A 106125-nucleotide genomic window follows, 5' to 3' on the forward strand; every position below is an offset into this window, starting at 1 on the left:
GAATGCAGTGACCTTTAACCGCACAACCATCAAAGGCAAAAAAGAAAAATAGCAACAGTCACATAAGGTCTCACTGGTGTAAACATTTACTCATAGGAAAGGGCTGTTAAAAGTAGAGCCCTGTTTTCCCACATCTCTGGCTTTGAGCACAAAGCAGCTCCTGCCTCAGGGAAGGAGGCTGAAGGTGGGAGAAAGGCAGAGCTCCCTTTCTGTGCGTATTTACAAGTGGGCCTGCCACTTGTGCCAGCCTCCACCCCTAGCAAGGGGAAGCATCCAGGTGTGCCCCAGTCAAGAACACTGCCCAATGCAGTAATCAATGGGCAATTTCCTGGGACCTAGGGACCAACTTTTAAATAATACTCTTATAGAAGATTGTGTGAAAAGGCAGTAAATACAACCTGCAATGTTGCTGTGTTGCCTAGGAGCAACAGTCAAGTAGCAAACAGCCATCCTCCGGCCACTCTTGTGCTTCCAGTCTTGAACAAGCAGCTGATTCTTGGTTCTCTGCTTGCTGTCAGCTCAGATCCCTGTACTGCCCTTCATGACCCAGCTTCATTTTAACTGTGCTCCTTAATGCCTGTCACAGCCTGTTCAATTCCAGTTGTAGCAGTGGCTCTGTAGCTGCCAGTCTCCAGTACAGGACTTTAAAACATGTCTCTCAATGCAGTGATCAGCTGCAAACACCTGAGGGCTATGCAAAAAAGTGTTCATATTAGTTAGTTCATATTTGGTGCGTCTCCAAAAAGCATCAAGATTGCTGCCCTGTAAGGCTGGAGCTGCACTCAGAGCATCCCAGCAAGAGCTCACAAAGCCAGCAGAAGGTGAGACACCCTTGATGATGGACCAGCAGGGAACAACAGCCAGGCCTTCACAGGCTCCGAGCAAAGAACACCAGGTAAGTGACACACAGCAGGTCGAGCTTCCCCGCACTTAGAGCTGCCAGGGCCCAGCACCAAGGCAGGGCTGCTTGGCTGAGTGCTGCTCTTGGCACTCGGGGACATCACAAGTCCCCAGTGCCCCACTGCCCTTCACTCAGCACAGCTGGAACAGGGCAGGGAGGGGTGGCTGGGAGTGCAAAACATTGCATGGAGGCAGTCGATGTGCACAGAGCTTGGGGCAAGGGCTGACAGAGAAGCCTTGTCTCTGGGGTTCCAGCTTCGGGCGAGCCAGACACCTTCACTGATGGAGAACCTCAGGGGTAGGAGTAAAGGGAGTGGTGTATTTAAAAACTCTGGCTAGGGGTGCCTCCTCCCCCCTGCCTCTGGCAGAAGGCACCTGTGCAGCACTGCCATACCTTTTCACTTGGAGGCACCAAGTGAACACCACATTCATGCCCCTCTAGCATGGGCACAGCTGCACCTGGTACCTTCACCAGTGCACGTACTTACAGTGTGGCTGTGTGCATGTGTCTGGCTACCACGGCTGAGTAATTTTGCTGCTTTACCAAACAAGGAACTACATTACAGGGCAAAAAAGCAGCTCTGGGACAAGTACTTTGGCAGTTACAGTCATTTTACACAGTGCTCTCCTGCCCCTGTACCCCACCCCACTCCTCTGACCCCTGCACATGGCACAGATGCTCTCTCCAGCCTTTCACACTTACCTCCTCCTGCTCCAGCCAACAACTCAGTCTTTGCACAGATTTTCACCCTCAGCAAAAGCTTTGCTGTAACTTACGGTCTCCTTCTCCCCTCAAGGGAAATCAGCCCTACTGTGACAGCCAAACGTTTAGGCTAGAACCTCACCCATGCTGCAGTAACTCGCTCCCTTCCCCATCACACAAGGTAAACTCCAGGGGCCTGATCAAAACCTCACACTGCTCATCCTGCACCTTTGTAACACAGGGCAGCTGCTTTGCAGTTTAGCTTGGACTGCCAAGGCCATGACGTTGAAGGCTAACTCTGAAACATAGCTAACATCGTATCAGGCTAAGATGTTTTTGTAAGCTGGCAAGTAAAGGACACTTAATCATCCCTAATGAGAAGGACAAACGTTCAGTATCCTTTAACCACAGACATCCTGGAGCAACTAGACCTTGAAGAAGTACTGAGAAACTGATAAAAGGGAACATCCTACCCCAGCAGATGCCAGAAAAACTAACAATTGCCAAAAACCAGTAACTGGGGGAAAGGTAATTCCGACGGGGGAGATCGCGACCACCGACTCAATTTATGACCAAGAAGATTTGCCCCCACCACAACCATAAGGAGCATGCGTGCTTATTTACATAGCAAGCAAGGCTAATTAGAATATAGTTGACCAATAACAGATAGGATGGTAAATACTAGCCAATCATTGTAAAAAGAATGATTATTAACTCTGTGAGTTTTGTGTATAAATAAGGCACGGAAAGTCTCATTCAGTGTTCTAGCTTTGTGGAATTACCACCTAGCACCCATCTCTGTGCAGAAATTAAATAAAATTGATATCTCAACTCAGTGTGTGGGTTGGATTGTTGCACACCAGGTAACAAACTCCCTTTGTGAGACAACAATAAGGCAAGAGCTGTTTATTTTGTTTTACTTAATTACATATATAACATCTAGCACAAAACAGCCGAGTCACTCCACGACTCAGTGTAAACATAGGTAACTAAGAGTAATATGTACAGTCCCGGCCCTCACAGCCATCTTACTGTCACATTCCACTTCTGTAGCTGAGGAAGTGGGCAAAGAGGTCACTGAACAACTGCACAGGCCAATCAGTAAGAGATCTATTGCAGACACATGCAACCACAGTTGGTTCCCTGCTGCTACACTGCAGCCTGGCATGGAGGGGAATGTGGGGGTTGGTGTTTCTAAAAGCATCAGGTTGCTTTCAGAACTCACCAAGCACATCTCCTCACTACCTTTCGCAACCTAACCATGAGGCAAAGGAAAACTTGCAAAAGCCATGCCCTGTGTGCCTATTGTCTACTGATCTGCCATGGAGAACACAGCCTTGACACTTTGCTAGTGACATTCCTGGATGAGAAGCAGTTTGCAGCATGACTCACAGCCACCGCTCAGGCAAAAGGCAGACATCAAGCCAGCACAGAGGTACGGCCACCACAGCCCAAAGCAGCCACGAGGCTTGGCCCAGCCCTAGAGGCAGGTCCCATGTTGCTACTCGAGACAGATCACTCATTGATTGCATTGCAGTTCACTCCTGCTCTGGGAATAGCTATGATGATGGCTCAGCTTGCCAAAAAGCAGTGCCACTCCTGCTTCCCATCAATCCTAGTCAGAAGGGCCACCCAAATAGCTCAGAAGAGCAGAACATACATTGGGCTGCACAGAGGCAGCCAAATGTCAGTACAAAGTGCCTAGCAGGCAGGACAGGAGAAGGCAGGTAAGGCACAGAGATGTGGACATCCAGGTCAATTTATTACACACAAGAATGAAAATTAAAAAAAAAAAAATCCCATTTGGGAATATTGATGCTGGTTTTACAGGATCGGCCTCATGGTGACAAAATTAAAGTTGTATGATTCTGGCAGGCCCTGGTGTCGTGTGTGGTTAAACTGTCTCCAGGTGAAGACAGGGAGTCCACCCTGTACTGGGGGGCCATTGATTGCTGTGGCTGTGAACGCCGAAGCCAGGCGGAAATCTGACACCTGTAATGAAAGGACAGGAGTTCAGGGCAAAATGGTGGCATGGTGTTTGACATGCACCCATCCCACAGAGCAGGAACAGCTCCGGGAGATTTGATAACAATAAAGTGGGCAAGGGAAGAGCATGCTGCTCAGGCAGCGTTCCTCCCCTGCACAGAGGCACCCTCAACCACAGAACAGCCAGCGCAGAAGGGCAGTAGCAAAGCACAAGCCCACGCTGTCCTCTAGCCCTTGTGCTATCCAGGGTGAGAGAAGCAGCACATCTGCCCTCAGGACATTCCTCCCTGGCTTTGGGTGTCTCTAAAAAGAGCTGGAGCTGCAGCAGGCAGCCTAGAGGGTCTGACCTAAGCTGTGCTGCGTGTTAAGCACTTGGGCTGTCCCCTCGGGTGCTGGCAGGGTAATCTAGGAAAGGACAAAGGCAGCACAGAGCTAATACTGCTGCCCAGACCCTGCCCTGTTCCTTCACTATCTCCCAAGAGGTAACCAGCCTGCTACATCTTCCCAAACTCAGGGACATTAACATCGCCTTTAGTGTTTACAATAAACTGGCATTAGCTTCACTGCCAGGTTTTGTTTCTGCTCTGGGCTATTTCTCTCAATGCTTCTGCTTGAGGCCCCATCCCTGGCAACATTCAAGGTCAGGTTGGATGGGGCTCTGAGCAACCTGATCTAGTTAAAGGTGTCCCTGCTCACTGCAGGGGGGGTGGGCTAGATGACCTCTAAAGGTCCCTTCCAACCCAAAGCATTCTATGATTCTCTTCAGTTCCCTGTCCTCCCCCAGCCCAGCCCATTTCCCTTGCCTAACTGTGCTGGCAAAGGCATCACAACCAGCATGCACTGACCTGCTCCCTTACCAGACACCTCGACACAGCAATTTTCTGGATTCATCCCATAATATCCGTCTCTGGAAGCTCCTACCAGCCACTACAGCCGGCAGCAGGCTTGGGCTCGTGCAAGCTGAGTGGACACACAGAACTAGCAATGCCAAAACAGCCTTCACAGGGCTCATCCTTGCAGCCAAATTCACAATCCAGAAACACAGCAGGCTGGTCCCGCCAGGATACAGCGCCATACGACCTCCCAGCACACCAGGGCTGGGCAGCTGCTTACTCAGGTACTACCCCTCACAGTGAAAATACCATACAAGCTGCCTAGAAAAACTGCTGCTTTCTCCAGGACAGTGGGTCTAAGGATTTTCCCACATTCCCCCAGAAAGCCAAGTCATCTTTACCAAACTTTGTTCAAAGCAGTTTCACAGAGAGGTGGAGCCCTGGAGTAGGGTGACTCACTAGAGAGCCAGGCTTTTGCAAAGGTAAAGCTAAAATGAGGCTGAAAACACATTCCTGTGGGCTCTGGGGAGGCACCCACACAGTCCCCGCCAACAGGAGGCTGAGGCTGTGCAACAGTCACCTTCCCTGAAGGATGTTACAGCTCATTTCAGCCTTCTCTTATGCTCCTCCTGTTGCAAGGCTTTGGGGTTTAACCCCTAAACAACCACAAGTTCCCATGGATGTCATTCTTTTGCACACCTCCCCCTGCATCCTCTGCCCTCTGACACTGTGCCAGGACTGGTGTCAGGGACAGGAGATAGGACTCTGCACAGAATTACCATCTCAGGATCTGCCCAAGCACTGGGAAAGCATGAAAACAGCGAACAGACAGGCCTGGCCATTCCTGCCCTAGTGCAGGGAAACACGCTACAGGTCTGCTAGGAGCATGAACAGGCTGCAGCAAACATTCAGCAGATATTGAAATTGAGGTAATTTACCTTGGAGTCATAACAGCCTGCAGGCACTGGAAAAGAAGGATTCAGGTCTTCCCGGCAGCAAATGGTGTTGCAAGGATTGTGTTCAGCATAAGGATCACGCTGGTAGTCTGGGGAGAAATGTGGTGGGAGGGAAGGAGGGAAGAAGAGAAAAAATAATAGTTCCCTCACAAAAAGCCTCTACTACTGATGCAAAGTGCCTGAGCCACTAGAAGCTGGGTAAGTGCGCTGGCAGAAACACAGGTCTATCACATTGCTCTCGCGCTCCTCCCCAGGTACCAGCTGGAAGTCAGTGCTTGAGACAGGACATCAAGTAGACAAGCTCCTAATCCAAGTCCATACAGCTATTTCTGCATCCCAGGGGCACTACCGCCAACCTCTAGCCACAAACAAACATCTGCAACTCCACATGATAAAAGCTTGCAGGAACTTTGTCAGGAGAGAAAAGCAGAAGAGAAAGGAAAGGGTGTGGGAAGAGCAGCAGCGAGAGCCTTTGTTTTCCTGTTCTGGACTAAAATAAGTGGCAAAGAGCAAAGTCTTTGAACACCCATTGTAGTAGCTGCAAGCTAGGAGGGGAAGGTGGACAAGCCTCAACATCTATGAGCATGCTGCTACTCACAACCCAAACAGTAGCAACACCCCACCCTGGGAGAGGCCTCCTAAACCCCAAGCCCAGTAATCAGTGTGCTCCCTATAATTGGGAATAAAAATATAACATCTAAAGCTATCTGTACTTAGAGATGGGCTTAGTGAGAAGTTAATTAAGCTGTTTGTAATCCAGTTAAGGAGAACCCTGTCAGGGAAGAGCAGAGCAGAGTATTACCTACCAAAGGTCATTATGCCCGAAGAGGGAAAGAGAGGCCAAACTGACCTGAAGTTTTACGCTAAATTCTCTGGTCTGATCTGACCTAACTTCTGCTTAGGACTGAATGCTTTCAAGATTGACAGGCTGTATATACATTGGGTAACAGCAGTCTACAGAGTCTCTTGGAGTGTCAGAAGCTCTCTGGAAAGGTCAAACAGCAAGCCCAAGGGCCCTTGTTCTAGGAGGAACCCAGTCTTCTTTCTTTTTAAGTAATTTGACCTTTGTTTCCTACCTCAACAATAAGCTTGTGTTATCTTTTTGCTTTGTGTGTACTCTGCACCTAAGGTAGTACAACTCTGATCTGCACATGAGGCTGCAGCTTCCCACTATAACCCAAGAAATAGAAGTAACACTGCTTTATTAAGATCAGCTCCACAGTTCATAAATACGTGTCTTACTGTTGTATCTCATGATGTACTTCATGCTTTCCAAGTTGGTCACCTTGCCCTGGTCTCGACGGAAGATTTTTGCTCTTGGAGCAAGCTCATAAGAGAAATCCATGCCATACTTTTCAACATATGCCGCATACCCACTGAGATTGTAAATCTTTTCATGGAAAGGGATATTGTATGAAGGCCAGTAACCTGCCAGAGACAAAACCCAATCTGTTAATCACTTAGAAAAGCTGAACACTCTTGTTTGCATCAAGAAAGAAAAATAAACCATTTTCCATGCTGCATTGCCTTAACAATATGTCAAGGAATAACACATCAAACTGGTTTAAACCCAAGAAAATAAGTCAATAGTCACTGGCATGACCAGGGTTGAGTCCCAGTTATAACACCGCTTGAGACTGTACCCAGGCAACCCACCCCCAAACTTCCCCCCTGAGGACTCATCCTACAAAACAGCTGAGATCAGACTTGCAGGAGCTTGAGGTGAATACGCAGAGCGGCCACAGCCCTCCTACAGAGGTTTCTCTGCTCAACCTCAGAGGAGTGTTAAGATCATTTACATCCACCAAACTTCCCAGCAAGAGGCTTGAAGTCACTCCCTTTTTCCGCCCCCTTCCCATCTCACCAAGGCAGAGTAACACACTGTGCTGAGATGTCAGGGACAGACAGACAGACACGCACACACACAGAGACCACAGAGCTAACAGGGGTGAACGGGAGGCAGGTCAGCAAAGAACACACGCACACGCTTTGTGCGGTGGTGGTTGAAAAGCTGTCATTGCACACAGTGATAAGGAGAGATGGGCGACAGCTGCACATTTGCCAGTATCTGTCTTAGAGGGTTAAGTGATTGATCAGCAGAGCAGAGCCCTGCCCTAACTTTTCCAAAAGCAAGTGTGAATCCTGCAGTTTTGTTAACATAGCAGGGTTACCAGCCAGAACTCCAGAGAGAGTTTTAGGTAAGCAACATACAAACTGCCTGAAACAAGACTAGTCCAGAAAACAGAAAAGCTTGTAAATAGGCAGGAGACCATCCAGGTCAGGATCTGGGTACAGCAAGTCCTGGAAGAAATAAAAATAGATACCTATATCATAACATTTAATGTTTTTGAATTTTTTTTGCAATGCAGGCACCAAGGAATGTTTAGGCAGAGTATATAACATGAGCTAGTCCCAAGAGCAGCAGACTTGCAGGTTCTCTCCGGTTGTCAGTGAGGAATGTTGCTTCTCAAATCACACACACCAGGATTTGGCTGAGAGATTTACTTTCTAGATGCTGGTAAATGCAGCACTCCATGTATTAACTTCAGCCCAGCACAACATGAGGACTCTGGCTGTAACATGCTCAAGAAAATCAGCTGGGACTCACTGGGAGCAATACACACAGACACAAACCAAACTTCCTGAAGGACCCATACACAGACAGCGTAAGCACTGGAACGCTGCCTGAGTGGAGGCCTTACCAGCTTGGGTCCTGCCTAGCATGCAGCAGAGACAGGAATACCCTGTCTGCTGGTATTTGCTTACGTGACCTAGAGCCTACCTGAAGGAAACAGGTTGAATACATGCTGTTTTGTAATACAGGCGTCCTCCAGAAATGAGCACACTTGCCAGCCTCTAATGACACAGGCCAGAGGATACAGATACATCAGCTTCCACACCAGTAGAGTTTAGCTGTGATTCAAAAAGGTGCTATTGTCTCACATGAACACAGTGCATACAGATGACCCCTTTCTCCCACCTAGAAAAACTTTTTGTTTAAATTGCTAAAACAGAAGCAGCTATTTGCAGTTCTCCTCCAGCAAGAGCTCTTCTGTGTGTCAGGCTCTGCAAGACTGCAAATCCCACACAGACAGTCCAGCACCCAACCTAAGGCTGGCTTTACCCAAGGGCTGCTATAAGCCAGTGAAACCTGCCTGTTAGGCCTGGCAGGGTGAGCAGTGACAAAAACAAGTCAGAGGTCAGTGTAAGGTTGAAAGGGGTGTGAGGAGGGCAACATGAAGGCAGCAAAAATTCTCTGAAACAAAATGCCTTCCTCCTCTGCCCATCAGAGCAAGATATCTCAGCAATATTGAGAGAGAAAGCAATGAGGAGATCAGGCGTATGATGGCAGAGACCGAGATCCCAGGCTCTGATCCGATGCTTTTGACGCTGCAATGGATGCACTACTTACTCATCAAGAAACATGAACTGCAGCCCACTCCTGTGCCGTATCCCTATACTGGAGACAGTACTGCTCTCCCCCACCTCCTCTAAAGGATTCCTGAGTTTTCTTTGTCAAAATACAGAAAGCACCTTGACATCTTTGCCTGGAAAGGGCAACATAAGAGATTCCCGGTTTTTAGAACTCACCTGCACTGGCGTAAGAGACAAGCTAACAGAAGCCATTTAAAAAAAAAAAAAAATCTTTCCATTTTCACACCCGTATAGGAAAATGCTTATTTTTTCCTCAGATACAGGGCTTACTACAGCAATGCCTGCCTTTGTTCACCTGAGAACTCAATTCTCATCCTCTGTTGTTTCTAGGTTTATGCTCGAAAGAGACTTAAAAAGCCAATACTGGCACAAACTCACTCGGACCAGGCTGGAGTGTCAAAAGTCCACTATCTCTGGATACCAGGTACAAGGCTATTATGGAACATGCCAGGGTCAGCTGCTCCACAAACACTTTAAGCCAGCACTGGTCTTGAGAAAGGCAAACTTCATTCACCTGGGTTGCTCTGAGCACCAGGGAACAGGGCAGGGGCCTCACTGGGACTTGCCTGGTCTCCTGCGTGGCATAGAGGAGTCCAGATCTGCTGCTTACAGGACCAGTGCTGGCTTACAGCACCTGAGGTCTCTAAGGCAGCACTTCTGCTGTGCTTAGCCCACCCTGTGTGCTGAGGGCTGTCCTAATGTTTAAACTCCCAGGGACTGACTGCTGCGTTATCCAATACATGCAAGGTGCATTTAGATACCTGGGAAAAGCCATATTGTAAATGTAAAATAGTATGTAACTTCTAATACATGCTGCCATCTTCGAGAACAGAGCAGCCACAGGATCTCCTACGAGGGAATAAGTGGACACTGTGTACCCAAGCCCAGGGGTTGGGCTCAGTCCTACAGGGGATCCATGCAGCAGCTCTCGAGTCACTGCTGAAAAGGAACTCAGGGAACCCTCTAAGCTTGGCCTGTCTGCACAGGTGCAGCACTGCTGTGACACGGCTGCATTGCTTCACGTGCCAGAGCTAGAGGGTCTCTGTTAGCTTGTTTGTCTGCACCACAATCCACAACTCAGCACAGAGAAGCCCAAGGCATTTCACCATCTGAGCTACACACAAACATTGGAAGATAAGGTGCAACAGCCTACTTTCATACCTTCAACAGATAAAGGAGCCAGAGAAGCATAAGGGAGAGACATGGGATTTTTCCAAATTATTCATAAGAACATCTCATAAAGCCATATTGACATTGTGGCAATGCCCAAAATAAGCCAGAACTTTCCAAGGAGCCAGACACAAGGAAAAATTCCAATCATTTTGATGATGAAGAGCAATTAATCAATTCACCTCCTCAGCATATGATTAGAGGAGAGAGCACAAAGCACCAGACACACACTTAAATTTGTGGAACGAGCTCAGGCTTTTGGGTGCTGACATCAAGTGTCTAGAAAACACTTGTGAATGAAACCTGACAGTGGGTGTTTTGCTTCACCTAGATTTTTGTCTGTCTGTTTTCCATCAAGTTGTTGCTAGTCTTGCTAGGGGATTAAGGCATCTTTTAAGCAGCAAATATTTATCAGATAACAGAGCTCCAGAAACGTTCAGGAGCTGAATCTAACATAGAACTTCACTGATGTTTAAAAGCTCATCTCCTTCTACAGTGACCCACTCACCAAACATTTCAAGTACCCCACGGCATCACAGTTACTTAGTACTGCTTCAAATAGATCTCACCTTCTTCCTCATGAGTCTCTAAGACAGGACAAAATAATACCAGAAAAAAAGCAAGAAGAAAGAAAGAAGCTAAAGTCTATACTTCCCTCCCCTGCTTCTAAGGAACACAGATGCTCACCGCATTCCTGCCACAGCGTGCAGGAGAAATAAATACAATGTAATAGACCTGGCAACAGAGGGATGCTCACACAAAGCTTTCTAACTTGAAACTCAGCACTAGTGTTCAATAAACCCTTCCCAGGTACAAAGCACAATTCTCCATCAGCTGGCACAAAGAGATGGCTTTCCTAAGCCAGTAACTACTGTAGGAGCTATTACCTTTCCGAAGAACATTTGTTTGATCAGAATACTCCACAAGGGTTGGGATCTGCTCAACAATATACAATGCACCGTCATCAAGGCTCTTCTGCAGCTTGACCTTCTTCAGGTCCAGCACCATGTACTGATTGTTGTAGGTCCCTAGGCATGAGAGCAAAGAGAGAGTTACATGTCCTGTCTGGAGAAGGAAAAGGGTGCAAGGGGGAGAGGGAACAACGTCATTTGTTCTAAGATTCATATGAAAGTATACTTACCAGAGTTGCACTTCGAGAAGGTTTCTGCCCAAGTTTTGCCACTATCTGCCATCATGTTAGCAATGCGGACCCTCTGCCAAGCTAACAGGGATTCAGGCACCACTTGCTTCATGAGGGTTTGGTTGAACACACTGTTGGTAGTCTGCAACATTACCAACCCGCTGCCTAGTATGTAAAAGTCATCCAGGGACACCAAAAAGCCTTAAACAGCAATGATACAAAATTTGTTATCTTTGTGAACCTTTGATACACTGATAGAACAACAAAAGAGAGACACAAGTCAAGCGACTCAATGAATGAGTCAACATGTGTTAAGCCAGAGACACGAGGTCTAGCCATCACCTCACAGGGATAAGGGTAGCTCCCGGCTGAGATCCTCAATGCTCTGGGCTGTAAACACACTTGACAATGGGAAAGGAAATATCTTCTCTGGATTAGCTTTCTTAATCCCATCGGCAGTTGCTTCTCATGCCAAGACTGAATTCCCACCAGCTGCCTTCCTTCCACTTACAGACCTCTCCTAGGCACTAAGAAATAGCACATCCCACACTATAGTTCTGGCCTCTCATCTCCAGAGTGCATCAGACACTCCTCTGCTCCCCTCCAGGTTTTAGACAGATGTTGGAGGGAGCAGGGAAGCAAGAAATGGTCTGGCAATACCTCATGAGCAAGCTGGTCCCCTGAATACAAGGGCTACCACCCTCTCCATGTTTTGTTCCTGCCTAGCTGTTGCTCAGGCTGTGGGGAAGGATAATGCTGCACTTTCTGATCCTGCACTAACACCAGATTACTTCAAAGCAAGGGACACATTAGTTCTCTCTCCTGCCTTAGCAGCACTCATATAGCCACCCATCAAGACAACTTGTGTCATCTTGTTCCCATGTCATAGCCCATCTCAAACAAGCAAGATCCTAACAGCAGACCAGAGGAGCAAAGGTGGTAGTAAAGTTCTTCTCAACTGTTTTACTTAAACAGCTAAAATCAGAGTAACATACTTAACAAGACTGTGGCTCAGCCCAAAGAAAGTAGGTCACTACCCAAAACCAGAGTGCTTGGGTCCAAATGGTAGATTCCCTTTCTTAAATGGGGTTCAAAACTAACCGTTCAAGAAGAGGTGCATCCAAATGGATGGAAATCTTGAGAGCTGCTGTCCAAGGAAAACTGCAAATTGGGCTCCTTTCTTTGAATGCGTCAATGGGGCAGTATAGACTAGTGACTGCATGGTGGGAAGGGGAGAGGGGTTTTCTCTCTGATCTTTTACTGTCTTGCAGAACAACACCTACCTAGTCTCTGTCATCACATTTTTTACCCCCCCCAAAAAGTGAGTGAGCATTGCTTCACTCAACATTTGTGAGCAACTGTAATGTGTCTGTACAATTTAAATTCTCTCTGCTGTGCATAGATTCACCAACCACATTAAGTACTTATGTCCAGAGCTTGAACAAGACACGGAAGTCATGGCTGCCCAAGCATTCAGCTCAGAGACATTTCTCCTTTCCAGAGGTTCACAGAGCTGTCCTACATGCAGCTCCACACAGACACTTTCAGCAGAAGAGAAAGTTACGACTATGAGCAGAGTTCAAGTGAGGATTAGGATTAGTGTGGAAATGAGCATCAAGTGGCTAAATCATTCTGCAAAAGCAGAGATTACTACTACCGTTCATTTCCACTTGACTGTGCCTCTGCAGCGCTACTGTTGCTCTGAAAGGGACAAAGCAGCAGAGAGAGGACATGCTGCAACAGTGGACATTTGAGCATGCTGGCAGGAATGTGGGGAACTGCTGGGGAAGCCAGGACAGACTGGAATTCCTGCCTGTCCTCCTACCAGCTCAGTCACAGCAGAAGCAAGGAAGCACAAGGCCCTCTAGCTGTTATAATAATGCACACGCTGACATGCATCATGGTGTGAATAGTCTTAGAACCTTTGAGTCACAACAAATATTAATTTTTGCAGTGTAGTAGCCTGTCTTTTGAAATTCAGTAAACAAACAAATCTGGACAATTTTACTCTGTGACCCCAGGAGAAATTGGGGAGTTGGCACATTCCTTCCGAGAAGGCAAACGACTCCTTGAAGCTTTTCTGACACAGCTTTTGGACAGCAGCAGAGTTTTATTTCATATCCAATCTTCTGGATGACAGAAATCTTTTAATTACTCAGTTAGGTGTCACTGAAGGCCTGGAAGGACACCCATCTTTGTTTCCTCCAAAAGTCAATACTTCTATGTACATTAGGATCATGTTATTCAGGAGAGCTTATTAGCTTGGCCTTTCTTACTGGTTCTTAGTGTCTATCAGGACAGAGAATAAGAGTGGAAACTTGAACGCAGGGAGAAATTACAGTCATCAAGTTGACCTGTGGCCAGGACCTGCAGATTCCTTGGTCAGATGCCCTGAAAATAGAAGGCTTCATCTCATCACAACATGGAGCAGAGGAATTTGGCAGTTCCCTCCTTCCTGTGTGATGTCCCTAGATCATTACCAGGCCAGTGCTTTAGAGCTTACTCATCCCCTGGAAAACTGCAAGTTTGTGAACTACACCCACAGCTAATGCAATTTGCTGTAGTCAGTGGATCACGCTTGTCTAGTGCTTATGATAGTATCCTGTAATTAGGTGGCCAGTGAGTACGCTTTGCATACCACGGGTCTCTCAAACTTCACTGTAGCTATGGGAACTATGTTTTACAACAGTTGTAACTCAATTTTGTTGTTAGAAGTACACCTTACCACATCACTGTGTCCAAGTCTACCCGGCACAAGCAAGCTTTTAAATCAGCCATCTCTGCAGACCTCAGTCTCAGGGAAGCACACTGGGATTTTGTACACTAGTAAACAGACCCTGACCATTTCAGCATAGTAGTAGCTGATTTTCAGGTATCATCCCATACAGCAAGCTTTATCAGTCTCATCAAAACAGAAGATGGTATTTCACTTTATACAAGGAATCCACAAAAGGATCCCAGAGACATCACCATAGACACCCTCAAAAAAGAAAATAAATGCTCTGCATGGCTAATCCTGATCCCCAGTTTGACTCTCCAGCACAATGCAGCATGGAACAGTTGCAAAACAGAGCCACATTCTCCTGAAGGATAGTACTATCTTCAACAGCATTTCTGCTGAGAGATGTGAGATCCAGAATAACCTTCTGTACATTCAGCTGATGAACAGAGCTCAGACAGAAAACTTGGCTTTCTACCAGGCTACACGGGCTTGGCAAAATTCCTTGCAACAAGCAAGTGAAATTCCTTCAAGGGAATCAGAGATAAACCCAAGCTCTTGAAAGGCTGTACACTTAGGCATTTGCCAGAATACCTCTACTCCTTCCTCAAAGCAAAAGTCTCAGTTGTCTGAATACGCTGCATTCCTGAGGGTCACTGAGGAGGGTCAGAGCCCCACAGAAAAAAAATTGCTTTCAACATGAAATAAATGCAACTGCTTCTCAAAACAGTTTCCCAGTCACAGTCTCAGGAGTCCCGGCCATGAAGGGATTTTGCAGTAAGGTAAGCACAGTAATTCCAACAGAGCATGTTTTGAAATCATCAACCAACAAAATTTCATCAGCATCAGACAGTCTCCTATGGCACATACTTCACTTTAAAAAGTTTATGAAGATTCTTGAGTGTTTGGGCATTTTTGAATTTGAAGTTCGACCTTTAAAAACTTAGGCAATGCTTACTCTTAGAGTCTTAGATTTGCTTTGGTTTTTCATGTTCACATTTCTGGGTGCTACTTAGCAAGAGTACCACTGAAACATTAACTGTTGGCAATTTCTAGCATTATTCCAGGAAACTTGAGAATATTAAATGCTGCTCAATCTTCCTAAGACAGATTTTAAATATTCTGGCTGGCTATATTACTAACACATGAAATACTCATAAAAAAAACACTCTCCTCTGCAACAGCTTATAGAGAAGCTGGAAAAGGGAGATGCAGGGGAACCACCCTGAAGGTTTGCTAACCCAAGACCAAAGAAGTCGATACAATTTCAGATGGCTAGTGTTTGATACTCTCTAATAATCCCATTACAGCAATAGTCATGTCACAGTGGTAAACAGAAGAGTTCAAAACTCTTATTACCAAACATGCAAATGCTATAGGCAAGGTGAGAAGTTCACCAGTTGAGATGGCTGCGGACTACACAAGCAGAATTCAAAGCACATGTTTGCGCCAGAGGTAGAATATTTAAGTAGTACTATTCAGAGCACTGAAGGTCATTAATCAACAACAACAGACAATGACAACATCATCATGTTCAAGCCAGAAAATTGAAGACAACATTTTGTCCTCTCAGTGGCTAAAAGTGTTAGGTAGATTGAAGCCAGTGTTTGTTGAGGTATCATCCTTTTTATAGACAAGACTTCTGCAAGACAGTAAGATGGTCCATGCTATCTTGGATATCTACATTGGTTTGGGTTTCTTGACTTTACCTGGGTAACTGCTGAATGAGACACGGCCGGTGCTAGTGTCTGGATCAACTATATTGAAGTTCCAGTGCTTATATATTCTCAGTGTAGCCGCATATGTAAACCAGCTGGAATGGGCAAAATATATATTCTCATATCCAGGTAGAACCTGGAAAACAGAAGCAGAAAGATGAGTAATTTCAGACCCTACTACACTCTGGATGTTTTGTACTTCATAGAAACTGGGAGAACAACTTGTTTTAAGTAGTTTGATTAATTGCATTGTTCAAGAAGTAGCAGATTCTTGTGCTTTTAACTGTGCACTTAACAATTAATTTCTGAAACCTCTGGAAATAAGTCTTGCCCATCTGTTGTTTTCAAATAATTAGTTGTTATTTTTCAAAATGAAACAGCTTAGGGTTTTTTGGGACACCTGCATCACATGGTATGTTTTGTTTCCCCGGTTTCCTCTTGAATACATGTATTTACATATTCAGATCAGCTCTCTACAAACATAGAATCACAGAATCATTTAGGTTGGAAAAGACCTTTAAGATCATCAAGTCCAACCGTTAACCTAACACTGCCAAGTCCACCCCTAAACCGTGTCCCTAAGCACCATGTCTACACATCTTTTAAATACCTCCAGGGATGGTGACTCAACCACTTCCCTGGGCAGCCTGTTCCAATGTTTGACAACACTTTTGGTGAAGAAATTTTTCCTAATATCCAGTCTAAATCTCCCCTGGTGCAACTTGAGGCCGTTTCCTCTCGTCCTATCACTTGTTACTTGGGAGAAAAGACTAACACCCACCTCACTACAACCTCCTTTCAAATAGTTGTAGAGAATGATAAGCATATCCAACATTAACTTAGAACATGCTGGTTCTATGACAATGCCTCTGGGTGACTTCAAAATACAGAAGCAAATGCAAGTAAATTAATTTTGAAAAGGAAATATATATTGAGGGTACATCTTGTCAAAGTATTTCCCTGGTTCTAAGATTTGTTGTTAGCTCAGAAACCTCTTGCTGTAGACAAATGCTTGAATGAATGCTTCTCAATTTACGTGAATATTGCTCTGGGATACATGGAGTCTCCATATGCTGAGTAGATCTAGATTGATAATTTTAACTGAAAAATTTAATTGCCACCATGATGCATCAGACACTTACCTTAAAAACATTTTTTCTGTCATTACTCCCATTGGAAAGCCATTCCAGAGTATCACTTGTTAACACTTAGAAAACATCAGCCACTTGCATCCATTTGTTCTTGTGCTAGCACTGTCCTTTAGTTTAAGTAATCCTCTTCCCTTCCTCCCTGCTTATTTGCCCAGTGTGTTTGTAGACATTCACGACACCCCCTTTCAGACTTCACTTGGCTAGATGAAACAAGTTACCCTTTTCCAGTCTCCTCTCCATAGTAGTTCCCCATTCCCTAGTAATTCTAGTAGCTTTTCATTGGTTTTGTTTTGGTTTTTTAACCTGCCCTTGAACACAAGTGAGCAAAACTGGACCTATAATCCTATGGAGGCACAAATGACAACTGCATAAAAGCACCTTGATTGACAGGAGTCTCTTCATGCACATTGAACATAAACAGTGAAGACTCCAGAAACACAGAAACTGATGACACTGCAAGTCAACACAGTCACTGGAGATTTAAGTTCTTGGTACTCACCTTGATGAGTGCAGAGCAGTGACCCATATCCCACTGATATTTCCCATGGCCTCCTGGCTCCACATTGCATTGTCCACTCCGTGCAGAGTACTCAAATAATGCAGGAATGAGGTCCAACAGGTCTCCAACTGCATTCAGAAATTGGACATCAAAGATGCTCAGTGGCTGAGGAAAGGGAGAAAAGAGAGTCCACAAAAAACACTTTCAGACAGAGAAGCATCAAGACAGTCTCAAGTCTTGATTTTTCTTCTAGAATTTTTCTTCTGCTCTCAAAGGAAGCTCTTATATGGTCTATTGAAATACCTGCTCACAAGGCCCAGATGCTCAAACTCAGTGTCAAATTAGGCACCTAGGTATCTTTAAGGATCTGGACCTTGTAGTGGCATTACCAATGCTAACATTTCTGAGGAAAAAAGGAGACACTAGCAGTAACTTAGGAAACTTTTGTGTGTCTTTGCAAACAGCATACCAATCAGTCTGCTGCTACTGTTATGCTGAGGTAATAGTAAGATTTCAATTTTTTTTAAATCGAGATGCTTTTGAAGAGCCTTACAATAACAAACACTCTTGGTAGTTTTCAGATATTCATAAAGATTGCAATTTAAGACATCCTCAGGACTGAGGAGAAGGAAACAAATGAGGGAAGCGTGATACGTTAACAATACTAATCACGTATGGAACTAGCTGAAGAGAGAAGTCAGTCAAAAGGCACTCTGCTATGCTACATGCTTGCAAAAATCCCTTATGGTTAGAGCTAGCCAGGGTTAACTACACAGCTCATCGCGTAACACACTCTTCAGAACCTTCTCTTAATTTGCCTCTTCAAAAATAAGAGCTTAACAGTGGTCTAACCTCAACCTTCAAAGACCATTTTCTGAATCTTTTCTGTTCTTGCTTGCACCATGCCTTCAGATAAGGTAGGGCTTAAGGAAAAGAAGTGAGAACACACATCACTGTAGGACTATGAATAAGGACATAATCATATAGCAAAGAAACACATTGCTTGCAATGTAAGTCACTGTTATTAAACCATATAGATGACCTGTCTACAAACCCCAATAAAGGGGAGACAAGGACATGGAAAAAAAGCAATGCCAAATCCATTTACTTTTTAGTCAGAAGGCTGAATTCTGTATTATCCATCTGCTGTTTTGGCAGAGAGAATAACCAACAGGAAAACCAAAAATAATGTAAACTCTAGTCCATATATCCCAGGGGAAGGAATTAGACCTTCCCACAATGCCTGCCAAGACAAGTGAGAGAAATAAGCCATTCTCACAACGAAAATCATGCATCGCAGAAGGCCCTAACAGCAGCTATAGTTTCAGGAAGAAATCCAAGGCAAACTTTCATATATGTTACATTGCTTTAGCTCATTGTGTTTTTGCTGTAAGGACCCAAACAGGGAGCAAAGGCCACAACTGATAAACATCAATAGATGTATCTTTGGATAGTTTTAAGCAATTCACTGGCACAAATCGTTTACAAACAAGTCCCAACAACTCCCCCCATACAGAGGAACTTAGCACTGTTTCAGCACAGTTTTTCCCCATCCAGCTGCACTTAGAGGTCTGCAAGCCCACCACACAATGAGGAGAAGCTGTTTTCCAATGTCCAGTTTACACAGGCATTACTGTACAGTACCACCAGGAGGGGAGCAAACAGGATTGCATATGAGAATGCTCAGCCAGCCCTGAGACATTTTAATTGTACTTGCCATCCATTTGGCAAGTACATACTCTCCTCCGTAAAACCTGCCTTCATTGCAACATCTACAGGTAGCTACATTGATACTGCTGCAACATCACTTGGAATTGCCTGTATATTTTTAAAAATAAGTTTCACATTTCTATGCTATCTTACAGTCGTTTCAAGTCAAAAATTCAGCAACTACTAGGAAGTCCATTCAAGCTAGAACAACAGGGCCAAGGAAGGAAGCTATCAGAACTATGTGCACAGAAAGGTGGCCAGAGAGCAGGAGGAAAGACCCACTCAAACAAAGAAGCAAAGGTTATGTAGACTCCTAGAGCTCCACTGGGTGAGATTAGGCTGCCAGCTCCCAAAGCCAGCCAAAATAGCAGAGAAGTAAGAGAGGAACTAGGTTGCTAAGTACCCACTAGGGTTCTGCTTTCATTCCCCTTTTGAGTAGCAAGAAAATCTTGTTCTGGTTTATTTCCAAGAACTCATTGCTCTGCTTAGATAAACCTGGTTTTGTGTTTAAGATTGTCTGATGCTCAGCGACAGCACACGAGCACAGTCCACAGAGCTTCTCTGGAGGCTCAGTAAAACAATGCATCCAAACAGAAGACTTGGGCATCCGCAGTGCGGGCCAAATCTGGGAATTTCAGGAGTGGCCTGAGGCATCTACCAGAAGGCTGAGCGCCCCAGTTTGGGAATTACTACAGCCAGTTTCCAGAATATATGGAGAATTCTTCCTGGGAGGAGTTAATCAGTGTCTACCAGCAAGAATTAGATGAAAAAAAGGTGTGCATCCTAAGTGCATAATATAGGGCATATTACAATCTTTTGTAATCACCTTCTCCCATCTCACACAGCAATGTCAGGAAAACTCCTTGCATGCATGGGTTACAACCTGAAGAAGAATGAATGAATGAGCTAAGTTGACAAGCAGAGAGGTGGTATAGCCACAACAAGACAAAAAGTCCTTTCACTAGAATGTGTGGCTCCTCCTCTAGGGTACTGTCCTGAATAGCAAAAAACACAAAACAAAAACACCAAACAAACAAACAAAAAAAATAAATTGAGTTTGACTTACATCAGCTGTCAGGAGAAATAAACACAGAAAGGGGAACAGATAGGAGAGAACCAACCTTAAAGGCTTGTCTACATGGGACATTAAAATAGACATTATTCTGTAACAATTGTTTTCCAGTAACTCCCCCATGCATGAGCATTCTCAATACAAAATAAGGAAGTACAAATAAAGAGCTGTCCTAGAATCATTGTACTACTTAAAACTGACACCTCCTTATTCAAGAGTAATTTCCTTGTGTAGACAAGCCCAAGATTAATCACAGCGTTGGTAGAGCATTAGGCAGATGAAAAGCCTTAATGTTCTTTGAGTGCCCCTCCTTCAGAAATTGTCTTGACAAAAGGGTTGGGTTTGTTTACTAGATATAAAATGTTGCTAAACCAGATGGAATAATGTCACACTTTAACATGAAAATGTATTCAGATTTTGACATCATTCTTAATGATACCTGTAAATATCAAACTCAAAATACAGAAATTTACAATATACATTGCCTTCATGAAGGTCTCAATGGAAGCACCTACCTAAAAATGGCCCTGCAGGAAAAAAAACTTCATGCAATTAAAAAAAGTTTAGAACAGTACACTCCAAAACATATGCTTCATACATATAGGAATTTTAAAAAAAAAAAAAATCAAACAGTTCAGAGTCCACACCAAATTTTCTTTCTGTAGTAAGGCTCAATTATTTGTGGCAGACACAATGGTTCTACAATATTCAAGTGAAGTAGACCTGAAGTTTAGGGGAAAAAAGGAAATGGAACATCTATGATTTCAGAGTGGCCTATGTGCACATAATCCAACTCTCATTAAGCACTATGTGGATTTGGCATAGCTTCAAACTACTACGTGTTACATAGGACAATGGAGAGTCAGATCTTTTCACTTGTCTTCCTCAAATAAATGCACATCAACTAATCCACCAAATGTAAAATTCCAACTACTTGCAAGTTTGAAAAGATATGTGCAGTGCTGATAAGAAATGTCAACACAAGAAATGTGTAAGATTAAAAGCAGATTAGCTACTGATAGAGCTTGCTTCCATTCTCCTGAAAAGGGAACTATTTTGTTCAACTTTGCCCAGTGTTGAAACCCACAGACTTTGTGTCACAGTCCCTTTTCTCCATCTTTTTGGTTGAGGGGAGATAAAAAAAGAAAATAAAACCACCACACAACCCACACACAAGATTAGAAATATTTCTAATGCTCATTACCACCACAAATACAAACTACTGCACCACCAAAGATGAAAAGATAAACTTGTTCCTGATTAAAAAAAAGTAATCCTTTCTATATGTGTATTGTTTTAGGATTATTATAATGAAACAAAAGTAGTGTCTACCAAAGGGAGGGAGGGAAGAAGAGACTCTCAAAGGAAAACATGCAATAGGAATGAGATTTGCTTTTAAAAACATGCAGAATTTGTTGTGGGAGCTTTTGGTAACGAGTTTAATTATTCTTTAAGGTGAGAAATGAGTAATGGAAATAGTAAATACTTGTTACTGCAGTTGTTGCCCAAAGAAAGATCAAAACAACATTGGATGAATTGAACGAAAGTGTAATACTTAGAAATAAGAAAAAAAAAAAAATCATCTATTAGGTGAATTTATTTGCCAAACATTACTAACAATCTAAGGGATTAAATCAAACATTCTTATAATATGTACTGCAAGAGCAAAGTTGAAAACAGCCTCTTTGGAGGACAGATGTTCTATAATCACAAGGAATAAGGAAGATGCTGTTGGTCTTCTGAGGGGGGTGGGGAGGTGGTTTGTTTGGTTTTTAGTCTTTTTTTTTTTAAGTGCCAACAGTTTACAGAAGCTGGGCTGATTTTCAGATAAGTGGATGTGTCACAGCTAGACTACTAGTCAGTAACATTGCTTCTGCACCTGTTTTTATTGTCCGTGTAAACTCAGAGCAACAATCTTCAAGCTCTTCATTTCCTGAAGGGGATCCTAACAGCTGTAAATATGTACACAAATAGCACTGTTGCCTAATCTCCAAAAGTATTTGAAAAGTAGCATGGTATCCAACAAAGTGAACTGCGTGTACTTTTGCAGAGCTGACAGGTATCATGGTGATGCATAGGAAAACCAAATATGTAGGTGCAAAAGCAGCTGTCCAAACTGTACTCAAAGGTAAGAGACTGATGTTAACTTACTGGCTCTGGCACACAGAGGAACCTGCAGCACCATCTCAAGTGAGAAATACATACACAGGGAAAATTTTTGCTTTTAATAGAGACATGGATCCCAACATAGGAGATAATGCCAAAAGCTAAAATTGTGAATGGCATAGGAAGGAGTCAAAAAAAATCCCACCATCTGCTCCAGGCACATTTGGGAAAAGAACTATGTACATCCACTGCATATAATTCAAAAATAGCAGACATATTTCAGTCTGAACAACATGTTTGAACTTTCAATAAATGCACCACTCTTATATAGGCATGCTGATGAGCTATCTGAAAAGAGGATTAAGAATGACTTGGTCACTTCAGAGGTCAGTGCTTTTTAGTATCAAATACACAGTTAAATAAGTATCAGGGAATACACATTGCAGGTAGGACATGCCTATTATAAATAAATAGCTCGGGCACAAGCTAGCACCTTCCCCTCCGCCCATATGAATCTAAAGGATTCTGAAGCAGCCAAAAAAATTTATGAGCTTTGCAGGGCTCTTCAGATACAGGTGTTATGAAAGAGAATTAATGAGTTCTTTTCCTAGAAAGTCAAGGTTTCTTAGTATCTTCCCTACAACTCAGGCCCATCAGGATGGATCCTTCCATTATTATGAAGTCTTTTCATTTGAGCTAATTCCCCATTCATGAAAGCCCCAGAACACGTTCTACGCAAGGAGGAGTTCTATGCATTTTACTGAAACTCAACTGTTTAGCACTCCCTACTTCTCTAAATTCTTGATATGGTTAAACCAAGACAAAAGGAGTCAACTACAATTACTCAAGTCCTCTGTCTCACATAGAGAAACCTATTAGACACTAGACTTAAGGACAGCATTGTAATTACAATAGTTCTACTGGAGTTAAAGGAGCTCTGCTATTGCACACAAGCTGATGATCCAGAACACAATTTAACTGAAATTAAAAAAAAAAAAAAAAATCCCCCACACAACAACCACTCATACCCCATTTGGCCTGCCACAGCACTGACCATATATTTTGTAATGGAAGACTTAGAAGACAGAAAAGGAGAAGACATTTAGCAACATAAAACATACTCCAAAACTGAGAGGCTTTTAAGATTTGAAAGCTGATGCTTGGAAATATGAATGAAGGCTTTAATACAGTCCCTACGTGCTGATTCATGCTGTTGCAGCTACTCTTTATACCTAGCGGGTCATTTGCTCAAGAATAATTGTAAAGTGATGACAGCAAGCACTTTAGAAGTGTCTGTCCTTCCAACATTCAGGCATGGATACAAAAGCCACACCCAATCTAATCAGCACGTGACTGCCCAGGGTTCCAAGTCCAGTGCGAAGGATCTGTGGTGACAAGATCTGAGTGCTCAGTCACATTATCTACATTGAACAGCCACTGAAGTTTTTGTAGAATGGCATGCAGAATGAGTACTTGCCACTAATTACCCTCTTTTTTTTTTTTTTAAATAGCGGATTCCCTTCTCCCATCTTTGTCCTCTGGCATCCCATCCCCAGCTACTGAAAAAGAGATGCGGTAATCTTACTGTTTGTTTCTGTAGTTTAGCCCACTCGAGGGCTCCCATGTACAGACCATCCAACTGTGCAATAATATAGCCAGCATGCCTCCAAAAGGGGTCATCCTTATTATTTCTGATTTGTTGTCTTGTCCATTGATCTTGTTTCCTGCGGAGGAACAAACAGGTTGGGGTTTTCTTGGTTTTGTTTTAGAGTATAATTGATAATGCAGGGAAAGGATAAACGTATTATGACCCAGATGATCCAACCTTCTTAGGGTTTTGAGGCAAATGATGCTTTGAAGTCCTGCAGACATAAATGTTATATCCTCTGGGTGCAAATGTTCAGATCCATGCAACATACCCTACAGTAGCATGCCTCTACCAGACTTTAGTATCAAAGAAAGAGTCGGACTTCACCTCTGTGGGGGAACTCCGCTACACCAGATCTAGCAACCCCTTATGGTCAGTAAAGGGAAACAAGCCTGTGATAGGTCAGATGAACCATTCCCTTTTAAATGCCTATTTAAGGATAAAATAGACTGACCTTTGAAGAGCCTATTTCTCTCCCCTACATATAACTGCAATGAAGGCATGCTACTGCTGGTGCTTAAACACTGCCTAAGAGCCATTGCTACCCTCTGAGGAAAAGATGGGAGGCCAAACACAACCATCCCATGTGCCAAATCCAATCAAGAGGCTACTAGCCAAATAACCCAGGTTTAGAGCATGAGGCAACACAAGCTGAACAGACCGTAGGGCAAGAGCAGCCAACATTGTAAGGATCTCCCAGAGTTCCTTCCTTTGCTGTGCGCAAAGGCCCACAGAAGAACCACAGTTGTTGAGTGAGTGAGGACCAGATTCCAGCCTCTTCAATCCTCCTCTATCTATCCATCCAGCATTATGGACAGTGGGGCGGGGCAGGGGAAGAAAAAAAAAAGGGGGGGGGGGGGAAGAGGGAGAGAATGAACCTGACAAGGAAGCAAACTCTTCCAATAGTCTATGGGTGACAAAACCAGCCAGATTTAGCTTTCTGGAAGTAAGAAGATGCAAGAAGTACGTCAGAGGAAACAGGGATATGGTCAGAGCATTCAGGGCTAAAGACAACGCAGCAGCCCATATTGCAAGACTGCTATTAAGTAAAGCAGCGATGCAGAAGTCCAGGATACAGGCAACAGAAAAATGATACAAGGCCACCTAGTATTTTCCCCCATCCTCCAACAGTGCATCTTGGGGGATACAGCTCCTATGCTGAGTCACTCTGGAAAAAAACCCATACACATTGATATTCTAGCTAGCCTATTTTTTCTTACAAGGAGGACAGCAATGCTGAAGAATGATAGTAAGAGAGCACTAAGACTTTTTTTCTCTTCTTTTTGGATAAGCTAAAACCAATCAACTTTATATATATGCACCAATAACAGAATTAGTCAGATACATAACCCCTTGGGGAAAGCACAAGACAAGGGGAAGGTGGAAAAAATAGTCCCCAGAAATGACCAAAGTTTCACAGAAATATTTGTAATGGAAGAAAACATAAAAGTCTAAGGAGATTTAAATAAGCGGTAATCACAGTTGAGTCTCCCAGTACCTGGCCTGATTCTTGTCCCACTTGTAGCTTCCCACCAGTGTAGCTGCATTGTTTGAACAGAATTACTTTTGATTTATACAGCTGAAGAGAAAAGGGAATCAGGACTTTTGTGATTAGAATAGAATTTACGTCAGTGGTAGAATAAACAAAATTCTAACCTAACAGAGGAAGGAAAGGATACACAGTGCTAAAAAGATTAAGGTGCCAAGAGACCACACTGTTCAGTATGACATTCAAAATACCAGCTTTTTAGAAAAGGATTTTGACTAGAATGACATTCAGAATTCATTGGCATTATCCACACTCCTTTGTAGCAATGGTTTTAAACATTTCTTTGAAAGAAACAGAATTAGGGAAGGGCATATGCCCTTCTTCATGTACATTTAGAATTTTTTTTTTTACACTAATGGCATTCAATCAGAGGGAAAGGAAGCATATATTTTTCTTTAGCCCATAAGGAAGAGAATAAAAAACCCTTGAAAATTCTGTCACCCTCCATCCCCAAGTCTTGAATAATTTCTTTTCTAATAACTAAATACATACGCCATAAAATTCTGAACTCCACTTCGAATGGTGGGATTCTTAATTAACTGCGGGTACATATTTGCAGCATGGTCATACATGTGCCTGAAAGAACAAGAGTAGCAGAAGTTATCCTTTTGCATCTTCACTTCCTTTTCTTTACCAAGCCATTCAACAAGTATTGACAGACAAGCAGCACAGCCCACAAAGTAAGCTCTTCCTAATCACAGAAGTTACTTCATATCTTTAATGCATGACAAACAGCAAAGGTAACACAAATGGATTGTGAGATTTAACTTAAAATAAACAACCTTGCTAATACCTGCTCAAACTGCTGTACAATGGAAAGAGAAGCAAGAATGTGATTGAACTACTTCATGGCAAAACTTCACATTCAGGGAGTATCATAGGCCAGAAGTATCTTGGAGGACTTAACACGTTAATTTAAATCACAACAAAAACAGTTTACTGGAGAGCTATTCTATTCAGAACCAAGACAACACAGAGGTGTGGAGAATATAATTTGCCGATTCAGTTGTGAGAGAGAATTTGAGCCTGAAATCTATCAGGTTTTACTTACCATTAACCATGTTCCTTCCCTACCAAGCTAAAACTCTCTATTTTAAAGCATGTATACATTGATCCTACATGATCCCACAGAAACTCCTACTCATGCCAGCCCTAAACAGATTCAGCTTTATGGACACCAAAATTATTGTGATTTTTTTTTGTTGAATGCAGTTAGCTGTTTCATCCCCATTAACTAATAGAAACAAAAGTTGTAGGGGTTTTTTTTGGTTGTTTGATTGGCTGGTTTTTGTTTGTTTTGTTGAAGTGAAGCACTTTACATTTCAAGATGAAATATAAACTGCCAAAAATTGCTCAGGAGCCCAAAAGTTAAAGTGACCCTTCCATTTTAGGTCAAATGTAATAGTCTGATTCAAGTCAAATCAGAACTTCTGGATTTTCTCATTCTGTTAATTTTTTCTCGTATTAACATTTCATAATTTGGGTCAAACTTAACAAACATTTTTTTTGCCACTGAATTAAAAAAAAAAAAAAAAAAAGAGGAGAGGAGAGGAGAACAATATTTAGTTCTAGGTGGAAATTAGCACAAAATTATTTTGCTGAAGTCTGGAGTTGGTAGAACTATATCAGTCATCAGTAAAATTAGCTCCTACCAAGTGCTGAGAGAATGAAAACAGAACTAAGAAACAGATACCAGCCTCAAGGAAAGTACACGCCAGCAGGACAGAATTCCCTGTATTAAAACTCATTGAGGACAACTTCCTCTGAGAGGGATGCAGACAGGAGCTCTTCCCAGTTTCCCTCAGGTCATAATTCGAGAATACAGCCAGAGATGATTGAATTGTTTGCTGATAATTAGAAAAATCATCCATTGACCTTTTCCCCTCTCTTTCTGTCTCCTGCCCCATTCCCAGCTGTTTAAGTACTTGATTGCATGACCCTGCTGCCTTATCTCAGCTCTGGTACCATTCTGACTACCAAATCTAATTGTTGGCATACATTCAGGCAAAACACTAACACAGAAAAAAAAAAAAAAAAAGAATATATAGGAATATATTTTTCTGGCAGTTCGTAGTTTGGATTAGGTTGTTATGTAGACAGATAAGCAGCAGAGGTGGTACAAGAAGGCAGCCCTCTACTGTGTTAGTAAATGAACTGATGCATGTCAGGGCCAGATCAGTGCCAGGGCAGACACAAGCTGGGGGGTTAGATCTGTGGAGGGAGGTGCTGGGGCAAGAGAGAGGAGCATTCAGCAGCTTCACACTGTTACACCTTTCATGAAACTGCAGCTATAGTATCAATTTTAGTTCTAGAGTTTCCCGTCTCCTGTTTAACACAAGACTACATGCCATAATCATAACCTACTTCTTGAAGAGGACAAGTTGAAGGGACAGATCAATATTCTCCACCTCTGCAGTCACTGGCAAATAAAAATCCAAAGTCATTTTAGGAAGGAAATTATAGTATAACATGCTTCATGCTACAAGTCAGAGCTCTCATGGCACTAGAGAAAAGGAGCAAATAGCATGAGACAGTCCATTTGGCAGGTGGTGATGAGAACCAGATGAGGAGGATAAAAACAGCCAGGATACTACACTAATCACTGCCTAGGCCAGGACAGATGATCAGGCTTCCAGGTTCAACCATCAGCTCTACTCTCTTCATTTTGCACTCAAAGGTTATGCAACACAAGGCAGTTTTTTTACACTAGTGGTATCTTTAAGCTGTGATGACTGATGTAAAGACTGGGTTAGTTCAGAATCAGGGGACTGAAAACAGCTTCTTTAATGGCCTTCCTTCTTGTATATGCTAACAGAGGACATACAATTCCTGGAATTGATTTTTCTTTTTTAAATGCCCAAGGTTATTGAGAATTTTCCCCTAGTTGCCCTGGTTTGGTTTTTGGTTTGTTTGGGTTTTTTTTTGCTTTAACAAAGCTTCTATGTGCATGGCTTGCATGTTTTGCAAGGGTATTATCCCCTGAAGTAAATTGGATCATTATAGTAAGGTAAGGCTTTGCAACTGTATCTAAGGCCAAATGCAAGGCAATTACAAAGCTGGGACAAGAATTCAAAGTCTAAAAACAGCAAAGCAGAGCCCTGCTTCTTCAAATTAGAGAGGAAGATGACAGGACTCAGGTCAGCTGAGGTTATACCAGAAAAAAAAAAAAAAAGAGTACAATTAATGTTGCTTCAAATTTAAATACTGCTCTTCGGCACCTGGCGTGCCCCAATTGGAACTGAGTAGAAGTATGTGCCCAACGTCACAGATTTGTATGTGCCCTGCCATTCCCCAACTAAAGTGAGGCCTCATTAACACTTCTGTTTGTGATGGGGGAAGAGAATTCATATCCAAGAAAACCAGGGCAAACATCTTTGGCTGGATGATAGGACTGGACCTTACAGAGAGGTGAAAGACTGGTGATAAAAACAAATGTCTGATCTCCAGACACTACAGACACTAGAATTGGATTTATTCCACCCCTAACTGTGTGTTTTCAAAATAGACAGCTACTATCTGAATCAGGTGCCGACACTAGAAAGATGAATCATGCTCTAGAAAAGGCCTGTGTTTCTACCCTCACTTGTAAACAGATCTGACTAAGTTAGTTATTGCTTTTTCTACCACAGATCTATATAGCTAGAGCTGAAATTATTTCTTCCCCAGTAATCTGGGATAAAACAGTCCCAGCATGGGGTATTTTTTGTTTTGGTTTTTTTTTTTAAATGTTTGTCTTACATTCTGCTTAGGTTCCTACTAAGGACAAAGCGTACACTTTTAGGAGAGATACCTTATCACTCTTTTGCTTGCACCATGAGGCCTAGCTGTGTCTAGAAAACCTCCTTCATGCCCTAAGTATAATGCAAGAACTAAGCTAGCCAAGAATTCCTGGAGACCTCCAAATTGCAGGCACTGTCAAGCTGGAGCTCCTGCTCACCAGACAGCTTCTGCAGGAACCTGTACTTCAACTTGGGATCAGGGTTGCAATGTATCCTTCCCAATAATGCATCACATCAGAGCTCTTCCAGGTAGGACTTCAGGGTTTCTGCAAAGAGCCACCTTGGGTCATTTCTACTTCATGGAGACATTGCCACAAACAGATGCAAGACAGCTAGAGACCCTGGAGTTGTTCAGGCTACAGGTAGCAATGTGCTAGAGGGCACTGCAATTACCCAGGCATACCCAATGTATTCACACTGGGGGGCTGTGCCTGAGCCACCTGAGGTGGTGCTTGTACAGGCAAGTGACACAAGCATCTTCACTCCAGTAGCTAAGTGGCTGTTGATGCAAATAAAGCTTTCACCACAGCCAAACACATTGTTACACTCTTCCTTCTTGTTACCAAGTTTTTAAAAAGGAAGGTTGAGCTGTGTGCAGCTACTGTGGGCACTGATGTCTGCAAAAGCAGGATGAGAGTGTTTAGAGACACCCTCTCATAAAAGAAGTCACAGTGGTGCTAGAGAGCTTCCCTGAAGACAGGCCGAATGGGCCAGGTGGTCTGATGGGAACAGAATTACAGATTGGGAAAGACTGTTTCCCAGTTTTACTTCAGAAGACTTGTGTAACTGTCCCAAAGAAAGAACATCTGCCTGCATGTTAATTAGGATTCTGTGAATCTCTAGGTGAGATAAAGAAGGAGAAGTGGAGCTCTGAGAGCAATCTTAACATCTGCAAACTTCATGCATTCTCACTACTCCTGTGGTTCAGGAAATTGCAAACACACTGTATAAGAGGATTCATTTGTTGCAGTTTGCTGAATAAAAAAACCACAAAGGACATACAGCTAAAACCTGAAGTAGTAGGTTGTCAGTCTTCTCAAGGGTCAGGGGAGTACATCACTAATTCATCTCTGCTCCTTAGCTGGAGCATTTTCAATAGGTATTCTGAGCTTCAAAGAGAAGCCCTCTTAATCAAAAATAGCTTTACAGGACCTGACAGAAAAAGTTTATATTCATAACCCCCAGCGAGAAATATGCTTCCACTGCAGGTACAGATGTACAATGGGGCAAAGACATAGCCAAAACCCAAATTCAGACGGTATGTATAGTATTTGATAGTCATTTTAATGATGGTAAGCATTTTCAGATTTTGCACTGTGAAAGGATTTCTCGGTGGATTTCCTCAAAAAGTTTCCTCAGAAAAGGCAGGCTTTGGCTACTTCTGGTTTTGCATCTTAACCCGCTCTCACACTTAAACTCCTTTAAAACAGTTGAGTTTCCCACTTTGCTTAAAAGCCAAAGTCTCAAACCCTATTTTTCCACATTACAGACCCTCAACTTTACTTCCACAGACTTTAAGATCTCTGTTCATTACTATTTCTGCTATATCCACTTCTCTACAAAGGGCTACTCAGTGCTGGAGCTGGTAGCCCTACAGTAACAACAGCTAGGGCTGGGAACTAGCCTTAGTAAGCACCTGATCTAGAGAAGGCAAAAGCCTTGAGCAGAATAACTTGTGGGTACCTTCACTTCTGTGAACCTTCACTTAACACCCATGGAAAAAACAAAGGGGAAAAACTCCCTCCCCTAAACCTAAGCATAGACTAGGACATCAAAGTCCCTGCAGACACTGTTTCACATTCAAACCATGTTTAAAGGAATGGGCATATACTTAAGTTTGTTTAAAAGACAGCCAGGAAGACTTATAAACCTACTGTGGAAGCAGAAGGGGAACAGGGTGTAGGTTGTTGCTACTAGAACATCACTTGCCATCTAATTGAGCTTAGCATGGATTGGTCTCTCTATGTAGTATAACAAAGCTTAAGCTTAACCACTTAGAGATGAGTACACCTAGGTACAGCCTTAGTGAAAAAAATCTGTTGAGCAATACCCAATTCTAACAATATTCTAGATGTAATGCTAGCATCCCCCAGATCCATACATAGTTCACAAACTGACTGAATAGTGTGTAACAGTAACCTCATGCCAAATAATCCAACAACATCCAACCAGATCTCTCACGTACTTAGTTTCCTTTCCTACCTGAAGTATAGGTTGTGCACTCAGAACTCTAGGATTCCTTTACTCTTTCCCTCAGAAGTGTTTTGTTATTGACAAATATTACTTCACTGAATTTCCTTTATACTCTCCAGAGACCTAGCTGCCTCTCCAGCAAAGTATACTAGAGAGTCACATTAACATATCATATGATCAGAGAACTATCCTTAAATCTTAACTGATCTTAAAATGCCTTACTAATTAAATTAATATCATCTTGTCCAGCAGCCATATCTGACAATTGTTTGACAGACAACCTTCCCCTGCTGCCCTGTTCAATGCAGCCTATGGGTATTTATTTTAGTGTTCTGGAAGCAAAGCTAGTGAAGCCAAATTCATGTCACTGCATCCATCACAGGCATCTCCCAACTACTCCCCAGCCACACATCAGAATTTGGGAATTTTTCTTTTCCTATGACTAAGTTGATAGAGGAAAAGATGGAGCTTGTTCAACAACAAGCCACATGTCATGTTCTTAGCTATATCACCAGCTATATCCTACCAGTTAGTATGTGTCGTGGTTTAGCCCCAGCCAGCAACCAAGCACCACGCAGCCGCTCGCTCACTCCCCCTACCCTGATGGCATGGGGGAGAGAATTGGAGGAGTAAGAGTGAGAAACACTCCTGGGTTGAGATAAGAACAGTTTAATAATTGTAATAAAGTAAAATACTAATGATAATAATAACAGTACAATAATGATAATAATAATATACAACGCAAGTGATGTACAATGCACTTGCTCACCACCTGCTGACTGATACCCAGACAGTTCCCAAGCAGTGATCGGTGCCCCCCCAGCCAACTCCCCCAGTTTATATACTGAGCATAACGTCACATGGTATGGAACAGCCCTTTGGTCAGTTTGGATCAACTATTCTGGCTGTACCCCCTCCAAGTTTCTTGTGCGCCTGGCAGAGCATGGGAGGCTGAAAAGTCCTTGACTAGCATAAGCAGTACTCAGCAACAACTAAAACATCAGTGTGTTATCAGCATTCTTCTCATCCTAAATCCAAAACACAGCACTATGTCTGCTACTAGGAAGAAAATTAACTCTATCCCAACTGAAACCAGGACAGTATGTCATAGTGCCATTCCGTCTTCTAACTTAGTCAAGGGAAGAACAGGGTTTGGTTTGGGGATTGTTTGGTTTGGGTTTGGTTTTTTTTTTTCTTTTTTAAGAAAAGAAACTGCTCTGGATTCATAACAAGTACAAAATCCTGTCAGTTTTCATAGACCTACATTGCAGGAGAGATTCAGTCCCTCGTCTTCTCTTCAAAGGGCTTTCAGGAGTACACTGACCCTTCTAGACACACACCTGTCTGCCTTCAGGCCTATCAGTATATCAGCTTTTTTTTTTTTTTTTAATTTGTCCAAAAGAGATTAAACTCCCCATGCCGTGAAGTTTCAGTATCTGCTCCCCAGCAGTTTCTTGACAGTGTTTGGCAAAAAAAGTCCTTAGGGAAGCCCTGCAACCCTTGCTAGCAACACCCCTCTCTGCCTGATCTGCTCTCAATTATCTCATCTGTTGTTGGTCAGTCTCCTAACTATAGGCTGAGGAGATAACTATTCTTTCTGCTACCCCTTTTGTAATTATTTACAACACAGGGCTTATGCACTTCGTTACACATACACTATTCTGTGATTACACTACTTAATCAGTAATATAGATACAGTACTCATCTATCTCACCAAGTTGTTAGGAGAGCCTGCAGGATGAGGAGAAGGCACATCTTGATCCCATAGTGAAGATGCTATACCTCATACCTGCTACTAATTAAAAGAACAGCACACAACTGCAAAAGGTATCATTAGTTTAAATGGGTGGGAATTAAGGGAAAAGAAAAAACAAACAAACAAAAAACTCACAAGTATACAGAAATCCACTGGAACTGTCATAAGTCGAGTTGCTTCCTGAGGTACTTACGGAGCTGTGAGATAGCCTTCCAAGAAGCCAGCTGCATACATGATATCTTCATTGCTTAAGGTCTGACTGCCATAGCCTGCTCTGATCTCCAGAACTCCCCAACCTGTTGTCTGTATAGTGTTGTTGTAGAAACCATAGGCATCTCCACGCCTGTCCAGTATATTCTTGACCTGAAGTGTTTTTTCAGCTCTATTCCAGTACACAGTTGCATAGCGGATTTCTATGGCAGAGGACAAAGGGGGCAAGGTAAACAAACAAACAAACATGAGTAGGTATTTCCTATGTAATACTGAAATGTCAAGACAGTATTTTGGCAATTTAAAAAAGTTGATTTGATAGCTTTCCATTAGGTTTAGTTCTACTATGGAGAGCAACACTAATGTTAACATACTGGAAAGTGGCATAGGAACTGGAGTTTTACCAAGACAAAAGCTTATAGCTAAATATTCTCATGTTACTCTTCTGGAAGTTATCTACAACTCTTTCAGTATAGAGCTCCAACACAGCTGAGTCTTGACATAAAATTCAGAAAAGTATTTCTTTACCTGGCCCAGAAGAAAACCTATGCAAATCTTACTGAAAGTAACTTTAGAAGACAGCATGCCTTAGCAACTGCAAAAGATTATAAGATACTGTTGACTTTGTTTTCTACCTAAAGATTCGAAAGGCTACAAAAGTTTTCTAAACTGTCTTTCCGGGCAATAATCCTCGAGGTGGCATTACTGAACAAGAGCACTAGAACTCAGTGGATCACGGGCTTAAAGACAAAAGCACCACAGGTATGCAATCCTTTATAAGGCACACAATTCCTATCACCCAGCCAGAATAGAATCGATCCCAAGTGTGAGATGGATGCGAAGGAAGGGCACTAGACTGTTCAGAGTTCTACTTGGACCATTGTTTAAAGAACCATTCTTCATTAGTTGGGTTTTAATCCTGATGAGCTGAAGAACAAAGAGCAAGGTAAGTTGCTTTCCAAAAACACCCTACAACTGTAATTCAACCTTCCCTAAGATGGGACTTGATTACATCAGATCTCTATTCATGACTGATCAAATCACTACTACAGCATTGCAAGTGAAAAGAGGTAAAAAATAATGAGTCAGAGTTCCCAGAATTATGTGAAAAGTTTTAAGGGATAAGCTCATAAACACTTAGAACTACTGAGAAACCAGCAATGTTTTTATTCCCCTGACCCTTCTCTAGTGTGTGGCAACTAGTCCTGCCCGTTTACAGCAAGAAATTATGATTTGGTTACTACTCCTCACAACAATTAATTTTGTGCATCATGCCCATAACAGCTGCAAAATTGAGAGCTAGATCTAATTCTGGATGGTTTCAGACAAAATACTTAGTATGCATGCTATGATAATGAAACTATTAAAAAAGCAATATAATGTCAGCACAATACCTAATGCTCTTCAAAATCTGTAAGTAAAATGTTTGTGATTAAGCAGCTAGTTTGATTTCAAATTAAGTGCATCCACTTTATTCAGTACTCTAAAACATAAAGAAGCTATTTTTATGAACAGCCATGACGTATTTGAATAAAGAGGCAAAAACATTTTCCAAGAACCAAACTCCTTCTCCAACTAATCACTTTGACACAGCAGTTACTTAGTTGCTTTAAGCCAGTTTTCATCCATTTTACCAGACTGTTGAATTATCTGCATCATCCAACAGTCAGAAAGCTGTTATCTCCTAGTGTTCCAGTAAGAATAGCTAAAACCGTTTCTTACTGAGAATCACAAAATGGCTGAGGTTGGAGGAGACCTCTGGAGATCATCTTGTCCAACCCCCCTGCTCAGGCTCGGTCACCTACAGCAAGTTGCCTAGGATCACGTCCTGACAGGTTTTGAGTATCTCCAAGGATGGAGATTTTTACAACCTCTGTGGGCAACCTGTACCAGTGCTTGCTCACCCTCATAGTAAAAAAGTATCTCCTGATGTTCAAAGAGAACCTCCTGTATTTCAGTTTGTGTCCATTGCCTCTGGTCCTGTCACAGGGCACCACTGAAAAGAACCTGGCTCCACCTTCTTTACATCCTCCCTTCAAGTATTTTTACACATTGAGATCCCCCTTGCACCTTCTCTTCTGCAGGTGGAGCAGTCCCAGCTCTCTCAGCCATTCCTCACATGAGAGATGCTCCAGTCCCTTAATCACCTTCACAGCCCTTTGCCATACTCTCTCCAGTAGCTCCAGATCTCTCTTGTACTGAGGAGACCAGAACTGGACCCAGCACAGCAGACGTATCCTTACCAGTGCTGAGCAGGGGGGAAGGATCACCTCCCTCAACCTGCTGGCAACGCTCCTCCTGATGCAGCTCAGGAGATAGTTATCCTTTTGCCACAAGGGCACACTGGTGGCTCCTGTTCAGCTTGGCATCCACCAGGACCCCCATGCCCTTTTCTGCAAAGCTGCTTTTGAAATGGTCAGCCCCCAGCATATGTTGGTACATGGGGTTATTCCTCCCTGGGTGCAGGATTTGGCATTTGCCTTTGCTGGACTGCATGAGGTTCCTGTCAGCCCATTTCTTCATCCTGTTGAGGTCTCTCTGAATGGCAGCACGACCCTCTGATGTATGAGCCACTCCTCCCAGTTTGTATCATCAGCAAACTTGCTGAAGGTACACTCTGCCCCATCACCCAGATCATTAAGGAAGGTGCTGAACAGTACCAATCGCTGGCATACACCACTAGTTACTGGCCTCCCACTAGACTTTGTACCACTAAGCACTATGTCAGTCTTCACGACATACTAGAGACATTTATGTGAACAGGAAAAGCATTAGCAAGAACAGAATTTTAATAGGTAAGGAACTGGTTATTTCTTTCTCCCCATTCTATGAATAGAAGCTTTTACATGAATCTCTTTTTAGAGATGAAGTCATTTCAGGGACTTGGAACACAGTGTTTAAAAACATGTTATTCATCTGCCAGGTACTGAGGCTATTTAAAGGACAGACATGACAAACTTTGGATAACTCTTCAAGCAGCTATAATCTTACTTTTCTGTTGTCTCCTTAACTATCTTCTAGTAATACATGGGGCAATTGCTACTTTAGCTTAAGGGTAAACATAGGAATCACTCAGACTGAAAATCTATAAAAAGAAGAGCAGGCTGATAAGGGTCATCACTGAAGAAAGCCAAAGGCTATCTTACGAAGCTAAAGCTCACGTAAGCAAAGATGTCAGGGAAAGGGAGGTCCTGTGAAGAAGTGGTGCAAGGGGTCAGCACAGAACACAACTAACCTGTCCAGCAGTAAAGGGGAAGGCTGATTCCAACCAAGAAGCCCACTGCAGGGCAGAGGAGAGACAGACCACATGCCCAGTACACAAAGACAGCTGAGGAATGGGTAAAAAGAGCAAGAACAAAGTAGGGAAAAAGATGATCTTCCCATCTCTTCAGTAGGCTGTGGAGAGGTGGCAAGTAGTCAAGAAGAACCAGGGCAGCTGGGTATTGTTATTAGTGCCCATAGACTAAACAGGTGTGTCAAAGAAACATTCTTCTGCCTAAAGCAAAATATCCATTGCTTTCTTTTAAAAAAGAAGGCTGATGCCAGTGCCAGACAGACTGATCTGACACAGGTATTCTAACACAGCAGGCTGTGTTTCTTTCTTTTATTCTCTGCCAGAGCATGAGCACGCGGAGCTATTTTCAGAAGTCAGAACAAACTTTAAAATTACCCTTGGGAGTTTGCCCTGCCCCAACTTCACCTCATGACAAATTTAAACTGAAGAAAAGCAGGACTAGAAGAAGATGGGAGAGAAGAGTAAACATTAAGTTACAGGATAATTTGCAACAAATCTGGAGAGGTCTTTAGAGAAACAGCATCAAGGTAGCTATCATAGATGTGGCTTAACAATGATGCTGGAAGAGACCATTTCCATTACAGATTTTTTTTTTTCCACCTCATTAATTTTTATGTCGGTTTCTGCAAATCTAATTGCCCTGGTCTAAAGTGTCAAAACATCTACATATGAAATTGCTATGTTTATTTCAAGGAACATATATATAAACATACAGTAATCATTATAATTTAGAAGATAAGTCTTTATCTTGCTACAGATTGAGTTAAAACTACAAGCCTATAAATCTGTGTATGCTTAAAACACGCTTATGCTATAATGTAATCAAAGCATTTGCTATCACCCAGTCTGTTACAATTTTAATCTGCGTTCATCTAGACTAGCAGCACTACCTTTGCCAAGAAAACTATCCAGAACTGAAGTATAACATGGAATACAGATATACAAGAAGCAACTGCACATTTCCAAACAATCCCACATGTGTCCTGCAACAACAGGAACCTTCCTCTTGAACAATGCTGGCATTTTTATATTTATTTTTGGAGGTTGAGGCAGGGGCCCTAGCATCTCTTATCCCAGCAGTTGTATTGGTAACTTCTCACATATGCATCAAATGCAACATCTGCATGAATCTACAAATCATCCTTTTATCATCAAAGTTAGACTTCCTAGCGTGTAGCTGAGAGTGCTGACAAGTATTTCAGCCTATTGCCAGCTCTCAGGACTCTGAAGAACAGAAAAGACTGTGATAATCTGTGGCTATTCCATAATGGTATTGCTTAGAATAAGCTAAATAACAAGCCAAAGCACATGCTATTTACTGCGATGAATGACTCTAAATCCCTGGGCCTAGGGTAGGTCAGTGGAGTCACACTTCCCACCCCGTGCAGCTAGCCAGCCAGGAGAACTGCATAGCATCAGCAATGCGCAGCTCCACCACAACGACCAGTGCACTGTATGGTGGGAGACAAAAGTGGAGAAGTGCAATGACAAAACAAGCTTGGAAATAAACAAGTTCCTTCTCCTTTCTGCAGTCAGCAGGGACTGGGAGGAACCCTTCCTCAAATTGCCTGTTTTTAAAGATACATCAATGCTTCTCCCAAATAAAGATCCAGAAATAGGGACTACAGTTGGGAGCGTGCTGGAATTTCTTCAACAAGTGAGAAGTATCTGCTTTTTGCCAAGATTACACCCTAAATAATGGAAAAATGAAGATATGTCAGCTGTGGCTAGGAGGTGGTGGTAGTCCCCTTGCTTTTCAGGCTGAAATGCCAAATTTGTTCTCTGCCTTTTTGGCTCAATACAGGTATTACCAAGGTTATGTTAAAAGTGGAGCTTGTCTTTTATTTGGTAGCAGCAGGAGAGTGGAAATACATACATGTTCATGAGAATATACAGAAAGCAACTGTCCTGGTTTCAGCTGGGACAGAGTTAATTTCTTCCTAGTAGCTGGCATAGTGCTGTGTTTTGGATGTAGGATGAGAATAATGCTGATAACACAGTGATGTTTTAGGTGGTGCTAAGTACTGCTTATGCTAGTCAAGGACTTTTCAGCTTCCCATGCTCTGCCAGGTGCACAACAAACTGGGAGGGGGCACAGCCAGAATAGTTGATTCAAACTGACCAAAGGGGTATTCCATACCATATGATGTCATGCTCGGTATATAAGCTGGGGGGAGTTGGCCAGGGGGCACCGATCACTGCTTGGGAACTGTCTGGGTATCGGTCAGCAGGTGGTGAGCAATTGTATTGTGCATCACTTGCTTTGTATATTATCATTACTTTTATTATTATATTATTATTATCATTAGTATTTTACTTTATTTCAATTATTAAACTGTTCTTATCTCAACCCAGCAGTTTTCTCACTCTTTCTCCTCCGATTCTCTCTCCCCCATCCCATCAGGGTAGGGGGAGTGAGCGAGCGGCTGTGTGGTGCTTAGTTGCTGGCTGGGGTTAAACCATGTAACAGCAATTAAAGGAAATACTAAGTGAGAGGAGTGAAGCAAGATGAAAAAAGAAGAAATCAGATGCTGAAGAGGACATGAAAGAGTAGCAGTAGCTAGTAACAAAAGAACAGAATGGACAGAGAAGATGAGGAAGAAAAACAAAGAGCAGTACAGCGAGATGGCCCAAGACCATCTAACAAACACACTATTTGATAACTGCCACTAATATTTATTAAATAAATTACACCTACAAAAATAATACCTAGCATGCCTTAAGAATGCCAGTAAAATTTGTTTGGCAATACGCAACAGCTGCTTTTCCTTATGCTTTCCCAGCCATAAGTTGTTTTTAAAACTTAGATATATCTAGATAGGCTACTGGACTTTCTAATTAGAAAAATTAACAGAACTCCTTTTTCCTTGCAGATGAAAGAGCTACAAGGTTTGGGGGTGAGAATTAATATTCATATTTTTCCTTAGTCTGAGAAACAAGCTAACTCACAAGCAATGAAGCACTGGTTAGGCTGCACGTAACAAGCCAAGTTAACAACTGTGAGCATCTCCCAATAACTGGAAAACCACTGGCTTCCTTAACTACTATTTTTATCTGTATTTTACATGCTCACTTTTATCTATGGCTTTTCAAAGGTGAAGCCTTTTTCTGTAAAGGTGTTCAGATGTACTTAATAGATTCCACCTATACACTTTCCACTAAATAAGGAAGCTATCACTCTACTGTTTCACTGAAACCTACTTTTGCACAACTTAGAAACACAAAAAACCTAGCACAAAGTTGCACATCTCCTGTTTCAGTATACCCTCTCCTACAGCTAACGTTCAGTAGTAAAGATTATATTAGCACAGTATAGCTTTTAAATATTCCAGGTCAACCATAATAAGGAGCATCTGATGTTTCTGTTCAATTTTGTAATTTGATAGAACTTGTCCTATCTTCCCATTAAAAAATTTAGAACCATCCTTTTAACTGTTTAAAAAAGTTTGTATACCTCTAAAGTACAACTGAGATTTCAAAGTACAGTTATGATTGGAATCCATTACAAAACGAATGTTAAGTACTTCAGGGCTTCTTTAGAGATTAGCTTAAACCATACAAGAACTTAGCATGAAACCCAGTAATTTTCAATTAAAGGAGTAAATGCTTTCTTGTTCTGCTTGAATATAAGCTATATGCATTTTCTGTTCTACTGGCCTTAATTCATCCTATTTCCTCATACAGTTCAGGTCTAAGTAATTTTTCAATTTCCCTCTAACAGGCCTGTCATTATTTGAAGCCTAATCCCCTGATCTGTGCTTACATGAGACACACACAATATTCAGATGTGAACTATAAATTAAGAGTTTGAGCTATAAATTAAGAGTTTGAGTCTTGTATAGCTTTCATGTTCACAAGGATACTTACTAGTAAAGCTCAGCTGATGCAGAAGACTTGCCAAAACAGTTATAGGTCCCCAGTATAGGTCATCCACAGCAGAAACAAAACTAAAAATTTCACAAGTAGCTTCACTAATCTCACAGTCCCTAAATTTAAGTAATTTTTAACCAGGGAACATTCTCTGGAAACAGTTTCCAAACAGTATGATGAAGAATCTTCAAGGCATTCAAAATGCTAAAGAACAATGAACCAATTTAAGGGGAAAAAAAAAACTAGACAATTCACAGTGTTGAAGGCCAAGTTTACTCCATTAAATAGCCTAAAGGCATTTCTATTTGCTACTTAGTAGTCTTCTATCAGTACTTCAATTATGATGCGAGGAATTCATCAGGTATTAGCTGAAACTACTTTATACCTGAAAACTTCCTTTCACTCCCTCTGCATGATTCACAGTTGACCCTTCCTTCAGTCCTGCCAATATAGTACTAAAAGCTTTTGCCAGTTCAGGTAAGGTTTGAAAAGTAGGTGTCCATGAGGTAGGACCATCGACAAGATGAGGTGCTTGTTACAGTTGGACATTAAAACAACCGTTACCTTAATTTCTCCTTGTTTTGTGGCAGTTAGTAAATTAACTATGAATTTCCTAAAAGATAAGCACTGAATCCAGCCCTTAAGATCTTCAGAATTAATTGAAAGCAGCATAAGAGGGAGATATTCTCCTGCTGAGATATGCTCCCCAACAACCCTACTATTACCATCAGTACAAATGGTATCCAGATTTCTCTAATGGGAATTCTGCTCTAAATGGCTGCTGTCTGTCACCAACTTTTACTGATCCTCCAGAGGCAGCTTCACTTTCATGTACACCACACTTGCTCAGCATCTCTTAAATTCCCTCCTTTAGTGACTCCTTTCCCTATCCTTCCAGTTGCTGGTAAACCCGTTTCATACTTTGAAATGGGGAAAAAAAAAAAACAAAACCCACCAAAAACCAACCTGTGTTCATATCTGACTGGCATGTCTTTTCTAGCACATAGTTAGCTACCACAGTGTGTCCCCTACAGGTGCAATGTTTCTCAAACATACCAAGCAGAAACTCAATTTTTAAGCAGGAAGCCAAGATTCTATGGAAAACTGTGGAGCTCACCAAAATGTGTCATTATGGCATTTGCCAAATTCTGCTTGCATTCAGATCTGACTCTGAAGTTGCAACAAGAATAAAGGTCTAAAATCAGGAGACAGAAAAGCTCAAGCAGTCAACAGACGAGGATCAATAGTGTTACAAAAGTTTCACTTCTTGAATTACCCTAATCAGAGCCTTACAACTTTGACTGGAAAAGTGCATTATGCAAATATACGATGAATAACAACCGTGAGCACAAAATTAGCATAAAGTGGTGTTTGTACCATAGAAAACAATTTCACTTTTTAAGTTAATCAGATATTGGTAAATTACTTACTCTAATGGCAACACAAGTTTACCTACTCAGAAAAAAGCAGATCATGCATAGGTAGGAGTTCTGAAACGCAGACGATGACCTATACCCACTAGCTAGCACTAAAACCTCTGTTAAAGAAGCAAGTGGGCAGCATGCTGTAGGCCACAGCACCAAAACGAAATGTCCATCCTAAATGATTCCCGTGCACGCATATTACACTAAAACCCAGCACCACTGGGCGCTCAGGGCAGCTTCCCATCTGTTTAGCTCTTAGCTTGGTTCCCCTCGCCCATCCGGGAAGGGGAAAGACGTTCTACAAGCATGCAGGAATGAAGTGCCAGCACTTCAACACCCACGAGGCGGCACGGCCGAGCCTGCCCCAGCCGCCGGGCCATCAGGTGCTCCCCGAGCAAGCCCAGGAGGCAGCCGGGCCCCTCCCCGGCCTGCAGGGTCCCTCCGGGGGTGACCGGGCTTGAGCGCCGCGACGGCACCGGCACTGCCGGGGGACGAGGCCCCTCGCCGCCTCGCACCCGTTTCCAAGGCGGTATGGCGGGCCTTTCCCCGCCGGAGCCAGCCGGGGAGGAGGCGCAGCGAGGAGCAGCTGGCCAAGGCGAAGTGCGGAGGCCGGCGGGTCCCCCGGGGCGGGCCCAGGATCGCCGCGCTGCCTCCCCGGGAGCCGCGGCAGGGCCCCCGGCCGGGCTCCGCCGGCGGGACAGCCCTTCCCAATCGCCTGGCATCCCCGGGGCTGGGGGCAGCCCCGCCATCTCCCTCCCTTCCCGCCCGCCCCGGCGAGGGGTCTCCGGGGCGAGGCCCCCCTGCCGCCCCCTCAGGGCCGGCCTCCCGCCCCGCCGCTCGCCTCACCTGCTCGGCCCCCCGCCGCCGCCCACAGGAGGACGAGCCAGCAGCAGCACACGCCACCGCCGAGCCGGACCATGCTGCTGCTCCCCCGCGCCTCCTCTGGGCACCGGGAGGCGGCGGGACTTTAAGAAGTTCCCTCGCTCAGGGCAGGTCTCGCCGTTGCCCCCGCCTCCTCTGGCGCCCGCCCCGGCGCCCCGTGCTGGGGGTGGCCCTGTCGGGCGAGGGCCGCTCCCCGCGCCGGCCGCCCTCTCCCCTCCGGCTCCGGGCTGTGCCCCGGGGCAGGCCGGCGGCGGCGGCCGCTTCTCGCACCGCGCTTCCCGCCCGAAGCGTCGCGGCAGAGGCCCCGAGGCGGCTGTGTGGGGCTGCCCAGCGCGATGGCCGTGACGCCAGAAGATGCTGGGGACGGCGTTAAGTCAAGGTGGGCGGCAAGCCCAGCGCCCCGGCGTTTTTTTGACCCCGGCACTTGTTTGGAGCCCCCAAGGCCTGGCCAGGATGTGGGGTTCACTCCGGGCCGAGGTCGGGCCTCACCGCCATGCTGGCTGGCCTCGTATGGCACGAGGCGGTGAGCAGGGAGCCCCGGGCTGGCGACTGCTGGGCCACTGGCCTTGCCAAGGGAGGCGAACTGAAAAGGGGTGAAGGTTTGTCAGAAAAGGCCCCTGTAAAGCAACAGGAGTTAGGTGGTGTCTTACGAAAACAGGTGTTTTACATCAGAGGAAGAGCGGCTTTTGGGCCCGTTGCGAAGGACAACTGCTGCACGTGTCACAGCAGAAAAGCTGAGGGATGGTCCTTTTCTTAGGGTTTACAGATAGGGACAACTTCCTGGGGGGTCTTCCCGTGCCCCCGTGATTCAGACCATTTTGAGATGCTGCCTTTTCTTCTCCCCAAGTGCTGGATGTTCTACCACTGTCCTAAAACAGCCATTATTGGGACTTTGTGTTGCGGTAATTGTTTAAGATAGTTCAAATTTGATACCGGTGCCTGTAATAGCCTCATATAACGGGGTCACATGCCAACTGGTTCAGGCCAAATAGCAAGACTTGGCCTCAAGCCCAGGGTAGGAGCACTATAACACTACTGCCAGCTGCAGGGATCCTTCCATACCCATCGCTGTTTTGTTCTGGACTACTTTTCACTAAGAGATGAGGATAAAACACAGTGCTGTTACTTTTTTTTTTTTTTTTTGCCTCCCCAGTGAAAAATAACTCGTAAATGTCTAATCATGAATGGAAGCTGTGTTTGCTTTGGAGGAATATTTTCCAAAGGTTTTTTCCAAATGAGAAATTCACCTCTGTCACATGCTGCTCTCAGTTTGACTGTGTAGGTGAAGTAAAATACAAAATTATATTTTCTATAGAACTTCCTGTGTAGGATTACCACAGAAAAAAAAGTGTTTAAAACAAGATTCTCTGGGTACAAGTGATAGGCATAGGCCAGAATTGGAGGCACATGCAAACTAGGATAGAGAGCACAAATATACAATGCTGAAACAGGAAGGGAGTGCAGATGCGTGACAAAAATGAGATAGGAACAAGGGGGGGAGTCTGAATATGAACAAAGCTACAAAGCTCTTGATGTGTTATTTGGAAAGATTCACTTCCACATGCTCCCAGCCCAGGGATTCACAGATTTTTTTTGGTGTGAGTTAAGTTCAGATGAATGGTGATGGTGCAGACGATATCCTTTCCACTTGGAGAACAAAATTATATCTCACACTAGGTTTTTAATATAACATTTCACTGCTTAAAAAAACCAGGAGAGGTAAATGACTGGGCCTTCAGTGGCGGATTTCTGATGGTAGAGGGCTCTTTGATCTAACGTGATAACAAGATGCAGTGGTAAGACATTGAATCTAAGACAGATTCAAACCAGAAACCAGGAGCAAATTTTTAAAAAGGGTAGTCAAAATTGATTTTGTTGTGATGTATGGGTGACAGATATGTGCAGGGACAGAACCGTGTAGAAAACAAACCTACCAGAAGATGGGTCCATCAACTCATTGCTAAGGTAACTGTTTATTGTCAAAAAATTATATGAAATTTATGATCTGAAGAATGCAGGAAAGAGAAGGGCTACTGAAAACTAAACACTGTTTAAATTAATCAGTGTCAGCAGACATTCGCTCTAAAATAATTTGTATCTCAGAGGTGTCAAGGATGAAACCCATAAAACTCCTCTTTAAGAATAGACTTAAATCACTTCAAAGATCAGAGCAACTCTGCTTAAGGTAGTAGTAGTAGTAGTGAGCTTCTTCAGGCTTGAGGAGTCCAGCACTTGTCACTGGTTACCACTACCCTTGCTGAGCATCTCAGATACAGCAACCAGAATAGTCCAGTGGTGCCAAGAAGCACAGCAGTCGCACCCAAGAATGTAGACATAGAGACGAAGCTTGTTGATTGGCACCACAGGGCAGGAAATAGCAGACTTTATCCTTTTTTACTGTACTGGTAGTCTTTTTAATGCATACCAGTTTTAGAATACAGACATTTTTTTCTATCCTTATCCCAGTGAACACTTTCATTAGGACACAGACTGAAGAAGTATGATATAGTATTAGCGCCAGTCCAAGTTTAAGATTGATTACGTGTAATCTGAAAGCTCTGGCAGTTGGTTACATGCTATCTGCTATTTCTGTCTATATTGTGTTCCTCAGTGTAGGAATTTGCATTCATTAGGCAAGAGTATAAGCCCCACACTACCTCCTGATTTAATTTTTCCAGGAATCTTTGCACCTCAGATCTGTTTACACCTAGGTTGTTCTTTTTGTGTGTGTGTTCTTGCAAAACCAGTTTATGTTGATAAAGAAAAAACACAGGTAACTGGCTTGCTCATTTTTAACATTTTTAGGTTGTTTACTTGGACAAAAATGCTGTTCAAAACCATAAAAGAATGATTTTGCACCAAGTTTTATGGTTTGAATACTGACTGACATTTGACAATGGTGAAGGAAGTAGCTCTGCTTTGAAAGCCACCAATGCACAAGAGGCCTTTGCAAAAATTTCACTTAACTAGTTGTTTTTTCTTCATGTGAATACTGATTTTCTTTTACATGCATCACCTGTGCTTTGGTTGCTTTTTAAAGCAGTTTATAAATGTCATGGTGTCAGTTAATGAGCAAGTTATTTCAGTAAAACCTGGGTTCTGCTCGGTTGTGAAACTTCATCCAAAAGTTGAATTGAAAGTTCCTGTGGTTTAAGAAATTCAGATAGGTTTGTTTCCTTCATTTCTGTTGCACTTCTGGTTTGGGTACAGAAACAGAAGTGGAGAAAAGATATGAAAGTGTCTGGTTTCGCAAGATTTCCAGTTTCATTTTGCAGGCCCAAGAGATTCAGATAAGCTTTAGAAACAATACGACTTCTGGAGTAATCTCCCAAGGTAAATAACAGAAGTGTTGTCTCTTGAACAAAGTCAACTTGATTAAACCAAACATGTGAGACACAGGGGAAAACAACAGAAGCAGTAAAATGGCAACATATCCAGGATTTACATATGATATGTTTAATGGTATTTTCAAATATATTACAGTAAATCTTTCTTCAAATAAAAATTACAAATTAAATACAACACTTAAAAATCATGACAAATTAAGGCTTTGCTGCGAGTATTTTCAGAAGTGGATTATTGAACAGGCTATCACATTTAGAAAACTAACCAAAACAAACAAAAAACCCACTATTTTCCAGACTGAAGTGCAGATATTTTCATTTGCTTCAAATCAGGCTGCATGTGTCCTACTGAAGTCATTCAACAATTTTGATGTTACAGCGAAGAGGGGTTTGATTTACTGATAGCAGGTTGAATGGTAGAAAGGATGCTTGAAAAGGTATTTTCTTTCTCCTCTAGCTGAGAGTATAAGCCTACAGCCTTCACATGAAGTACTGCAGGGAGTTGCTGCAGCTTTTTGAGTCATACTAGACATCCAGTTTTAAAGATAAGTAGCAGAATTCTCTGTGCTGGCCAGTTGCAGGTATTCCAGGGTACCTGATCGGTAGCTAGCTACCCGTGAAGGCTCCCGTGTCTTGAACCCTTCGTTTTCTCTTTTCTGAAGGATAGTTGTTATCATCTCTGCTAAGTCATCTTGTAACCGCTGCTGATTCTCCCTGAAAGCGACAGGATGGAAAAAAACCTCAGTGTTCATGTGTTTTTAGTGATCCCCAGATCCCCAGTGGTTTTTAAAGATTTCTGTCCTATATCTTCATGATGTTAACACACAACTGATAGAAAGTGTGAGCAGAACCAAATAGGTTCTGGATTTGGGAATAGAATTCAGGATTTACATGGATTTTTTTCAGGTAGTATGGCTCACTGTCTCTGCACAGGAGATCTGTAGCTGTGTCATTATCAACCTTAAAAAAATTTCAGCACCATTTGCATGAAAAGGAAGACATGAATTAGATTAACTCCAAATCAAAATCGATTCTAGCTCTCAACACCATTACTGGTGCCAGCACTTCCACTATTCAACTTCAGGTGGCCTTCGGTAAGTTGTTGGCCTTCAGAGTTGCCACCTTTTCATAAATTTCTGCAGTGTGTCTGGCTTTTGCTGGAGTACCCCACATATGACAATTTTAAGGGGCAATTTTATCAGTCACAGCCTATATGAGGAAGCGAAAACAAAACCATCACTGACCACTGTAGTCCAGCTCAAGAGGTTCTTTCAACAGTTGAATTCCAGAAGAATTGCTAATTCAATAATTCTGATAGTCTTAACTGATCATATTAATTCAGAAAAGGAGTTCTGAGTTTACAGAAGAGTAATTTGCTGCTCAGCCCAGAGACAAACACTCGCACTTCATATAATTGCTTCAAATTGTACTGAAACACTGTCATTTCAAAGGAGATGGCAGCAAATGCCCACTTAGTGGGAGCGACTGTACGCAAGTGTTCAGAGCAGAAAGCGAGGGACTTCCACGTTTGGTGAGGTTGCAGGAAATAATGCAGTACTCGTATGCAAAATGCAGCTGGTTATCCTGACTTCAATTTTGCATAGTTTCTCAAAAACAACACTTCTGCTATTACTATATTTTATTCAATACTAATGCAAAATGATAGCTCAGTTCCAGGACATCAACCTTGTATTTTTTTTCTTGATAACTTATCTTTTATGTATTAGAAAGTAAGCTTTTGTTCAATTTTTAAAGATTTTGTGCCTGTGCAATACATTAACTTTGTCCACCTCTTCTAGCAGAATACTACTCAAAATCCTCGAGTTTCATTCCTCCTACAAATTTGCCCACAAGAGCTCACAGGCATAACATGGTATTACAGAGAGATGCACATTTAGTTGCAGTTATCCTCTCACTGTACTGTCATACACAGGTGCCACTAGGACTAAAGTTTTGGGAATATTAATATTTTTCATTTTTCTGTCCATCTCTTGCACTTACCACATCAGCAACTTGTCCTGTAAGCCTTATTTCCCTTCCAAGGAAATGAACCTGTTAAGTGCTTATATATACAAATAACCTTCAGCACACGCATAGTCCCATGTCATGAATATTTACACGTTTATATGCACATACACTGTTAAGCCTCTAACTACCGGAGGCAAGTTGAGTGGTATAAAAAAACCACAAGTGCCAGGGAGGAACAGTGAACGCTAAAGTGCAAAGACTGGGAATTTTTCTTCCCTTTTCACATATAAAGACCATCTTACACAGAAGGAGGTGTTGGGAGATTGTATTTCTTGTCCTCAGTACCCGTCAACCAGTAGGTAATCTCTGTTCCTCTGCCCTGAATATGTATGACAAAGAAGAGAAGGCACAATTTTGGGATTAGAATGCAATTTCCTGTAGTTAATTTACTTAAATAACACTGTATTGCACATTGTCATGTTTGCCTTTGCTTGTCTTCAGTAACTGATGCTTACAGCAAAGGGTTAAAAATCAGATGTGAGAAGAAGAATAATGGGGGAGATGCAGCTGCACACCCGCTCCCTTGTTCCATGACCTGAAACACACATCATGGGAGAGGTGAGCTGTGCTGCCTGCCGTCAGCTCCCAAGTACAGACATCTGCCAAGTGTAATAGACTGAAATAAATTGATTGGTAGATAGACAGTCAGATATTGGAGCATGAGCAAATTAACAATAGATTCAGCTTCCCTTCCATCAGATTAATTCACTCCACAATTTTCTGTTACAAATGGTATGTTTCATTTATTCTCCACATCTTTATGTTGCTTTAATTTATGACTTAGGGAGCTCTTAATTGCCTGCATTGTCTTTATAGGAGTGTCTTCAGTCACTAGAGACTGTGATACCAGTTGATCCGTAACCTTTGTTCCCCAGCTGTTTATTAAGTTGCGGGGTACTCAGCTATATAATACTTTTATACCATCCCTCTTCTCTGTGTTCATGCACACGCATGGTAAAGGTTACCTTCAAGTACGTTTCTCCTCTCACTTCATACTGGAATCGACAGTCTGTTCTTTTCAGGATGTTAATAGTGGAACCACTTACATGAATCCTTAAAGCTAAAAAATAAAGATGCAATGAAAGCATAATCTGGAAATGTGCCACATAATCATATTAAGTATATGTGAAAACTGGTGCTATAGCATAAGCTCCTCCAATTATTATCAACATAAATTCTAAGAGTCAAATTAAATGAGAATCAATCACTCCTGTATGAAAAATCTGACTCCACTATGTAGCATTGTATCTAGGGAGGCATAGCTGGTGCAGCCATTGATCTGAAATACAGGTGACCGTGGTATCTGTAGTATTTAGATGCCAAAAGGGAAAATAATCATTGGGAATGTCCTATACAGAGAATAGTCATGTGAAGAGACTGCACAGAAGGAAGACAAACTGGCTCTTGGCACAATTCCCTAATGGTGAAGTTGAAGGCCTAATTGCTTCAACTTAAAATGTACAGTCAGTGTATTTATACAACAGAGCTGTAATACAATTCTAGGTTGAAGTAAAATCTACCATTCACGGAGTAAAATTAAATCCCAGGCACATAGGTATCATATCTTCCAGAGGAACTCAGCCAGTGAACTAGCCTACGTACTCCCCGTTACCAGCACTGAAGCATGAACAAGGAACAATTCTTCGTTGCCCAGCAGGACAGTGAAACAATTGGTAATCAAAACAAATACGGCTTTTTAATCTTTAAAACTTTTGCGAGCTGATAATAACTTGTTCTCAGCTGAAAACAGACACTTTGGTCACAAATTAACCAATAGCCTTTGGTCCTGTTACACTGACAGCTAAAATTAAATCCTTACGCAAGCCTGTGGATTCCATCCGCGAAGCTGTGTTCACTGTATCTCCAAACAAACAATAACGAGGCATTTTTATTCCAACCACACCAGCTGCACATGGACCTAGAAATGGGATGCAGAGAATGAAAACAAGGTGGATCAAGACATGATTTGTTTGGAAGGTGTCTGACTGTTGCAGAACGGTGCAGTACCTGCTGGAGCTCTGCGTTCCTTACCGATGACAATACTCTGTACCTCACTTCCCGAAGTGTCTGGTGGTCTCCCCTTCCACTTCAAACCAAGCCTAGCTTTGTTCATCTTGCATAATCCAATAAGAGCATAAAAAGGACATGGCTGCACAGTGTGGATGGTATTTAAACACAATTTTTGTGCAGAAAAAGATACAGTTACTATCTATCCGTTTTGGAAGCAAGAGGAAAAGAAAATAAGATTCATTATGGAGGGGTGCATAGTGGTGCCTCAAAGGGTTTCCCAGTGCCTCAGTTGCTTTCACTGGTATGTTCCTCCCCTGGCAGCTGGTGTTCAGGTGGTTGTTGAAACAAACAAAAATTAAAAGATAAAATTTCCAAAGTACCTGGAAGCTATCTGCTTGAGCTGTCTGCAGTTCCCCTTTGAGAAAAATTATTTTTATGGATTAATTAAAACATTAATAAAAATCATTCTATGATTCTATGAATTCCCACATAGACTTGTCAGAACTTTTGCCTCCAAAAGCATAAAATACAGGCCTGCATTTTGTTGCTAGACAAGCATATCTGGCCATGGCTGATCTCCACTTTGGTCAGGAAGGAGCAATCTGAAAAGGCTTATTTGATACAACTGCCTTAATCACACCAGCAACAATGGCAGTTGCTCTTCCTAGCTACTGACTTAAGCTATGAATGAATGGCTATGGGCTATTTCACTACAAGGGAGCAAACCAGGGCCTTATTTACTTCTGTTGCTCTTCCTCCATTTACATTGTTTTTAACCTGATTCTTCATGAGAAGAGCACTTGCGTATGATGTACTACCAGATCTTCTATGGATATCTGTTCTGTTCAAACACAAGGCAACAATATTGTCATTGTTGATCTAGCACTACTGTGTACCAGAGTGAATTCCAATGCGAATCCAAACAGGCAGGCCCGGCAGATGTCTCAGTTCAAAAGACCCCATGAAGCTGAGGATGTCCAGAGCCATCATGGAGATGTCTACTGCATGCCGGTTGCCATTCCTCTTTGGTAAACCACTTGCCACCATATAAGCATCACCAATAGTCTCCACCTGTGGAAACAAAATTAGAACTCACTACCTGCAGACATAGCAAAATACATCTTTAGTTAAAAGCAGAAAAGTTTTATCAGATCCTCTTGTTTATGATTAAACATTTCTTCCCTGGACAGCAGGATTGATTAGTTTAAGGTAGCTAACACCTTTTTGGTATATGAGTGTTTATAAGTGTACCCAGCATTCCAGTTAATGAATCTGTGACCACCTAGTATAGGAAATTTGGTGTAAGCAGGCACGCTGAAAGCATATTGAAATCAGGTAAACTTGACCTGGTTTTCTCTTTTGTCTTTGCTTAGAAGGCAGATTCGCAAATCCACCACATCAGTTCCAATTTGATTTGTGTGTTCCCTGGTTGTTAACTGAGCAAAAGTGCAGAGCTAATTACCTTGTAAACATCATGATGGTCAAGAATGTGGTCAAAGTTCTTGTATATATCATTCAGCATATCTACCACCTCCATAGGGGTGCTGTATTTGCAGAGTGTGGTGAAGCCAACAATGTCACTGAAGTAGATAGTGACTTCTTCAAATAGCTCTGGCTCTACCAGGCCAGTCTCCTTCAAAGACTTTACTACTGGTCTGTGCAAATAGAGAAGGCAGGGAGACAGATGAGTAGTCAGTGTTTAATATTAAAGGTATTTTTTCATGCAACCCAACCACATCATTGCTTTCTGTGTCGGAAACATCAAATAGTTTGCTGAAAACTGCCACTGTAATCGCATTTTAGATGCCCATAATGCCTTTCAGTCAGGGACCTAAAAGCACTTACTAACATTAATTAATATGCTACAGCCTTACAAAATCCAAATGTGTTAATAGCCATGAGGAAACTGAGGCACAGGAAACTGAGCTTCTTGGCTAAGGTCAGAAATAGGGATATTGAGTCAAATTTAAAACTGAAATTCTGAAACTTCTGAGATGTAGACCCACATTCGACCCACACAATAACTAATAACAGACATATTTTTGTTTCCCCAGCGCAGAAGTAATTTCATCCTGATAATTACATCACCTCATCCTGATTTCAGATGAGATATCATAGTCTGATAATTTTATAGAACAAAAATTCAATACCATGGCAGTCAATATCTATTCAGAGGGACCTTCATTTTCTTGCATTGCTAAATCTAGGAAAATATCTGTTCCTAGTAGAAGTAGTAGAAGAGAATAACTGAAAGAGACCTGGAAAATTATAGGTGTTGCACAATGCTGTGTTCCATCTACAGTGAGACAATAGTAGATTGATAGGAACAACAAAGAGTGGAAGGAAACGCAGATTCCTTGTCGCATAGTCTACACAGCCATATAATTTCAAATTTTTCCCAAAACTGGATTGAACAGTCACTTTTTTTTTTAAGATGAGTCATAAAATCAATACTCTGACTATGTAAATACCCTTGAAACTAGTAGTGACACACCAGGATAGTTTTACTATTCCAAATGTATGCAATACCAAAATTACTGGTATTACCAATATCATAATATCAATAATACTTGTCCTATACCATACTCTGAAGCATCCATCTAGCCCAGTCTGGCTCAGCATGGCCCAGCCCACCTCAGCCCCTCTGTTGCATTGCTAAACCCCAGCCTGAAGTTGGACTGCACTCCTGCTCTCCAGCTGGAGACACTCCTTCTACCTAGCAAGGTGCTGGAGCAGAAAAGAGCTCTGTGATGTGGGGTCACTGTAGATCTATGTGTTCCCAGGAAGGCAGTGAAAGAGATGTTTGTGCTGGAAAGAACGATCCTGTGCATGAAGAGAGGTTGAGGAAGATAATGGGTCCCAGTACCATCTTGGCATGAAACTCCACCATAGGGTGGAGACCTCAGGGACAGCATCTTCTTCTTTCCTCCCTAGCAAGATCAGATTAGAGGGGAAGGAAATAGAAGATTAATATTAATCCCAACCCCCACTCTCCAAGAATCAGGTGGTATATGTAAATAAAATGCCAGTGAAAATCCTCCTGGCCAGTTACCTTGGAAGTAACATGAAATTAAGCCTGTCTGCTCTGTCTCGCTCTGCTTTGTATAGCTCTGTCCTTTCCTCCACCAGGTGCTCCAGGTTCCGGGAATACAGCTGTAGACGCCGTATCAGGGTATCCATGTAGCTTTCATTGGTCTGGCCATGGTAGTTACTGCAAATAACAGAAATACACAGGAGACAACAAGAAAGGTTGATTGAAGCACATTGTTGAGAGAGGCAAAAAAGAGGCAAAAAAAGAGCAACCAAAAACTTCTCCAGTGTTTGATTTCCATGTAGTTAGAATGCAAAGTGCCTCAAGAGCATCATTCTTTTTCTTGCTTGGAGGGCTTATGTATATGAATTGAAAGTCTGTGATCCACACTTGTCACTTGGAGCTGGTAATTCTTAAAGCACCCTTAAATCACCTAGCCCTGCTAATATTGTCAACTGCAGGTTACCTTGGGTAATTCATGAACATTCATTTGTAAAAAGTAACTGACAAGCTCAGATCCTGAGAGGAAGCTAAAGATAGGTAGAAAATTGCATATAACATTTAGATGGGGACTTTAGCCAGAAGGATTAAGACAATTTGGGGCTGTATGTGTAGAAGACAGAACAATTCAATGGAACAATTAGCAGCCCCTGGGCTAGTTTTGCTGACAAGATCGTGCGGACTCAAGCCTGCTAACTCCTGGAAGCAGAAGTATGGTAACATGAGCCACTCATAACCCCTGTTTGTCTGGGCAGCGTGCACTCGCCAAAGCAGTCTGAAAGTAGATGGGGCCAGGCTGACTGGAAGAGTCAGATTAGTATTGTACCCAACTGGACTTGAAAACCACTCTTACTTTAAACAAATCTTTATGTCAGGGATGCACCATCTTAGACCGCCCATGAGGAGAACATGGTATTGCATGCGGCAAGAGGCAACCTCTTTGCTTTTGTAGGATGGAGGCTTAGGAGCTGAACCAGGACGGCTTTCTATTCAGCTGCAGCAAGATTATTCAACTGATACATTCAGTTATGCGTAGTGCAGTTGTCCTTCTGCCCATGTAAAGTGTAAAATTATGTGAGTACAGTTGGGGTTTGTTGATGAGGAGAGCTTTAAAAACTGGGGAGCAATCTCCCAAGAGAAGTGATTAAAAGCTCACTATTTGGACATGGAAATAATTAATTCAGACCAAACTCTGTAGGAACAATGCAGCATTGGCCAGGTGAAAGGCCTATATAACCCCACAGGGCTTATCCAGCTATGGCCCTTATTAGCCCACAACTTTATACCAACAAAACTCTGTAATTAATATTTCTGGTGAGTTACAACCCAACACTTCTAGCGAGCTTAATTTGGGACCATCCAAACTCATTTATGGCACAACCCAGCTCATCCAAACTTTCTAATCATCCTCCAAACATTTATGTGCATTCATTTCCCGAAACTTAGACGACATGAGTCACTAACTCTTGACTAGACACAGGGGGTAAATTACTTGAATGGTTTAAATCTCTAATTATCCAGCTTGCTACTTTCACAATGTACCAATCTGAGGTATGGTGATGGTCTTACCCTCACTCAGCTAATACATGCATAGATGCTCATGTACACATATATATATATATACATGCATGTGCTCGCCTACTTTTCTGCCAAAGAATAAAAGAGGATCTAAGTGAAGACACTCAGTTTTTCTGCTGACTGAATCATAATCACATCAGCATACATACTTAAAAATAGGAGCTTTCTAACACTTAGGAGGAGTTTGAAGTGTCTTAAAAAACGGAGCCCCTGCTGCTCACCTGAATATTTTAGCCAGAGTACTCTCAATTTTCTTAAAGTCAGGCCTTTTCTCTGGATCTTCCTCCCAGCAGCTCTTCACTAGTGTATACACCTTCAAACAAAAATTTAAGGAAAGTCCATCTGAGTAATGGATATAGAAGGATAATGGTGCTAAACAGCACTAGTTCATTAAGGAATTTCCGGTTACTCTTGACCAGCAACATATTAAAATGTGTGACTAACTGTTTTGAATCTATGGTTAGGACACTCATTACAAGCATCTTAAACTTAACTCTGTGGTGACTAGTGACATGATCTTAACTTAAATTTGCAGTACATAAATGAAAGGCAAGTAAATGGATCCAGTCTTGGAGCTGGTGCCAGATACAGTTATTGACATGGAGGTAAATGCTGTGGTAATTGTATTTCCAATATCCTGAGTTGGGGATTTTTCTGAAACTGGTGATTCAGCCAAAAAGAATGGAGTTCATTGCTGATTATGTGGATGTCTACAATACAGCCATTTTCACCTGAGCAAGAAGCTTTAGGGGCTATATAATAGTGGAGAGAGGTATTTTGGAGGTGTGATTCATCCCATCTTAAAGATATATAAAATAGGTCAGAAGACTGGCACCATATAAGCATCCATTTCTTTCCAGTGAAATATTTTTCATGAGTTGTATTTCATTTCACTGGTTAACAACTATAGAATACCATTTTTTCCCATGAGGTTAGGGCATTTGGCATAAAATGTGCATAGCTTTCATCCTCCCATGATCATGAGCTCTAGTTTGGCCAGGACTTTTGCCCTTCACCCAGAAAATGGCTTAGTTAATTATTAGCTTACTTCCATCTCCCTTTCTCCCACTGTTTCCAGGTTCAGGTCTGGTCGGAACGGCTTCACTCCTTTGCCACTCTCCACTCTGTAAAGTTTCTCTAACACAGGAAAAAGATGCAAAGTTTTAAACAAAAAAACGTAGGAAGGACATTCTTTGTGGATAGTGTCCTATGATGTTACGAGTTACTGTATAAACAGAAGCCTTGAAGACAGTTCCCTCATTTTGATGTGAATTTCAACTTTGGAGCTTTTCTAAATATATGGCACAAGACCAAAACAGGCTGGCTTGAAGGCCCCTGAAAGCAAAATGAATAGGAATGTACATGAGTATTTATTGGTCACGGTAGACATGGTTATGGCATCTTCCCAAATGAACGTTAGGCATTATTAGTGTGCCTCTCAGCATGAAGTATAGCTATAGTAAAAAACAATGTGAAAAGCCTATTGCGACTTGATCAAAAGTGTGGAGATAAACAACTCTCATCAGAGCAGTTCAAGTCATCCTGCAGATGCTCGGCTTCCTTAAAACTAGGCTATTAATGTATGTGGTTTAAAAACATTGCATTTGTTAGCTCATTTGTACTCTTATTCATGAAATCCGTTCTATGAAAGTTATTTGGATTCTGAATATATCAGAATGCAGGCTGTGTTTGCACAACTTGATTTAAGCACAGTAAGTGAGAGCTAAAGCAAAAATCTCTCTCTCTGTCCTTGTCCTCCAGACCTTCAAGAGTTCCAAAGGGAGGGAGTTAAAAAAGAGAAGCAATTTTTTACCTCTGGGGGAGAGAAAGAGAAACAGAATGGTATCTGTGAACAAGCATGAAACACATTTATTAATAATGTCTGTTTATATTTGTGAGACAATTTTACTGAAGGAAGCACATAATGAGATGAGGAAGGTTTGTAATCATGATGGTATGTGCAAGTCTAGAGCAGCTAGGGATGCCTAAGCATTCCTAGTGTGCATGATCACCCTAAAAAGATGCAGTAGCTTCCAGCTTTGTGGTGTAGAAATTACGGACTAGAGAAGGAGCAGGAGACTTAAGTCTCCCAAATGCTATGGAGTGGAGAGACTGCTAAGAAGTCTACTGTGGGCTAGGAGACAGAAGAATCTGTGTAAGTCTCATGTATGCAAGAGAAATGTGTTGGATTTCCATGCTGCGCACACACCTGAGAGCGGAAGTAACAGCAACTATTAGCAACACTGCAATTAGCTGGTGACAGAAAGTAGTGGAACAGGGAGGCAGCTTGAATTGAGCATTGGTACGTGACAAGATTTCACAGTCTTGAGCAGTGAATGAGGTGTTTCTGCAGAAGAGTGGAGCAACCAGCTGGCCTAACAGCTGTCTCGCAGAGAAGTCAGTGAAGAGGACTGTGACCTAGTTACTTCTATACATTAGAAATCCAGTTCTGTATGCCTGTCATCTTTGTGGGACTTCTTTTCTCTCATTTATAGCAATATTATTGTATGTTAAGTTGATGGACACATATTTTCAGGTTGACAAAATTGGCTCACTGACTACATGGAAGTTGAGTTTAATTTTCCTAAGTTGGTGGATGGAAGCTAGGTACAGGGTTTTTTAGACAACTCTTTTGAAGTCTGAACACAGCCCTTGCTGCTGCCAATGAAGTCCTGGAGAAGCAGTTATATCAGTTGTCCTGAAATATCACTAACATGTCTTATAACTTGCAGAGATTAACTTCTGATAGCGTAACCATTGAAAGATTTTTCTGCAGGAGACTTAAAAACCACATGAATCTAACATGCAACAGGGACATTTCTTTGCCCATTAACATTGACTCTAATTTGGTATTCTTTTCCTTCTTTTTATCTTAGATATTTGTAAATTAATGGTCACCCCACATTTGAGCTACTATCTTCCAAAGTTGATGCCACAAACAAAATTCAAAGGCGTTTCAATAAGTATAATACACCCTCTTCCTGTCTTATCTTGGCTAATGAATGCATCCAGACATTTAAATGAGGAGCCACTTTAGCAATATATAATAATACTCATTCCTTTCTGTTACATGAAATTTGATGAACTGCTGAAACTAGGCTGAAAACATTTACTCAAATTGCATAATCAAAAATCAAGAATAATACCAGAAGCCGTTAGATCAGCTATATGTATCTTAGGCATCTACTAATGCTTTCAGGGAAAAAGCTTTGGGGAGAAAACAATCTCCTCAATGAACAGAAAACTTAAAATTTCAACTGAAGTTTACAAAGCAGATTTTTTTTTTAAGTTACTCTGAATCCAGACTTACCAAACACGCTTAAGGCCCAGTTATTGCTGTCTTACTAAACATGCTGATATGTGTGACCATCTCCAGCAATAGCACCTAGAGGTGCTATCCTGGGCTGCATCAAATGAAGCATGGCCAGCAGGTCGAGGGAGGTGATTCTGCCCCTCTGCTCTACTCTGCTCTGGTGAGACCTCACCTGGAGTACTGCGTCCAGCTCTGGGGCCCTCAGCACAAGAAGGATACGGACCTGTTAGAGTGTGTCCAGAGGAGGGCCAAAAAAATGATCCGAGGGCTGGAGCACCTCTCCTGCAAGGACAGGCTGAGAGAGTTGGGATTGTTCAGCCTGGAGAAGAGAAGGCTGCAAGGAGACCTTATTGCGGCCTTTCAGTACTTAAAGGGGGCCTATAGGAAGGATGGGGACAATCTTTTTAGCAAGGCCTGTTGTGACAGGACAAGGAATAATGGATTTAAACTAAAGAAGAATGTATTTAGAATGGATATAAGGAAGAAATTTTTTACACTGAGGGTGGTCAAGCACTGGGAACAGGTTGCCCAGAGAGGTGGTAGAGGCCCCATCCCTGGCAACATTCAAGGTCAGGTTGGATGGGGCTCTGAGCAACCTGATCTGGTTAAAGCTGTCCCTGCTCACTGCAGGGGGGTTGGGCTAGATGACCTCTAAAGGTCCCTTCCAACCCAAAGCATTCTATGATTCTATGAAAAATTCTTTTAGTTGGATGGATTAACCTAATGCTATTTGAAAGGGCCAGTCTTTCTAAAATGACAAAATGCAGTGTTAAGAAACACGTCAAAGTTAAAACAAGGAACCAGACTGTGACTATGACAGCCAGGGTCAAACACAGAGCAGTGAGGATGCCACCACATCTCAGAAGAGCCCAGAAAGTCTGAGGCTAATTTAATGACCATTAACTTAACACAGAAAGAGTGTAACTGCAGAACAAACAGTTAAAATAATGTAGTTTGCTATGGATTTGCTTTGCAAGTCAAAATGAGCAAGGAAGAGCATTGTTCTTTCCTTTATCTATTTTGGCGATATTTGTAAAATCCTTGCATTCATGAGGATTGTGCCCACCTTCTTCCCAAGAAAAAGGAATAGAAAGATTTTTATTTTCTCTGCCTTATCTAAAGCATGGAGTCCTGAAGAGTTTGCTTGAAGGGAAACAGGCATTTCTAATCTCTTTTAGGTCCACATTTATATTAAAGAGTTGATGATGTGAAATGATGTGTTTCCCCAAATATGAACACAGATTTGTGATAATGTAGGATGATGAATGTGCCCCAGAAGTTATTCTCAAATGTAACTCAGGAAAAGAGCTATTAGGCTGTCCAGCTGCTACTCTAGATGTTTTAACAAATGTGAGGCGGATCTATCAGAATGACTCAGAGGTAAAGGCAATGTCTAAACTTGTTGTTAGTAACTGTCACTAGGAAAATCCCAAACCCACACATGCTTTTATGCCAGTTCTAATATATAATAATGCCTGGATTCTGGGAACTGGGATTGACTGGGCTGCTAGCCACTCAAATCAATGTCACAAAATGCACAAAATAGGGTTTAATGAATGTATTACAGGAGGAGATGCTTTTTCTGACAGAAGTTAAATGGCTAAAGTTGATTTTGACAGGCTTGAATAAAGTCTGAATTGCCAGTTTTTAAATGCCAACTGTTCTTGTGTCATGCTGCTGAGTTTTTGTTGTTCTCTGTTGACATTACTGATTTATGATGCCTAATATGAGTGAATTATTATATGCTGTGCACAATTCATAATGGAAAATCCTTTGTGGCCTTTAAATATTACAGTAAGTCTGGACAGCACTGTATAATGTTAACTTCTGTAATGCTGTGGCCAAGGTGAGGGGGGAGGAGAAAGGGCAAGAAAACTCAATGCAAACTATACTTACAGAAAGAATAAGGACACTTGCCCCCACAGTGAGATCCTTCAAACAGGCTCTTCATTCATCACACAGTGAAAGAAGAGGCAGTTCAAGCAGCTATCAGAGACAGTGCCTTTCACAATACGTGGGGAATGGGCTAGTTACAGCTACACCATCCCGGAAGGCTGCAATGGAGGAGAAATTTGTGGATTTACCTTTGTTGTCCCAGCAGTGTCCAGTGTAGAAGGTCTCCCTGCGTAGGATTATTTCTTGGGCAATGATCCCGTAGCTGTACACATCACCCTTCTGAGATACATCAGCATGACGGAGATGCTCAGGAGCTGTCCACAGGTCTGAAGATCCCAGATGACAACGGGGGATGAGGTAAAGGGGGAAGGGAGAGAAGCAGTTGAAAAAGTGTGATCCTTCTCAGAGCATCCATTGGCTATAGTGATATTTCCTTCTACTCTTTCCATATCAAAAACTGGTACTGTTTACTGTTTATTTCCTACTTTAGCATTTTTCTTGAGAAGCTGACATCAATACAAGTTAGATAAACCTCTGATGTTGTAGTTTTCAATCGTCTGGGATTTGCTGACCCTGCTAGTTTCCACTGTAGATGCAGACCTTCACACCTCCAGAAAAGTTATAGTTATTGGCAATGAACTTGCTTTTCTTGGCTAAATTTCATGGGCTTCTTAGAAATAGCCTATGCATCTGCATAAGACCAAGGAATGCCAGTGCTATAAAAAAAAAAAGCTGAGCCATACATTATTGAGCTAGATTCATGGACTTTGTTCTACAAGATATTGGATGAGAAGACTGTAATATTTCCCAGTGGCCTTGATATCATGGATCTATTGAAATAATTCTCAAGTGCTTTTGAGCCTGACATAATATTACCTGCTCATAACCATTTTTTTTCTACAGAAATTATTAATCTGTATTTCTAGTGCAACAAGCACCATTGTACCTCAAAACCAGAATGCTGCCATGGTATGAGAGTTTGTTATGACATGCTGGTTATGTGTCGTAACAGTGACCTGAACACAGTGACCCTGAAGACTGTTATGATATCAGGCTGTAACTTCCAGCCACAATGAATCTGTAGATCTCTTGTAAAACAGTAAGTTTTCTTCAAGGAAAGAAATCTAGTAGCCAGAAATTTGGAGGCTGTTTATTAAAGCATTTATCTTTTGAGAAATGAAAGAAGAGAAATACATTACAATGCGATAATAATATAAATTTAAATATGAAATTTGTAAAATGAAGAATGAATAGAGCATTTACATTCAGTGCATTTTTCTTACTCTTTTTTTATGTTCTCATTGCTACTCTTGAGCTTGTTTGTGCCTGAATGTAAAAATTTTCTCTCAACCCAGTGGCAACCACAGTTTCTTCTCAGATGATATACTACAGTTATGGCACAGTGCTGTGTTTATTATACCCCAAGCTCTACTATACATATTCAGATGACATAATTTCAGATGGGCTCGTCTTTTCACTCAAGGTCAAGTAAGAGGGAAAAGATGAGTAGGAAGGAGTGTCCTATTTTACAGAAATGTCTTATGAATATGAGATGAATAGAAAATGTAAAGAAAAGCTGTTCAAATTATTCCAATCTGATTGAACACATATTGCTAGATTCCTACCTAAGGAAAGAAAAACATTAAGGTTATCATTGCGTATCATTACAGATATTTTTAGGGATGATCAGAGTTACAAGTGTTAATGTTTAAATTAAATCACAGAGCACTGTGGTAACATGTGCATCTGATCAATGATGAGATCATGTGGTACTTCTTTTTTCCTTCACACAATTTCAGCATTAGTGATGAAGAGAGCTGTTTGCCTGAAGGCCTTGGATGCTGAAAATGTTTCTTGCATCTCAGCCACATGTGAAATCTCTGTTTTCTAAACTGTAAGTTGAAAATTCATCTTTCCTCTCCTTCTTACCTAGACTGCCTAATTTCTTTCTCTACCTGCTAATAATTCTCTTTCATTTTGTTGAGACAGTGTTTCCAGATATCATTTGTATGATGGCTGCTACATGAAACAAAATCAAATTGTGTATTTTGTATTGTGTACAGGATGTAATTAGGTCCTAGTGGACTATGAATATAAGAAAATTCCATTGGGTTGGAAACCATGAAAGAGAGTCAGAGAGTCCAATTGGGTACAGTTTTTACCTTTCCTTGGAGGCAGAATTGAATTACAGCCAAAATCAGTGATCTTCACTACCATGCGGTTATCTACTACACAGTTTGTGGATTTGAGTCGACCATGGACTTCAGTTTTGCTTGAGTGCAGGTAAGACATCCCCTGTGGTTGATAATAAAAGAGAAAGAAAGCAAGACTATGTGTGAGATAGTCAGCTGTTACCAGACTCAACAAGAATGTGAAGTATTAGTCTAATATCTGTCCAAGTAATTAAATGGCCTTCCTCAGCAATGGATATGCATAAATCACAATTTCCTGTCATGGAGGGAAACAAATATTATTTTACAGAGGAGACTTTCCAAGGTGACAGGAACAGTCAATGTTAAGAAATAAGGAGATGGATCATTAGAAGCATCATGTCATAGAACACCATCCTTCCTCTTAGTTAACAAAACTCTGACATAGCATCTTGGGTTTTGATAAGATTAGAATACAATTAAGCAATTAGGAAAATGTATTTCCTCCCACAGAAGTTTTGCTTTCACTTGCAATAAATGCTTTTTTGCTAGATTTAGTATGGATTTGTTGGAATGTCACACAAAAAAAAGTGCTTCCAACTACATGTTCATCCAATGGACACCATAGGTGTGAGAGGAATTGCTCTTTATGTCTGTATCATCTTTGAAGATTACCACACACCAGAGACTTCATTCAGAAACATTGCAGCAGATCCTCTCTGCAAAGCAGAGGGCTAAAGAGGGGTCAATGCAGAGAGTGTTTGATGATGGACTAAGGCTTATGTAAGGCAGGGGATTAGATTAGACAATCATGAAGGTCTCTTCTGACCTGACTGATTATGGTTTTCTCTGTACTAGTCAATAAATATCAGCTATCCATGAGCTAAACTCAGAAGTGGGCACCATGAGGACTGGCTGATGCCATTTCAGCTATGTTTCCTGAGATTCAGATTCTCGACTCACAACACACACAGGTGTACAAAGGTGTGTATTTTGCCCCTTTTCACTCACCACCTCTGAATTTATCTCATTTAGTCTAAGACACTCAAATATGGTGCAATACATGAGAAGGGGCCAGCACTGAGGCATAGCAGGAAAAGATCATTAATAAGTGGGCGTAAACTGAAGAAGGGAGGAGGTATGCTAATTTGCGCCCTCTTGCTATTATTTATTCTGTTTCATATATCTCTTCTAAACTACTTAAGCTCACACCTACTGATAGCCTACTGCTGGTTGTTTTTCTTCCTTTAGTCCTCTTTTCTGTAGCTCAGTATATGAAGCACTTCTGTGGAAGCCAGAACAGGTACATCGTATCTGTTTAGTTTCTTCTCTGAATGGTCTTCCACTTAGACTCCTACTTGTATAGCTCATCCTCTTGTATGATAACTGGTAGCTAGACTTTAATCAGAGCTACATAGCGCATGTGGTCATGAATACACTGTATGACATGCTGGGTTTTCTCTCCTTTGGTACCCGTATTTGGGAATGGACCAGCAAATGCTACAAGAGATCACCGAGACATGAGCTGAGTTTTGGGCACAGTAGATGTATGTCTGAGACACAAGCCACCTGCAAGAGATGCAATCCCTGGAGAATGTTGTTGGACTGGTTATCCTGGGCCTATCTAGACCATGCCAAAATTTACAGAGACTGTGTGCACAGTATATCCAAGGAATATATTTCTTGATTAAGCAGCTTTTATCATGCAGCCCTGATGACACTATCCAGGATGTTTTGCCTGCTTTTGTTCCTATTTCCTCCAGCTGTGCCTTCTTCCAGCACCTGCTCTCATCAGCCAGGAAATATACCCATTGCTACAGCAGAATTCCTAATCGGTTTCAGCATCAAATGGCAGGCAAAAGTAATTTTTATTTCCTTATACTAGGGCTTTCTTGTTAACAATTTCTGGAGGCAGAAGTCTTATCGATGTGCCTGATAAAATTTTCCTCTTTCCTTCCAAATATCCTATGCACCTACCTGAAAACACAGAACCTATTAAGAACCCATGATGAGATTTTCAAAATTTATGACTTTCAGTGCAGTACTCCTAAATCCTTGAGGCATTCTTGTAACCTCTGCTCTGAAGCTCTGAACCTTTAGTTCTGACTGAGAATCCTTTCCCTGACAGTGCAAGAATATTACAATCCCTTGCACAATATCCTGCAGCAGCCCTTTATTTAATAAATAGTGTTGCAACAACAGTGTATGCACTAAAATCTGCAAGGCTTGATTACTGCAATTCCTTCTTAGCAGACCTTTCATGAGAGCTCTTTGGTCACATGTAACCAAATCCATGTAGCTACAGGTGATGCCATCAGACCTAGAGACAGCAAAGATAGAAAAGAAAAAAAAAGTAAATGGAGCAGATTTAGGGTTTCCCCTTTGCCTACCCCACCTCCTCTAGTGGACTAGGGGATGCTCTAGGAATAGTCACTGCTTGGCTAGCTGTACCAGGGAATAGAATTGATACAACCTCCTCTGTTCCGAAACACTGATGCAGCAGCTTCTGTGCCAGATGAAGAGTAGGTGAAGTATGAGGACTGTTTGGGCAATGGTAAAAGCGGGGTGTAGGAAAGTGGTGGTGTGGAGAGGGAGGAGCATATCAAAAGGAAGGCAGAGGAACTGCAGGAACTAGTCATAGGGATTTTAACATCCTGGAGGGCTGGGGCTGGGCATGAAAAGGGCAGATGCTGGGGTGAGAGGAACTGGAGCTGAAGGGCTATGAAGTGACTTATGTAAAGCAAGAAGCATTCAAGTAAAAATAGACAGGGTGCCTGGAGGTTGGGAAGCTGTGGTTTGGGAAAAGCAATACAAGAATGGAAATATCTAGGTCCCAGAGGCTCCACCACAGCTCAGGTCAAGCAATAGGAGAGACTTGCAGATCATCCAAATGACAGTAAGTTTCCTGATATTCCTAGGTACATCCAAGTTTTCAGGAAGATTTTGTGAACCATCTCTACTAACATAGCTAATAATGCTCAGGAGTCATTCCACAGAACAGATGCTGTGTGCCGCCTATCCTCAGACTCCATGTCCCATCCCCATTACCAATGGTGTAGTGAACGACTGGTTGTGAAGTCCTGGTCCCAGTGCAGTCACTTGGGCATTTGGTCGCTCCCTTCAGAGGGATGGGATTTCTCTCTCCTTCTCATAAACAGAGCCAGTACTAATCCCTATTTTCTTGGGAAACATCTGAAGGTGAACTGCAAAGGGTTAAAAAATATCATGCTTTTTATATGCTATAAGGAGGAATGGAAACTCCACTGCTGCTATTTAAAATAAAACTTAATGCTGAACGTTAACTGAACTTGAAAGTCATTAACAAGGCCAACAAACTGTGACAATTTGGATTAAGGGGGCTTTAATAAGGAGCAAGATTTTCAATATCTCTTTAGAACAGACACAGTGGAGTCATTCATCGTGGAGACCAAATCTGAACTGATGCTTGTAGGGAAATGGGAGGACTGTCCAACTGCAAACCAGCAATAGGAAGAGGAGAGCAGCTGAGCACTAGCAAAAAGGCAGAGGTAATTCTCTACATTACCTGCAGAGGTATAATGAATTATTATACCTGTGAAATATAAGGGTTCCGTAACTACCAGCTAAACAGATACAGGTCTGTAATGTAGAACAGAATTTCCTTTACTATTCATATTGAGTCTTCCTACCACAAGGACCTAAAACGTAAAGATCTGTTGAAAGCTACTGAAAACAGCATTGGTTTCTGTACCGGATGAATTTCTTCCCTCTTGAACTGCCTAAAATAGATAGCTCTGGTTTCTAGTTTCTCACTCTAATGAGTGAGAAAATCAGGATGCAAAATAAACAGTTTATTTAGAAAAAGTTTACCCTGTCTCTGGATACAAATTGGAATAATTCCATCATTTTGAAAAACCACAATTTTCCTTTATACGCCTTACCTGAGGCCAGAGAGCAGTGTGTTTTGCACGTCTTGTGACTGCACAGGCCCTACTAACCAGAGCCACTGGTCAACCGATTGTAACCCTCTGATCTTTGGGTCACATTTCTTTGGGGCATACTTTATTTGTTTATTTATAAATAGCCCAAAGCCACCTCTGGCTCCCATTTCCCCCTTCAGTTTGAGAGCCACTGGCTCCTCCTGCTTCATACACCTATCCCCAGAGGAGGAGAGTGGAAAGGCATACATCCTCTAGCAAGGAAAGGAGAAGACCATGAGAGCTGCCCTTCTCCAGAGGATCCATTTTGCAAGACAGGACAGGTTGATTAACATTGCACTGTCAGCAGCCCGCTTACCTTGGCAATATCGTACATGACAGAGATTTTAAATTCCCAGTCCATGAATGTGCCATCAGGGTAGGAGATTTTATCATTTAAAACATCCTGTGAAGAGAAGAAAAGAGTGGTTCTAAGCTGCATCAGGGAAAAATGAGAAGATATGAGTATCTAAATCACACAGCCTTTCAACCAGTGACTGAAAGAGGTAGCCCTTCATTTTTTATAGGGAGTACATGCACTAGAGCAGGAGTTGACTCAGAAAACAGGGAATATGAAATATATTTTAAGTTTACACAGACCTAGAAAACTGAGGACTCCAGAAAAGAGGGGTTTGTGTAATTAAAGGTAAACAGTGAATTTGCTTTTAAAGCTGAGTCTTTAATAAAGCAAAGTATCTGAGACAGAAATGGGCAAGGTGTGCAAGAGGAAAGGAAAAGCATTTCTGTGATTTGTGCTCACAGTCCATTTCCTACCAATTTACTCATGGCCTTATAAGTTCAAAGTAGACTGTTCCTTTATCTTAAAGTGCCAGTCATTCACAGTTCTTCCAGCCACTATGATTTCTGTTGCTAAAAGTAAACCTCCATGAGTATGCCAGTTTACAAGAAAAGAACTAGAGATAGAGCTGTTATTTTGCTGCCTGGCTGTGAGTTTGTTCCAGAGACCACTGCTACTGATGAGAGTCTTTGTATGAACTCAGAAGTAAAGACAATGTGTGCCTGCAGAAGAGCTGATGCCACCATTACTTCATTATTAGCACTGAAATAATATTGGTAGTTATAAACCATAAGTCTTTCCATAAGTCTTGCCAGGCATCAATTTACCATTTCTTTTTATAAACAGAAATGAAGGGCTGTTGTCCCTTACAGCACAGGATTTGCCATATTCCAGCCTCAAACTGTTTGTCCCTTATTAATATGGAATATATTCTTTTCTCTATCCTTTCATGCTCTGGGGGCACTGTGTGGTCCACAAGGTCATCAGCAGAGACAACAGCTGCAGCTTGGAAAATTAAGAAAATATTATATCCTATATGCTCCCAATAGGGAATGCAATACAAATACTGGCTGTTGCTGTTGCTGTTGCCTGGGCAGAGCTCTGCCTGTATTTTTCCTTGCTTGCACCTCATCTCATCTCTGGCTGCTGAGAACCGTCAAACTGATGGCAGCTGCAGCAGCACCTGGGGAAGGCTGGAGAGAACCAAACAAGGAAGAGGGAACTTGGAGTCAGAAACCTGCCACCACTTGCTCAGTTGATGGCTACTGCATGAGGGCCAGAGACACAGAGATGGGGATTTTTTTTTCTTGCTTTGAAATTTGATAATTTGGGGGTGGAAGGAGACCTGCAAAATTCTTTACCCGCAGAGAACCTCTTTCGCAGTACTCAATCACCCCAAAGATCATGGTGTCTATCTTCACGGTGCCATAGAACTTGGTCAGGTTGTAATAATCAATCTGTAGGAGCTAGAGCAGAAACATTGCATCTGTTTTTAAAAGCAATCATTGTTAGTACAGAAACACAGGTCAAGGATATTTGTGTGATATGGCTTTTTATCTTAGGCCCTGATAAAGTGTATGAGTTTCCTTTAAACCAGTGTGTACTAAGGCACTGAGTGAAGTGCTTGAAGGCATTTGTCGTTCCAGAGCCTTCTGGATTAGGGAGATAAGAGTGGCTGCTGTTAGATACTGCAAGTTAATTCCAGAGCCCACTATAATCTCCATTATTGCCTCTCTACTCAAACCTCCCAGTTGACCAGAATAGCCATTACGAGTGACAGAATGTTGTGAATCAGTCAGTAAATGAGCAAGTAATAAAAATTTAATGATGCTGCATGATATTATGGACTTTGTCCATTTATATAGACAACTGTAGTTTACTTTGAGGTATTTTTAGAGCTTATTGAATCCACAGTATAGCTGTGTTTTGTAAAAAGGAAAGCTATTCATTCAAAAAAGATGCAGTACTGCAGCCAAATTCATCTCTCATGTTGGAAGAGTCTGTATGCACAAGTCAGCAGAGAGTTACTTATATTTAAAGAGCTGCACTTGGCATTCAATAAGAAGATTTAACTACAACATTCTGCTACTAATGAATTAGCATGATATGAGCAAAAAGAGTGCATTGCCTTTTAGCATCAGCTATAAAAATGTATTTAGCAAGGCCATATGACAGAGCATGAATTACTTCATTCATCCTCAGCTCCACTGGCATACAGTTGAGACTCCGAACTGCTGATGAGATCACACACACAAAGAGAAAGTTCACCAAGCAATATCCTTTGAGGAACTCATTACCCATCCACCTCACAAACACGCACAAGCATATGGCTGTTGGAGTCAACAGGGGAAAGCAATGACTTCACTCATAGGCTACATTCCACCCTGCAGTGTCCACTTGCTACGTGCAACAGTTACCTTGTTCAGTTCTATTTTTTGCTTCTCTGAGAAATTACCATCGCTGTTTTTGAGATCCTTTAGGATCACCACCTGAAGAAAAAATAACAGAGGGAAAAAAATCATAGGTTTAGTACAACAGCAATTCATCCTTTTCTAAGAAATGTCCATACAAAGAAATACTTCAGAAACACCTGCCTACTGCTTCACTGTTGGAGTTTCAGTTAATCAGCTAATAAGTATTGGAGTTATATTTCTTTCAAAAGATTTACCAGATAGATAGGAACTACTTAGAACTGTCAATGATGCAAATTTTAACTCAACATGAATATATCTCAGTCAGGCAGATAGCTCTACTGAATGTACAAGAATTGCCATGTAAATGGCCTGTCCTCTATTAATCCATTAATCTCCTTGGTACCAAGATGTATCGGATGTCTAGTCCCTCTTTGCTTCTGTGCTTCTGGACTAGGCTAGGGGTTCATGGAGTCTAATATTTTGCCTTCCTTCGGTAAGCAAAATGCAAAGCACCTGATAGGGAATGAATGGCTTATTCCTTCCATAAGATCAAGCTATTTTGCAAGGTCAGGAGAGGTGGGATTATCTCTGGAGAGGAACAACCTCCTCCCAGAAAGAGCCCTCCTAAACTGGGGAAGGGAGTGTGGCCACTGAGTGCAGTCAGATTACCTTCTTGTCATATTTGCCTTGACGCAGTCTCTGGGTGGTGTCACGTCTCTTATCTTCATCGATCTGAGAACAAAGAAGAAGAACTAACTTGCAATTATCACCTACTCCCCAGGTGGCAGATCCAGAGAGATAAGTAATGTCAGTGTGTGCCACACAGAGAAGCATAAGCCTCTCTCTCTAGGGAGTGCCACTACATGCCACAGAAAGTGTGGGACATCCATGCCGCTCCCACAGCTGCTGGGGACTCCGCCTGCTGCTTGCATGCTCTTGGGCGTTACAGAGGCATAACAAAGCACAGGGAAATAATTTGTAACAGTGGTGCTGTGGAAGAGATTGGAAATCAATACACAGCCCATTCCCCCACCACAAAATGAGCTTTACTGTTGGGAAACAAATATATTCTATTAGGGAGCAATAGATGGGGAATAATCTCTTTTTAGTTCAATACAGCAAGTGCAGGTTAAAAATAAATAATTTTAACAGATCTTAGTTCTACCAGAGCCATAGCCTGCGTTGTAGTTGGAGCATGCCAACACCCCAGCATTGATGGTCTTTAGAAGACAGAATCCAAGACCCAGCTTCAGGCATCGTGCTTCTCTTACCTTCAAACTAATATGACTTGTCTCACTGGTCTCCAGAGGCAAGATTTCCTCAGGCGGTATATGGGACCATTTCTTGCACCGACGCTCATTATCTCTCCTGTACTTCCTGCAAAACGAGCAAACTTGTTCAGAATATCCTCCCAGTGAACCGAAACCTGCAACAGGAGATTAGGACAGGGAAGCTTCCAGTGTCAGGATGACACAAGGATGGAGTGTCAGGTGGGCAAGGCTTGAGCACAAGCCCTGTGGCTCTCATACAGTTTTCCAGTTTGAGGCTGCTGTAATTCCTCTAGCTTTGGGAAAGCCTAAATACTCATTCAACTCCATAGACATAGCAGAAGAACAGAACAGATTTAGCAGAACAAATGCTAGGCTATTGCTAGAGTCTCAAGGGAGGTCAGAACAATTTAAAGCACAAAGGGCTGTCTGGATTTTATACAGTCTTCTCTGTGATATTGAATGTACTCTGAAGGGAGGTCCTACAAACAAATGCAAGACAAAGGAAGTCCTGGCATGAACATTGGATGGTAAGAACTGGTGTGAATACAATGCCAGGAGAGGAGGTAACAACAGTGTCGGGATGAGATGCCTTTTTGTGCATGTCCCTTGTATTCTGCACATTTTGTAAAAATGAGGGAAGAGCCCTCAGAATGGGGAGAAGGAAACTGCTGTCTCCCTTGTAGAACTTCAGAGCAGACACTGTCTTCTCTTAGAGAAAAGCTGCAAGACAACGAGCACCCATCAAACTACTCGCTTACCTGTGCAAGTTCTTCCTCTATTAAAAAAACACAGGACTGGCTGGAGAGACTGCAGGGGAATCCCAACACCCTGATGACTGCTGGCAGATGCTCCAAATGGGAGAACCCATGGTATTGACTAATAACACAAATATTCCCTTTTGCAACATACTTTAACTCTCACATGTATAAGAAAAGGGAGACCAGTAATTGTGGTAAGAACTGTTTTTCTCAGTTCATTCTCATAAGCTCTGTTGCACCACCAGGACACACTGCAATTCAAACTGGTATCAGCTGGTGATTAGTACATATCAAACTGAATGAAAATCTACTAGGTCTAATATTTAGTTATGTGTTTTTCAGGACTTTGCCTTTTTACTTAGCAGTCAAAACTACACAGGGAGGTGGGATAGTTCAAGTGTCCCAGAAACTTGGGAGATAAAGAAGGAATAACGAGGCATTTTGTTCATTTTCATAGCTGAGTCTCTCTTCTTCACTTCTTCAGGTAGCAATTATAGTTGAGAAGTTTGCAATTACTTCAACACTAAAAAGGCAAACTTTATTCTAAAAAATCCTCAGGAATCTCTTCTATATTTGATGCTTGGGAATATTACAGTGCTATGTATACAATAATAGTCTAATCAATTAAACAGAATCTTTAGACTTTATGCATCTGCAAATATGGAAGAGTACAGAACATTTTACAACAAGTCCAAACTGTCTCCAGACAAATTTTTAACAATTTTCATAGCCATTACGATCTTTACCTGTCTGTTTATATGTTAGTGCTTAGATGTGGCAATGATTAGCTCTTCCATTTCTTGAGAACAACTGGATGTGTGAGTTGCATACCTTCATCTTTGATTTTTCCTTCATGGAAAACTTTAGTTAGCAAGGCAGATTGGTCTACTCAAAGTAAGAGAGCCTGGGTAGCATCTGTTTCTAATCAAGTTTTCTTAAGACCTGATTTTCTCACTTTTTGTGAAGTTCTCTGATATATAGCAAAGAGGGATGCTGAGCCACTGAAAACAGATGCACAGGTAAGACTTTTTTTTTTTAAATATGAAAGAAAACCATATACTTCAGAAAGGGGGTGGCATTTCTTCCAGCAAAAGGAGACATCATTGATTTCTATTTCTCCTTTTTCCATCATGGTAAAGCTGAACTGTGTTATACTTATGAAATTCTAGCTGTTCAAAAAGTCAGTATGTGAGTCTGACTGAGTCAGAGGAAACTGAAAGACAGGATGGATCCATGCAATGAAAACACCAAAATCTCATGGTGTTTTGATTCCTACAGTGACTCAAGACAAATACCTCCTTCTAGACTGAACCTTTGTGTTACCAATAGGTTAAAGAAACGTAAGTGAACCCCAAGTAAGCTAAAGATGGGCAGTAAGTGGAAAAAATTTGAAGACTGGTCTGAGACATATGTTTCTGTGTATGTATAGGAATCTGCCTTTTGGCAGATGCAAAAACTCTGAGTCTTGCTGCATCTTCTCCCTTGGTTATTAACCTGGCATAACAACACTATGGATGCAAACATTACTTGGCATATACTAAAGAGGTCACACTGAGGGCAACCACCCAGGTATGTAAGGTAAGCTAATGAATGGCTCTTCAGGGAGAGATCAAAGGCATTGCCCTAGGAGGAAAACTGTTCAAGGACAAACAGAGGACCAAAGGGGTTGGTACCTTAGAATCAGCAAAGAGATGATCAGAACCAGAATCACAATTCCTGTAAGTGTAAAGACGGCAATGGTCAAGATGTGTGGGCCTGTAGAAAAGAAAAATTGAAACATAAACAACCTGGCAGAGGACACTGAAAAACAATATTATATTTAAGAAATTACCCTCACCCTCACATGTGCAAGTCACAGTAGCTGAGCAGGGATATTCTTTGGTCACATCCAAATTGAGAGGCTTTGGTAAAGTTCAGCACTGCCTAGAGATCACATGGGCCTGCCTCTTTCACTGCGGGATGAAGCATGACCTGGAGCACTGCAGTCTTACATCCCCACTGAAGCATGGGCACTCTATAGAGACACCCAGGTGGGAGGTTGAATTTAAAGGCACTAAATCTCACATCAGCTCAGCAACAGAGTTTCCAGGTGTTCTCCTCTTTAAAAACAAACTAGGGTAGTCCAGGAATAAAGCTGTCTTTTCTTTGTAACCCCATTTTAAAAAATGAAGCAGCCAAATTTCTCCTTTCAGTAACTTCTTCAGAGTGGATGGTGGAGGCAAACCTTGGGTACAACTCTCTGTGGGATAGGGGTGTCAATGTGGCAAGCAGTTGACCATTTGAAATCAGAGTCACTGGCAGGCAGGAAACATTGTTTTCCCACAGCATACCCAGGGCTTAATGCAAAATGGGCCCTTCATTGACTTCTTTGGATAAGGCTTTCTCTGAACTGGGGAACAAAAGTTTGATCCCCACAGTTTTTATCATTGAACGCAATACTTAGTGATGACTTTCTGATTAAGGCTTTATAATGTATGTCTTTTCCTTTCCAGTCCTGCTGGGTACCCACCCAGTCAGAAAGACATGCCTCTTTGACAGTGAATTTTCCACAACTACCCATACCTTTGTCACTCGGAGTCTTTACTGATATAATTTGCTTCAGGATGGGATACATCTGAAGACCACAGCTTCCACCCCAAATTTCAGCTGATACAGAGTACAGCCACTTGTGGATTTGAAAGGCATTTCTCACAAAAACTTGTTATCCAAGAAGAGGTCAAGATGAAAATCATGGTACAGCTTTTAACATATACGGACTTTTCAACATTTTGCACCTGGGTTCTCCCTTTACTGGCCCAGTTGTTTAAAGTGATTCTGTAGCTGTTGTAGACAGAGCTTTGGAGACTGTGGGCTCATTTCTGAACACATCTGTAGACACTGTGTTGGGTTGACAAGTGGTACTGAGTGGGCTCTACTCTTCCATATGAAATTCATATGCTATAGAGGGAAATTAATCCGGTGCAGCTGCCAGATTAGTATCCTTGGAAGCTGCCAGGTGCCAAACAATTTGAAAATCAGGCTGTTCAGGCATCTGAGGACTTAGACCCAAAATCACAGAGCACACGAGGGTCCTAGTCCTGAGCAGGCAGGCAGAACTGGCGAGGCTGGGAACTGATTGTTTAAGGTTGTAATTTTTATTGTCTTAATGTGGAAAAGCGAACTGAAGCCTGCCTTGGGTCAGTTCTTGGAGCTCAGGGGTACTGAGAAGGAAAGTTGCAGCCACCAACTTCCTTTGAAGACCAACAGGCCATTAGTGCAGAGTTTCATCTGGTGGCCACACATCTAGAGTGTACCTACTCTACTGAGTAAGTTTCTCAGGCAAAGAAGGCAGAGCAAAATCTAGTTTTGCAGATTGCCATGTTGGTTATGGATAGTAAAAGAGCCGAGCCACTCAGCCTTACTGACGCTAATGCACTTCTGCATGTGCCCAGAAACAGAAATAAAGGCACACAGGAAAACAGTAATTAATAGTATAAATAAATTAATAAATAACTAAAGTTACAAGACACATGCTAGCTGCCTCCAGAATCAAACACCAGCTGGGCAGGGATTTTGAACATACCAATTTAAGTGTCTGCCTCTGACATATAATTCTGTTTAGGAACTCTGGATTTTGGACCCAGCTTTCTGGCTTTGATTTTTTGCTCTGTGTACCACGTCTCCTCACCTTCCTTTTGCGTGTTCATTCCAGCATCAGTATCAGGGCCTCCTAGTAACTTAGTATTAATCTGATGCTCTCCATTGAAAACTGTCAGTACTACCATTTCCCTCCACCAAGGAAGGACATTAAGTTACCGCTAAAAAATGACATATACATGACAACGTACAAAGCCATTTCCTACGAATTCTCTAAAGCTTAAGCTTTGTGAATAGTGGCTTGCAGCTTAATCATCAGCAGCTTGAAGTTGCCCGTGGAAGCGCTCCGTGACTGCAATTTCCCGTTTCTGAGGCTCTGCTACCACCTCCTGGCTCTTAGTATTACAACACACAAAGGCGGAGTGCTCACGAATTGACTGTTTTCAGGTCCTCTGGAACCAGAAATGTTTGTGTATTGAAGGCTGACCTTATCCATGTTTAGAGTGAGGGTTCAAACTTTCTGAATAATGGCAAAATGTGGATGAAGCCCCTTTTTTTAAGGGATGCCAAGAGGAAGGAGGGTAGCAGAACCGGGTCAGCTGTTCTCAATTACCAGCTTAGGAAGGAGCAGGGCTCCGTTTGCTGTGTTTGTTCACCTCCCTGGAGGAAAAAACATGGTTGGAAAGTTTTGACTGGCTTTGGCTATACTTAAACTTACTCAAACTTTGGCCACAAAAAGTTGCCCTTTGGGGTAATATATTTGTTTAGAATCCCACTGAATCATAGAATCATAAAATCGTTTAGGTTGGAAAAGACCTTTAAGATCATCCAGTCCAACCATTAACCTACACTACCAAGTCCACACTAAACCAATCAAGGGTAGACTAGACTAAACCATGTCCCAAAGTGCCACATCTACCCGTTTTTTGAACACTTCCAGGGATGGTGACTCCACCACCTCTCTGGGCAGCCCGTTCCAATTCTTGACCACCCTTTCCGTAAAGAAATTTTTCCTAATTTCCAACCTAAACCTCCCCTGGCGCAGCTTGAGCCCATTTCCTCTCGTCCTATCGCTAACTACATGGGAGAAGAGACCAACACCCACCTCACTACAACCTCCTTTCAGGTAGTTGTAGAGAGCGATAAGGTCTCCTCTCAGCCTCCTCTTCTCCAAGCTAAACAACCCCAGTTCCCTCACTGAAGGAAGGTTTGTTTGTAAAAACTGTGAAAACAAAATAATCAAGTGAATGTTAAGCTACTAGTTTGCAGACACTGGCTTTCTGCAATTCCCAAACATTTTTCTTTTGCTCTTGTACAGCAGCTTCAAACAAGTATGTGCTCAGGGGAATGTTTTGAAGATACAGAAATCCTGTGACAACACAGTGTTGCTGGGGCCAAGGGATGAATAGAATGGGACTGGAACAACACTGAGAAGGCCGGGGCCAAGCAGCAAGGCCTAATTTGAAGCCAACTGATTTACTTTGCTGAGGAATAAAAGTGTTTGAATCCATGTACCACCTTATTGTGAATGGACTTTTAATTATCAGAATGTGTTTGCTCCTCCAATTACTGGTTTGCACTGTAATATTCTCTAGTGGAGGTAAGCGGTACAGCAAACTGATGGAGGCCTTTAGCAGAGACCTTTAACAGCAGCACCTTCGGACACTCACTAATGGGAATGACTCAGGTGAAAACTAACCCACTGTGCACTAACCCTTGCAACCAGCACAACTGCAATAATCTTTATCCAGCATATCATACCCTGAAGAATATACCTTTCCATTGCCAATGACCCTGTGGCAGCAGGCTGACAAGGCTGTACTCTGCTATGCTGAATTACAAGGGGATTCAACTGTTCCATCCAGGAATTCAAAAGAAAAGGAAGTGGTGATTTCTGGGATTTCAGATTTAAAGTTTGAGTGAAGATAGAGCAGTAACTTAGTTTCCCATTGTCTTTCTGCAAGGAGCCAGCTCATCTAAGAGACCCCCTCCAAAGAAGCACCCTGAAGCTGCACAGTGCTATGGCTTCTCCCCGGCTCCCTACAACAAGGATAAAGGGGCAAGCAGAAGCCACCGTGCTGCATCAGCGATACAGAAATGCAGAGTCGGATAACTCATCATAACCTTAACTCTGCTGCCTTTCCTGAATAGTCTTTCAAACAATTCACACCACCACCATCTTCTAGTGAAGGCTTTATGCTCTTCCAAAGCATGCCATGGTATTCCCCACACTCACTGGTACAGTGTGGAGTCTATGAAAGACTTAGTAGCGCCTAAACAGAAATGCAGGCTTAGAACTGGGCTCGATGCAGAGAACATGGGGGACTGGGGCAGAGGAAGGAAAGATGCTGTTCTGCCCCCAGCTCCTGGTGTCACTGGCTGGGGGCAGTGTGAACGTAGCGTGCTGGATTGCACAGCAGGTGGATCTTAGAACTGTGTGACTTGTCTTTGAAGAAGACGTAGGTTTAATGAGTGTCTCACCAGTGCCTGGAGTATCACTGGGCAGCTTGTGGTTCTTCCAGACAAAATCAGGACTGGTAGTCATCATGCGTGTCTCATTCTTGTGAGTGTTGAAATACAGAAGAGTTCTGAACTATGGGTGTAGGAGGGAAGAAATGCAGTCAGCAGCTGTGCTCTCCCTCTTTTGTCCCTTGCTTCAAACTACCCTTAATAAATGCATTGCCCAAACTCAAATTCTTGCTCTTTCTGCTACAATGGTGCATTCCCGAACTTAGCCATATGTTTGGCTGCCATATTCTTCCTCATTCCTCCCCTCTCTCTGAAAAGAAATGCATCAGTCCCACAAAATACCAGCTGCATTTCACTTATTGAATCACCAGATGACATCAATCCTGTCAGTCTCCAGCACGCCTCTCATGACACCCTCCTGGCATGCACAACATGCCTTGGCACACCACCACTTCTGCTGTAGTTATTTTCATCATTCTTATGCAATAGTACAGGGCATTTTGTTTCTCCTTTCATATATAAGGTCAAACAGTTGCTCCCTGGATATACGTACATTATTTGCAGTCTGTGACGTGTACAGCAGGGTCAAATTGGTATCAATGTCCCCAAATTCATCTAGAGTCACAGGACCCAGTACACCTGTGGACACAAGGAATTAGTCAGAGGGCTTGCATTCTCAGAAACATGAACACATGGCAGGGAGGATGGGATAAATAAAAGGATTTCTGTTTCTCAGGATATTTTTCTTCTTCATGTACATGCCAGAACACATACCAGCTTAGTGTGGCACTACTTCTCCCTTAATAGCATGCTACATTTTCTATACAAAATCCAGTAAAAGGTGTTGAACTGACTGGACTGAAGAGGAAAGTCTCCCTCTAGCTATAAAAAAATGTATTTGTCAGGTTTCTTCAGCATACCAAGAATGTCAGTGTAACCTCACTTGAAGGGACCATTTCAGAAGTGAAAAGGGAAATTGCCTGTTTCCACCTGCAGTTTGAATCTATCAGCAAGGAAGGAAATGCAGGGATACTTTCACTCCCCTTACTCTTTTGAGAGCTACTTGCTTGGCTCTAGTAATATTATTTTAACCAGGTTCTTTTCCCTTTTGCCTCTTGCCTCTGTATGTCAGCAAATACGCAGATTGAGAAATTGCCTATGTAGCACAGTCCAAGGATTTTAAGGTGGAACTTCCTAAGTCACTGAGCATGGCTTGACTTTGCTTTCATGAACTCAGTCATTTCAACAGCAGCACAAGCTTAGCCAATACCCACCACCCCTGAAAGTCTCATCTTCATTTTTTCCCTTCTTTTTTCAGGAGTCTTTTTGATCAGCTTCAGATTGCTCTTTTGCTGCTGTTGCCGATGACTTATTTTATTTTTCCTAAAGTTCAGTATCATCATTATTTTAGTTCAGGAATTATCTTCTCCCTTTTCACCTCAAAAACTGATGCTAAGTTTTTCATGGTCCACCTTCTTAATATCAACATAATTATTGTATTGACTCCCTACTCTACCAGCCTCTAGCACAAGAAGGAATGAAGGTGGTTCAAGACCTTTCACTTTTAGGATTTTTTTTTAAAAACTAAACCTGTAACTAATGTGGAGCATTACAGTGCAAGATTTATTTTGGATATGTAAAAAAGTTTGTGCAACTTACCTCTCAAATTCAGAATGAAACTGAAGAGATGAGTATAACTGATATTCAAAAAAGGATGCTGTCTCCAGGAGGAATTAGTAAACTCTATTTTGCGAGGTTTGGGATACCATGGTTAAAGCAAAGATAAGCCCAGAACCTGTTAGGCCATATTAGGAAAATCTGGGAAACTTCTGCACACGTGTTTGCTGAAAGCAGGTGGGACATAAACACAAAGATCTGAGTCGTTCTTTTGGTACAGATGGCTGATGTGAAGTAACAGCTGGGACTGTGCTCCCAGAGAGGTAATGTTGTCACTTCTTTGTGTAAGTATTGCCTCTGACTTTTCCTAATGATCAAATTCTATGATTTTAAGCCCGTGGCCTACAAAAGCCCACTGGTGCTAGACAATCTGTGAGAGGAACAAGAAAGTTGACTAAGAAGAGCCAACCCACTGCCAGCTGGCTTACAGTCACGCTGCAGGCACCCAGGCCTACAATGGCTTTGTAAACTGGGAAAAGGTTGAAACTACTTCATTAAAGCTTAGCTAAGTGGACTTCAGAGTCATTTTGAACATAAATCATATTTCATACATACTGGCCCCAAGTCAAGACTAGACCTTTGGGGGAAAGCCTAGAAATACCACTATCAAAAATTAACAGCCTGAATGCCAGGTTGCTTCTTGAGGAAGCACGGACTCTGAAACCCACCTATATGCTTCACTCTTCCAGCTCCTTTCTCATTCTCCAAATAGTGTCCCTATAGAGAGTTCAGCTCTTTGTCAAAAGAATGACGCCAGGTTCAGGTCCTCATCCCTGTCCTCCATCTCTGCTGGCTGCGAAGCTCTGTGTCTCCTCCTTTCCCCCATCCCTTCTTAGGCAGCAATATTCTTTAAATGTGCTTTGTACTTCAGAAAGGAGCCTGGTCCTCAAACAGTCTGTTGCTAATTGCAATGTTTCAAATTATCATCATTTTGACTTTCTACCTCTTCTGTGTTGCATGCACTGAGATGATTCTGCACAACTGCTGTGTAGTGCTTCTGCTAATACTGAAGATAGCATCCTTGGAAAAAATGATAGAAAAAGAAAAAAGTGGGAATAAAACTCATTGAAGGGCTTGGACTTGTTTAGTGTGGAAGTGGCTTATCCTAAGAGTGCTTTAAAACAAATTTCTTTCCCCTCATCAATTTAATGAACCCTGCACAGGATGTACTTTTTATACCTTCAAAAGTGGTATTTCGGAATTCATTGATGAAACTGACAGGTGACACTGTGGTCTGGGAGGAGATAAATTTCTTCAGAATATGTCCAAACAGCAAGACTGCATTAAAATAGCCAACAACAAAGTCATCTTCTATCTAGAACAGGAGAAAAAGAAAAACAGCAATTTGAGAGTTCATGTTTCTGCCTTAAAACTACTATATCTGTGGTGGCCTCCATTTGGCAAAAACTCCAGCATGGAAGACCAGAATCTGCTGAACACTGAGTGAGTAGATGGGAAATGCCGCATCAGCATTCTCACTTGGAAAAATAAAGGTAAACAAAATATATTTTTGGTGTATGAAGACAAGGAGGTGGTGAAAACTTATTAGGCCAATGTAAAGCTCTGGCATGCTGATGCTGATGCAAAGGATTCAAGAAATTCTACATTGTAGGTTCTGGACAGGTCTGCTCAGTGGGACCCAAAGCCATTGGCTTTGGATTAGACTTTCTGTGCAGATAATCCGGTGTGGTGCCAGCAAATCTGGGCTTCCAGATGGCCACAGCTCAGGGGCAAGGAGATGTGCCAGAATTTCCAGCAGCCTGCCATAGAGCTGGCACTCAAAAAGTGTTGAGCCCAGGCTGGGGGATCTGGAAGCCCTGTAAATCCAGCCAGAAGCTTCAGGCTGCCTGCCGGAGAGCTGGAGCTCAAAGCCACAAATCCTGGGAGAAACTCTACGTGTAGAGTCTGATTCCTGGGCAGACAGCAGGAGTATCAGTTTCACGAAGCAGATACAGGGTTTGCATAGTTTCTGCTTTTCAGGAAATTAAAAAAATACATATTTCCTACAGAAAAAAAAAAGTTCCTGTTTTTGAAGTTTAACTGGAAAGGTCCTGGACAGAAACAGCAATGGTTGCCACCACTTATACATATCTGCAGTCAACAATTATTGCTTCTGAACTTTCCATGCGCACATCTCGATTACACGTATAGATCTTCCTTCAGTGATGCCTTGCAGCTACATATAAGATTGTCAGTCACTCAGAAGCAGAATCAGAAGGCCATGTACCTATAAGTCTCCCTCATGCGCCATGAACATGACACTTGCAGACCAAATTAAAAGCTTGAGCTGAACTTCACAAAGCAGGAATATGAGACCCTGCATGTTTGCCTTATGATACTATATTTTTACATCATTAGAGCAGGACAAAATGTCATCCTGCGACAATGTAAGAAAATGTCAGCATAGGAGCATGATGGGGGAAGATTACAGCTGCATTTTTAGTTTTCATTTCCTAGTGCATTAACATGAATGAACTGAATGCAATAATCAGATATAAAATAGTGTGGTTACCAGGGCGTCATCCTCAGTCTTTATGGTATTGAAGCTGTAATTAGCTGGTGGCAGAGTCAGGACAAGTACATTCCTCATGTAACGGTCCGAGTTGTTGTTCCTGAAGTATGTGTTACTGCAAAGCAAATCACAAGAACCCCATGAACAATCAGCAACAGGAGCAGTGGTAACCATGACAGAATCACTCTTCTCTTCCCAGCAGCACTGTTATTTAACAGATTAAAGCAGTAGTTCTAAAAATAAAATTTCATCATGGACAAAACTCTTTATGTTGTTCATTCCCCGATGCCAGCTTCTGTGCTTAACTACATTAAAAGGTAATATCAAAGAGATCTGGCAATCTGAAACTCAAAGGTTGCAGTGAATTATTGTTATTATTGTAACTGTTTGGTTTCTGTCCAGTTTGTTTCTTCTTTCAAGCAGCAGTTTATATTTATTAAAACTGAGTCTCTTCTTGGAATCCACAGTACTGCAATCTGTAGTTTCTTCATGTTATTGTGCGTGTTTCTGACCTCTTCTGCATTCTTTTGCATGTTCCTCTAATTTTGATATTTCCTGCTAGAACTGATCACATTAGGATTTGCACTAAAAGCATTTAACAGGAGGGAAGGAAACAATCAGAGAGGGGCAGAGAGCAGATTATTGATTAATTTGCTTAATTCAGTGAGCTAAGAAAATCAGACAAAACTATGTGAACTTGAAAACTATGCTAAAACAAGCTGAAAAGGTTGTAGCTTTCAGGTATCTTTGGTTTCGTCACTCTGACAGGCCATCTGGAAGTGCTTCAGAATTGGCAACCACAGGATTCACATTACAGAGGAATTTAGCAATAGATATTAGTGTCAAGTGGCAGCGTCTGCCATTGCTATAGCTAGATTGATTAAAAAAAATGTATAAGCTTTCTCTCATTATTCGTGTTTGATCATCCTTTTATTTTTTCAGTCAGTACTGTATTAAGAATTTTTGGAGACCACAGGCTCCACTCCACAGCCATCAGATGGGATTCTGACACCAGAGCCTTGTCCCTGCCTTTCCCAGAACCTTCTGACATTTACATTGCACTTTTCACCCTGAAGAATTTCAAAGTGCTTTTCATTCAGGCTTGGACTGAACTAGCCAGGTGAAAAGGAAATTTCATTAGACTCCACCAGACTGGATAATCCTACAGCATCCCACCTCCCCTGAGGGAGGCTTAAACACTGTATTTGTGCCCTGGCTTCCAGAGGGCTCACAGCTGAAGAAAATTTAAAACCATCACTTTGTCTGAGGGACTGGACTCCTGGAGAAGCATGGGACCTTGCCTACTGTCTTCTCCTACAGCTTGAGTTTGGATCTAACACATGTGTCTGTATTTTGTTTCCATTTTAAGAAGAACATGATTTGAGCTATTCAGCAAAATCAGGGGTATGTAGCAAATTTAAGGAGGGCAGCATATAAAATGGGTTGAGGCAGCTGGGTATACCAGAAGGATGCATATCACAGCAGAGAAGCCCCTAATCACCCTCACCTATTATGAGGCAACAACCATACATGCAACACCAGTAAGTAAAAGCACTCACGTACGTAGTCCCCATTGTGCATTTGCAAAGAAACAGGAATTGTGGCCAGTTGCCTCAGGAAAAGCAACTAGTGCCTGGATAAAGTGGTGGAAAGTCTAAAGCTCTTAGAGGCACTTCTGAAACATATGTATGGTGAACTTGAAAGTGTACAGGACAGAGAAGACCCTGTTAGAACTTGAACCACAAGCTTCCGTTTGGACCCAAAGGTTAAATGACTGAAGTCATTAATCCAAAGTGCCTCAGCCCTGCCCTGTCAAGGTCAGCTTTAGATGTGAGGGCTGGGAAGTCCCACAGGCGCTGGAATTTTGTGGATTCTTTTGCTACATCAACAGTGAAATAAGTAAGATCAAGACATGGGCACATACATTTGCCTTGTGATCATCCATACCATTAAGCTGCCAGCACAGTCCTGGGCATGGGTCTGGTCTAAGCCAACTAGCTTTCTCACAGACTGTGACTTGCTACAGTGACTGGAGCCATACCGAAAAAGCAGTTTGGGTATCTACACTTCGCCATACGGGTGTGAGCTGTGCTGTGTCACTTAGGCTTAGGACCAGAGATCAGCTCTCGGTCCTCATATACAGACAAAGCTTTTGAGGCTACCATTGATAAGGCCAGTTTATGTCAGTCCTCATCCATAAAGATTTTGTAATTAGTAATATAAAGATTACATTGAACAACAGAAAACTTAGGTTGTGTACTAAGAAATATCTCTAAAAAGTTAGATTAATGTAGTTATAAAGATGTTGAAGTGACAGTTATAAAGTGGAAGATTTATAAAGTGGAAGAGCCAGTTGTACGATCCTTTTAAATCATTTAAAAATGGAATAAACGGAGCCTAGAAAAATATACTGTAAGCCACATTTACATAATTGTCTGTTTGGGCAGAGTGTATGAAAAATGTACAATATCTCATATGAACAGCTCATGACCATTTTGACTTTGGACTCTGTGGTTCTCTCATGGCTTCCTGCACTGAGGAGTCCACAGGATGATGTTAACCCTACCTGCTCTGTCACTGCCTTAGAAAAATATTATGTGAACTAAAGGGGATGTTGTAGAGGTTATGCTATGAACACTAAGCAGCTTAGATAAATGGCAAGACATGAGGAAAGATGGTAATGGAAAACATTTTATGAGAGAGCATTTCTTCAACAAAACAGTTTCACTCAGACTATTTCCATTATCTCTATCCTTCAGCAAAGTGCAGAGAAAAGAGGAAAAGCAAAGGTGATACTTTACTTGAAGAGATCTATCAGGATGATAACAATGTCCTTATCCACTTCCCCCGTCCCTAGGTCTGTCCTGACGTCAGCTGGAGAGCCACACATGATGATCACTACAGATTGGGCAAAAATGGAGACAGATTGGTGAAAGGTACAGACAAGAAGAGGACATTTGCCTGCTCCCCGATGCTTGAGTAGCAGACAGTAGAGCCATGCTGGGCTAAGGCACATTACCTGCAGTGTGCTGCGACCCAGGCACAGAGATACAGCCTCTCTGCAGTAAGACTGGGATATTTGAGGGAAAGTGGTAAAAGGTGACTCAACCTGCACCATTTTCTGTCTGATAGCACCATTTTCTGTCTGATGGCACCAGAACACTACCATTATCTCACTCAAATAAGCATTAGCAGTTCTGATGCAATACAGGCTACTGAATATGAATATTTCTAAGTTAAATGCCACTCAAATAGTACTTCCATTGGCTTACTTATTACTCTAGCACTCACTTGGCCTGCTGAAGTGAGGTGCTTAGTCTTAGGAGAAGATGAGGTATTTACTCATCCATTTTTCTACTGTAGATGGATCACTTCCAGAAGAAGTGCCCCTTGATGGCACAAATGAGGCCCATATATGTACCAGGGCTGCAAACATATTAATGGTAGAGAGCTAAGCATTCTTGTAGTATCTAAGACCCTTCTTAGGAGGAGTTGTGATTCCTGGATTTCTGAATCTTTCACAAAACAGGGCTTGTTCCTAGATGGGATAATTCACCCCAAAAGCTCTCTGGAACCAGGATGTTCCCCCATATTTTATGGGGATGGAGAGAGGAATCTAGGAACTTTGTGCCATTTTACGTTTGCCTCCATGTGAAATGGTATATCTGTGTTTCTCCACCAATTCCGTGGAAAGACTATCCCTAAAATGTAACTAAGGGGTAGGTCTGATTTCCTGGGAAAAGCAACTTACCTGAAGGGGAGGGTTCACCCTCAGCCCCCCCTTACCATTGCTTTTTCTTTTTGGATCTTTCACAGTTCTTTTAAGCTGCTCTGGAGTCCTTAAAATCTCCTTGAACTTCAGTTTTTCAGAGAAGTGTGTGATTCCAGCATCTAGCGCATTCATGTACCTGACACAAGGGAGCACAGATATTGTCAGAAAATTGCTAACTCCTCACATTCTCCTAAATAAGCCAAAATGCGAGATAGGCTGTTTACAGCACACAAGAGTGTTTGTAAGGCAGTATGGAACATTTTTTTCTGCAGCAACAGAAGAGAGAAAATCAATACAGGGCATGAAAGACTTAGAAGTGTTTGGAAAGTCACCCAGAGGTATTTGAGCCTGGTTGTACAAAGGATGGGTTTGGAGAATACAATGATGTAATAAGACATTAACAGTTAAGAAAAGAAATCAGGGATATGGGGAAATTACAGCAAGTGAGACTAACTGGGAAGCAGAGTCAGGAAGCTGCTGTTTTAAGACATCAGTGGTAATCTTAGAAGACACATGTGAAGGTTCAAAGTAGTAAATGGGAACTGCAGAAAGAACTGAGATAAAAAATACACATGTACCCTGACTGTGAGAGAAGCAAAGCAGGGAAAGTAGCAACAAAAAAACCCTATACTAAGTCAGTTAAAACTTGAAGGCGAAAAATGAGGACAGCAAAAAAAACCCAACTGAGTAAAAGCTAGCTAAAAGATTAAGCAAAACCAGCCAACTCCTAAATTTTATTCTTGCCTCAACATGTTGTGTCTGAGAAGAGACATTCTGTGTGAAATAAAGTTAATGCAGAGAGAAAACCAAAAGAAATCTCTTTGTTTTGAAACTGCTTAACTTTTGATCTATCAACACTGAGATCCTGGTCCTATAAACTACTAAATATCTTTTGCTTCCCATTTTTTTCAGGAACAGAATCATTAACCATTAATTTACAGGAACATATGCATAGTTGAGACATAACCTGATGTTGCTATCACTGTGGGTATTCACTTATTTTTATACACATATGGGGAAAACAATTAGCCCATGCAGTATAACTTGTGCTTTAGCAAAAATGGATTTTTTAAATTAGACAGTCCAAAAACCTTCAAGCTGACAGTTTCTATTAAAGCAGAATGAGATACATTTTTACAACTATATTAGGATGAAAAATCGGTAAAGATACAAAATTAATTTAAAATTTTCTTATTAATTCAACAATAAAGAAAAGGACCTTGAACAATTCTGAAGTCATAAAGAAGGTCCTGAATGGAAGTATTAATAAAGACAAGGTAAGAAACACTTGGGAAATAACTTACATGCATTGACTTCCCTGACAGGTATGAAACCTGCAGGATTAAAGAGATTTAGCTAAAGTGTGTGTGCTGCATTGGCAATTATAACTGCAAACATGGAGAAACAGGGATTGTAGTAAGAGATAAGTGAAGTGCACTGATGTTTCAAAGCATCAAAGAGGTAATCGTAGCAATTACATCATGTGATCAAGTTGCTATCTATACTAAAAAAGAAGGGGGAAACAATAAAAGTCCCTAAATATCTACAAAACAGAGAACTGGAGATCAGTTTTTAGGCTGCTTAGTTCAGGGGGAAAAAAAAAAACCAAACCAAAACCACAAAAAAAACCTGTATACAAAGTATTCTGTAAGTACATGCTTATATCACTCTGAAGACAATACAGTCATAAATTTTGCTTAAAATTCTGCAAATTCCACAGGTTATAAATTGGAAAGATAAATAATAGTTATTGACATGAATTCTTGGCTGCCTTTGAGCTACATTTATACAATCAGTAGGAGAAATTAGATTTTTTTTTTTCAATTAATCAGCATTTTATATCCCAAAATTGGAAAAAAAATTCAAAGGAGCATAGAAACACTCACATGAGCTGAAAATTAAATGAGTCAATAATAGAAGAGTAATGATAAATATCAGTATATTAAAGAGACTATTTGACTAAAACAGCCCTTGATTTTAGGCAAGGAGAAAACCTAGCATTCTTGAGAATCAAGCACGGGCTGATGTTTCAGGTCACAAAGTGAAAACTGTCTCCTTTGCTCTGAACTGGCGAGAGCGTAGCTTAAACTCTGAATCATTGGGGGTCATTTTGTTCAAAGAAAGATACAGTTTGAAATTTGGAGATGTTTTGGAGTAACAATAGTGCCCACAGATTGAAGCTATTAATGTGGAGAAACATTACAAGAACTGGATAAGACCCCTGACCTAAAAAGGCATCTGTGGAGAGCCTGATAGAGGAGCCTCTCTATTTACATCAAGGATGCAGTAAACAGGTATTTCTAGCAGGGACAACATGTGGGCTATGCTGTCCACAAGAAAAGCCAAGGCTTGAGGATACTTAAAAGTAGACTGAGTAAAACATTCAGATATGCAGTACAGCTAAAGGGTATAATTCATCTTTTCCTTCTCTCATTCCTTGGTAGCCATAAGGCATCTCCCAAAATACAGGACTCAAAGGACAGCTTGTAAGAACTATGCCTGAGGATGGAGATGGAGTTTATCAACAGCCAGGTCAGAGATGGATCCGGATCTTACCAGAGGCATGCCTCTGAGTTTTCATTCCTCTTGTAAATGTAGGCAGATTCCCAGGCTGTGGTTTTGAATGGCAGCTGAGATTCTTTCCAGAAATAATAGAAGAATTCATTCACTTTCCTGGCTGGGGTCAGAAGGCGGGTTAGGTTTACTTTGTAGTCACAGGACAGTCCAAAACTCCCTACAGAGATCAGAGGCAGGCTCAGTATTGTTCCAACTCTGATGGGAGAGACAAGAGGACAAGTCTTGAATGGATTGCTGTTGCACCAAGGCGCTACCACATGATTTCCATCCTCAGCTCCCTCTCCTCTTGCTCCCTGCAATAGTTCAACACCAATTTGAACCTGAAAGAGAAGGCTTCTCAAGAACACAAGCAGAAGTCAGTATTGGCACTGAAAAGCCCTGTTCAACTGGTCCAGGCAGCTTCTCTCACTGCCCTCAATTCCCCGTGCCCTTTTGGGTACCATGCACCATTTCAGCCTAATGGCTGTGACAGGAGTCCTAAGGCTCAAGGACCCATCCAATTCTGCTCCCCGGCTGCCATTAACATGGGATGGATTTGATCTCTTTATTGGGGGAGTGCTGGAGGGTGACAGCTTTTTGCCATCAAAAAAGCTTTACTTCTACAACTCAAAGGAAAAGTCTTTTAGTTCCACTATGGCATATTTTAGGAGCTGTACAACAGCAGCAGTCAGGGAGAAAAACTAAAGCAACCATCTGCTGGCAGGGAATTTGTAAAACAAAGGTATTTTTTATCCACAGAGACATTAAGATTTAAGGATAAAAGTATCTTCCTAGATGCTGCAATCTTATCAGACTAGACTCAAAATATTTTAGTTCTTGTATGCTAAGTGGTATTTTATGATGGGGAATTTTGCCTGCAAAAACCATGGCCATTAGAGTTGTTGGCATTATTGTGACAAAAGTTTATTTTCCAGGTAAATCCCACTTACCAAATTACAGGGTTTATACTTGTTGCAACAGAAACAGACACAAATGCTTTAATAAGTAATGCCAGGGAGAGTATTTCACTAATGAAATGGACATTTTTCTGACTAGCATATAATGGAATGGAATGGAATGGAATGGAATGGAATGGAATGGAATGGAAAAGAAAAAAAAAAAGAAAAGAAAAGAAAAGAAAAGAAAAGAAAAGAAAAGAAAAGAAAAGAAAAGAAAAGAAAAGAAAAGAAAAGAAAAGAAAAGAAAAGAAAAGAAAAGAAAAGAAAAGAAAAGAAAAGAAAAGAAAAGAAAAGAAAAGAAAGGAAAGGAAAAGAAAAGAAAAGAAAAGAAAAGAAAAGAAAAGAAAAGAAAAGAAAAGAAAAGAAAAGAAAAGAAAAGAGAAAAGAAAAGAAAAGAAAAGAAAAGAAAAGAAAAGAAAAGAAAAGAAAAGAAAAGAAAAGAAAAGAAAAGAAAAGAAAAAAGAAAAGAAAAGAAAAGAAATAGAACAGAATAGGAGTCGAGTCGAGCTGAGTAGAATAAAATAGGATAGACTATTTCAGTTGGAAGGGACCTACAACAATCATCTAGTCCAACTGCCTGACCAATTCAGGGCTGAGCAAAAACTAAAGCATGTTATTAAGGGCATTGTCCAAATGCCTCTTAAACACTGACAGATTTGGGACATCCAACATCTCTCTAGGAAGCCTGTTCCAGTGTTTGACCACCCTCTCAGTAAAGAAATGCTTCCTAATGTCCAGACTAAACCTCCCCTGGCACAGCTTTGAACCATTCCCATGCATCCTATCACTGGATACCAGGGAGACAAGATCAGCACCTCCATCGCCACTTCCCCTCCTCAGGAAGCTGTAGAGAGCAATAAGGTCGCCCCTCAGCCTCCTTTCCTCCAAACTAGACAAGCCCGAAGTCCTTAGCCACTCCTCATAGGGCATGCCTTCCAGCCCTTTCACCAGCTTTGCTGCCCTCCTCTGGATGCATTTAGAGCATTCTTCACGTTCTTCACATTGTGTGGCCCAGAACTGCAGACAGTACTCAAGGTGAGGCTGCACCAGTGTTGAACACAGGAGGGTAATCACCTCTTTTGATCAGCTGGTTATGCTGTGTTTGATGCACCCCAGGATGCAGTTTGCCCTCTGGGCTGCCAGGGCACACTGCTGACTCTCGTTGAGCCAGCTGTCAACCAGCACCCCCAGATCGCTTTCTGCAGGGCTGCTCTCCAGCCGCTCCTCTCCCAATTTATACTTGTGCCCGGTGTTACACCATCCTAGGTGCAGAATCTGGCATTTAGACTTGTTAAATTTCATCCCGTTAATCATTGCCCAATGATTTCCTGAATTAGAGATGGTGAAGAAGTTGGAGGTAGACAGTTGGGCTAATCCCAAACCACACTTGTTACTTCCACCGTTCCGTTGCAACATCCCAGCAGCCACTGTGCTTATAGAGCTCTTGCAGTTAACACTCAGTGTTGCTTAATGTCCATTTGACAAGCCAAAGATGAAACCCGGAGAGCTGTGGCCAAGCGCAGGCAGCAGCCAGGCCACCGCAGGCCCTGCACAATCCAACCCTGCTGCCCATGGAGCACCCTCCCCACAAAGTGCTGTAAAGTAAGGCACTAGTTCTGATTTGCAAAGCTATTGCACCATGGGCAAAAGCCAGCTGCCTGTTTGTTAGTGTTTTTCATTGCTTTGCATAAACTTCTGCTATTCATACTTTTTATTGGTTTAACTGTGTCAGAGTCTGAGGAGAAGACTTTGGCATTATTTTGGGCAGCTCCATATCCAGCAGATAGAAAAGCAAACATAAAGTTAGGAGGCACAATTAATAAAATGGGGTACATTGCATATTTTACCATGGTCCTATACATATGTAAGACTTATTCTTTTGATTCTTCTATAAATCAATGACATGTGTTCACTAGCAACATTGTATTCACTTCTGGTCTTAAAGAAAAGTATAGAGCTAAAAGCAAATAAAGCTTGAGGTAAAAGTGTCTCAATCTTCCCAGTATCTCTCAGTGAAACCAAAAAGCTACGAAAGTTTAAAAAGGGAAGTGATTCGCATTGGTAACAATATGGATTTGTACATCATGGCTGATGGGGATTTTTAACTGATTTATGCTAGAAGTCTGCAGATTCAGCTTACACTTTTCCTAATATCTGAGAATGAACATATTAATGCATAATATAATATAGAATAGAATTATACACGTTCACGTATAATACAATAATAGAGAGAATCATTCTTCAGGAATGCTTCTTCAGGCAGAAGAGTTACGATTAAACTGGCTGCTCCCTATCTAAACTATCTAAACAGTCTTTACTGAAGATGGTTGGGAGTTTTGGATCTTCTCTTGACACATGTAACTCAGCCCCCCCTCAGTGACTGAACACCCACACAGAAGGACCCCTGTTGCTGCAGTACTGCAACATCTACCTGCCTCAAGCTAACATCTTTTTCCTGCTGCAGTCACTGAAGAGTTAACTCTTTTGAGCCCTTGATCAATCAAACAACTTACTGTCAGCAATTAGAAAAGTTTCCCTGCTAGCAATGGGATTTCATCAATGGGCTTTGGAAGGGGATTTTATTCTCCCTACCAAACATATTGCCTATGCATAAGAGTCTTACTGCCTTGACTGTAGACCTTGAGGTGTCTGATGTATCCTAAATCCCAATGTCTGCTAGCTTGCTGTACACAAAACAACTTTGTTCAGCAGTTGATATCTTTAGCATCACAATATTAGGGGGAAGAGGTGGTACTTACGAGACCATTTGGTAGGTGGCATAAGTGCAAGCGGGTCCTATGACAACACAGCCAAGAGTGCCATTATTCTGCAAGGGATCAGAAAGGGTCAGTAGTGGGGACAGTGCAGAGGACTGGCAGAGAGAGGAGGATGGGAGAATGAAGAAACTTTAGAATTTGATAAGGAGTCACAGAATTTACCCAGCAAAAGCAAGAACAGAGTAGCAAAGTAGCTACAGAAAGGTTAAAAGAACAAACCTAGAGTGAAGGAGGGAGGAATCACAGAAAGAAGAAAAGGCAGAGGACAGAATAGTGCCTGTGAGTATGACCTTCGTTAAGAGACAGACAACAAGTTAGGATTAAAATGTTGTAATTGTTTCAACTGCACATATGAAATTACACACCCCAGCAGTGCTTGCATTTGCAGAAGACAGAGGGGTTGGAATTACAAGATACTGTGTATCAGAAAAACAATTTGTTATGTGCATATGAAGCTTGTATGAAAAAGAAATCCTTCCATGACTACCACATAAGACCTGACCAGTAGCTTTGTGTGTCATGAGGGACTTCTTCTTAACAAAGACCATAGCATGTGCTCATATATTGGTAGATCTGAGAATTTGCATTGGATTGACAAAGCTTCACTCAGAGGTGATAGTTATTAGACATGAGAAAATCCACCAAAACACAGCTTTTTGTAAGGCACCAGTTCTAACTGAAGCTTTTCCCTATATTAGGGTAGTCACATAGTTTCTCTCACGTGACTTCTGTGTTTTCTAGTGAGAAGTGAGCACTTCATCTTTGCCCTCTGGGCATAGTCCCATACAAGTTTCTTTGGTATCAGTGCCAGCCTAATAATCTCTCTGCCTACATGTTCCCATCCTTGCACAGCTCTCTCCTTTGTGTATTTGTATAAACTGATGGTGAACCAGTTCAGGATCTGATCCAGTTGGAAATAGACCTTTTTTGCTCTGCTTGGGCTGTTTGAGTGCTTGGGTTTGTTGGGTTTTTCTTTTTTTTTTTTGGTTGGTTGGGTTTTTTTTTAATGGGTTGCTTTGGCTATGTGGCCACACAAAGAGCTGTGCAGATATAAAAAAGAGGACAACTTAAGCATAGGAAAAGGAGCCTGAAGCAGAAGGCTGCTTTAGCCAGCGCTGCCACCAAATGTCTAATGACAGCCTCTGGGAAGCATTCATAGAATCTCTCTCCAGTATTTGCCTGCTTGTCTTCACAAAATCTACAGGAACATCTTCTCTTTGAAAACTTCACTTCCCTGTCAAATTTGTTTGGAACTGAACAACGGGATCAAAAGGTAATAAGGAAAGACAGAGAGACACATGTGCACACACACGCAGAAATAAAAAAGTCTTGTCTTTTTCGGAAATCAACTTAAAGAAGCCTGCTACTCACAAAAATTTCCTTGATGAGCTCCACACCTTCACAGGTGCTGGTACGACAGCCTTGTGAGACATAGAGTGATGAGGTAAATCTGTGGAAGGTGGCATTGACTGTAACATTTACTCCTGTAACACAAACATAAAAGTAAACAGCATCATGAGTTGCAGATAACCACTAATACACTGTATCCCTCTTCTTCTGACACAGGTTTCAGCAGTCTCATGCTAGGATGTCTCCCACCAAAAAGCTTCTAGAAAGTCCACCTACCATTTAACCCCCACTACTTAGGATGACACTGTAAAATTTGTTCCAGTGTGGACTGCTGACTTTTTCTGCTGAGTGTTAGTACTTTCAGTGTTGGCCATTATTAGAGACATTTTTAAGGCTCTGTAGGAATTAACTGAGAGACTGCTTTCCGATAAAATGGGAGAAGATCTCTTCAACTAGAGGGCAGAAAGGGAACAGGTATCATTTCTTTGGAACCTCTTTTCCCCACGATATTCTAGAGAGTGAGAGTAGATTGGTGATATTGAAAGGAGAGATATCAAAATAAATAACAGCATCATCTGCAGTGACTCTAAATGAGGGAAAAACATACAGACTGCAGATCCTTCACACTTCAAGTCATAATGTGATCGGCAGATGGGGTCAGGAGGAAAATTATTTTCAGATAGTAGAGGCTAATCCAGCCAGGAGAGGAAGCAAGGGCATCCCAGTTTCTTCACTAGATGGATCACTGGTCTTGTCTGACCCAGTTCAGCAATTCCCATGTTCCCAATCCCAACTGAACATCTCCAGAAAAGCATGCAGAAAGTGTCTGCCCAAACACCATAAAAGCAAATGTGGTTCTGCCCATCTGTAGAGCACTTCTGTTTTTCCAGAGGGAGGTCATTATTTCCGTAAGATGCACATAAGGTGAACAGACAAGCAAAGAGCCTGTCTGAGGAGCAGTTTCCTGAAGGTCAGATGTGTAGAAAACTGTGGCACAAAGTCTGACAAGAAACCACAGCAGGAGAGGGATAACCAACACCCATTGCCTTACCTGTTATCTCGAATTCGTCTTGCACCCTTTTCAAGGCTTGGTTCACAGCTAATTCCAAATTTTCAGTAGTTGATGGGAAGTCCAAGTAATTCATGAGCATCACATTGATCACATAATTGTTGTTGCTACACTCATTTGAACCAACTTGCTGCAGCAGCTGGAGCGAGAAAAACAAAGGCCAAAGGGCCAGACCCAATATCTGTTGCTTCATTATTGCTCAGTTCAGACCCATTGTGTGTGCTCTCTCTTTTGTTTTTCTCTTCCAACCCTCTTTCCTTCAGATACTCTACATTGGTTTTGTTCCTGGATAGGACGAAAGAGATGTCCGCACTGTAGATTCAAAGACAGGCTGTATGATCCTTCTCTCAGGCACTTCCCTATCCCCTTCCCTGCCTTCTCCCCCACCTCTGCCCGCCCCTCTGGTGTACTAGGTGGCACTTCTGTTTGTGAAAAACTAGCAACAGCAAAACTCAGGAAATGAGAGAGGCTAAAGGTTGCTGTGAATGTTTGCTCATGGAAAGGCTGAGACTATAAAACTGAAGCATTACCTGAAACCTTGCCTGATAAGGGCACTAACAGGGATGAGCTGAGAGAAGGAAGGGGAGGGATCAAATGGACTGTAAAAAAGACTCTTTAAAATGGAAATAAAATAAAAGGTCCATTAAAGCCTAGAGGAAAACAGATGGTTGCTTCATGCTTGCATTGCCCTACATCTCTGGTTACATTGCCATGCCATCTTTGCTGGCTGGGCTTATAAATCAAGGGTATATTTTCTTCTGTGATGTGTTATCAATTTCAATCCTTTAGCTTTTACCATCGAAGCACTTTTTGTGTTGGCAAAAATGTCCGACTTGCAGTCCTCCAGACCAAAGTCTTTGTTTCTACTTACAGAGCAGGCTCAGCACAAAGCTTCTCCGCTCGTACTCACCCAGCATTGCACACCAAAGCGCCCCAGATCTGCCCCAGACACATTGCTCCAAGGCAGCCCAGGTCTCATTGCCCATTCCCACCTTGTCAGATGGCTCCTCAAATGGGGGCCCAACATATTCGTACTTTATGTGATGCAACCTCTTGCATCAGGTAAGTATTAGCAAAGCTGAAGGCCACATCTCAGACCAAAGCTAAATTATAAATGGCATCGCTAAAAGGCACACAGTAAAGGACACCACGGTATTGTTCCCGGGTAGGGCTCTTGGGCTTTACTGAGTATTTTTGCTGAGAAAGGTCTCAGTGAAGGTAGGTGGAATGAAGGGAAGACAAAAAAAAACCCACAAGCCTTATGGGTAAGTCTGGGCACGAAGGAGAACTGCAAGATAAAAGGAATCAACAGGCAAATTTAAATAAAGTACTGACTGTGATTGGTCTGAATTTGGGGTGTTTGTACACACCTACAGCAGCTTCTGTTTTTCTACTGAAACCTGGACTGAGGCTGTCAGATAATAAATTGGTTTACTTTTATTACCTTCCTGAAATAATTTTAAGACAAGCAAGGAAAATAATCAGCAACCATGTAAGTAACAGTGCTTCTGGTTGTCCTGGTTTTAGCTGGGATGGAGTTAATTTTCTTCCTGGTAGCTGGCATAGTGCTGTGGTTTGGATTTAGGATGAGAATAATGCTGATAACACACTGATGTTTTGGTTGTTGCTAAGTACTGCTTATGCTAGTCAAGGACTTTTCAGCTTCCCATGCTCTGCCAGGTACACAAGAAACTGAGAGGGGGCACAGTCAGAATAGTTGATCCAAACTGACCAAAGGGCTATTCCATACCATACGATGTCATGCTCAGTATCTAAGCTGCGGGGAGTTGGCTGGGGGGCAGCAATCACTGCTCAGGAGCTGGCTGGGTATCGGTCGGCAGGTGGTGAGCAATTGCATTGTGCATCACTTGCTTTGTATATTATTATTATTATTATATTTTTATCATTACTAATTTACTTTATTTCAATTATTAAACTGTTCTTATCTCAACCCAAGAGTGTTTCTCACTCTTACTCCTCCAATTCTCTCCCCCATCCCATCGGGGCAGAGGGAATGAGCGAGCGGCTGCGTGGTGCTTAGTTGCTGGCTGGCGTTAAACCACAACACTGGTATAAAACAGAACTGCAATTGCATGGTTTCTTTCAAAGCCTGTATTTAAAAGGTGTTGAATACACTTCAGAATATTTGCACAGACTTTTTACATGATCCTATTTTAATACCAAATTATTATTGCTTGAATCTTTCTTATACCAAACCACAGAGGAGACCATCAGCCAGCATTTAAGAGCAGACCTTGAACACCTCAGCATATCTAATTTAGCATTTGTAATTAGTAATACAGTAATTCTAAATTAGCAGTCTGCCATGTAAACATCTGGACTAGTAAGGCTGGCTAGAGTCACAGACTGAGAATGGAATATAGCTTTTCATGCTCAGATCATCTGCTCATCACTGCCCTGTTTTATGGGTATTTACAAAGTCCTTGAAACTTGTCCCATATAAGAGATTTGTCATTAACTTCAGCAGAGCAAGATTTGCATGTTTATATTCTTCTTAGCCTATCTGAGAGAAACAGCCAGTTTTACATTGCTGGTCACACAGGGAGTATGTAATGGCACTGAGGTCTCCCTGGTTTTCTATCTATTCATGTATTTATTTGGCTTTCATAGCAGCTTAAAAATGTCCTTTAGAAACAAAAGGTAAAATCAACTATAGCCTTAGCACAGTATTTCTTTTTACTCTCTCCCTTGCCCTCTGCTTTCACGGTGCCACAGGGGGTCCCCAGCCAGAACATGTTACACATGAGTTGTTGACCTCTCAACTTCTTAGTTGCCCGGTGTGTGTAGTCTCTCAGTACCAAGTCCCATGATTGGAGCACGCCTTGAGCATCGGGTGAGTGAGGAGGGAGTGAGGCAGGCGGCTGCAGGAGGGGTGAAGCAAGTGCTCCCTGGAACCAGCTGAACACCACACTTTCCCTTGTACCTTGGGGCTTTGCACATCAGACACAGTTGCCTGGCAGACTGGTCAGTAATATCTGCTTCATGGCGTAAGAGAGACAAATAAAAGCTGTGGCATCATGCTGTAAACATAAAAGTTACTAATACTATAGATGATCATGAGGGTGGAGAGAAGAAAAAGTAGACGAGTGAGTCATATGTGTAAAGCACAAAATTTGATGGGCCTGCCACAAGCAAAAGCAAAAACTTCTGTGTATTTGTGTTTGTTGCTGCCTGTGCCTGAGATCTTTAGTCCCCAGGGAATAGAAGAGGTGAGACATCAATGCCAGTCCATTCACAGTGCCCTGGCTGCAGAATGAAGCTAAGCTCCCAAGGATCCCAGTCAGCTTCATCTAATTCTTTTGTAATGTCTGATCTATAAGACCAAGATGTTACCAGAGACACAAACCAGACAGATACCCCAAAAAATCTTCCATTTCTCTTCAGGGCACTGTCTCTGCTATCTCAGTAACTTTTCTTCAACCATGAGCCAGCTCTCACACTTCAAAGATCAGTCAGGGAGGGATACAATTCAGAAACCTAGAAGTCAAATGATGTGTCAGAGGAAAGAAAAAAAAAAAAGCTTTTTGATTCCTACAGGCAACTGCAGCTTTAATTAGAAATACTGTCTTACAACAGAACTACAAGTAATAGGAGCATCCTGAAGGCAATGCAAATGACTCTGCCTTCCCCTGAAATAATGTGATGACATGAAGAAGCAGAGCAAGAAACTCAAACACCAAGAATATCCTGCCTAAGGTAACCTCTCCTGACACCCCCAGGATAAGCCATAAAATTTATCTCAAAAATGTGTTTAAAGCTCATCTTCTAGAACTACTTATTGTCTCTTAAGAGTCAAGGTTTAATCACCTTCTAAGGAATAAGGTGCTAAGAAACTGCATCTGACGTCCCCAGTGCATTTTTTCTAGCTGTGACTTCTAGATATCAGCTACCGTTATCATCCTGTCAGAAAAATAAGAAAGATCCCAGCATTAAATGTCTTCACTACGTGCAAGTACCTACCCAAAAAGTCGGTTCTTAGGTGTACATCAGTTTGAGTACCTCATCTTTGTAATCCTAGCATTATTAGCAGCTGATGGATGTCTCCCCTTGAATCATTGAATACAAAGCCTGTAATTCATCACTTATTCTGCCTTCGGAAGCACAGGGACAATTAAGATTCAGATAAGCAGGCCCTGTACTTATTTGAAGACAAAATTCAGTCCCTCGCCAACAACAATACCTGTGCATATATGGCATAGCTACAAAACACCGTAACAGGTCTCTGTGGGTGTTCTTATAATCTGCATTAGATTAGAAATACCAACTCAAATTAACTCACTGGAGAACTGTATGATTAGTTTTAGTGAAAAGTGATTTTTAGTGCCTGATTCTGCAGCACTATTTGTTTGTTCTGCCCTGTTCTGGTTTCAGCTGGGGTAGAGTTAGTTTTCTTCCTAGTAGCTGGTGTAGTGCTGTGTTTTGGATTTAGTATGAAAACAATGTGATAACATGCTGATGTGTGTTAGTTGTTGCTAAGCAGTGCTTACACAAGTCAAAGACTTTTTCAGCTTCCCACGCTCTGCCAGGTGCACAAGAAGCTAGGAGGGGGCACAGCCAAAACAGTTGATTCAAACTGGCTGAAGGGATATTCCATACCATATGACGTCATGCTCAGTATATAAAGTGGGGGGAGTTGGCCAGGGGGCAGCAATCACTGCTCTTGAATGGGCTGGGCATCGGTCAGCGGGTCGTGAGCAGTTGCATCACTTGTTTTTCCTGGGTTTTGTTTCTCTCATTGTTCTCCTTTTCATTACAATTTTTATTGCTATTATTATTATTATAATTTTATTTCAATTATTAAACTGTTCTTATCTCAACCCACGAGTTTTCCTACTTTTGCCTTTCCGACTCTCTCCCTGATCCCATGGCGGGGGAGGGTGAGCAAGCAGCTGTGCTGTGCTTGGTTGCTGACAGGGGCTAAACCACAACATGCCCTCTGTTTTATTGGATAATAAACCACAAGATATTATAGGGTGTATATGAAACAGATAATCAGCACTGACTTCCTGATCTAAAACTACTCTGAGAGGTTCTCTCAGTCTTCTGGAATATTCAAAGACACTCAGACAGAGAAAAGAAAGGAGAAGAGCACAAAAACCCAAAGAGTTGTTCCTCTAAGTCTCTCAGCCTATGAAGGATTATGGTCTACAGAACATTTTCCATTCCTTTTTTAATGGTCCATGTGACAGGGCTTTCCTCATTTCAATGGCTCCTTTTTTGTAGTCTGAGAGTCCTGAAAAATGGGAAGGATAGGCCAACCTGGGCATCACAGAGTCCCTTTGCCTAACCAGCTCATATTATAAAAGTGCAACCATATTCAGAATGAGGCACTGTGTATCTCCAATACCTTTACCACATTCATTTTTAGGATCTTTCCACTGGCATGTAGCCTAATTTCATTTTTACTTAATTACAAGTCATCATTTCCACTTGACCACTCAGAGAGGAGAAAATAGAGAGAAGATATGGAATGAGAATTTCAGACAGCTCAAAAGAGCCAAAGAGTTACGTGAAAGTATCAGCTGCCCCCAGTCAGTCAAACTACTACTGTGGAAGTTGGCACCAATAGTCCTAGCAAGTCTGAAGACAGTGTAGACATATTGTCAGCTCATCTTCAATTTCTTTGGTACCAAAGACAACCAATGTAGCATTTTTCGAGCCTATTTTGTAAAGAAATATGCACTGTGATACAATTGTCTTACTGTGCAGAATAAAATATTTTGACAGTGTCCTTTATAATGCAAATTTTTTCTACATATTTGCTACAATTATTTACTCAGTGTCATTTAATTATGATTGTTATGATCAACTTATGAGTTCACAATTGTACATTATTTTTTATTTTCTCCAGAGCTGGGAACTTTGATAGTACACAAGAATCTGAGTTTCCATTAAAATAGAAGAGATGCTGCAAGCCTTGAGTGCTGCAGAATTGGGAAATGTGAAGAAAAGACATTAAAAAAAAATCTGAAAAGATATGTAAATAAAAAGAACAGCAGATGCATTTATGTATTTAATTCTCACTTACTTAAAAAACAGTTTCCTTGGTTTCAGTGTCCATGCCTATGTTTTTTTAATAAATGAGGTTGTCAATATTGTTTCCGTAAGATACAGAATTTTTAATATGAATTTTGCATAAGACATTATATGTTGTAGTAGTTGATCATATTTAGCCAACAGGATAAATGTAGAAACACTTCAAACAATGTTGTTTTCAAGTTCTACCCACTATTACTAAGCCTGATGCCAAATTATTTTGATTGTCTGGGGCTTTAACAGCTTTTACTTTAAACAGCTTTAAAAAGATTTAGAAAATCATGTTGAAGAAAAATGTTTCCTTTTCCTTTTTTTTCCAGTTTTGTTAGAGGTTGGAATCGCAAATGTGATTACAGACAGAAAAGAAAACATTACAGTACTGTAATGTCTGTGTTTATTTAATGTCAGTAACTTACAGATCTAGACTGTATAGCATAAAGATGTCTTCTTTAACTTTCAATATTACAGAAAAGACCAAGGACATGGACAACTTTTTTCTGTCTTTTAAAGGATATTTATAATATTTCTACTATCCAGATTTAGAAGACAGTAATGTAAATTATGACAAACATAGCTGTATAGTATACGTATATAGCAGCTGTATACATGTGTATAGTATACATGTATAGCAGCTGTATAGCAGCTGTGTTGACTTTTCAGAACTGATCTTTTTTTTCTCATTTACTACACAAGAGCATAAAGAAAGACTTCACAAACATTATTCTTCAGGACTGAAACTGTCTACTGATGAACAACAAGCCTGTAAAACAGCATGCAAATATGTGGGTCATGTGTTGCATAATCCTGATGGTACAGCATGATCCTGATCCAGTACAGACCCTGATAACGTAGAAGTCCTTATTATATTGCCATTCCCATGGGTTATCAGGAGTTTAGGTCTGTTCTTGGAGTTCATAGCTGCCGCCACAGATTAGAGTAGAATTACACTGCAAAGCACTGACTGTTCTTATCAGAAGTTACCAATCTAGTAAGAGGAAATCTACAGACAAAGATAAGAGAAGTTGTAATTGGAATTGCATCATACTGCCAGCAGCTTGGGTGGTGGCCTCATCTTCCCATTGATTTGTGTTGCCCCATACCAGAAGATGAAGCTAAATATGTGATGTATTGTAAATATCTAGCTCAGTTAAGAAAGTCTTCTTCCTTTTAACCCTTTCCCAACACATATACACTTTGAAGTGAATATTATTCATCCATCTAACTTAGTATACTACCGAAATAAATAGTAAGAAGTCTTTCCTCTTAACTGCTGATTTTGTACTCTTTCTTTAAAGGACTTTGTTTCCAGAGTGACAGGACATATTCTTCTTTTCAGTGTAAGGGTTAGCCTCTGTTCTAGACTCAGCAGGATACAGCTCTGTCAAGTGACAAATGTAAGCTATCTGTAATGTGCAAACATCTGTTCTGTTTTTCCTTACAAAGGTAAACAGCTCCAGTGTGTAATAATTTATGTCTTGGACACATACTTCAGTTTCCTTGAACTCTTTTTATTAAACATTATACACATCTATACTATGTGATGGGATGGAGTTATGAGATCTTCAAGCTACTGCACACTTGATCCTGTAAATCCATATGGCAGTGGAATACTGTGCAGATAGATCAGCACACGTCCTGGACCAGTACAGCTGCATTCTCTGGGACGTAGCATTTGCAATGATGTGGCTTTCTGGCTTGGGTAAGTTTGTGTAGATCCAACCAATCATGCATTGCATTTTCAGTTCTGACACTGACTTGTGCCCAATCAGCGGATTGTCTTGCCTCCCCTCCCTTGGTTCTACATACAAAGTTCCAAAAACTTACCTAAATGGTGATGCTGAAATCCAATACAAGGACAGCTTTTAAGTTATTTTTATTAACTTGACCGAATCTTGATGACAGGCTGGGTGCTGGAAGTATCAGGAAAATTCTGAAGGTGCTGTTCCCAAAAACCCATACAATCACAGACATAAACACCATGTGAAAACTAAAGAAAAAGGTTCCCCTACCGAAATAAAGATAAAAAATACAAATTTTCATTTCACCATTTGGAGGTCTTTAACTGACATGACTGTTTTTTGCTTTCCTGAGCTGGGCAATAGAGACCTGACAAGAGCATTAAACGTGCACGTGATCTGTCACATCTGCAGGCTGGTCTTTTCCGTCAACTTACGTATTTCACCTTCTCTTATCATGGGTGGTCTATCCAGGGTGCATTAAGGCGCAGATGTTGCTGGATCCATAAAAAAGAAGCAAATATTCTTCAAGTTCCTTGCTTTTAAAGGAATCATTTCCCATTTACTCATCTCAGGGGACTGCCTTTGTAGCTTTAGCAGGGGAGCATTTCATTGCTCTCACTTTTGCATATCATTTATCTTGAGATGTTGTCAGACGCATTTTCAAAGATACAAGGGGCAGAACATGGTGAAGCATCATTAGTGAAAAAACATGATCTTACCAAGACATTATGGAAATTGAAGCATGTGATTGTTGCTGATGCAAAGGTCACCTCCTAACCTCTTTCTTTGGTTATATGATGATTTTTTCCCACGTCTTACTTTTCCTTTCTCTCGTTTTTTAGCTCCTTCCTCTCCTTTTCTCAGACCTCCCTTTCCACTCTCTGCTTTTTTATTTAGACACTCATTACATTCTCTGATGTTTATCTTGGTCTTTAGTCACAGGTGCATGACTTCCCTTTTGCTGCTATCAGTGTAAGTCAATTCCCTCTCTCCCAGCAATTCGGTGTGGGAATAAACATGATCACTAATCATTTTACAGCTCACAGCCTCCAAGATAATGCCACTGGCTAATAGAATGGTGATGGCAAGAACTGCAGCAGTTTTCCAGCATTATTAATAGAATAGCTGAACTTCTTGACTTGTCTTTAATTTATGAAGTGTCATCTTGTCATTTCATATGAGGAAAATATTATAACATCTCTACCTACTTTGGTCTGCATCTTAATAATAATTTCTACACTAGACATGCAAAAAATATTTTGGTCAATTTGATGCTGGTGAGAATACAGGATTAAATTACATATGCCCTCCTACACAATTGACTTTAGTGAACAGTAGATATGAATAGAGAGTCCTACTGCTCTGAATAGGTTTTAGACCACTCCTGTACACACAGAGTCCACACCAATTGCCATAATGACAAATCCTAGCATTTTTGCCCTACTTACATTGCTCACACACTATGTACAGGTAGCACCTCTACAAGTCGGGAGATAACTTAATTTTTATGCTGTGTTCAATCCATGGCTCACCTGCTGAGTTGTGCAATTTATAATTAGCAAACCTTCTGATGGCAAAGTCTGTGGTTTTCATTGATTACAACAGCCAAACTCACCACCTTGTCCTGTAATACTTCTGCAGGCTATCACCTATGAGGGAATGATCTGACAGGTAAAGTCACAGCTTTGCCTCCTGAGAACATGCCAGAAGAACTCCGTTTGAGTCATGCTGAAGCAGCTAAGAAGGATCCTCGCTATTAAATGTAACCTACAGTTCTACTGTTACATATAACATCTCCAGTTTTGTAATTGGTAGCCAGACCATTATGTCCAGTTAGAACAAATTTTTACTTTCTCATCTTGCAGGTGAGTTGAAGCTCATTTGAAGCTAACCCTTATGGAACACATTATCTTTTTGGAGGCAAAGAAATTACACATAAAGAGGTGTATGTGTACAGGCAGTGCTTAGGGCACTTGCCTCCAAAGCATAGTTAAGGTTAGAAGATGTCTCCCATGTGAGTTCCCCCTGACAGGCAGAGAGCTGGCAGCAGAGAAACATGTTATGCTTCTGAGCACTCTCCGCCCTGCATGATCACAAAATTTTTGGTCAAGAAACCCCCCACACACAATGCAAATAGATGCTGGAATCCCACTGGTGCCATGCAAAACACAGTCTGCAAATGAAAAGGAACTGATTTAGCTGCTATTACTTTTAATCTCATTTGACCCTGTCCTTCTTGTGCCCACAGCTAACCCGTTGGCACAGCACATCTGTTAGCTCTCACACATTCCCCAGCTTTGAACCCACCAGGTAAGAATTCAGGAAGCCACTGGGAATGGGAGAAACCAGTGGAGCAGCTGAGAGCTTTCTTCCATTTCAGTCAATATTTTAGCTGTATTTACTATGTTGATTCCTAGAACAGCAGGATCTTGTGAAAGAATCTATATAAAAAGTTGAAGAAAGCAACGTAGTAAAATTACATTTTCAGTTACTTTTTTTTAAAAATAAGAATCTTGCCTAATTGTACTGCCTGCTTGCTTGCATTTCAGTCAAAAATGCAACACCTTCATCAGTGACACCTTCCACTCCTTCTGTTTCTCCTCCTTTACCCAGTTTACTTTGGCATTTCATAGAATCATAGAATCATTTAGGTTGGAAAAGATCATCAAGTCCAACCATTAACCTAGCACTGCCAAGTCCACCACTAAACCATGTCCCTAAGCACCACAGCTACATGTCTTTTAAATACCTCCAGGGATGGTGTCTCAACCACTTCCCAGGGCACCTTGTTCCAGTGCTTGACAACTCCTTCCATGAAGAAATTTTTCCCAATATCCAATCTAAACCTCCCTGACACAACTTGAGGCCATTTCCTCTCATCCTATCGCTAACTACATGGGAGAAGAGACCAACACCCATCTGGCTACAACCTCCTTTCAGGGAGTTGTAGAGAGTGATAAGGGCTCCCCTCAGCCTCCTCTTCTCCAGGCTAAACAACCCCAGTTCCCTCAGCCGCTCCTCATAAGGCCTGTGCTCCAGACCCTTCACCAGCTTTGTTGCCCTTCTCTGAACATGCTCCAGCACCTCAATGTCTTTTTTCTGTTGAGGGGCCCAAAACCAAACACAGTAGTCAAGGTGCAGCCTCACCAGTGCCGAGTACAGGGGGACAATCACTCCCCTGCTTCTGCTGGCCACACTATTCCTGATACAAGCCAGGATGCTGTTGGCCTTCTTGGCCACCTGGGCACACTGCTGGCTCATGTTCAGCCGGCTGTCTACCAAAACCCCCAGGTCCTTTTCCGCAAGGCAGTTTTCCAGCCACTCTTCCCCAAGCCTGTAGTGTTTGTATAGTAAAAACATCTCAAACCAAAATCTTCAGTTTTCCTAGCTTACTGTACAGAGCCAGAATATTCTATCGCAGTACTAAAAATTACTGTGAGGTATTTACAATTATTATTTTCTTTCAGTTTGAAATGAAGCATTTTTGAGGCATTGTTTAAGATTTGAAAGGAAAAAGGCATCTTACAACATACCTGTCAACCTAGATGTTTTTCTTGATTTCATAGGGTTCCGATAGAGGAGACTCTTAAGCCTTCTAACGTGCTGAATTTTTTTTTTTTCTGTTAGATAATAGGAAATCCTAGACAACTGATAAGAGGACAGATATCTGTATTGTACGAATTAGTCTATATATACATTCTTGACAACACAAAAAACCTATTAAAATCAAATCTCTGAAAAGACAAAAAATTTCAGAATTATTTATGGAAAATTAATTTTCTCCTGACAGAAATAATACCTTACTTAGTAGAGAAGAGCTATAAAAGGAGACCAAATCACTGCACATATTCTTTATCACTTTGACTAACTCAAAATTAATTTCTTGCAGAGAAATCCTCTGTGGGAGAGTGGATTATTTGCCTTCCTTCTTTATGACCTGTGGTATGAAAGCACATTCATAAGCAAGGGACACCATCATGGTGCTGCTGTGCGCCCGTGGTTCCTGATTGCAGAGTAACCTCTCGGGGACAGTTGCACTCCAGATATATCGTTCCTGGATCAAGCCATCCTGAAGTGATCAGAAGAAGGTGAACGTGGAACCCACACTCTGAAGAAGCAACACACAGTTATTTACGGCCGGACTATGTTACAGGTGATTGCAGTGTGACAGGACATGTTTATTCATACAAAAAGCCTCTTTTTTTTCCTGATGGAGTACAAAACATTTTTCTTCTTAAGGAAGGAAAAATGGTAGAAATACAGATACCTCATTAGTCCTGTCCACAGACATGTATTTTTGGCTAGTTGAACTGTCAACAGTGTAATGTATTGGTCCTCTGCACTGGAATTGCTAATGGTGCAATTCAGGCAATGTAAAAATGAAAGTTTGGGGAATTCTACCGCATGGTGTTCCTCTGTAAGTAGGAGAGATCTGGTTTATTCGTGGCAAAATGCAATGTCAGAGACGCTACAGGAAACAAGCTGTGCTTGAAAATTACCCAGAGTTTGCCAGAGAGATCAGCTACTCTATGCAGTTAAAATGTACACAATTCACATACCTAACATTCTATGTTATGCTCTCCATCTTTGTAAGTGTAGAAATACAGATGGACTGGCTATGTTTACCAGAAAAGTATAAACATCTGTGGGATTCCCTCCCCACAGGGCTGTCACAGGAGTGATCAGCCCATGAAGATCAACAGCAGAAGCTCTCTGGTCAATGCAAGAAGCTCTCTGGACACCTTACAGGCTGAGGAGGAGTTGCTGACTGCCAGCATACACGACTTATTATGGCATGCCGGGAAAGAGCATTTTGGGATTGCACAAGACTTATTATGGGATGTTTAGGCAAAGGACCAA

The 106125-nt window shown here is 41.8% G+C and overlaps 2 protein-coding genes across 2 annotated transcripts; both read right to left on the reverse strand.

Annotated features, from left to right (window-relative positions):
• Positions 1-3417: 3417 nt before the first annotated feature.
• PLBD1 (phospholipase B domain containing 1) lies at positions 3418-42742 on the reverse strand. The gene is made up of 11 exons (XM_075723952.1): positions 42670-42742; positions 33218-33437; positions 25789-25872; positions 23685-23823; positions 17212-17376; positions 15553-15697; positions 11125-11325; positions 10871-11011; positions 6621-6806; positions 5361-5467; positions 3418-3595 (listed from the first exon to the last, which is right to left on the reverse strand). The coding sequence occupies exons 1-11, from the start codon at positions 42740-42742 to the stop codon at positions 3428-3430; spliced, it is 1629 nt and encodes a 542-aa protein (XP_075580067.1). The 3' UTR covers positions 3418-3427.
• Positions 42743-46588: 3846 nt separating this feature from the next.
• GUCY2C (guanylate cyclase 2C) lies at positions 46589-93662 on the reverse strand. The gene is made up of 27 exons (XM_075719943.1): positions 93452-93662; positions 92422-92534; positions 91033-91100; positions 87315-87530; positions 84773-84894; positions 83788-83884; positions 80987-81101; positions 79654-79789; positions 77351-77436; positions 76810-76921; positions 72426-72507; positions 69995-70100; positions 69393-69455; positions 68727-68798; positions 67671-67775; positions 66331-66417; positions 62068-62200; positions 60094-60231; positions 55745-55833; positions 54918-55009; positions 53140-53298; positions 51550-51742; positions 50984-51158; positions 49897-49995; positions 49043-49137; positions 48320-48396; positions 46589-46763 (listed from the first exon to the last, which is right to left on the reverse strand). The coding sequence occupies exons 1-27, from the start codon at positions 93660-93662 to the stop codon at positions 46589-46591; spliced, it is 3216 nt and encodes a 1071-aa protein (XP_075576058.1).
• Positions 93663-106125: the final 12463 nt, after the last annotated feature.

This window comes from Pelecanus crispus, chromosome 1 (assembly GCF_030463565.1).
Source record: "Pelecanus crispus isolate bPelCri1 chromosome 1, bPelCri1.pri, whole genome shotgun sequence".
NCBI classification, from domain to species: domain Eukaryota; kingdom Metazoa; phylum Chordata; class Aves; order Pelecaniformes; family Pelecanidae; genus Pelecanus; species Pelecanus crispus.

What these genes read in the sequence shown, in the direction of transcription:
- PLBD1 (XM_075723952.1), bottom strand. Translation starts at nt 42,742, where the DNA reads ATGGTCCGGCTCGGCGGTGGCGTGTGCTGCTGCTGGCTCGTCCTCCTG. An exon ending in GTACATCATGAGATACAACA is followed by an intron (nt 5,468 to 6,620) that starts GTAAGACACGTA and finishes ATTTCTCCCCAG; the next exon opens with ACTACCAGCGTGATCCTTAT. An exon ending in CAGGCTGTTATGACTCCAAG is followed by an intron (nt 3,596 to 5,360) that starts GTAAATTACCTC and finishes CTTTCATTACAG; the next exon opens with GTGTCAGATTTCCGCCTGGC.
- GUCY2C (XM_075719943.1), bottom strand. Translation starts at nt 93,662, where the DNA reads ATGAAGCAACAGATATTGGGTCTGGCCCTTTGGCCTTTGTTTTTCTCG. An exon ending in AATTTCATGTTACTTCCAAG is followed by an intron (nt 51,743 to 53,139) that starts GTAACTGGCCAG and finishes CTATTTGCACAG; the next exon opens with ACCAGTAGTAAAGTCTTTGA. An exon ending in TCGCATTGGAATTCACTCTG is followed by an intron (nt 49,996 to 50,983) that starts GTACACAGTAGT and finishes TCCCATTTCTAG; the next exon opens with GTCCATGTGCAGCTGGTGTG.